At 38.3% G+C, this 144179-nt stretch overlaps 1 protein-coding gene across 7 annotated transcripts; it reads left to right on the top strand.

Annotated features, from left to right (window-relative positions):
• The first annotated feature begins 31083 nt into the window (after positions 1 to 31083).
• PUM2 (pumilio RNA binding family member 2) lies at positions 31084 to 128831 on the top strand. 7 transcript variants are annotated; one of them, XM_061210462.1, is made up of 21 exons: positions 31084 to 31102; positions 51826 to 51894; positions 59582 to 59690; positions 62728 to 62915; positions 63478 to 63647; positions 66522 to 66792; positions 67036 to 67129; positions 74128 to 74253; positions 76968 to 77110; positions 78593 to 78722; positions 88738 to 88881; positions 88998 to 89288; positions 93438 to 93674; positions 116513 to 116780; positions 118011 to 118140; positions 119735 to 119869; positions 123316 to 123453; positions 124400 to 124525; positions 124753 to 124874; positions 125435 to 125627; positions 126966 to 128831. In XM_061210462.1, exons 2-21 carry the CDS (start codon positions 51844 to 51846, stop codon positions 127095 to 127097), a joined length of 3198 nt encoding a protein of 1065 aa, XP_061066445.1. In that variant the 5' UTR covers positions 31084 to 31102; positions 51826 to 51843; the 3' UTR covers positions 127098 to 128831. The 7 variants fall into 7 exon arrangements, with proteins under 7 accessions (XP_061066445.1, XP_061066444.1, XP_061066446.1 ...); XM_061210461.1 differs by lacking the exon at positions 31084 to 31102 and adding an exon at positions 31179 to 31241; XM_061210463.1 differs by lacking the exon at positions 31084 to 31102 and adding an exon at positions 31425 to 31553 and having other exon boundaries at positions 119735 to 119863.
• Positions 128832 to 144179: the final 15348 nt, after the last annotated feature.

Raw genomic sequence — 144179 nt, 5'->3', positions numbered from 1 at the left:
GGGTTCGATCCCTGGTCCGGGAAGATCCCACATGCCGTGGAACAACTAAGCCTATGCGCCACAACTACTGAGCCTGTGCTCTAGAGCCCACGAGCCACAACTACTGAGCCTGTGTACCACAACTACTGAAGGCCACACGCCTAGAGCCCGTGCTCTGCAACAAGAGAAGCCACCGCAATGAGAAGCCCACGCAATGAGAAGCCCACGCACCGCAACAAAGAGTAGCCCCCGCTCACCGCAGCTAGAGAAAGCCCGCGGGCAGCAACGAAGACTCAACACAGCCAAAATAAATAAATAATTAATGAAAAAAAACTTTTAAAAGAAGTTCAGTCATAAAGAGGAGAAGAGAGATGGGCAATAGACATAGAGGGAAGGGGGGTGAAGTTTTGTTTCTTTGGTCTTTTTTTTCCAAGAAAGTCTAAGTTTTGTTTTTTTATAAAGGGAAAGAAACTTAAGCATTTTTAAACGCTGATGGAAAGGGTCCCACATAAAGGTAAGTGCTAGAGATGTGCTAGAGAGAAGACCTGAGTAAAAGCATCAGGTCCGACCGGAAGAGGCAGGAGGCACTGTGGCCAACCCACAGGTGCTTTATGAAAGAGAATGAATGGATGAAATTAATGTATAGATGAGAAAATGAGTTAATGAAAATCAACACCCGTGATGCTCTAACCTATGTTATTTAGAGTCTATAGCGTGGCTGCCATCCATTTCCAGCTTACGCCCACATAAGCAAGGGAATCTATCCAGAAAGCAAGCTTGTTTTTCTTTCTCCTCCTTCTGCTGGTCATTTAGGGTCCTCCCTACAGCCACTGGTGCAACTGTGCTGGGAGCCGTGGGTTTCTGGGCTACCCACTTGCTGTGCCCTCTGGTCCTGCTGGCACTCAGAGATGCCCCCTCCCATCTCACTGTGGAGTGCTGCTGGCCAGCTCAACCTTATGATCTGGTGATTCTGATAGGACTCAGTTCACGATGGTCAGTGTCAGCCACATCGTCACTTGATGTCCTGTGCTCAGAAATTCTGTCTGTTCCAGGGCCCAGAAGCATACCAGAAGTTGTTTCTCAAAAGACATTTAGTTCTCTGCCCCAGAGGGCATGGCCTCGCTCCAGAACTGCAAGGATCTGCATTGTGATTCTCCCACCGGGACCAGCCACAAACTCTACGTGGCATCTTTTCCCACCACCGATACTTCCATCACCACGGGGCCTACTGGACCATATGGCCCAAGTGGCAGGAGGTGCTTGTGGCTGCAGCCGGGGCCCGCTGCAGAGCCCTTCATGTTTTCCAGTGCACAGGCCTGGTACAAGCCAGCCAGTCTTTCCCATCCCTCTGGTGATACATGATGCCCAATGTAAGTGGCCACAAGATGGGGGTAAACATATAATTTTAACAACTCCCCCACCTCACGTGCTCAATCCTCAGAAGCTTGCTAAACCCTTACAACTTCCCCATGAAGCAAGGCTCAACCTCCTTGTCTTACAGATGAGGAGACTGAGGCACACAGAGTTGAAGAAACTTGTTCAAAAATGCTCCACAGTGCGAGACAGAACCAACAAGAATACTAACCAGATGCCTCAGACTAGGCAAGAGAATCTTTTAGAAACAGGGTGAGCGGAGTAGAGAGGAGTGGAGAATGATCGTGGGTGCCTGTGATGGTAAATTTCATGCGTCAGCTTGAATGGACTGTGGGATGCCCAACAGCTGGTAAAATACTATTTCTGGGTGTGTCTGTGAGGGTGTTTCTGGAAGAGATCTGCATCTGAATCTCCGTAGACTGAGTGAAGGAGGTCACCCTCACTAACGTGGCATCGTCCAATCTGTTGAGTGTCTAAATGGAATATATGTGTGTGTGTGTGTGTGCGTGTGTGTGTGTGTGTGTGTGTATGTGTATACACACTACTGGGGGTCTAAATGGAATATATATACTATATATAGAGAATATAGAATATATAGAAATATATATAAATAATATATATAGTATATAGAATATATATACTATACTATATATATATGGAATATATATATATATAGAGAGAGAGAGACAGTTGGTTCACGTGATTATGAAGGCTGAGAATACATATAATCGATAATCTAATTTGGGTTAGATGTATCACTGCTCAGTTTTATCTTTTGAAGTGTTTTCCTAACAGGACTTTGCTCAATGATGTAAGCTTTAGCTGTTATCATTCTGTAGCAGTTGCTATCTATGTATGGTTTAGAGGTGATCTTAGTCCTAAGATCAGCAGCCGGCAAGCTGGAGACCCAGGAGAGCAATGATGTATTTCCAGTCTGAAGGTCAGCAGGCTTGATACCCAGGAAGAGCTAATATTTCAGTTTGAGTCCAAAGGCAGGAAAAACGGATGTCCCAGCTCGAAAGCAGTCACGCAGGAGGAGTTCCCCCTTATTTGCAGGAGGGTCAACCTTTTTGTTATATTCAGGCCTTCACCTGACTAGATGAGGCCCACCCACATTGGGGAGGGCACTCTGCTTTACTCAGCCTAAGGATTCAAATGTTGATCTCAGCCAGAAACAGCCTCACAGACACACCCAGAATAACATTTGACCAAATGTCTGGGCACCACGTGACACAGTCAAATTGGCACAGATGCTGATGTTGCTGGTCCATGACGAGGCTTTGAAACCACTGCTGCAGAGTATCTGCCTCCCTCTGAGGTGGGGTTAGGCCATTATCCCCTCTTCCAGCAGCATGCTCACTATCTAGAGGGGAGCACCCATGACTCTGGGGCAGGTGTTACAGCAATGACCAAGCTTGACCTGCTTGCAGACCATGGGGTGTAGAGAGCCCTTGGCTGAGTGGCAGGAACCCTGCACGGCCAGGCACAGGGCCCATGCAGGCCACAGCACCTCCCTGGGCTTGAGCTCCTTTTAGAGTTCACAGATAAAGCATTGCACAACATTACACTGAAAAGTATGTGTTGCTTATCTGAAATTCAAATTTCACTAAGCATCCTCTTTTTTGTTGTACTTTATTTTTTGCTCAATTTGGCAACCCTAGTTTCTTTGTGAAATGGGGTGCCACCAAAGGGGGTGTGAGAAGGCTTCAGGTGGGCTGCACAGACAGGGTAGGCCGCTGCTGCTGCTGGTAGCATAATGACAGCTTCCGGGCCAGGCCACCAAGGGGAAGCAGACCTGTTTCCCTGGGGCTGCAGGAAGCCCAGCCTCCAATCCTGGATGGGGACTGGGGTTGGGGTCGGGGGGTGAGTCAGCTTGAGAGGAGGCTGGGGGACGTCACAGCTCACATCAACCACAGAAGGCTGTCCCTCTCAGATCAGCCCTGACACCAGCAGTAAACAGGAAGTTCCCTCCACCCACAGGCTCACTGCTCTTCTTGCCAGGGTTACAGGGTCAAGATGATTCTAAACCAGGATTCTGAATAGTCACTAGTGCTGGCGTTTGGCAACCCCAAGCGGGATGGCCAAGCCCCCAACCCAGAGGTGTCTCCAGTTTTCCAGCTCCCAGCCAGAAGAGACCCTCACTCCCACCCAGTCCCCTCCCTGTGCCAGGGCCCAGACCAGACAGAGAACTCCAAGCCCTGTTTGGCAAGAGCAAGAGCTTCTCCCAGGCTGTCAAGGTGTCCAGGAGTACAGGACGGGCGCGGTGCAGGGTGAGTGGCGCCCCAGCCCCGGGTGCTCCGTTTGCTGGAGGTCTCACAGATGCTGTACTGTGTGTCGGCACCTCTCGGTTCTACGTGGCCCTGTGAGCTCCAAGGTCATGGGCAGCACAGGGTCCTGGAGTCAGCGGTCACCCACCCTGTGGCCCCACCCCCCATAGCCCCCATGTCAAGCAACTAGAGGAACGAGGGGCTGCAAAGGCCAGGTCAAGGGCAAAGGCCACTAGTGCTGAGGGAGGTGCGAGGCCGAGACACCCCCTGCGCCGGGCCCCCCGGGAGCACAGGCAGAAGAGGAGACAGAAGCCTGGCCCCAGGGGCAAACCACTGGCCACTTTGCCAGCTCCGCCCCTCACTTGGTGCTTGGCAAGTCACTTAGCTGCGCCAAACCTCAGTTTCCCTTGTGTAAAATGCGGAGATGATACTACCCCGCCTGCCTCCTCGGGCTAGTGTAAGAACCAACTACTTGTGAAAGGATTTCATAAACTATAAAATGCTGTGAGTTAGGGCTCTCTTAGTCGCAAGTGTGAGAAAACCAGACATAAACCAGATGAGGCAAAAGGGGAGTTCACTGGTTCAGAGTATCAGCAGCAAGACAGGGAAAGGTGGCGTTCTCCTCTTCTCTCATCCCCGCTTCTCTCTGCAAATCAGCTTCTTTCTCTGGCAGTCTGGCCTCTCCCATGAGCCTGGAGCATCTCCCAGCTTCACCTGCCACGAGGTGCTTCTCTCACCTATTTGCGCCAACATGAAAAATGCCAGGGAGGGCTCTCATCGGTCCCACCTGGGTCACGTGTCCACCCGGGTCACGTGTCCACCCGTGGATGCAGGGTACTAGGTTTAGCGCCCTCTTCTAGAACCATATATTTGGAGATCTGGGAGCCTTGGTTCCCCAAAAGAAAAGAGAAAGGGGGAATTCCTCAGAAAGGGGGACAATAATGCAAAGGTATCTACTATGAAGGTCATGTTTTATCAGTGGTATTATTATTATCATTGGCATCAGCCACATAACCTGGCCACATTTTTCTAATTCCCATTATCCTTGGGCAAAAGAGCGGCTAAAGGCACAGGCTCTGGAATTCAGACTGCCTGGATTCCAATTTTGGTTCTACCACTTTCTACCTGTGCGACATTAGGCAAGTTGCTAAAACTCTCTGTACCTTCATTCATAAGTTTATGAAGATTAAATGAGTTGATACATGCAGAATGTGAAGAAAAGTGGATGGTGTCTCTCAGGTGTTCAATAAACGCTGCTTGTTACTATTGTCAGAAAAAAAAGTGGCTCGCCCAGGAACCCCAGTTTGGGAGATAAGCTGGAACAAAGCCATCGCTGCTCACTTACTTCCCAGCTTTCTTCCAAAGAGTGCTTACAACTTCAGGAACTGCAGTTCACTAAGGACTTCCTGAGCTGTGTGGTATCCCTGAGAATTTTACAAGATGATAGACAAAGTCTCTCTCCTTCAGAAGTTCACAGCCAAGTAAGGGGGCAGACATATAAAGAGAGGGCTTTCCTGCAAGTTGGCTTGTGCTCTTCAGAAGTGGATGCAAGGTTCTGTGGGAAACCACAGAGGGCGCTGGGTCCTGAGGAAGCTGCCAGGAGGAAACCACACCTGAGCTGAGACCCAGAGGACGGGCAAGAGTTTGTGAAGAAATGCAGCGAGCAGGGCACTGTGCTGCTTAGTCCTCCAGCTGTGGTGTCTCTGCTCCAGACCCACGTAGATCCTCTGCTTTGTGCCGCTGGGGCTGGAGCCCTGCAAATTCCACGTCTCCCTCGTCAGTGGTCCCTGGTATGTTCTGCCAATAGGTGGCACCAGAAGCAGACTGGCAGGCAGAAGGAGAGAAGGCACTTGCTGCTTCTTGTTTGGTCACTGTCCTGCCAGCTTCTCCCCTGCACGAGCCCATGGGCCGGAAAGCAGCAGGGAAAGCCTCCAGGTCTCTTCAGCCTCAGCGGCTGAGCAATTGACAAAGACCAGGAGCCGAGAGGCTGTGCAGAGAGCACCCAGGTAAAGCAGTGGGGAGGGAGCATCAGAAAGACTCCCAGGGGACAACAGCAAGGTCAAGTGTGAGGGTGGCCCTCTCACATAGCACTCTATACCAGCAAGGGACAGCTGGGGGCAGGAGCCAGCGCCGGAGCAGGTCAGAAGCAAACCCCAGGCCCTGGGAAGCGGGGGCCAGAGGCAGGGCCTGGGTCAGGGAAGCTATGGTGCCAAGGAAGCCATGCTGCCTTCCCAGCGCTGGTGGTTTGCTCAGACATCCCCAAGGCCAGACCCAGGGCCAGGACTCCGAGTGCGGCAGGTTAAGGGAGGGGACCGCTCTAAGGACAGGGCGCCGTGACTGCCCCCAGACAACAAGGGAGCTGGCTATTCACTGAGTGCCCTGCTGCCGGTGTGGACAGAGCCCTGAGCCCCTCCCCCATATTAAGGGGAAAGGTCTTTAAGAGCTCCTCTCTGAGATGCACTTCAGAGAGGGGTGTGAGTGCTGTGACCCGAACGCAGGAAACATGCACGTGTGTATCTGTGATGAACAGTGGGGGGTACTTTTAGAACAGGCCTGGTAGATTTCTATGAGGTTGGTCATTCCCTTAAACAGCTTGTCTGTGGCATTGAAAACTTCTGTCTTCAACACTCTTACTCACTCCCGTGGCTTCCATTTCCACCTTTATTTCTAAATATGCATCTCCAGCCTTGACTTGGCTTTTGAGCTCCAGATACACAAACCCACTATCATCACGGGAGCCGCCCGCAGTATTTCAAACGGAACAAAGTAAAACACCTCCTTTTCCTTCAAACCCGCCCCTCCTCCCCCTTCCCGGTTTCCATAAACCACCACATGCTCACCAAGTCACCCAGGGGCAAACCCCGAGTCCTGGCTGACGTCCCCTCCTCCTCACCCACAAGCAAGGAGACCAGGCCAGTCCTCCTTGCCGTATGTCCCAGGTCCCTCCACGACCCTCACACCCACTGCTACCACCCCAGGTCCCCTCCACAGATGCTCTCACCCTCAATTCCTTACAGCACAAGGAGCCAGATTCACCTTCCAAAGCACCACTCTCCTCCCCAAAGCTGCAGTTTAACTCAAGCCCGGATGCCTCACTCAGGGGCCCCCATTGTCTGAGCCAAACTGCCCTCTCAGCCTCTCCCTCTCTCGACCCCATACGTACTCCCTGGGCCACCCAGTCAGGCCCCGCCACACTCCCAGAGCAGGCTAGCCAGGGGCACGTTCCCATGCTGGAGCGGGAAGCGGGTGATGCAGACTTTAGAACCGACTGGTTGCCCATAGAGATGGGATGGAATCTCTCTGTGTCTGAGGCTCCCACTCAAGAGGCCCCCCTCTGGGCTGCGATGATTAACAGTCGTGAGCGGCGCCAGGATCAATGAATCGCAGACAGAGATGGGCTCCTGGAGCAGGGTCAGCGCACAAAGGCAGTAACTCAGGTTCCCCCAGCCTCACACAGTGTGTCCCTCACACAGTCCCCAGGCGCGTGGGAGGGCCCGGGACATGCGTGCGCCCAGTGAGAAGTGAGGATGAGGCCGGTGCTCTTCTCCGACAAGTGGCTATCTTTCTTTTTTCTCTTCTCATCATCTAGACATTTTTTGTCTTATAGCACTGAATTATATAGAGTCAGATTCTGTGGCATTGACTAGGTGATATATGATCTTATTATATCTTATGTGAAATCAATCCTATACATGCCATTTGCTCTTAGATTCAGGAATTTTTCTTTCTTTCTATATTTTTGAAAGTTTTCTTTAGTTTTTAACTTTGGCGGGTATATAAAAATTGTTTTAACTTTTGCTCTTTATATTGTGTTTTTGAAAGAGCCATGTATTTGCTCTTTGCTCTGTAAGTTTTGAAATGGCATTTAGATAAAACTATAAAATTCTGCTTTTTAAAAATTAATAATGTACATTTTTACCTTCATAAATTATAAAAGCTTTTCGTTTTTAAATGAAAAAGGTGTGTATATACAAATCCAAACTTTACTTTCAAAAGAATACTTCATTTTGATGTGATTTTCAAGGAATTGTGTGCCTCTTCCATTATTTATTTAATTTAATTCTTAATGTTGTTCCTAAATATTTTATCTTCGTTCCCAAGGATTCTGTTTCCATGTTAAAATTAGGGCTCAGAGTGATCTGCTTAAGAAACCCAGTTATATTCTTTCATTCTTCACCTAGAAAAGGTATCCAAATAAAGGTCCTTTAAATCAGTTAGCAACCAGACCAATATTCAGCGTGATCCCATTTGTTTTACACACACGTTCACACACACACATATGTTTGTGTATGTTTGGAAAATTTCAGAAAAGGTTAACTGTTGTTGCCTGTAAGGAGTGAGATTGGGAAGTGAGTACATGCTTCTGTGGCTGCTGGTGTTTCTGCTGGCAAGTATGGTCAAGGAGGTATTTGTTTCTTCTGTGGTTGCAAAAGCAGAAACCTCCTTGGCTGGTCTAACTTTGTAGTTGCAAAGAGATAGAGTACAGGGCATCCAATTTTTTTATGTGAATTGCAGTGGAGGTGGTATATCCCTAAGCCAGCAGCTGGGGCAATGATTTCCTTGGCAGGCCAGTTCTGTGGCATTGTTATAGGGGAGCCAGTCCTGGAAGCTCAGCGTCCAGTTTGGCCCTCCTGCCCTTCCAATAATTTTGTAATCACCTAACTCCCTGTATTAAATCTCTTTCTACTTCAGTTGTCTGGAGTCATTTTCATTATCTGCAACCATACCCTGAACTGACACAGTGGATAGAGAGGAGAGTTACAAATCTCAGAGGAGCTCTTCATATGATATTACCAACGTTCTCCTTTGTATAATTTACCTCCCAAGAATGAACAAGACACCCTGACCCAGATCCTGTCTTTGCACTGCAGTACTGGTCCCTTCCTTGTCCTAGTTTCTCTGCCTCTTCAACAAGATATCTGTGTTCATGTATTAGTCAGGACTATTTGGTTGCAAGTGACAGAAACTGTTAATTCAATCTACTATAGGCAAAAATATACATATATTGTGTTAGACACAACCAAACAGCAAGAAGGATTGGGATGGATCCATCTTTTCCTCTCTCTCCCTCAACTCTCCTTCTTTCACTCTCTTTTTTTCTGTCTCTCTGTCATGCAAATCTCTCTCTGTTAGCTTTTTCTCTCTTAGGCCAGCTGTCCCCTACAAAAATGTCATTACGACTGCTGGTAGCTCTTAGCTCATATCATCATAATTTGTAAGAGAAAGGAGAGGGACTTTCCTCCCCCAACTTCAGTTTGAAAAAACCCTGGGGAATAATTCTGACTGAATTAGTTTGGTTCATGTGTGTCCTTTGGATAAATCACTATGTCATGAGAGTGGCTTAGCTTGGTTCAAGCAGGGTCTGTTACTGGAAAAGATGAAAGGATGCTTTAAAAGAAGTAAATGACCACTATAATGTGAACCCTAGGCTGCTTGACACACATGCAATCCTATCTTTTATATATGCAATTCTAATAATGGTCATGCTTAGAAACTGTGAGTCTCAAATATAAAAAAGACCATATTCATTAGATTGTTTCCAGAACAGCTGCTATAATTTCTCTCCATGTGCCCATGCCCTCATATAGATCTAGTGACATACTGTTAAATTGGTTCTCTGAAAAGAGAAGAAGAAAAAAAAAAAAAGCCCTGGTTTGTAGCATTTGCCAATTTCTATGGTATAAATATTCGCACCATGGCCAATTTCAAGCAGTTTAACCACTAGCTTGCAAAATTCGTGCAAATTTAACAATCAGCTCCCAAGGTCTCATCATTCTGTCCCCTCCCATACTAGCCCAGGGTTTGGTCTCATGTCACCTCAGGTGACAATAGCAAACTTGAAGCAAGCAGAGACTTAAAAAGTGCTTGCATGTTCAAGCTTACCCTCTCTTATTCCACTTGGAACCTTGACATCAATCATGTGCATGACGTAGGTGAATGAGCTGAGTGGTGAGAGACACAAAACCAGTTGTCCTATTCTTCAAGCCAACAGCCAGAAATGTGAGGGGGTTATTGACCGAAGGTCTCCAAAACTGGAGGAAGGCCACAGAAGCTTGCATGGGCCCAGCCGAGACCCACGGAACTATCCACTGGACCCAGCCCAAATCGCTGACCTGCAGAATCATTGATTAATAAATGATGACTATATTAAGCCACTGTATGCTAAGGTAATTTGTTACACAGCAAAAGCTAACTGATACACTTATCCTATTCCCAAAGGGAAACAACCAAGTATTATATCCAGTTGTTACAGTCTGCTGTCCAGGATCTCTTAATTATCTCTGTTCTTCTCTGTAAGTTTAAGATATGATTGAGCAACCCACATATTAAGTGTGGAATTCAATTATCTCCAAAACACCTGGTAAACAATGCTGGAGAAAAACAAGATAACAAAGTCCCTTTCAGAAAACAGAAAAAGAAAGGCAAAATATCTAGTATAATGACATTTGTCATTATTTTTGGGTGCCCAGCATTTGAATTTTTTTTTTTTTACATATAAGGAGTCCCTCATCTTATGAAGCAGAACCTGTATACATCCCACTATAGAAGCTAAAAAATATCCCTCAGACTCCCTTCCAGCTTGGGTGTGGGCACATGGCCTTGGTTCTGCCACTCAGATGCATTTACCTTTTGAATCAGAGAACTGTGATGTGAAGAGGCAGAAAACCCATTTGGTTTGTGAGTGGTGACAGTTCTAGGGACAGTGTCCAGTGGCAGCATCATTGTGTGGGCAAGGCAAGCCTCACGGTTTCACCACATAATTTGTATGTTATGATCTAGACTATTGTCCCTGCCTTCATATCCTTCCAGCCTAACACACACAATACTCCTATCACCAGTTCTACAGAATGTCATGGGCAATGGAGAAGCTCTGGAGTCCAACTGCCTGGGTTTAAACCCTGGCTTTATTACCAATTGGCTGTGTGAACTTGAGAAAGTTCCTTAACTTCTCTATGCTATGTTCCCATCCAAAATGTGGGGTTAACCATAGTATCAGTGTCAGAGGTACTATTATTGTTATAAAGGTTGTGGTAAGGATTACAATGAGTTTCATACATGCAAAGAATTTCACATGATGGTTGGCAAAATGGAAGCGCTTGATAAATGTTAGTATTGCTTTATTACTTAATATCATAGTAATAAATTCCTTTTTATGCATAAATCAGTCAGTGTCTGTTGCGTACAACTAAGAATGCTGCCAGATACAATTAGTCACCAATCCAGAGTTTATACCATATCTTGCTAAACAGGAGTTATAAGGTACAGCTACTTATTAAGTTTCAAATGAGCCACTAGGTTGCTAAAGTCTCTATAGACAGGGAGGATTCACTTTGTCCAGGTCCTCCACGGCCATTGTTGGGGTCTGCTCTACCTTAACAGCTGACCTGCTATTGCTGCAGGCGTAAGGAGCATGGGGAATGTTTTGATACTCTAGCGCCACTCTGGAGCCACAGGAGACCAGAGAGGATATCTTGAGACATTTTGCCTAAATGTGTCATGCCAACATTTCTACATTTCTATGCTGCATCATGTTGTCTTGCACAATGGGGGAATTCTATGACCTGACGTGCTTTCCTGGGTCTTCCCCGTGGAAGTAAGCAAAGGTTCCTCCACCCTCAGATCCCCAAACATATCTGGAGGTTCTCTTATCTCTACATGACTCTTGTCCCAATACATGCACATATGTGTTACCACAGGTCCTCCAAGGAACAGATACCAAGACAAGATTAAATGTACAGAAAATTTATCAGGGGAATCCTCAGTGAAGGAAAATGGGAAGGAAGTCAGGAAAGGCTGGAAGAGATGTCAGTCCATGATATACGCCTGACCTGGAGTGAAGGAGAAAGGCAAGGAAGGAAGGAAAGCTGGGGGGAAGTTTTCAGTGCAGTTAGAAGGAAAGTTGAGCAAGGACTTCTCAGGCCAGAGTCACCCTTCCAGGAGTCCCCTGTCTCCCAGGAAAGGGCCTGCCGTAGTATCCCCAGCTTACTCAGTAATCAGCTGGGAGTAGCTATGAGAAGCACAGGCTCCGTGGACCCACAGAAAATGGATTTCAGGGGAAGAAAGGACTTTTCAATACATTATACTGGCACAATTCACTAGACACAATGAGAAAAAAAGCTAGTTCCCTTATTAATGTCATTTAAAAAAATCTAAATGGATTAAATAGATTATGCAAAAAAGTTATAAAAGAATGTAAAGAAAATATGGAAGAATTAAAAGACAGCAATATACTCATATGGAAAAAGAAAGTCTGAATTCTAGAAGAAAGAAGACATAGCTATGAGAGTCGAAAGTGATTCTCTCTGGGATAGAAGCAAGAGGAGTGGGAAGGAATGGAACCAAGATCTGTAATATTTTGACTTTTTAAACAATTAAATACAAATAAAATTAACTCAAGGAAAGAGAGTAAGAGAACATTATGTACTACTTTTTCAACAAATCTGAAAGTTAAGAAAAAATAGATAACTTGTATGCTAAACCATTAAATAAATTAAATCAGAAGGTAAAAAGTTTAGAAGAAAAAAAACAGCAAAAAAAAAAAGGAAACAATCTGTCAAACTTCAAAGAACAGATCATTCTAATATTATGCAAATTATCAGAGAAAAGAAGAAAGTGGAAACATTGCCCAAATCATTTGATGAGGTTAGAATAGTCTTACCACCACCAGACAAGAACAGGTCAAGAAAGAAAAATTAAATGTTGAGAATTCCCTGACTGTCCAGTGGTTAGGGCTCCACGCTTCCACTACAGGGGTCGCGGGTTCAATCCCTGGTCAGGGAACTGAGATCCTGCATGCCACACAGCATGGCCAAAAAAAAAAAGAAAGAAAAAAAAAGAAAAATTAAAAGGTAACCCATTTATGAACATAGATGCAGAATTTCTGAACATAATATTAGAAAATTGAATCCAACAATTTTTTTTTAGTTTCTCATGATAAAATAGGTTTATCTCACTAACACAAAGATGTCTAAATTTCAGAAAACCTATTAATATAACTTACTTACATATTAAAACATTAAGGGAGAAAAAATAGTATCTCAACAGCTGCAGGAAACATATTTGCTAGAGTTTAATATTATAAACCGGGGTTTCTCACAACTCCCTCCTTGAGTTTGATAATTTGCTAGAATAGCTCACAGAATGCAGGGAAACACTTATGCTTGCCAGTTTATAATAAAGAACATAATAAAGGATACAGATGAACAGCCAGATGAAGAGGTACATAAGGCAAGGTCTGGAAGGGTCCCCAGTTCAGGAGTTTCTGTCTCTGTGGAGCTGGGGTGCACCACCTTGTACCAACCCAGGAGCTACCTGAAGCCCATACCTTAGGGATTTTTATGGAGGCTTCATCACATAGGCATGATGGATAATTCACTCAATCTCTAGCTCCTATTCCCTCCCTGGATAACAGGGTTTGGGGCTGAGAGTTACAAGCTTCCAATCATGCTTAGTTTTTCTGGTGACCAGCTCCCACCCAGGAGCCCACCCAGAGTCACTGCATTAGAACAAAAATGCTCCTATCAATCACCCAGGAAATTCCAAGGGATTTAGGAGCTCTGCTAACTCTTATCACCCCCTCATTACTCAGGAAATTGCAAGGATTTTAGGAGCTATGTGTCAGGAATAGGGTCAGAGAACAAATATTAGTACAGAAGGTGCTCCTCGCACCTTTATCACTCTGGGAATTACAAGGGGTTTAGAAAGTTTGTGGAACTGGGGTCAAAGACCAAATACTAGCAGAAGCTGGGGACAGAGACCAGTATACGTATTTCTTAGTATTTCACGTATACCATTCTGCTTTTGCCCTTCCAGTGGTTTTATGGAGTTGACAATTCTCTATATTAACTTTCTACTGTTAATAAAATTGCTGTGTGGTTTCTGTCACCTGATTGGACGCTGACAGACCACCTGGGACTTGCAATTGGCATCTGAAATGAGGGGCAATCTTGTGGAACTGAGCCCTTAACCTGTGGGGTCTGTGCTAACTCCAGGCGGTTAGTGTCAGAATTAAACTGTAGGACACCCAGTTGGTGTCTACCGAAAATTGGAGAATTGCTTGGTGTGGAAAATCCCTCACATTTGGTGTCAGAAGTAGTGTGAGTAGTAGCAAAGGAAACAGGAGTTTTCTTTAGCATAAATAATGGAAATAAATAGAAACTTCTTTTTCTGTCAAACTAGGAAACATACAATCCACAACTCAAAAATGCATAAATGCTACCAAAAGCTGCTAAATTTACTTCATAATCTTTATGAAGGTAATATGTTGTGAAAGCCCCTTGGAGTAGAGAAGGGAAATGAAATGCACAACAGCCCAGAAGAAACAGATCCCAGGAACCCCAGCATGAAAACTTGCTTTTGGTAAAAGGCTCAACTTGAAGTAATAAATCAGTACCCCTTGCATACAATATAAGAGCTGTGATAGTTAGGAGGACAGGATAGAGACATCTTTGGGGGGAAGTGAAACAACCTAGTAACAACCAATATGAGAAAAACATTAGCAAAACTTTGTCCCCTGAAGCAAACCCCAACAAATAGGTCAACTAGAGAAATTCAAAGGCAGCCAGCTTTAATTCAAAGGGGGGAAAATAAAAACAGGCAGGAAATTGCTGCAAAACTTACCAGCTACAAAGAATCACCAATCAAGTTGCCATGAAATAAGTGAAAATTTTGACCAAACATTTGGCCATTACTTTCAAAGACTTAATAAAGAAATAGCCTCGATAAGGAAGAATGAATAAAAAAAAATATGTAGTCCCAGAGAAGAAATGGTGAGAAGACAAGAGAAAACTTGATCTTACACATTTGCAGAACTCAGAAAAGAGGTACAAGAAAAAAAGAAACATCACAGAAATCAAAACAAAAGTAGAGGAGTACGGGGGAGGGGGTACAAATACAGTGGAAAATACAGTAAAATCTTTTGAGGATAGAAATGAAATAAGCATAGAAAAGAAACCATTTTTAAATAAATCCTAAAGACATTGATACACAGAGAAGACAGACAGTGGAGATGCAACAAGCACAGAACTGGAGTCCCCAAAGAAGGAAAACAATACCATGGGACTGGACAAATCATGCAAGAATGTTCCTGAAATAAAAGGCAACTTGACACACTGTGCACCGGGGGAAGTGAACACAAAGTGGTCAGTATGTGCCGAAACATATTAGATGTTAAAAATAAAGACACAATCTCCCTTCCTCTTTCTCTTCCTCTTTCTTTTCCCTTTCCCTTCTAGTCAATTCAGTTCCAAAGACATTTGGTGGCACCAAGCAAAACAGGCATGCATGGAGGGAGGGGAGGAAAGCAGTGATGTTGGAGCCTCAGCAGAGTAAGGAGGACATCTGGGTAGAAGAGTGCAGTGGACTGAACGTGTCCCCCAAAATTGATATGTTGAAATCCCAACCCCCAATGTGATGGTATTAGGAGGTGGGGCCTTTGGGAGGTGATTAGGTCATAAGGGTGAAACCTTCATGAATGGGATTAGTGCCCCTGTAAACACAAGGGGCCCCGGAGAGCTCCCTCACTCTCCTTCCACATGTGAGGACACAGCGAGAAGTCAGCAGTCTGCAAGCTGGAAGAGGGTCCTCACCAGAACCAACCCTGCTGGTACCCTGATCTCAGATATCCAGTCTCCGGAACTGTGAGAAATACATGTCTGTTGTTTATACGCCACTTAGTCTAAGGCACTTTGTTATAGCAGCCTGAACTAAGACAAAGAGTGGCCCATCCTGTGAGGTTGGAGCCTAAGGAGGGTGCCACATGGGGAACAGCTGGCTCGCAAAGGATGTCACAGCCTGAGTGGAGTGAGGTAAGTGTCCGTGCTGGAGCCTCAGTGGGTGAGGAGGGCTTCCGCATGGTGGGACAGCTCAGCACAGGGTGTTGAGCCCAAGCAGCATGATAATGACACAGGATGGGAGGCGGTCCAGCATGACATTTTGTGGCCTGACCAGGGCCTGGGGCCGTGCATACTCAGCAAAGCTCACAGAGCTTTGGCAGGCTATCAGGGCCAATGTGTAGGTGATAAGAAAGGCAGACAAGGAGCCATGGGTAGGGGAGATGTAAATGTAGAACACCTCCCGCCCCTGGACTCAGGAACCAGGGTGCCCAGCGCAGTATAGCGCACAGCGCCCAGCACGACCAGGAGACCGCAGGCTGCTCAGACCATGCAGCTGGCCCCAGGGCTGTCCCTGGGGACCAACACAACTGTGGAGACACAAAGGTGCCAGAGCTGATCAGGGACACTGCATTGCAGGTCAATTTCCCTCCCTCCCCAGTGTCCCGCCCCCAAGCTCTTGCCTGCCACCCTCTCACCCATTTCTTCTCCCCAACTCAGGACTTCAATAGAAGCTGCCTCTAGTTGATTAGAAGCAGATGCTCTGAGCCTCCTGCAAGAGTTAATGATTACAGGGCTTCCCTGGTGGTGCAGTGGTTGGGAGTCCGCCTGCCAATGCAGGGGACATGGGTTCGAGCCCTGGTCCGGGAGGATCCCACATGCCGCGGAGCAACTAGGCCCGGCACCACAACTACTGAGCCTGCGCTCTAGAGCCCATGCTCAGCAGCGAGAGAAGCCGCCGCAATGAGAAGCCTGCACACCGCAACGAAGAGTAGCCCCCGCTCTCCGCAACTAGAGAAAAGCCTGCGCACAGCAACAAAGACCCGACGCAGCCAAAAATAAAATAAATAATAAAATAAATAAAATTTAAGAAAAAAAAAAAAGAGTTAATGATTACAGCAGCCCAAGGGCGTTTGAACCAAAGGACAAGCAGGCGACTCTGAAGACCTTGGTTCTTGCCCTAGGCTCTGTGTCTGGCACCTTACTGACTCAGACTTGTGTAAACGCAGGACACATGTTCCCAGGACAGCTCAGCCAAGTTCCAGAAAGGAGAGGTTTTCATGCAAGCTCCTAGGATTCACTCTCTAAAGCCGTTCTTGCTGAAGAGGATTCTGCACTTAAAATGTAAACTCCAAGCAATCGCAGATGGAAAGACAGAATTCTTTGTAATGAGCAGATCAGCAAAGATATCAAGAGTTACTCCTTGTGGGTCAGACAGCATGGGATGAGGGTCACAGGTAAGAAAGCTTCAGAATTAATGATGGGGAACATATGGACAGGACTGGACAGGACTGTTTTCATGAGTCACACCTGGATAAGGGTTTCAGCAATTTCAGAGATTGGATGACTGTGGAACAGAGTTGTAATATATTTTCTCTGCCATGGTAGAAATGTTCTCTATCTGCACTAATACAGCAGCACTAGCTACATGTGGCTATTGAGCACCTGAAATGTGACTAGTGCAACTGAGGATCTGCATTTTTAATTTTACTTAATTTTCATTAATTAAAATATTTCAGTAGGCCCATGTAGCTAGTGGCTACCACAGCAGACAGTGCAGCTCTACAGAATTTGTGATCATTGTATAATTGACTGCCGGTGTACTGTGTGAGTTATTTTGGTTGTTTTCAATTGTCTCAGATAATCAAAAAAATATTTCTTGTATAAATAAAAGTCTTAGTTGAAGAATCCTTCTTAATTCGTGTAAGTCAAGTCTGCAGGGCCCTGGAGTCATATGTAGGCATGGTAAGTGAACTCAGCTGCTAATTGTGGTCCAGACGGTGGTGTCCAGAGTGGGGGAAGCATATGAGAAAATGCTCCCCGACGGGCATTACTGGAGCACGATGATGACCAGTTGCTATCTCGTGTAATGAAGAAGCTTTGTGAATAGGTGAAGTGCCACGGAGACTTCTCAGTGGAGTAGAATTCCCCAGGGATCCCATTCCCACCTACACCTTCTCCACAAAGCCTATCAGACAGAGGCCGAAAGAAGAGGCGGCGTGGTTCTCTTCTCACCAGCACCCGTGGGGTCTTATGCAGGGGAAGTACTAGAGAGAGGGTAGCAAAGATTGGGAAAGAAGAAAATAGATGGGAAATGAGGGGTAGAATGCGGTCAGCAGGAAAGGGAAACTATCTAGTGTCTGAGGTAAGAAGCCAGCAATTTGGGGGGACTTCCCTGGTGGTGCAGTGGTTAAGAATCTGCCTGCCAATGCAGGGGACACGGGTTCGAGCCCTGGGCCAGGAAGGTCCCACATGCCGTGGAGCAGCTAAGCCCGTGCACCACAACTACTGAGCCTGCGCACCTAGAGCACGTGCTCTGCAACAAGAGAAGCCACGACAATGAGAAGCCCACGCACCGCAATGAAGAGTAGCCCCTGCTTGCTGCAACTAGAGAAAGCCCGTGCACAGCAACGAAGACCCAACACAGCCAAAAATGAAAAAAAAAAAATTTATTTTTAAGTTAAAAAAAAGAAAATAAGGTTAGAGCCTAGAACTGCCAAAAAAATAATGGCGGGGGGGAAAGAGCCAGCTCAGGGTGCTCTCGGTCTGAGAGGACTGGGGAGGCTGAGGCCTGTTGGCTATGACTGACCTGAACCTGTCCTCCCCAGCCGTTTCCCACCTGTCAGGCCTAAGTGTCCTGCATCTACAGTGGGGGTCGCTTCAGGGTCCCCATGAAGCCATTGCTGGGTTGTCATCACTCGTGCAAGGAGGCAGACCGTGCTCTCAGCAGTGGGTTCGGGGGATGAAGGGCAGCACCTCAGGGCCAGGACACGGTGCTTTAGATGTTGTGTTTTACCATGAGCCTCACGGGCTGCTTCCCACTCTGTAAAACACAAATCCTAAGTGACTAGAGGAACATTGTAGGTACAACCCAAAAGTCTCCACATCCCGTCTGCCTGTGGATGCAAATTCAATAAGTCAGACTCCTACTCTCCTTCCCACTTGCCCACTCTGGGCTCCAGGGCCCTGAAAACTTCTTAAGCATTTTGAGGAGCTCTCAGGCAGTGCCTCATGTGTGCTCACAAACCAGTCGGGCAGCTACAGTCAGCGTAGACCACCTTCCCCGTTTTCCCTCCTGCCGGCTCCTCCAAGTCCCCTCCCAGAATCCTGCAGGGAGGGCACCTCTCCTCTGCCTCAGCACCAGTGCCCCTCATGCAAATGCCATGGTTCCCAAGAATGCTCTCTCCCCTGTGTCCAAAGCTGCTGCCTGAGGTGCCAGAGGTGCTGGGCTCCAGGCAGAAATGTCCCAGATTTTGTGAAATATTTTACCTCCCCAGCCCTGGAGCAACCCTGCTTATTTCACCCAAATGATCATACCTCAGCAACCTCTGGCCGCCAGACAGGGTCATTAAAAAAAAAATCAAACTAATTTTTAACAATCATGAGATCCTCCTCGACCTCCCACCTCCCTCCCTCTTTCTGAGGTGGAAGCCCATTTGGTAGCACCTCCCTTCAGGTATTTTGAGGCCCTCGGGAATGCTTTGCTGTCTGTGGTTTACCCTTCCTGTCACTCACTAGCTTCCCTCGCCTGGAGAACTGAGGTTCAAGCACAACCCCAGTGCCCAGACTCTGCAAACGCCAACCTCTGGCCAGGCCACCAGCGGGTCTGGATTCTCTCGAAGAACCATGTATAAATATGCCCTGAAAACTACAAAGTGCTGTGCTCAGAGCTCAGAGTGTTCTTATAGAGAAACCGAAAAGTCTAAAAGCCCGGTAGAGGGACTTCCCTGGCCGTCCAGTGGTTAAGACTCAGCACTTCCACTGCAGCGGGCACAGGTTCGATCCCTGGTCAGGGAACTAAGATCCCGCAGCTCGACCAAAAAAAATTTTAAAATAATAAATAAATAAATATAAATGAATAAATAAATAAAAGCTCAGTAGACACAGCTCTCTTCTCTTGAGTCAGAGAACAGCAGTGCTGAAAGCATCCCCAGAGGTGACCCAAAGTAATGCCATTGTTCTACTTGTGAGGACAGCCCCAGCCCCACTGGGCTGGTCATCACAGGAACTCAGGATGGGTTTCATGGGCCAGGCAGGGAGTGCCAAATTTTGGAAACCGGATCACATCAGCCGTTGTGAGTTCTTAGCCTCACCTGCTGTTTCAGACGTCCACCCAAGTGTTTACACCTCCTCCAGCTGCCAGGGAGAAGACAGTTATCACAGAAGTCCTGCCACTACCAAAGTCCTGTAGAATCTGAGCTGGCACCCAGGCCCCTGTGCCTGAGGGTGAATGGGTGAGGCCAGCCTGTAAGACCTCAGGGTTGTCATGCCCTGCTGGAGAGTCTGGATCTCCCATTGCCCTCCAGGCCTTGAGGCGCCCAGATGGGGAAACTTCTGCCTGAGTCAAGACTGGCTTCTGGGCGTCAGTGCCTGGGCTCCATTCTAAACTCCCAGCATGACTGACTGGTTTATAAGTTGGCCCTCTCCTGTCACTCCCGAAGGGGATAGTCCGTCAGCAGGTGGAGGTCTGGGTCCAGAGCACAGGGCAGCAGGTGATGGAGAGGACCCTGCATCCCTTAGGGAGTTAGGAGGAGGGGCCGAGGGGCCCTCATGGTGAGGAGAAGGGGTAGGAACCTTCAGAGGCTGCCCAGTGCCTCCGCGGGTTACCAGCAGCCTCGGTGACCTAGGCAGTGCCGATCCCTGCTGGAGGTGGAAAGGCAGCCCTTGATACCTCAACTGCCTCTCCTACAGAGACAAGGGGAGACGGGAGGGGGTCTGGGACTTGAAGGGGATCTGGGCACTCTCCTGAGCCAACTTCAGTCCCTCCCTGTGGCCCCGTGGTCCACATTCCAGAATCTTCAGCTCCTAGAGCAGTCCTATGAGGCCTAAAATTGTGCTTAGCACATAGCACACACACAGGAAATATTCACCCAATGAATGGATGACTCTAAAAGCAAGACTCTGCTTACCTGTAGCTGCTGGTTTCATAGCAAAACAGGTTGCAGCTTCTACCTCCTTTGTGTATTGGGATGATGCCCCATTCCTTCACTGACTCAGTCCCTGGTCCCTGGCCCTTAGCAAGAACTCTGGGACTGTCACAGTGCCCTCTCTGCAAGTCTCACTTGGCACGGACAGAATCAGGACTTGGGAAGGCCCCAAGATTCTCTAGTTTGGGCAGAATTTTGACAAGTCTGGACAGAATCCCGCCCTCACTCCTGTCAGACAGGTTTAGATGGCTCCATTTCACGAGGCCTGCACTCCTAAAAAGTGGCACAAGCATCTCACTTTTCCAGCTCTCCCACACCTCAACCTCCCTTTCCCGGGACAGGTGCCAGCCGCGGTGAGGACAAAAGCAGAGCCAGACAGCGGCCTCCTTGACTGCTTCTCTTCAGAGGGTCTGGAGGAAATCCCTATAAAAGCTTTTTCCCCAGACATGCAAGTGTGAGTAGACACCTCCCACAAGGAGTTCATTCATTCACTCCACACATATTTCTCACATGCCTTCTCCGTGTCAAGCACTGTCCTAGGAGCTGGGGTCCAGCACTGAACACAACAAAGTCCCCGCCCTCATGGAGCTTACATCCTGGTATGGGAAGACAGATCATAAATAAACAAATAATTCTTGAGACGGTGCTACATGCCAAGAAGAAAAATCAATCAGAGTAAGAGGATACAAAATGGCTGCAAAGAACGTGAGTGACTAGAGAAAGCCTGCGTGCAGCAATGAAGACCCAACGCAGCCAAAATAAATAAATAAATAAATAGATAGCTAGATAGATAAATAAATAAATAAAATTTATTTATTTAAAAAAACACACACACACAAAGACCCTGAAGCAAGAGTGTCTGATGTGTTTTAGGAACAGCCCAGCATCCAGTGTGGCTTAAGTAAGGGTAAGAGGAGTAGATCTGAGAGATAGCTGGGAGCCAGATCACGAATGTCATGGTAAAGATTCTGGATTTATTCCAAGTGACACAGGAAGCTATTAAAGGGTTCTGAGCAGAGGAGAGACATGATCTGACTTGAGTTATAAAAGGGACACACTTGCTGCTGGGCGCAGAATAGACTAGAGCTGGGCAAGGGTGGGGGTAGGGAGACAAGGCTTTGCAATAATCCACCTGGGGGATGATGGTAGCCTAGACCACAGTGGTTGGAGGTTATGGTGTAAGTAGTAAGAAATGGGTGGAATCTGAGTATATTTCAAAGGCAGAGCCAACAGGATTTTCAGGTAGCTTGCATGCGTGGTATTAGAGAAAGATAAAAGTCAAAGATGACTCCAGGAATGACTCAGACTGTTGATCTGAGCAAAGAGGAAGAATGAAGCTACCACGAGTAAATGTTTTCCACCCTGGGATCTTGTATTTCTCTGAAAAGGAAACGAAAATCAGGACATGCCAAGGACCTGGACTTAGTAATCTTAGCCCACTGACGATGGTGACCCTGCAAAGGTGTTGATGGGCATGTAGGTGCACAAGGGGCACAGAGAAGACAGGACACTGATGGTGGGCATGTGGGTGCAGATGCAGGTTAGCACACGGCACACGTGGAGGGTGACACTACAGGTGTACATCACGAGATGCATGTACCATAAGGTAGGCTCAGACAGAATCTCGTTAAAGCAGCACTGAAAGAGCAGTTACTCATCTTGTTTTGACCAATGTATGCCCTAGACTTTTGACTTGAATAGTGCAATAAGATTCTCCCAGCTCTGATATAATCTACAGCAAAATCTTGAGGTTTTATGTGGGACTATGTGTAGACACCAAAAGGATTAGTTGAGAACGAGGAGCACATACCCTGGAATGAGAACCACAATCGGTTTACTCTAAATTCTCAAAGACAATGAATTATAAATGCTGGGCAGAAGGTTCTGATCTTGGCTCCAGTTTCTTCTCACTTAGAAACTGGTGAAAGTCTGTAACTAGTGTGGCCAAGAGAACAGTTTCTTCCCCTCAGGTTTCCTCCATGTCCAACTTTGTGGGACCCATGCCAAGATTGTCCCACAGGGTGTAGTTTGCTCTAGGAGGTTTACCTCTTCCTTCAACCCATTTGTTACTATTCATGGCCAAGGATTCTCAGCTTTTACTTATGTCTGTATTTCAAAGGAGGATTTGCTTCTCTCTAACATGCTTTATAAAATGCTGAATGTTGGCTCTACTTGTTAACCCGAGAAGACTGTGCAACAGGGCAGTTCTGTTTTCCCTGCCACGCTGTTTTCTCTCTGGGATCAGCCCTCTCTGTGAGCGTCAGCGATGGGAGGGATATCTTAAAGCCCCTTGGACACGTGCAGCGTACAGGGGACCAAGAACACAGAGGGCGAGGGAATAGGAAAAACTCTTTGATTCCTCCATGTACCAACTAATAGAAAAACTCTTTTCTCCCTCTGCTACTCTCCATACTTCACTTCTTGTCACCAAATATGTTGTGGGGGATTGGTTCCCACACCAAGCAATTCTCCAGTTCTCTGTGGACATTAACTGGGTGTCCTGTAATTCAATTCAATTCTGACGCTATCTACCCAGGGCTGAAGCAGACCCCCGTCCCAGAAGACCTGCCCACCCTCCCCCACTGCAGATGCCAATCACAAGTCCGGGTTGTCCCCTGTGCTTCTGACCTACCGGCTATAAATCAGAGGCTCCCAGGTTCCCACAATGACCTCCTTGGTTTTGATAATTTGCTAGAGAGGCTCACAGAAGTCAGGAAAATAGTTTACTTACTAGATTACCAGTTTATTATAAAGGAATACCACTCAGAACAGCCAGATGGCAGAGATGCATAGGACAAGGCACGAGGAAAGGGGCGCAGAGTTTCCATGCCCTCTCCACGTGTGCCATCCTCCCATCACCCCCATATGTTCACCAACCCGGAAGCTCTCCAAACTCCAGTTGTTTAGGGTTTTTGGAGGTTTCATTTGTAGACATGATTGTTTAAATCATTGGACTTGGTGATGGAACTCAATCTTCAGCCCCTCCTTGCTCTGCTGGAGGTCAAGGGGTGGGGCTGAAAGTTCCAATCTTTTAATTACCCAATTGGTTCCCCTGGCAACCGGTCCCCATCTTTAGAGGTTTTCCAGAAGTCACCTTCTTAATGTAAACTCAGGTGTGGTTGAAAGAGACTTGTTATGAATAGCAAAAGACACCTTTGTTTCTCTTTTCACATAGAAGATTCCAAGGGTTTTAGGAGCTCTGTGCCAGGAATGGGGCCTACGACCAAATATACATTTCTTATTATAAATCACAATTTCACAGTGAGCCTGCTGCACTACTAGGAAGTTTCCAATAATATTTTTTATATATATTTTTTCTCATGGGACTGCATCTCTAGTTTAATGACAAAATGAGAAAATACAATCTACTTTCCAAATCTCCATCCCTGGCAGTCTATAAAGCAGAAGATACTAGTAGATTTTCCTAGACATTATGGACTGATGGTGATTTATTTTTTAATTTATGAGCATAGTTTGACTCCTTGACTCACCTCACAGCCTCAGAAAGCACCCCAATGGTATGCAAGTCAGACTCTGGGAATTATGGAAGTGCAGTGTGTCTGAGATAGTATAAAGTCTCTTGTTCCAGTTTTGCCCTTGCCTTGGTCAGAGACATTGGACAAAGTCATAGATCTCCCGGTTTCTAGGACCTACCTTCCTTATTTCAAGCCAAGGAAGCTGTTACTCTCCACTATGCCCAAATGGCCAGGATTTTCCCTCTGAGAAACCATAAAAAGCTGGGAAAACCCACCCTATCCAGGCATGTTTATATTCAGGGAAACCCCTCTGGCTCTCCCTCTGATATTCATTTGGCCTTTCCTTCAGGGGCAATGGAATATATAAGATCACAGCAGCCCTGGCTTTATGCACAAACATTTAGAGAACACAAGCAAATAAAACCACAGCCACCACAGCTTACCCAAGCTAGAACACCTGTTCCCCAAACCCAAAACATAACACAATCCAGATCCCATTGTTTAATTGCCTGTCATGGAAGAGCAATGATAGTCAAGGTTTAGCTAACAGCGGGGTTCTTTATTTTGTACAGGCTTTAGGGCAAGGGAGTGGAATTCAAGCCGTGTGTTCCTTAGAATACCACCAAAATCACAGAAGGAAACTGTAGAAACCACTTTGAGATTGGAAATAAAAGCTTTGGAGAAATGCTATACTTGAGACTGGATGTTTCACTTTGAGAGCAAGGGATTATTCCATGTTACGGAAACTCACCAGACTAAGAACATCTAAGAAAAATTTCTCCTCATAATTTTGAAAATGGAAACTTGTTATAAACCAAGCCTCTACAAATATACAATTCCTTAAATAATTGGGCTCTGTCCTGGAAGGGGAAGGAGGCTTATGGCAGCTATGCACGGGCTGGTCAGGACTCTTGCTTCACTTTAGCAGTGAGATAGGATGCTAACAGACCAAGCTGCTACGATAGGGCAAACCAGGAAGCAAAGTGGATGTCACCATAGTTTGCCACCTGCAGGACACTCTTAGTTGACACAACAAGCTGAAGCCCAGGGGAGTGGAACAGACCTTTGACCGGGTGTCATGGACCTTGGCAAAGAACGTTTAAGAGAATCTCTACTGAGTGACCAGAATCTAGGTCATCCAGCAAGAAATCAGCTTAGTGCTGACTGAGCTCTTTCCCTCTCCCACCATGGTTTCCTCAGGCTACAGAAAAGTGGCTTCAAACTATACCCAGTACTCAAACTAATGCTTTGAAGGGAAGACACATTGGTCCCAGATGAGTGAGAACACTATCAGAGATTTCACTGGCAGTTGCTCAAAGCAAAAAGAAAGCATGCCAGGTCTGCCCAGGGTGACCTTGAGTAGCAAGAAAATAAAAGGGGCCTTTCCATTAGGCAAACGTACTACAAGGGGGGAGGGGGTGGGGTGGGAGGAGAAGGAATACATCACATAAAAGACAGCAAACCCACTATGAGAGAAACCATAATCAAAGAACAAAAGCACTCCTCACAAAAACTTGTACACAAATGTTCACAGCAGTGTATACATAAAAGCCACAAGGTAGAAACAATCCAAATGTCTATCAATTGAATGGATAAACAAAATGTGGCATATCTGTGCAATGGAATATTATTTGGCCATAAAAAGGAATGAAGTATTGATGCATGCTACCCCATAGATGAACCTTGAAACATTAAGTGAAAGAAGACAGTCACCAAAAACCCACATCTAATATGATTCCATTTATATAAAATGTCCAGAATAGGCAAATTATCTACACAGAAAAAAAGTGAGTTAGTTGTTGCTTAGGACTAGGAGGTATCAGGGACAATAGAGTGATAGCCTAAGGTATGTTTTCTTTTTAAAGTGATGAAAATATTCTAAAATTGACTGTGCTGATGGTTGCACATATCTGTGGATACGCTAAAACACACTGAATTGTACACGTTAAACAGGCAAACGGCATGGCCTGTAAATCTGTTTTAAACATAAAAGCCAGCAAAGTTGTCTAAAAAGAGACTCATTTAAACAAAAAATAAGATGCAGAAAAAATTCACAATGAAGGCATGGAAAAGGAATTTAAAAAGAAAGGAAAGAAAAGAAACAGCCACATTTTCTGCAAATGTTTATGCTATAATATATTTTAATAACATGACTTCAAAAAAATTAGTTCCAGGAACTTCTCTGGCAGTCTGGTAGTTAAGATTCCCAGCTTCTGCTGCAGGGGGTGCGGGTTCGATCCCTGGTCAGGGAACTAAGATCCCACAAGCTGTGCAGCGCAGCCAAAAAAAATTCTTTTTAATAGTATCTTTACATTAGCTTTACAATAGTAGTTGCACAAAATGTTTCAAATAAGAATAATCATTGTCCCTGAAGTAGAGAATCCATCAAAGGTCAGAGAAAAAATATTCAGAGCTAGTACAGGAATCATGAATTATAACTTATTTTGGATTTGTAACAAGAAATGAATATATAAATGTACAAACAAAAATTTCCCTGAAATGATAAAAGAAAACCACTTAATTTCCAAATATCAAGGTTATATTTTAATACCAGGCAAATCTGTTAGAGACTGACAGTGAGACGTATTGTGGTTAAGACACTGAAGTTCAAAAGTAGAGAAAAAATTCTTAAAGTAGGTTAAAATCAAATCAGCCTCGGGTTTTCCATAAGACTTTTCCCTAAAAGCAATGTTCACAAAGTCCTGAGGGGAAAAACAGCAAGACCCAAGAATAGTTGTTGCTTGAGTTTAATTAAAACAGAAAGGCATTTTCAAGCATGAAATAACTTAGGGAATATGAAGCTATCATGAAAGGTTGCAAATGGACACAAATACTTTGAAGCTTCTGTCATCAAAAGATAAAGTCTGTGTCTTCCTCTGTCAAATCCATGCTGGCCTTATGATTTGCTTTGGCCAGTGACTTGTAATGGATGGGACACTGTATGAGGTCCGAACCTAGGCCTCAGGGGACATTGCATCTTCCAGTCTCCCTCTCTGCCACCACGTGAACAGGTCTGAGCAAGCTTGCTGGAGGGGCTGCAAAGGGCCTTGGCTGACCACCCGACCGGAGCCAAGGCTCCCTACCAAGCCACCAGCTGACTGCAGTTGCATAGGTGAACCCAGGAGAGACCAGCTGAAACTCCCAGTTGAATGCAGCCCAGCTGACTAACCCACAGAATTGGGATCTAGGAAACGACTGTTGGGGGTGGTTTGCAACCCAAGTAGAGGCTGATACATGACGAAATGCATATAACCAAATCAAAATGAAGACAGAAATGAAGAAGCAATGAACAATAAATACATTTAACTGGAGAGGGTGTGGAGAAAAGGGAACCCACCTACACTGTTGCTGGGAATGTAAACTGGGGCAGCCACTATGGAGAAGAGTATGGAGGTTCCTCAAAAAACTAAAAATAGAGTTACCATATGATCCAGCAATCCCACTCCTGGGCATATATCTGGAGAAAACTCTAATTTGAAAAGATATATGCACCGCAATGTTCATAGCAGCACTGTTTACAATAGTCAGGACATGGAAGCAACCTAAATGTCCATCAACAGAGGAATGGATAAAGAAGATGTGGTACATATATATAATGGAATATTATTCAACATAAAAAAGAATAAAATAATGCCATTTGCAGCAACATGGATAGACCTAGAGATTATCATACTAAGTGAAGTAAGTCAGACAGAGAAAGACAAATATCATATGATATCACTTATATGTGGAATCTAGAAAAAGATACAAATGAACTTATTTACAAAACAGAAATAGACTCACAGACATAGAAAACAAACTTAAAGGTTACCAAAGGGGAAACAAAGATGGGGGGGGAGGGATAAATTAGGAGTTTGGGATTAGCAGATATGTGCTACTATATATAAAATAGATAAACAACAAGATCCTACTGTATAGCACAGGGAACTATATTCAGTATCTTTAAATATACTATAATGGAAAAGAATCTGAAAAGAATGTATATATATATATATGTATAACTGAATCTGCTGTACACCAGAAATAACATAATACTGTAAATTAACTATACTTCAATTAAAAAAAAAAACATTTAAATACTGAAATTAAGACAAATCAATATGGAAATGATGGATTAAAATAGAATGTAAGTGTTATAAACCCTGACAAAGTGAAAAATAATATGAGCAAAAAATTAGGAAGTACAGGAAGGAGATAGAAGGAAGTGAAAGTGTGCAGATCTATCTTTCATAGCAGGGAACTCAGTACTGACCAATATTGAAGCATGTAGTTTGAAAAAGTTACTCTGTCCTATTAGTGATTTTTATAATTGTGTTTAACCTTTGAGAAACCCTTTACAAGTCAATTTCTCTTGCAGTGAAGAAACATGCATCTGAGTATTTCCTTCATTTACTTCTTTTGTTAAATTCAAGTAAGACTAAATTCAACGCTGTACTTTAAAAACAGCCTGTGCGAATTGAGCCTATTACTGTTACACTCTATCTATGTAGCTCTCTATCCATCCTTCTATCTGTATTTATCTATTTAATAATGGTGTTCACCAACTGTGGATATTTGTAGTATTTCTGTGATATTAAAATTGGGATGATATGAGCTTTTATTTCTTGAAGCTTTTATAAAAGGTTTAAATTATTTTCATAAAAATGACAAAGTTATAAAAGGAGTTTACAAGAAGTTTCTTGAGCAGTCCCAGTGGAAAGGGGGCATTTGCATAGGGAATACTGAAATGTATTATGCTGTAAGATGTGATCTGTCTAAGCTCGTGGTTCTCAATGACTACACAATATAACCACTAAGGAGCTTTTTAAAAACATCAGTGTCCAGACTTCCACCCACGCCCATTAAATAAAAATCTCTGGGATGGGGCCTGGAAATTGATATCTTTAAAATGTTGCCCGGGTGATCCTGATATGCAACTCTGGTTGAGAACCACTTGTCTCAACAGGCCGTATAAGACACATTCCTAAGATGCAATGCGTGTTGCTGGAAGTTCTAGGGCACTCATTCCATCCTATGCCTCCTCTGTCCCATGGGAATATCCACTGGACCTGTTTGTTACTCAAGAAGGGGAGAATGAATACTCTGGGTAGGCTACTTGGCCACAGTCTAGGTTCCCTTGTAGTCATAAGATGCCTGACAGCAGGAACTGAGGCAACATACTTTCTTGCTGTCTTTTTCACATCCAGAAGGAGAGAGAGACTGGATCCCGCTCCCCCCTCCCAGATGCTCTGAGTTGGCATCTTCATGTCTCACTCGCTCAAAATGGATAACCCACCCATTCCAGAAACAGTTCCTATTAAGTGAGATTGAATTATTGTGATTGGATCACCAATGCTTCTTAAACTTTATTGTGTAGAGAAACTGCCTGGGAATCTTGTTAAAATGCAGATTTTGATTCATTAAGTCTGGAGTGGGGCCGAGATTCTGCATTTCTAATGAGCTCCCAGGTGATTAAAGTGGCTGTCAGGCGTCAATGTCAATGACATTTACAATGTCCACCTTAAATATCAAGCACACCTGATATTTATAGTAGCTGAGGCACGTGTTCTTTCCTCGCAGGTAAATCTACAAGAGAAGCCAATTATAATCAGAAGGTGCTTAATGAGCAAGGCCAGATTGCAAAGCATACGTGAAGGCACAGAGGCAAGAAACTGCTCACCATGCACAGGGAACCAGGAGCTGTAGATAGGCAGTCAAATCACTAAAGGGCTGGGCTTTGGTCTGTGTTCTGCAGAGCACAAAACCTATAAGAGATTTACCATGGAAAAAAGTCTTATACAGTCAAATTTGTCTGGGAAATGTTGCATACCATGTCCCTCACTTGGATATTTGCAAAGCATATTTTGATTTTAAGGGTGCTAAGCAGTCTGGTAGTAAAGAAGCCTTTTGTTAAACAGCGATAATACCTCATAGACAGGACGGGCTATATAATTTGTGGAGCCCAGTACAAAATGAAAACGAGGGCCCTCTCTTTTCCAAAAACTAAGACTTTCTAGATGGCAACAACAAAGCATTAAACCAATTGCGGAACGCTTCTTTCTAAAGCTTGAGGCTTTGTGGGACTGCACAGGTCACATGCTAGTGAAGCGCCCTGCTTATGAGTATATTAAATGGGACAAGGAAAAAGCTATAGTGCTTGCATACTATAAGCACTAAATAAATAATAACTATGGTATACGCATGGCTTTTAGTTAGAACTCTTGGTTGTGACAGAAACTCTCTTTATCTAGCTGAAGCAAAAAAGCAGATTTTATTATCTGAATCGAGGCATTTGTTTCAGAACCCAAGAGGCCACCAACAAGGTCCAGGAACAAAAGGGAAGAGAAATGTCAGAACTCTCCTCTTCTCTCTCAACTCCACTCGTCTCCATGGGTTTCCTATCCACACGGTGGGACCAATCAGCCCAGAGATCCCAGGTTTAAGAGACTTCTTAGGGAGAGATTAGGGTCTCTTAGTCCCAGTTCCGAATTCTCGAGAAAGCAGGCAAAATATTTACATCCCAGTGTCTCCCATGCTTACTTGATTATAGGACATTTTTTACAGGGACATCTATTAGCATTGAACATAACACACTTGGGAAATGCAGTGTGGGTAACAGAAACCAAGAAGCTGAAGGCGAAGATGAGTGCCAGGAATCAGATTTTCATGTTAGATGGCAGTGACCAGAACTCACTGGAGGTAGTGAGACTGAACACAGGAAGGCTACTAAGAGCCTGCTACAGAAATCCAGACCTGGGAAGCAGCCGCGAGCGAACAACCTGAGTTTCCTTTGTGTTTACCGGGCCAAGCAAGGGGGGGGGGGGGGGCGGCAATCTGCTGAGCCGGCTCCACCGGCCCATGCAGCAACGACTAGGAGAATGACAGTCCACTTAAAGGGTTCACTCTTCCACCCAAGTTGGGTCTCCACCGTCTTGCTTCGGGGAGAGGGTAAGGGTGAAACCTAAAGGCCTGGACTACTGTCAGGCTCTTGTGGGTGCCAGCACCACGAAAGCGAAGTGCGAGGAGTACCCCGCCGTCGGGGGCGCTGACACCCGCACAGGCAGCTGGGGGAGAACAATGAGCTACGGGGCAGGAAGCCGAGGGTAAGGGAGTTCGGAAGACTAGGCCCCACGCGGAAAAACAGAGACGTAAGCCGACTTCGGAAACACCACGCCTACGCCGCCAAAGCCCGGCGCGCGCTCCCGAGCCCGGCGCGCACTCCCGCCTGGCGCCCCAGCCGAGCCCAGAACCAGCAGCTAGCCCACAAGGTAAGGGCGGGGGAGCACACGCGGGAGGGAAGGCCGAAACGCGCGAGCGCAGAGAGCGTGCGCACGCGCAGAGCTCCCGCCGGCCGGCGCCCGGAGCGCGGGAGAAGCGTCGGAAGCCACTGAGAGGAGCGGCACGTCGGTGAGCGCTCCCCCTCCCTTATCTCCCGGAGTGCCTTGCGCGCGCCCGGTGGCCGGGGGGGAGGGGAGGGGAGGGGAGGCGGCGGTGGCAGCCATGTTGTTGTGAGTCTCTGTGTCTCACCCTCGGTACTTCGGTGGTTCGGAGGAGGAGGGGGAGGAGAAGGAGGAGGTGGGGTGGGGGGGAGGGAGGTAGGTGGAGAAAGAAGATATTGCCACCACCGAAGGCGGAGGAGGGGAGGACGGCCAAGAGCGACGCCGCCGTGTGCCCAACGGTCGGTGTCCCCGGCTGAGGCAGCGCGGCCGCAGCAGCCCCGTAAGTCAGTCGCGCTTGCACCCTCTCCCCGTGCTCTGGCGCCGCGGGGCTGGCTCCCCGGGCTGTGTGTGGCGGCCTCGGCGGGGGCCGCCTGCCGGAGGGAGGGTGGACGGGGCCTGCGGGCTGCCCGGAACGGCTGCGGCCTTGGGCCCGCTCGCACAATGCAGGGGGAGGGGTGCCGGAAGGGGGTGTGGGCCCGGCGGGGGGTGCTCTCGGCTTTCCCGCTTCCTTTCCTCCCCACGCCTCAGCCTCGCGGCGCTGGGTGGCCCACCCGGCTCTTCCTTGGTTTCGGCGCGCTCGGGGTTAGAGACCGAGCTGTCCGCCCGCTCGCCCAGCCCTTGGGCTGGGAATGGGGGGAGAGGCCGGGTGGATCCCGAGAAGCGTGCGAGTTGGAAGTGGGCGAAGAGGAAGGCGTGGGTTTATGAAAACAAGTGTGGGAATTCTCGAGGGCCCGAGTGTGTGCAGGAAAAGCTTCCGGTAGACAGGTGTGGGTTTGAAAGAAAAGGCGACTTGGGTTCGGTGTGTTAGGAATGTTGTGTTTTTGTTATCGGAACAGATTTCGATACTTGGGGAAATGTGTAAATTAAAACCAAAGAAGAGATTAGGGGCTTCAAACATTTTAGCAGTCGTTTTGTATCTGAACTGGGCCAAATTTGGGGAAGATAGATTGTTAAAAGTTGTATGCCCAAACACGCGTGTAAAAGTTAATGTTACTTTTGAGAACATAGCTAGGGAAAACCGATTTTTCTTAGCTTTACATTGTAACACATATTTAAACATTTGGGTAGGATGGGAATTGCGGACGTATTAGGTGTAATAAGACAATCATGTTAAAATCTGGACTTTAGTACTTTGTGAGATTTTAACTTAAGAAAACTGGCGACAGATTTTTTGGGGTGAAGGTTTTTGAGGAAAGCTTTATTAGAAAAAGGCTTTTAAATGCTTGAGAGAAATGTAATAGTTGTAAAGGTATCGTATACCAAGAAAATTTTAATAAAGGGTGTTACCTAAGGATTTTAAAAGCTTGTTTACTGCTTGGATTCGTGTTTAATAGGTGACTCTTCACCATGTGACCTGGAGCATTGGAGGATGATTTAAGGATTTCTGGCTAGGAATCCGGTTAAAAACACAAAGATAAATAGTTTTAATTGGCTACGTTTCTATTCTTAGTTTTTTAATATCCTGCTTTTAAAAAATGATTTGCTTTATCTGCACAGTCCTAAATAGTTGTTGGCATTTCCCTTATTTCAAGAATGTCTTTAGAAGTCCAATTTTTGGTGAAATTGAGTTATTTTAGAATTGTCTTTCGGTGTCCTTGGGGGCGGTTTTTGTATGAAGTAAGCCGTATTTTTTTTAAAAATTAAAGTTATATTTCAGAATCCTGGTTCTTAAGCTTTTTTTTTTTTAACATCTTTATTGGAGTATAATTGCTTTACAATGTTGTGTTACTTTCTGCTGTGTAACAAAGTGAATCAGCTATATGTATACATATATCCCCATATCTCCTCCCTCTTGTGTCTCCCTCCCACCCTCCCTATCCCAGCCCTCTAGGTGGTCACAGAGCACCGAGCTGATCTCCCTGTGCTATGCGGCTGCTTCCCACTAGCTAGCTATTTCACATTTGGTAGTGTATATATGTCCATGCCACTCTCTCACTTCTAAAGTTCAGTTTTTTGTAAAGTTCATTTTTGTTATTTGCACAGGTCTCTTATCTTCGAGTTAGATTTGCGATTAACAAGCTTAAACATCTTCAAACAATTTAAATTGTTTAATTTTAACACATGGTTTTCTTAATTTGAGTCTAAAGTTCTTTGATGTTTTGATATTAGTAAGATTTCAGCTTTTTTAAAAGTAAGTTAATTACTGCCGTATTAAAGTTGGTCTTACAAGGTTGTCACTTTAAATAGGCCAATTTTTCTTAGGCATTACAGGTATATAAACCAAATAATGCTGTCTTAACACAGATACAAATATGAGGATTTTGTTTCTCTTAAACCTTCCATACTTGTCTATAAACGTTTCTGGTGTTGAAAGATAATTTATTTTCTTGTGCAGGTACTTATCCTATTTAACAGAAGTAATTATCAGAGATTTGGGCCAGGTGTGACATCCAAAACCAATCTTCTCAGTGACCAGATGGTCCCCTTTTTATAGATACTGATAGGATCTTCATAATTTTAAGTGGAGGTTGGTTCTGTCTCCTGGACTCAAGTTCTTTGTAGTTTCTAATTTAACAACCTTTGAATTCGTTGGGTTTCTAAGATAGGAAAATATTCTGTATTTTCTCATGTTTTTAAGACTTGTGGATACATATTTTAAACATCTGAATGTTTGTACCTCATATGGCTTCGTCTAGCTTGCATTCACAGTTTAAGGCCATTTTTACTGACAGGTGTGATTAAGATAATAATTGTACTTATAATAGTGTAAATTGGTTTGTGACATATTAGATAGATTTTTTGCTGTTCTTAAGAAAGCGTAAAAATAGTCTGACTTGCTCCTATTGTCCCACCTTCTCACTCTTCCCTTTGATGAGTTTGTAAGAAGGAACTGATCAAGTACGGCTCAGCCCCTTTCCTCTTTCTCTTTCGGAGCCTGTCCCCTGCAGAAAGCACTTTGCTTTTTCTGGAGGCCACCAGGGATAGACTCTGTCCCTTTTTGGAGGAGGACCATGGTTGTCCGGTGCTACCTGTGACTGGGTTAGGATAATTATGGGGTGTGGTGTTAGGAAGCCCTGTTCGTCTAGGTTTAGATTATGCTTTCCAGTGTAGCTTTTCAGTAATAAAGGAGCTATTTGGATTACCATCAGCCTAACTCCTAATGTCTCTCACTCCTGAATTCTGATGTGGTGGGAAAAAGGTTTCTTCAAACCCTATCATTTAGAAGCTAACGTTTATATAGTGATTTTTATATTTAGCGATATAGATAGAAGACTTTTTTTAAAAGTTGCTTTTGCAGTGGAAAAGTGAAATTACAGAGAAATATTATTTTCATGCTTTTCCAGTGAAACATTGTATAGAATTATTACATAGTAGGTGCATGGCATATGCTTTTTCTTCTCAGATTTTCATGTAGCAGTATGCTTGGAGACATAAGCTTAATAATATTTTTTCCCTAGTGACTTTTCCTTTCAGTAACTCAAAAGATCCAACTTACTTATAAATGAGAAATTAAAGCTTGCCTAATTGAACACAAGTGTCAGCTTCCAAAGGGTCTTTTTTTTTTTTGGCCATGCCACGAGGCTTGCGGGATCTTAGTTCCCCTACCAGGGATTGAATCCCGGCCCACGGCAGTGAAAGCGCTCAGTCCTAACCACTGGACCGCCAGGGAATTCCCACAGAGGGTCGTTTTAATTCTTATTTAAATTGCAGAAGGCTTTGTTTCTTTGACTTTTTAAATTTATTTTATCTTACTTATTTATTTTTGGCTGCCTTGGGTCTTCGTTGCTGCGCACAGGCTTTCCCTAGTTGCAGCGAGCGGGGGCTACTCTTCGTTGTGATGCGCATGCTTCTCATTGCAGTGGTTTCTCTTGTTGCGGAGCACGGGCTCTAGGCACGTAGTTGTGGCACACGGGCTTTAGAGCGCAGGCTCAGTAATTGTGGCGCAGGGCCTTAGTTGCTCCACGGCATGTGGGATCTTCCCAGACCAGGGATCGAACCCGTGTCCCCTGCATTGGCAGGCGGATTCTTAACCACTGCGCCACCACGGAAGTCCCTCATTGATTTTTCTGAAAATGAAAAGTTATATTTGGCCCTTGCCTGACTCATTTTTCTAAAGTGCATTAAAGAATTAAAAAGGGATAAGAACCAGCTATATAAAAAAAAAAAAAAATTCAAAAATTCAAAAAAAAAGTTAAAAGGGATGGTTATTCAAGCATGTTGGCAAAAAGATAGTTTCTTTAGTATATACCACCTCTGCAAATATAACTTCTGTAATCCCATCCATTTTCAGTTTACATATCACAGATTTTCACTTCTTATTCTCTTACTATTGTGGAGCGAGAAAAGATTTTAGAGTACTAGAAAACATCTAGATTGTGTACACCTTATATATATATTCCAGAATTTCACTGTAGCTACCAAATACAAAAAGGGGGAAGAAGTGTGAAGGGAGAAGGGGTAGTTAGGGTGTCAGAATACTTTGACTGCAAATGGGACAGAAAAAGAAGGCAGTCATTTTCACCTACCTACGGCAATATATATATTTGGACCATAAAAATCTCCAAAAATCTTCCTGGAAGGGATTTGGTGAAATTGACTATAAAGTGACATTACAAAACTACCTATGCGATACCTGCCTAGGAAAATAAAACCTGTAGCTGACCGCCAGGGTACATAAAAAATAGTATGGGGAGGGGGGTTAACTTTTTGTTTTTTCCTTTAGTCCCCCAGAAAAAAAGTGTGTAGAGAGACTAGTTTTAGAGAAATCTTTGTGGTTTCAGTTTTACTGGACATTTTATGTCAAGAGTAGCAAGTTCTAGATCTCAAGGTGGTAATCTCTGATTTTAGGCACTGTTTCTGAAAGAGATCAGCAGGAGATAGTCTTCACTAATGTATAAGATGGTCTTATTCATTCTGACATTAAAAAAAGGTAAATAAATGGGAGAGGCAGGCTGACTCTAAGTACAGGTCTTTGCTAAGCAGTCAAATGAGGCAAATTGTTGGTAGAGAAAAATATGGACTATGGTATGACTTTGTTACATACCAACAAAGAATTGTATACAGAAAGGAGCTACTTGTGTCTTCCATTTTGGTGACCAGTCATTTATTTAACATCTATGTAGTATTAGCACTTTTAGCATGATTTAATGCAAAACGTTATACTTTCTGTGGCAAAACCTGAGTTATTTGAAACCAATTTAACATAAACAGAATTAAGATTTGAAGTTTAGAGAAGATGATAGCTCCAGGTTTTGCCTACAGATGTTTTCTTGGACCACCTTGCAGTTGAAATGTAATTGATTGCTTTTCATCCAAAGGTGCCTTCATTTAATCTCTAAATTATTTGGCTCCTACACTAGCAAAAATAGGAGTATTCAAGGATTTTGCCAAAGATAAATTGTTGCTAATTTTTATGGTAAGTCTGGTTGAGAAGATACTCATGGAGTATTACTTGACTTTCAGTCCATTTGTTACTCTGGATATTCTAAGTTGTATCATTTCATCAAGCTAGACTACCAGAAACTTGCATTCATTTTTTGAGGTTTGCAGGCCTATCATGTGCCAGATTGTCCTTAGATGTTGGTGGTACAGTGATCCCTGTTCTTATAGTTTTACTGTAACTATAAGCTGATGTTTACAGTGGAGAGGAAGATGATTAAACTCATGTTTACACAGTGCAGTACACTAAGTGCCACTGGAGGTGGTGTTGCAAAAGTGCTCTGGACTCAGGTAGACACTGCAGGGGGTCAGGAAAAGCTTTCTGGAAGAGGTAAAGTTGACTATAAAAAGACTTAGAAAAGTTAATTTAGTCAAGAGATGGGTGAAGTGGCATTTAGCCAGAGGGATTAGTATGTGTAGTGACCCAGATAGGGGAGAATGGCAGAGCTTAAAGTGGAGGTAAGGAGGAGAATTGAAAAGATTTGATTGGAGATACAGGTAGCAGCACACTAGATTAAAGGGCCTTTTTTTTTTTTTTAAATGTATTTATTTGGCTGCGTTGGGTCTTCATTGCTGTGTGCCGGCTTTCTCTAGTTGCGGCGAGCGGGGGCTACTCTTCATTGCAATGCGTGGGCTTCTCATTGTCGTGGCTTCTCTTGTTGAGCACGGGCTCTAGGCACGAGGACTTCAGTAGTTGTGGCACGTGGGCTCAGTAGTTGTGGCGCACGGGCTTAGTTGCTTCGCGGCATGTGGGATCTTCCCGGACCAGGGATCAAACCCGTGTCCCCTGCGTTGGCAGGTGGATTCTTAACCAGTGCGCCACCAGGGAAGTCCAGGGCCTTTTTTAATTTGAACAATTCTGAAGAAGACTTTGGAGATCCAAGATTATATCTTGGGAAGATTTAGACTGTATTTTCCAGGAACCTTAACATAATTACTGTGAATCGCTTTCCCTGCCTTGTGTTAGAGGAGTTAGACACATGACTTTCCTTCAGGGATTGACTTTAAAAGAATGAGATTCTGAAACCTTGCATCTGCGAAGAGAGTTGTTGAGCATATTTTCTATTACAACTCTCTGTTCTCTATAATACCCCATATGAGAGATTTCTTTTAAAGCTTAGTGTTAGAAATAAGGTTGTCTCCAAGGAATTGGATAATGAAAATTTTATGTAATGTTCTGTCACCCCCCCATCTTTGTGTCTTTCAGAAGTTAAAGTTTACTTACTGTTTTTGTTATTTAGTATTTGCTTACTTTCCTAAGATTAGTTTTTGTTTTATTGTGTACATTTCCTATGAGTTACTTGGTGTGCCTTCTTCCAAAAATTTTTATTTAAATGAATATAGAGTAAATTTCATTTAGATTATACTCAAGACTGTTTCTACCACGGACACTTTTTATGGCACATAACTTAGTACTCCTTGAAACTGACATAGATTTGGTTTCTCTTTTCAGACACTGCAGTCTGGATGTTTGGTTTTTTGTTGTTTTCTAAGCAACAACTTAGAATTTTTTTTTTTTTTTTTAACTTTTATATCTTTAGGAAATTGGTTTGGTCATATCACTTTAAAGTCATTGGGAAACAGATCACCAATTCAAGGCTTGTTCTTGAATATTTGAGGAACTTTTTAAAAAATCACAATTCATATTCATCACCTAAAAGATTTCCTCATATTTGTTTAATTCAAAGATTTGTACCGCTAATATTTTTCTTAGACTATTCATGATAGGCATAATAAACTAAACATTTAAAAAACTTTTAACCGTCATAGGTTATGACTTTTCCTAGACAAAAGTTCAAGAAAGTTGAACTAGATAACTCACTCGTTCATTTTTTTCTTGGAAATGACTAGAAATAGCTGCTTCTCAAAATAATTAAGTTTTGTGTTAACATGCTTATAGAAAGTTCCAATAATACTGGGTTAAAGTTAAGCAGATTTATTTATTTATGCATGCATGCATGTCGCACTGTGCTGCTTGTAGGATGTTAGTTCCTCAACCAGGGATGGAACCCAGGCCCTCAGCAGTGTAAGCGCAGAGTCATAACCACTGGACTGCCAGGAAATTCCCAGTTAAACAGTTTTAATTGTGGGACTTCTCAGAGCCTTTACTATGCTGTTATCACAGAGAATGAATTCCAGAATGACCATGTACTCAGCTTGCAAAAGAACAAGTGGGTGCTGGGGAGCAGCATATCTTAAATGTATTGGATGAGGAACCTCTTATTTTAAAGAACACTGCGTTGGTGATTAAGGAACACACTTTGGAAAATTTTTGTCTGAAGAAAAAATCTTTTAAAAACTGCACTAAAGTCTGCTGCTTAAAGTGGTTTTTGTTTTTTCCAGTTGTCTCGGACCATGAACTCAAATGATTTCCTTTAATTCTCTGTTACAACCTAATTAACATTTCTTAAGTTATTTCTCCTTGGTGCCATACTGATTCTGTTGATACTGTGTAACAATTGAAAATTACTAGGTAGCCATTCGAGACAAGTCTTCGGTTGTTGGGCATTCAGCCTAGTACTAAAATGAACTGAAAATAGCACAAGATTGCTTGTACTCTATTGACTGTGATGAAGCTTCTAAACTATAATGTGTTTAAACTGTATTAATATAGGACCTTTTTTAAAAAAACTTTATTTTGCTAACGTCAACGAGCCTTATAACACAGAAATATAAAAAGATAAAGCCAACAGTACCCCCTCTCCTACCAAAGTTAGGTGTTTATTTTTTTCATACTCCACACAAACATATACATTGCTCCTCTTTTGTTAAACAAAACTGGGATCAGGTTACACACCTTAGGCAACTTGGTGTTTTTATTTAATATCATGGATATTTTATTGTATTAGTACATATAACTTTAATAACTTTTAATACTTAGTGTATGGTTTTTTATTTTGCTAACCCATTTTTGTCGAGTTCAGGTTGTTCATTTTCTGTTTTTGAACCACTGCAAGCAGTGCTGCAGCAAATACCATTATTCAGTTCATTCTTTTATGTTATTGCTGTTGTTTATGTAAGTTAAATTACCAGAAGAGAAATTACTGTGTCAAAGGATTATATATTGAGTCTTAAACAGAAAAAAATATGTTCACTCATTATGGTGAGTCAGTATTCTAGAAAGGACTTACATTGCAATTTCACATATTATCTAATTTAGTCTTCACAATAACCTTATGAGGAAGCGTTGTTATTCTCATTTGTAAATGGGGAAACAGAACCAGAGAGTTCAAGTGGTCTGAGTTTCATTCAGCTAGTTAGAGGCAAACATGGTACCATATTCTAAATCTTTTGGTTCTGGTTTCTGTTTCTGTTACACCATGATGAATGACACAAAATTTTCTAGTTGGAAAACCGTTAGGGTGCTTGTGAATATATCCCTTAGCTGTAGGTGGTATGGTGTATGTAAAGCTTTCAATCCTATCTGCACAGGGAAGCATTGCCTGGAGAGCTTAAAAATACTAATAAAAATCTGTGCCTTTCTCCCTGCCCAGACTAATTCAAATAAGTCTTAGATAAGTGGGATCTGAGTGTTAGTAGTTTTCAAACCTTCTGTCTAGATTCTAATGCACTGTGAGGATTTGAGAACCAGTGACCTTAAAATTGAGGTGCTAATATCCCTGAGGAGTACATGAAGAGTTTCCAAAATGTTAGCACATTTAGTTTCCTGAGGATCAATTTACAGATCCTCACTATGTGTACTGAGAAAGGCACATCTTTGATACATCCCAGATTTTAATGTGGTGTATTTTACCCCAGATAATTAAACCTTCAGGGCACCAGACTTGGAGTTAGCTTCCTGTAGTGATTAATCTTATGTATTCACATTGCTGTTAGGAATGAAATATAGCCTAGAACTGGAGTATTTTGGCTTCCATTGGGATTTTCTGAATTCAGGTCAGTGATAGTCTTGAGTGGTAGGGAGTAATGGTAAATTGTTTTTAAACCAGTTCACCTCTTCTTTCCTAACTTTTTGTCAAAGAATACTTACAAAGCAAAGGACAATACTAGAAATACGTAAATCATGTTTATTATAGCATACTGTCAAATATTTTGTGTTTAAATGTATGATTTGGTTGGCTCCATTTTTTTTTTTTAAACACTTTGCAGGAATATATCAAAGAGTAGGGTAGAACTAACTTAGATTTAAAAAACTAAGTGCTGACCACAAGTGTAATTCCTTTAAATCAGGTGATGATAGAATATTTAGATCTACAAATTGGATTTTGATTTTTTTAAAACTCAAAGTCTCATGAAGGTGTGGCTAGAGATAGTTACTATAGTAGGTATTGGGTATACGTGTAAATTCCTTTATATCATCTTAAAAACCCTTAGAAGTTTACAGATAAGGGGCGGGATTGAACCTGGGCCCATGGCAGTGAAAGCACTGAGTCCTAACCACTGGACCGCCAGGGAATTCCAGAGAATATTTTTAAGTGATGCTTAATTTATTGAAAAGATGTTTTTCTCTTATGTTTGTTTATAAGTCATGATACCTCTCTTATGTATAACTGTATGTATATTTGAGTTCTACCGTATAAGACTTGATTTCCAAGTTAACTTGTTTAGTGATTTTTAACATGTTTATATTTTAAATATTTTTAAAATATAAGTAACAAATGGGAAATATTCAGACTGTACAGAACTATAAAATGTAAAATAAAAATCATGCATACCCTTCTCCTGATGTGACCACTGTTAATGGTTGTGTCACTCTTTCTGATTGTTTCCTGTTTTTACAAAAGTGGAATGATAGAAACACTGTTTTCACCTTGCCTTTTCACTTAGTATCCTAGAATTTTTTCCATGTATGCATAAATACATCCATTTCATGCTTTTTAACGGGTGTATAGTTGATAATATTATCATTTTCCCTCTCTCCCTATTACAGTATTTAGTATCCTTCTTTTGGTCTCCTCTCTCATGACTATTAACATTTCACAGAACACTGGCATAACCAGAAAGTGCAAAATTGTGGTACATGTGTTTTCTATCATAATTCTGATTGAGAGAAGTTTTAAAGTCTAATGGATAAGATGATATTTATATATTTAAAAATACAAATTAAATGCCATGAGAATTGAGAAAAAGATGACTTGGGGGAGGTTTTAATGGAGAAAGTGGCATTTGAGCCAAACTTTAAGGGATTTGTAGGATTTGCACATGAAGAGATAAATGGCAAAGAGCTGTCCAGGGGACTGGAATAGTTTAGCAAAAGGAAGGTTGGGGAACAGAGTGATGGTTTATGCTTGGTTGCTATGGAAAAGAGCATGGAGCTTTTGAAGTCTTGAGGGTGTTGAATCCTCTGCCATTTTAGTAGCTTTGTCTATTAGGGTAGGGAAATTGACCACAATTTCCTTATTTGTAAAGTAGGAATACAATACCTACTTTGCTGGATTGTAATGAGAATTAAATATAATGTGCCTAGTATCATCTCTGGCATAAAATCAAGTGCTCAGTACATTCTCTTGTTCTCTTTGAGGGATGGTGTCTGATAGAAATTAGTCCAAAGAGGTTTATGCTCATTTGGAAATCAGTTTTTTTGTTTTTTTTAAATTTCATATACTACTTGTCAAAAATATGGTTGAAATAATAAGTGATGTAAGGTTTAAACAACAGCTTGGACCCTAAGTCAGTTAACTTTCTGGAGAGTAACCCCCTTTACAAGCTGCAGTTTATAAATGTTTTGTTTAAAAGTGTGTGTGTGTGTGTGTGTGTGTGTGGTGGGGGGTTGTCCAAATTGTACCTATCCTTCAGGGCCCAGCTTAAATACCACCTGCTTCACATGGCTGCTTGTCATATTGTTATTTTGTTAAACTTATTATGGAAATTTTCAAGCACAAGTAGAATAGTACAATACACCCTTGGAGATCTATCATCCATATTCAACATTGTGTGAAATCTTTATACCCATGTTTTACTTTTTTGAAGTATTTCAGAGCAAATCCCAGACAGTAGCCAGTTTAAGCATAAATTCTCTTACTGATGAGAACTTATTAAAAAATGCAATCTTCTTGCTATTATCACAGCTAACAAAATTCCTTAATATCATCTAATACCCATTCTATATCTAGATTTCCCTGATCTTCTCAAAAGTTTTTTTATAGTTGGTTTGTTAGAATCAGGATTCAAGCAAGGTTTATACAATATATTTGACTTTTAAGTCTTTTAGTGTATATAATAATCCTCCCTCTCCTCCTCTTTTAAAATTTCATTGATAGTGAAATGAGGTGAATTTTTTATTTTTTCCGTATTCTAGATTGGGCGATTGCTTCCTTGTGTTATCTATTGACTTTGCTCTCTCTCTCTCTCATATTTCTGATAAATCAGTATTTAGATCTAGCAGCTTTATTATTAGATTGATGTTTACTGGGGGGTTTTTTTAGGCAGTAATTCTTCATTGGTGATACTGTTTTGTATTACATTATGTCATGAGGCATATAATGTCTGCTTGTTCCACTTTTAGGGTGATGGCATATTAAATTACATATAAGAACATTAATTTAGAAATACTGCTTTTGGGGGACTCACTTCATAATATATCTTGGACATTTCACATGTATCTTGGACTCATTAGAGCCACTTTGCGTTATCTAATAATTATCTTCATTTCCATCTAAGTTATTTGACCTACTTCTCTCAGGTGATATGTAAAAGCATGAAAAACTAGCATTGATTGAGGTTGTTTTAGTGTGTAGATCTTCTCTAAACAGTATTTTGTTTTTCAAAGGAAAAAAAAGAATTTCCATAAGCAGTATTTTATTTCTTAAACTAAACCAATTGAGAGAATGCCTTGTAATATAAGAGACTTTGTAAGGACTCAAATATATGGTGATTCGCCTTTGAGAGAATTCTAAGGAAAAAAAAATACCTTGCCTTATATTTGCATTACGTAAGTATGTGTTTACCCTATTTAGTCTCCTTGAGAAATATGATATCTGAGATTGATCCTCAGAGAGCTAAAGTATTCTTGCACATAAATATTTGGTAAGCTTTTATTTAATGTCTAATGCCGGTGCTGAAACAATCTTAATTTCTAATCTTAGTTAGAAGATTTGAGCTAGGGTCTCTGAAGATTTCTAGTTTCTGGGAGTCTGTATATTGATAACACATTTTTTTTGCCAAGTTTTATTCAAAATGTAAAATTTGACTTTTCCTTAATATAGTCAAGTCAGTTATACAGTACTGTTCTTAATGCTGGTAAAACAAGTATGTAATTCCCCCATGAAGTACATGGACAAATGAGTAGCAAATATCAAAAAAATATTTATGGCTCCTGGGTTAGCTACCACCTGAGTGACTTGTCCAACACCACTAGAAAAGTGTGTGATTCAATTTGTACCCCCAGATAAATAACAGATTACTAGGTGTTGATGGTGGTTCCTAGAGATTTTTAATATTAAGTCTGTGAAGGCTAATGGTCTACCAGAAATACTTAAACCTGGATTTACGTTTACCTTTGTCATATGGATAAGAAAAGGCATTGCTAAACAAATGAATTTTGTTGGAAAATTTGCGTGATTTACTATGCTGAAGAGACTAAGGTATTCTTAAGGACTTTAGTACCTGTTTTCAATGGATACCACTAATGCTCAATGATTATGTTCACTAAAAACAGTCCAAGGAGTATGACTACTAAGAATATTTTATAAGCAGCTTAAGTTACTCTTTGTGTGTATTGACTTATGTGAATCAAGTAAGTTTTCATGTAATTTTTTAAAAAATATTTATTTATTTATTAGGGTCCGCCAGGTCTTTGTTGCTGCATGTGGGATCTTTTAGTTGGGGCATGCAGGCTTCTTAGTTGCAGCATGCAGACTCTTCAGTTGTGGCACGCTTGAGGGATCTAGTTCCCGGACCGGGGATTGAACCCGGGCCCCCTGCATTGGGAGCACGGAGTCTTACCCAGTGGACCACCCACGGGACTACCCAGGGAAGTCCCAGTTTTCATGTAATTTTGTTGTTTTTGTAATGGATGCATGAGGTAGCAACAGCCTCCAGGTATTAGAGGACCAGTTTGGAGAAGTAGTGCCAATGAGAAGTTGCACTCATTTTATGTTTGGTAAATGTTTTCAGTTGTACAAAAAGTCTGAGGAAAAGTCTTTTTTATGTCTCTATTAAAATGAGTATTGGGCTTCCCTGGTGGCGCAGCAGTTGAGAATCTGCCTGCCAATGCAGGGGACACGGGTTCGAGCCCTGGTCTGGGAAGATCCCACATGCCGCGGAGCGACTAGGCCCGTGAGCCACAACTACTGAGCCTGCGTGTCTGGAGCTTGTGCTTCGCAACAAGAGAGGCCGCGACAGTGAGAGGCCCGCACACGGCGATGAAGAGTGGCCCCCGCTCGCCGCAACTAGAGAAAGCCCTCGCACAGAAACGAAGACCCAACACAGCCAAAAATAAAAATATAAATAAATAAAATGAGCATTGTGTATTAATATATATGAAGGCATTTATAAACAGTCACTATCCAGATATTAGATGATTTCATGATCTGAGTTTACATTTCATAAAATATAGAATGATTTTTTTTCATTCAGTATATATTGAGCATTTTGGTGGCTAAGACACAGTTCCTAGCCCCTTTAACTCCAGAGTTTAATTACTACTATGGCTTTAAAATAGAACTAATTATAATACTATGAAAATGTAATTGGTGTTATATGCTGGTGCTTTAATACCATTTATTGTAGCTTTAAACGGTTTTTGCCCCCCAACCTATTTTTTATGGTAGGCATATGGTAAGGAATTGGATCAGATGTTACCTGAGAAAATAATGCATATTCTTGGTTCATTACACCAACTATTTGTAAACCTTTTGGTTTATGCATTAGTTAATATGAAAACCCACAAAACTTAACCAAGTTGTTATTTGAAGTACTCTATCTGTTTTTCTCACATAATTAGTAATAATGTTGTCTACAGAAAAATTAGCTAATACTGTTAAATTTTAGAACTTAATAAGACACCCTTCTTTTGCTAGGAAACATAACCTCAAAAACTGTTAACTCTTTAATTTAAATTTACCTCAAGATTACACGTGGTCTTGTCCATAGAAAAGTTTCTATTATGTATTTTCTATGTTAGCAAATTCTAATTGTTTAAGGAAATAATATTGGAAAACTTCATGGGTTAATAATGCAGACCAGGGCTTCCCTGGTGGCTTAGTGGTTGAGAACCTGCCTATTGATGGAGGCGACATGGGTTTGAGCCCTGGTCTGGGAAGATCCCACATGCCGCGGAGCAACTAGGTCCGTGAGCCACAACTACTGAGCCTGCGTGTCTGGAGCTTGTGCTTCGCAACAAGAGAGGCCGCGACAGTGAGAGGCCCGCGCACGGCAATGAAGAGTGGCCCCTGCTCGCCGCAGCTAGAGAAAGCCCTCGCACAGAAACGAAGACCCAACACAGCCAAAAATAAATAAATAAATAAGGAAGCTTCTAAAAAAACAAACTTAGATTGCAAGGATCTTCTTTAAAAAAAATAATAATAATAATGCAGACCAAAAAAAAAAAAAACAATGAAGACAGACTTTACACCCCCAAGCAGTATAGTGTGTACTATATAATTCTGGGATACATTTTCTTCAAGGGAACTAGTCAGTTCAGTTTTATATAACTGATAGCTAGATACTCCATTGCTTGTTGAAAGAAGAGATTGTTCCCTTTCTCCCTTAGGTCTAACCACGCAGGGGAGAGTTGTTAAATTATGTCCAGATTCTTTTCCCTTGCCATCAGGTGACACCAGCGCAGAAATTTTAAGAGTCCTTAGTGGCATATGTGTGACCCCCACCCCTGCAGTCTCATTATGGTTAATATGAAGGTCATTGCAGAAGAATCGAAAGTGTTTATTTGTATCTCATTGTTTTGCCCACTTTCTCCTCCATTTGCGTTCTCATAGTTGAAATAAATGATAACACCTTAAACTGAAAAGCTGAGCTTGAGTCTTGCTTTGTGAGTTTTGTTTTGTCTTGTTTTTAAAGTCTTTCCCCCATAACCCACCCTGTTCATTGAAAGAAAATAATAATCTCCATTTAAATGTAATCTGAAATTCCCGTTCATTATTAAAATAAAAAATGTACATGGTGAGAGTATAAATGAAAAGGTTGAAAGCAAAGCCCTGATGCTTAACTTTGGGTCTGCTCGAGTTTGAGAGTGAATTATCTGCATTTGATTTTTTGTGGAACAGTCGAGAGTAAATGCACTAGAGCAGAGGTCAGCAAACTTTGGCCTACAGGCCACATCTGGCCCACCACCTGTTTTTGTTTGAACTGCTCTCTAGAATTGACTTTTAGAATTTTTAATGGTTGGGGGAAAAAATCAAAAGAAAAATAATATTTTGTGACACATGAAAAACATGGAATTCAGACTTCACTGTTCATAAATAAAGTTTTATCAGGACACATTCGTGCTCATTCATTTTCTTATTGTCTATGGCTGCTTTTGTGCTACAGATGCATAGTTGAGAAGTTGAGGGACCATATGGCCTGTAAAGCCTAAAATGTATACTGTCCGGCTCTTTACAGAAAAAGTTTGTTGACCCCTGCACTAGGGCATGATTCACCACAAAAGTATGTGGATCCATATAGCTAAGAGACCTCTCGCATTTATCCAGAGTTTCTTTAACTTACTACCTTATCTATTTGGACCACGGATGAAGATGTAGAAGTAACCAAAGAAGGGGCTTTGGTAAAGCTCTGATGCTTTTACTCTTGAGAAGATTTAAGTCTACTCCTTTTTTACTAATAAAAATCTCCTTTCTCTCATTCATAGATTATACAGATTTATTGTAATAAAATAAAAATTGTGATATTTTTAATATTTTTAATAGCTACACGATACTTTATAGATGTGTTATATCACTTAAGTATTGTGAGACAGTTATGCAGCTTATAATTTCAGGATCTGCAAGCAATACTGCTACAAACATCTTTCTACATAAAACTTTTTTGTATTTAGGTTTTCTTTTTAGGATTGATTTTCAAAGTTGGGGAGACTGGCTCAGGATATACGAACCTGTATATATGATGCCAAATTGCTTTCCTAAGAAAGGATTGTAACTTTAGAATGTGTTTTTTTGTTTGTTGGAGGTAGTTTCCTTCTTAGAGCTTGTTTACTCTTACAAGTCTACCACACTCATCTGAGGCTACAGATTACTACAAATTAAAAGCAACCTAATTAGAAAGGTCAGAAGGGATACTGTATGTTCAAGTCAAGTGATATTTAACCTGACAACAAGGCAGGAGGCTGAAATACTAACAGAAGCATACAAGAAACACAAAACATTGAGCACCCCAAGAGTCTAAGGAAGTATCAGTTCTTTCTCAAGTAGTATGTAATGATGGTCTTAATAATAACTAGTTATTTGTTGAACACTTTTTATTAATTGCTCACAAAACACTTTTGGATACATTATCTAGTTTGATCTTCACAGCAGATAAGTAAGATTTAGTGGTTAGACAACGGGCATAAGTTAAAACTTCAACTCTTATATTCTGAATCAAAATCACATACTATTTGTACTCTACCACATTATCTTAAATATAAAATTTGTCCATTATTTCTTCAGGATTGCAGAATAATGAATCCATTTTAGAACTATTTCCATCCTAAATAATAAGAATCTTATGTTTTTGGCCCTAGTGGAATAATTATCTTAATAAGGACAGTCCTCAGAGGATACAGATAAATAAGATGTCACATGGGAGATTTTTTTTAATGACTGCAATCGGTGTGATCTTTGTATGTTGAGCCCAGATTTCAGGGCTTAATATCATTTAGTGTATGTTCATAAATTGAGTTATGAACTCGAAATTATATGGCTGCGTTGTCAAGTTGGTAGGATTTAAATTTGAAGCGTTCTTAAGAAATTAGAACACCTCTTTTGGTGATTGAAAATATCAATACATGATTCCTGATAACATGTCAGCAGTATCTCAAAACTTTCAAATGATTGGCCATTAGGTTTGGGAAACAGTTGATGCTTGGAAGAAGTTGAGGCTGTAATGGGATGGGAAATCTAGAAAATACAAGGTCTATAAAATGTAAGGTTTAAAGAAAGTGAAATCACAAATGTAAATCATCTTAAGAAAAAATATAAAGGACATCGAGTCTAGGGCAATATGGAGATCCTAGGAAGTACTTAAATAGAAAAATAAAATGGACCTTGCTCAAATTTAGGAAATTTTAAAGAAACAAGGGAAATCAAAGATGGTTTGAGCAGACCATACTAGACATTAGAGTGAATTGTGTCATGTGAGATGTAGAACTTTGATTGCATGACTGAGAAGTGTAGGACACATTTGGACTAAGATTCCTTTACTTATAATTGGGGGCCCCTCCAAACTATATATGTATTTATGGATGTACTGTTGTTCCTCGGTATCTGCAGGGCATTGGTTCCAGGTGCCTCCCCAGCCCAATACCAAAATCTGAGGATGTTCACGTTTCTTGTATAAAATGGTGTAGTATTTGCATATAACCTGTGTGCATACTAGGGTATACTTTAAATCATTTCTAGGTTACTTATAATACCTAATACAATGTAAATGCTTTGTAAATAGTTGTAAATACAATGTCAGTGCTATGCATTGATAAATAACTGCCAGCCCTCAGGGAATTTAATTCCCGGCTTTTTGGAACTTTCTGGAATTTTTTTTTTAATACTTTTGATCCCTGATTGGTGAAACCTGCAGATGTGGAACTCATGGATATAGAGGGCCAACTGTATAATGTTGTGTGATAAAAGAGTATTTTGATCTCAAACTGGGTTTTGCTTTAAATCACTAGGTGTCATGATGGTATGGCTAGAGATATTTTTTATAGTAGGTATTGGTTGTACATGTAAATTGGTTCATCTGCATATGTTATCAAACCCATAATGAAATTTTTGCTTTACATGGGCATATGTGTTTTAAAGAAATTGAGAGGAAAAACTAGTCCTTTGTACTTACGCACATACTTAGCATTTCTGGTGCTCTTAATTCCTTCCTGATTTGAGTTTCCATCTGGTACCCTTTTCCTTTAGCCTAAGAATTTTTTTAAGGGATTTTCTGAGGTGGAAGTCTGTTTAACAAATTTTATTTTCCTTTTATCTAAAAATGTCTTTTAGCCTTTATTCTTGAAGGATATTTCCATCAGATAAAAATTCTAGGTTAGCATTTTTCTTCTTTCAGCCCTCTAAAGTCTGTCCTTTTTATTCTGGTCCCCATTGTTTCTAGTGCGAAGTCAGTGGTCACTCATCGTTTTTCCCCTTTTTGTAATGTTTTTCCTCTAGCTGCTTTCAGGATTTTCTCTTTGATTTTCAGCACTTTTATTATGATGTGTGTGGATGTGGGGTCTCGTTTTTGTTTTTCCTATTTATCTTGCCTGGGGTTCACTGAGCATCTTGAATCCGTAAATATTGCTTTCATCAAGTTTAGAGGAAGTTCTGGCCCTTGTTTTTATTAATTGATTGTGGCGTTGGGTCTGTGTTGCTGCGCGCTGGCTTTCTCTAGTTGCAGCAAGCGGGGGCTACTCTTTGTTGCGGTGCGCAGGCTTCTCACTGCGGTGGCTTCTCTCGTTGCGGAGCACGGGCTCTAGGCACGCGGGCTTCGGTAGTTGTGGCTCGCGGACTGTAGAGCGCAGGCTCAGGAGCTGTGGCGCACGGGCTTAGCTGCTCCGCGGCATTTGGGATCTTCCCGGACCAGGGATCGAACCCTTGTCTCCTGCATTGGCAGGCAGATTCCCAACCACTGCACCACCATGGAAGTCCTGTGTTATTTGTAGATTTTTTTGATGACAGCCATTCTGATAGTTGTGAGGTGATATCTCTGTTTTGATTTGCATTTTTCTAATAATTAGTGATGTTGAGCATCTTTTCATGTGCCTGTTAGACATCTGTATTTCTTCTCTGGAAAAATGTTTATTCTGGTCTTCTGCCCATTTTTTGATTGGGGGGGTGTGTTTTTTTTGGCTGGGGGTGGGTTTTTTTTTTTTTTAATTGAGTTGTATCGGCTGTTTATTTTGGATATTAACCCCTTGTCAGTCATATCATTTGCAATTATTTTCTCCCATTCTGTTGGTTGTCTTTTCAGTTTATTGATGATTTCTTTTGCTATGCAAAAGCTTTTAAGTTTAATTAGGTCCCATTTGTTTATTTTTGCTTTTACTTTGTCTTAGGAGACAGATCCAAAAAATATTGCTGCGATTTGTGTCAGAAGTGTTCTGCCTATGTTCTCTTCCAAGAGTTTTATGATTTCAAGTCTTACATTTAGGTCTTTAATCCGTTTTGAGCTTTTTTTTTTATATGGTATGAGATAATGTTCTCATTGTTTTATAATACATGTAGCTGTCCAGTTTTCCCAGCACCACTTGTTGAAGAGACTGTCTTCTTTCCATGTATACTCTTGCCTCCTTTGTTATATAGATTAATTGACCGTAAGTGCATGGGTTTATCTCTGGGCTCTCTTCTGTTCCATTGATCTATGTGTTTGTGCCATTTCCATGCTGTTTTGCTTATTGTAGGGAAAGGAATTATTCTTAAGGAAACCTCTGAATATTATGATTACTCTCACAGCAGATTATATGTTGCTTTGAGGTAGAACTGGATCACCACTTTAAAAAATTTTTTTATCCTTGGTATAAGATGTACAAATAATGAAATTCTGAGAAATTTTGAGAAATCTTAAAGAAGTAGTGCAAAGTAATAATTTTGTAATAGGAATTACAGCATTTTTTTTTAAAAGAAGGTAACTGGGGATTTCCCTGGAGGTCCAGTGGTTAAGACTCCACGCTTCCACGGCAGGGGGCAGGCATCCAATCCCTAGTCCGGGAACTAAGATCCCACATGCGGCGCAGCATGGCCAAAAAAAAAAAAAAAAGGTAACTGTATTTTAGTACGTGAGCTCACTTTTTCTGTTCTTTACTTTCCATCTTTTCTTTTGCGCAGGAAACTAGTAGGGGTTTCTTTTGGCACACAGAATAATCCAAGAACCGTTGACCCCAGGTTTCCCACAAATTTTAGTGTAGATTGCTATGGTGCTCTATTTAGGAAAACCTGTCTTTATAGAGAAATGGATTCTTGTCCATCTCAGCTCATGCTATAACATCAGTAATAGCAGCAATGTAATATAAAAATAGTTGATGCAGTCTGTTCAAATTTTTCTTTCTACTAATGCTTCTTTTTGTTATTCAACAGGTTTGATCTGTGGATGAAATGAATCATGATTTTCAAGCTCTTGCATTAGAATCTCGGGGAATGGGAGAGGTAAATATTTACGAATACTAAGAATGTATACCTCACTTTGATTATTTGAGCCATTGAGACTTGTTTTTTAACCATAAATCTCCTTGAAAATAGTGGTTATATCTTCCAAATGATGTGGGCTTTTAAAATCTGTAGTTGTGGGATTTTCAGCTTTTTTTTTTTAACTTTTAGCAGTAATTTTAGTGAGGTTATTTGTGTCTAGTTGATTTGATTGACCTGATTAGATAATGTCTTCTATTTTGGTAATGGACCATAATTACTTTGATCAGAAAAGAGCCTTCCTTGATCTTTGTCCTGCTGTTTTATATATGTATGCTGTGTTTGCTTTAGCCACACTTAATTGTTCACTGTTCTTTCTTACAAAAATTTCTCCTTGTTCATTGTTTGCTTAATAAACTTCTAATCCTCTGCAGGACTCTACTGAAAAAGACTCTTAATTGTCTCATTGATATCTGCAGTAGAATTAATTACTTCCTCATCTGACATCTCATGGATCTTTGTACATACTTTTATTATATTACTGGTTGCAGTTTATTTGTTTTATATTAGTCTCCTCTGTAGATTGTTAGCTTTGAATGACTAGGGCACAGTGGGCACTCTAAAATTTTGGCTTTTATCAGTCCTGTTAATCTATGATTTTCATTGGGGCATCCCATTTAACCTCACCATTACATAATTTAAGACATCAAAAATACTTAGTTTTCCATATACCTAATGAATATTTAGAAAACTTTAATTGATTATGAAAACCCTTGCGGTCACATTTTTGTTTTGTCATGTTCTGTAGTACTAACATAGTGTCGACTTTGATAATAGAAAATAACCATGAACAGACCTAAGATGTGTAATTAACCGCTTGCTCCTGGAGATTATTTTACTTTGGTAGACCTTCATGAGACTCACTCCATCCAATGCTGTGCTCTTCAGATGCAGAAAAAGAGTCCAGTCACTCTTCTGGGCCACAAGAGGGCACCCTGCAGCTAGCTAACCCTCCCCTTCTTCAGAACAGCGTTTTCCAAAGAGTTTGTCATTTTCAGAGGACTGATTTAAGGGTGAGTTAAGGTGCTTAAGCATAAGTATTGCCAAAGTAAACTTGTTAGTCCAGCGCTTAAGGTAAAACTCTGGGCCCTAAGAAAATTTGAGAGAGGGAATAACTTTTTAGTTAAAAAAGAACCTTGCAGCTTCACTGCGGTGCAGTGGCGGCTTAAGTATTATTTACACTATGGGTGAATAAAAAGAAGCAGTTGAAAAGGGCTTTTGTTTTTTTCCCTGTTACTTGTTTTCTTTGGTCTTTAGAAAGCAGAATAACATATCTTAAAAGCAGGTTTGAACAGTGCTTCAGCCTAGTCTGTGACAAACTTGAACTTGATTTTCTTAAAGACCAGACAAAGTCACACCCTTACTTTGATTCTGTTTAGACCCCACGACAGTTTACTTTGCAGATCTACATTGTGTATGTGTTTACAAATTGGCTCTTTTTTTCTCCCTTTTTAGGAGCTTTTGATAAACCCAAAGACATGTTGGCAGTTTTAAAAAAAAATGTCATGATCAGAAACAGTAGTTGAGAGAGTTTAGGTATTTGGGGGGTGGAGGGAGGGGTATTTGAGATTTCTGGAGAAGAGAGGCTGGTTTTAATAGCATGTTAAATGATCTAAGCTTAAATCTAGGCTTTTCTTAATGGAAATGTCAGATATGCAGAGTAAAAATGGCTAGGGTTAGGCTGTCTGGTTGTTGGCAGGTAGCAGCAGGTCAGTGCTTCTGTGACCTTCATCTATTAAAAATGTATTTTTAAATAAGCTGTTACTCACTAATTAAGTTTTTTTCTTAACAGTTTACCAACTAATTCTGTTACCTCTAAGAGATAGCTAAGAAACCTATTGAGGTTTCTGTCTCTGGGTTCTCTCTCCCACAAGCCTTTCTATCTTTCCTCATCTCGCAGGCAGCAGGGAACCTTCTGGGATTTCCTTCTTTGCCTGTCTCTCTCTCACCAGTCTTCTCCTCCTTTCCTGACAGGTGAGGTTTTTTGTTTTATCCCAGAATTCATTCATTTTAATAACCTAAAAGCAGCCTTGAGTTTCTGGCTCTTGAGTTTTCGAAAATTGCTTGTTTATTTTTTTTAATGCGACATTCTTTTCTAATATATTGCCCTATCTTGACTTTTTCTTTAAAAATAAAGCTTTACTTATTATGTCTTAAGTTGCTGTAAATCTATAATGTACAAAGCACTGCATTACATACAGGGTTATTTTCAAATGTACTGGGTTATGTACATCATGATAGCTTTTACTGACTCATCATTAGAAGGGCGGTTTCTTCTAGTTGTTCATCCAGAATAGGAACAGATTTGTATTCATCCATTCATAAACTCATCCTTTCCAATTTTTTCCATAGCACATTTTTGTCAAAAGGCCTAACAGTTTGCGTTATGTCACATGGCTTAAAAAGAGCAAAGCTAACCCATAGGCGGTTGAACTCAGCTTCATTAGTATGGTTTTTTAAAACTGTACTGCAGAGACACATACCTATTTATTTTTATATATAAAAATTAAGCAGGAACTTTGTGTGTGTGTGTGTGTGTGTGTGTGTGTGTGTGTGTGTGTGTGTGTATGGAAAAAGAGGCTCCTGCCTGAAATTCTTTAGGGAACCCAGAATTTAACTTTAAATCACTGAGTTAATGTGTTTTGGGGGAGTATTTTCATAGCTTAGTATGATAAAGCTCCCTCCTTTCTTTTCTGACACAGTAATATTTAAAGAAAACATTAGAGAAAATTTATGTACTAAGATCCCAGGTAGTATGGTGAAGTGGAAAATGTACTGGAGAGAAGAGTAAGGAGACTTCTGTTTTCTCTCAGATCTATCACTAGTGCTATATCACTAGTGAGAAAGACTGACTTCTTTGAAGGTAGTAATAAGAATAGCCTTTTGTATGAATCACATATATCTCCCAAATGCTCTAGCTCTGATCTGAGCTGTTAGGGATAACTGGAATGGAAACCAGCTGTTTTAAATAGCTGATTATTGTTAATGTCTATAAATCCCTATCTTAGACATTCTATCATAAACTTTTTCCACTCTAATGAATTCCCACATTATATAGTCTGAATATCCTGATAACATCTTGAACTGTTTTATTTTTTTCATTATGGCTAGTCGTGGCCTAATAACTGAATATTTTTAGAAATATTGATGAGTTAGACTATGATTGGAAAGAACCATCTTCTGTGGTAGTTAAGTGTAAAGAAAATGGGCTTTAGAATTAAACAGTTATGGTTTCAGCTCCTAATGCTGCCACTTACTAGCTATATATGTAATCTTACATGTAATCTTGGATAGTTTATTTAACCTCTGATTCTGTTTCCTTATGCAAAATGTGACTTTATTAGGCAGCTGTTTTTTATTGATGTAAGTAGTGTAGTTTCATGATTCCTCTAGGATACTCAAACTAAAAAAGAAAGCAAACAGCTATAGACAAGATTTTTGTAATGAATACTCTTATAATCATTTAAAATAATCAGCCAGTTAAATGTTGCTGGCCAGCGTGTTACTCATGTTTTAGAATATTAAAGGATTCATACTTTTCGTAGTGAAGATACGTAATATGTATGTTTGTCACGTGCTAGATGCTGTTCTAAGTAGTTTACTTATATTATTTCATTATTGCCTCATTGAAAACTCTGTAACAGTAGCTTTATTATTATCCTTACTTTACAGATGAAGAAACTGAGGCTCAGAACAGTTACTTAACTGGCCCAATACCAAGTAAACAGTGCTTGAAGAGCAGTTTGAACTCTTCAGTGCCTTGACTGTTTACAGTACTGCTTCCCATTGGAAGTGATGACATCTAATAATATTTGCTGCTGATATTAAGGGATATTGGGAATGTAGAAGATTTGGGGAAGTAGTATGATTTGAAAACATTAAGTATTGATATCTTTCATTAACGGAAAAGATTAAAGTCTGGAAAAGCACCATTCTGGAGTTCCCTTATGGCTGTTGTTTTCTACACACTTGGTTATTAGTATCTATGCCTGCCTATCTTTTATGAACTTCCATTGTAAATAGAGTCACCTTACATCCTAATTTGCTCAGACTGTCCAGATACGTGTTTTCGTGGCATAATTGTTAATAGCACTCCCTTTCTCAAACGTGTCCCAGTTTGGATGTTATATGAACACTATAATGTAGACATAGAGCCTTCAAGTTCTTTTAATTCTTAGGATTATATTAATTTGCTTGGCTTGGTGATTTTACATAACAATTTGTATTAGAAAAATCTGAAGTGTAAGTGCACCTCATAGTATAAATTCTAGCAGGAATTTTAATAATTATTTATTTTGCGGTAGTATACTATGGTGTTGACTGATTTCTTTGGAGATGGAAAAGGGCAAGCCATAAGTGCCTCTTGAAGGAAAGAACTAATAAAATGGTGGATAGTGGAGAGATGAATTTGTATGTCCACCCAGTGATTTCTGAGTTGGAAAGATGGAGGAGTAGGCTGACAAGAAATACTGAGTTGCTTGACCTTGGTTTAGAGCTTTTGTGAATTAGGGAACTAATATGAAACAGTATTGGATAATATGTTTTACAGATCTTCAAGATCTCTTAGCCCTTGTTTTTGTGCTCTCCCATTTCTACTATAATAAAAGAGTCTCCAGGGGCAAAACACTACTTTTATTGCTATTCCAACCTTTGTACCACTTAATCTTTTCTTTTCTTTTCTTTTCTTTTCTTTTTTTTTTTTTTTTTAACTGTTCTATCCTGGATATCCTGAATTGTTGCCTTCCCCTATATTTAGTCCATTTTAACTTAATTCTTGGTCACAAGCCAGTAGTTTCTCTAAAAATATTTGAAATCAGTGTCTATACTGTCACAGCTGTTTCTAGAATGGTGATAAGGGCCTTTGTTAGGAAAAGTGTTTATTTTATTAACTACTAAATTGTTTGCCGGTCCGTGATAACTTATAAATGTTTGCAAAATGAAGAGACATTCATAGCCCGGTGCCTGGCAGAAAGTAAGCACACTGGGTAAGTGCTTGACATAGACTCCCCCCCGCCCCCAGTTTTACAGTTTGGGTGTCAAAGCAGTGATCTATGAACTACTACCGTACTACATGGACTCTTATCCCGAAAGACTGGAATAGGCTCCTCAAAAAGATTCTATTATTTCTCTTACCTCAGAAGATAAGTTTGTTTCAGCCACTTCTATGTCTGTAATAAATGCTTCTACTAAGTTGTTGTAACTTCATTTCTGATTTCTTATTTGTTATCCTTATTTTGCTATTAAAACATTTTTCTTTATGAAGCATAGGATAAAAGCATTATTTGCTCAGGAGCCATTTCCTTCTGCCTGAAATGGCTTATTTATACAGTACTTTAAAGAGATTAACTTGGGTTTTACTATGAATAAATGTTCAATTATTTAAATATATCAAGTGCAGTGTTTTAGTACTGTATTATCAGATTTACATTTTGTTTGAATATTTTCATGAAACTTTTATAGTGAGATTTTTAAAAATCGCAGCAACAGAGGTTGTATTTTACCGGGATCTTTATTAGAGGAGATTATTGTTTTGAATGTCTATACTTTAGGGAATTCCCTGGTGGTCCAGTGGTTAAGGCTCCGCCCTTCCACTGCAGGGGCACAAGTTCGATCCCTGGTCATGGAACTAGGATCCCTCAAGCCATGCAGCATGGCCAAAATAAATAAATAAAATCTTTGAAAATAATAAAAATAAGTAAATAAAATGTCTATACTTTAAATACAAATCGTTTGCAGCTCAGGAAGATCCTAACATGCAAAAAGTTTTCTTTCTTAAAATAGCAGTAAAATTAACAGTATTTAGTTTAGCGAAAGATCCTAGGGATATATGCCCAAATTGAATTTTCCCTCCTTCCTCCAAAGCCGCTTATCCTGTTTTTTTTTCTGTTTTGGTCAGTAGTATCATTTACCTCATTACCCACATTTTAAACTTTTACTCTTTTTATCAACCTCCCCTTATTATTATTTTTTTTAATATTTATTTGTTTGTTTGTTTATTTGGCTGTGTCGGGTCTTAGTTGCAGCATGCAGGATCTACGTTGCCGCGTGCGGGACTTTCTAGTTGTGGCATGCAAACTCTTAGTTGCGGCATGTGGGATCTAGTTCCCTGACCAGGGATCGAACCCAGGCCCCTTGCATTGGGATCTTGGAACTGTAGCTGCTGGACCACCAGGGGAGTCCCAGACCTCCCCTTATTTTTATTCATATCGTGTTGACTCTCCTGAATGTTTCTGAAATCCGTTTTATTTTCTCAGTTCTTTCTGCCAGTACCTTGTTTCAGTTCTTGTCGTCTTGGCTCTGTTGTAATTCTCCTTAATGATTTCTTTGCCTGTAGTCTAGAATATCCATTATTCTTAGAACTTACAACTTGAATTGTTTTCTGAAACACAGTGTCACTCTTGCCATCGTCTCTTGAGTCCCTGTTGCTTCAATGTAATATACTATTGGTATTTCTTTAGCATGTCTTTGAGGTTCCTCATAGTCTGCCTAGATAGCTTTAACAACATCAGCTTCCACATCTGTTCCTGCATCTCACACCCTATTCTACAAACTGTGCATTTTCTCAAGTTGTGCCTCTGTTCATAATTTCTTGTGTCCTCCCCACCTCCCATTCACAGTTTAAACCTCCAACACACATACAGTCTTATCTCTCAGACCCAATTCAGGTTTCACTAAGTTCATTTTATTATGGTTGGTTTATATTTGTGAGCTCTCTGAAGATAAGGTCACCAGGCCCTTAAGGAGGCAAACACAGGTAATTTAGTGTGATAAGTGTAGTAATAGAAGTATATACAGGTTTGATTATGAGGCCCTAATTATGGGCTGAGAGGGATGGGTGTCTTACAAATGCTTATTTAAATGTCAAATGCATGTTTTAGAAACCAGTCTGTTCTTTTCAAACAAACATATCCTTAGTTTGCCTCCTCTGAGTGTCAGGAAAGGTAGAGAGGGGAGACCTGGATGAACGTTAAAGTCTCATTAGGAATTGGCCAAATGTACATTTTGAATCATCATTGAATGGTTATATCAACACAATTTTTATACGCTTGTGTATGTTACAGTATAGGATAGGGCACAGGGCTTTGACATTGTTACCTCAAAAAGTATTTAAGGGTCTTTTCTATGTGTCTCTTCTGCCATCCCATAGCTTCCTGATTTGGGATCAATAGATTGTTAGTATTGAGGACCTAGGAAGAATTGTGAAGTTCACCTCCATTGCATTGTGAAGTAAGAATGAAAATTTTCTGTCATTGAAGCTGTAGGATAGGAGGTGATCCAAGGGCAATACTTGGAAGTAAAGGAAAAATTTTAATCATTTGTTTAGATATTTTTATTGTATTACTGTATTAAGAAATTTAGTAAGTCTTTTGAAAAAAATTATAAAAAATATCACATGACAGTAAAACCATTTGAAAAATGTAGAAAAGTCTGAAGTCGACTTTTCAGGTCTAGAATTATTAGAGACAGTATCTAAGCATAAGTGGGGAGTTATTGTTAACTGGACAAATTAAGAAATAGGTCATCTGAATTTTCATTAGCATTGAAAACTAACTTGTGCCTATTGGTGGTAAGTTTACTTTCCTCTATGTTTTAGCTCTTTGTAATTAGAATAAAATTTAACTACAATATTATTTTCCCTTCCAAATAGCTTTTGCCTACCAAAAAATTTTGGGAACCTGATGATTCAACAAAAGATGGACAAAAAGGCATATTTCTTGGAGATGATGAATGGAGAGAGACTGCATGGGGAACTTCTCGTAAGTTATTGGTGTATGTGTGAGAGTTCTGAATTTGTTGAATACTTGAATTTTCTTTTAACCCTGCCCCCCAGACAGTATTTGGAGAAACTTTGTAATATCTGTGAGGATTTCATATATCCTTATAATGCACATTTTCTTATGTAAAGTAACTCATATCTAACGGTCCACTTATTGATTAGGAATGTCTGTCACAATAAGATTTTATTAAGAAGTTTTATTTGAGGTTAAACTCATTATAAAATTCTGAATTTCAATTAAAATAGAGGACACATTAACCATAGGAATTTTTAAGCTTGAATTGTATTAATGGACAGTGACTGATTTATTTAATTGCAGCTCAGTCAAGCTTTATTAGACGTCAGCCACACCCACAAAGGAAGTAAACCCCCTTAGTAAGGTAGAATTCCCAGAAAGGGAGCAGACTTTGAATGTTTTTGATATCCGTAAGTAGTGAAGAGAGACATAGGTCCAAGAAACTCTTAAGGGAAAAGGAACTGGGGTGTAAGGAGTATAACTCACAGGGGTGACAGTATTTATTGGTAAATTAAAGAGCATAGTTATATTCTTAAAATAGTACTGATTATATTTTTGAATGTTTCTGACTAGTAAAATTTGAGATATACACATGGAACTTTGAACATGTATTTTACAAATAAGTTTTCTCTTTGTAACTAAGTTTAATGCAGCTTAGTAAAGCTATACAAAATGATCAAAGTAATATAAAAACAAATTTCTGGATGATAATTATCAACTTAACCTTATATTTTGGGTGTAAATTACCAGGTACTTTTTTATTCTCCAAATTATTAAAAAGATTTTTAATTCCTATATAGTCTTAAATTTTGTTTTTTAGGGTAAAATAATTTTTTTTAAGTTAGGAAAAGCTGGAAAATTTTAGTGATTAATACTGTTTTATAGTCAAAACTGAAAAAGATTGAAAACTTTGCTAACTACTAAATTAGACTAAAATACTGGCAATTTTCTTTGATTTCAAACAATACGTAATATATGCCAGGTTTGGAGAATACAAAGATAAATGAGATATATGATCCCCATCCTCAAGGAATTTTTTTTTCTGGATTTGTATTAACCTATATAGATTGCACTCATAAGGACTAGGATACATTTTTCCCACAAAAGGCACTTTCTTTGCTAAAATAATGTGCTTGAAAACTTGGTTGATAGACGTGTTTGGTTTTTTATTTTGAAAGTTGAATGGTTAATTGCTCTATTTACCAGAACCAAAATTTTTTAAAGTATTCCAAAGCAAAACATCTTGAGCACAACATGGTAACGAGAGATATTTTCAAGATGGATGGTGGGGAAATATCTTTGGTATGTTATATTTGGAGGACAACTAGTACCAGCAATAAAACATTTAAGCAACTGTTTATATATTCCTGATGTATCTTTTTAGTGTCAAGTTTATAATTTTAGTTAATTCCTTGTACCACTCCCTCTTCCAACTTAACTTTTTTAGTTGTACGGATAAAATTTTGAAGATGAGTATTAATCTTTACCAGGAGAAATGAGAAAAATAGAAATGAATGGATTATTTTGTTTACTGAACAAACATTTATTGAATGCCAAGCATGTACAAATACGAATAACACATTCCTTGTCCTAAAAGAATTGTCATTCTAGGATTCTTTCCATGACTACAGGAGATTTTATCATACACATATTTCCTTCTCAACTGAACTGAGTTACTTGTAATTGTTAATTTTGTTGTGTTCTCCTGCACTTTTAGGCCTTAGAGAAACCAGGATGTTCAAACCGAAATGCTCTTTCCACCCCCATTTTCACCTGTTTTTTTGTTCTCCACTCTTCATATCACTTCCTTTGGGATTCACTCTAAGACTGGGAAGAATTGATAGATGCCCTTTCTTTCTGTTCCCCATAGTATCCTGGATTATTTTTATTGAAGTGCTTTTACTCTATTATGATTGCATCTTGTTACACCTATAGTCTCTTTTGAAGTCAGGGACTGTTTGTTCTTGGATTCCCCATACATAGCACAGTGCCCAGCATAGGAGAGACAGTAAATCAACATTTAAACTGTGAATGAATGGGTGAATGACTGAATGAAAAAATATAATGACTAATCTCATGGATAAAGGTACTGACATGGAAGTGTTTTAATATGGTTTAACAAAAGTACCAGTCATTTAAAAATTACTGCAGTTAATAAAATGATGAGTGAGTATACCTCTATGATAGTTCAACCCTTTAAGGATGATGCCTAATATTTAGTATGGTACGTGTTCACATATGAGCCAGATATAAATTGTGGCTTATTGGTTCCTTTTTAAAATTTTTTTCTGCAAATCTATGTGACTCTTCCTCAAATGTTTTATTATGTTTGTATGTTCTTTGCTTTCAGATCTTAAGTATTGCTTTTTCTTTTTGTCACAAAAATATGTAGAAAATGTATTCGTACCATATGGATGAATTTTTTGTTAAAAATAAATGGAAAACTTTTAGACTAGAAGGTGTTTTTTAAAAAATCTTAAGGGATACTTAATTTTTTACACCAAGAATAGAAAATTCTGTGATATTACTGGTTTTTCTAAACTTAGTCATTTGTGTTTATAGCAGTACAGCCGTGTGTTCTGAATCTGTCCAGTACGTAACTGTGAGCTTGAGAAGTGCCTCTGCCAGTTTAGAAGTTACTTTTATTTCAGGTTTTATCTCTAAAGTTTTTTGTTTTGAATTGTTTAGAACTTTTTAATAAGATGCTTACAGGCAGTGGAGATGTCAAGTTAGTTTCTATCTCCATTGAACTTTGGGCTTGACTGTTCTTCACATAGGCTTTTACCTGCTTTTTAGCAAATGGCTTTCTTAATCTGTATTCTCAAGAAATGTGCCCAGGCCAGTGAGTCTCAACAGACTCTAGATCTTTTTATAAAGATTACAGTAATATTCAAAATAAAACAATATGCTGATTTTTCTTACTTTAGTATATTAATTCATGTAAATACATTTTGTTAGCTTAAAAGTACGAATTTGTAATTGTGTTCTTTCTTCCAAACAGACCATTCAATGTCCCAGCCTATTATGGTACAGAGAAGATCTGGACAGGGTTTTCATGGAAACAGTGAAGTAAATGCAATATTGTCTCCGCGATCAGAAAGTGGAGGCCTTGGTGTGAGCATGGTAGAATATGTATTAAGTTCTTCTCCTGCTGATAAATTGGATTCTCGATTTAGGAAGGGAACTTTTGTAAGTATTTTGAGTAAAGAAAGGTTTTTAAATTGCTTGATTGTTATTTGGTTGTCCTTAAGTCAGTTTCTTTTTCTGGCCTTTCCTAGAACTAAAGGAAATTTCATAGCTATTGGTGCTCTTGTTTTCTTGTCTTGGCCACTTGAAATACATGAAATGGTAGAACCACTGGGAATATTTCTATCTTAACCATGTTACCAAAAAAACCCATATTAATTAAAAAACAAAATTTGTAAGATTAAAATTGCATATTCATGGTAGTACTTGATATGAAAGTAAAAAAACAAAATCATCTATGCATTAAGTAGAATTTTTATCTGATTTGTGGTGTTACTGCTTTTCCAGCACCGCTATAGTTAAGGTTGCCTTAGCCCTTCTGTTATAAATCACTGGTTTGTACTCAATTTTTTTGGCCTTTTATAAATTAGTTGACTACAAAATTAAAATAAGATTCAATGTTTTTATTGTTTATATGCACTATAGTATAGTTTTAGGTCACCTCATGGTGCCTTTTTTTGTGTTCTATTAAATATTCAGAATCAAACAGATTCTTTTTCCTCAGGGCACTAGAGATGCTGAAACAGATGGACCTGAGAAAGGAGATCAAAAAGGCAAGGCTTCTCCATTTGAGGAGGACCAAAACAGAGATCTTAAACAAGGAGATGATGATGATTCTAAAATAAATGGCAGAGGTTTGCCAAATGGAATGGATGCCGATTGCAAAGATTTTAAGTAAGATTTTAACTTTCTCAAGAAGAAAAGCATATCTCCTTAGGGATTATTGCTACTAGCTGATGTGACTGATGTAGACATTTTTCCAATTTTGGTTTTTTTATTTCCCTTTGTACCTTGTATTAATCTGGAGGAAGATTTAAAATTTTTTGTAAGGAATATTAGTTAATGATTATGTGCCATTTTTTAAAAAAACAATTCTTTAAAAGTCTCTAAAGCAATGCATTCCATTGAAGGAATAATGTTAGAAGCTGCCGTTACCTTTCTGCTAATATGGTAGTCTAAATTTTAACTGTTTTCTCCCTGCTAAAATTTAGTGAATTTTAGGTTTAATCTGTGATTTTTCTTGGCAAACTCTTCTTGGGTTTGCTCTTGAGCACCTTTCTGTAGAGTTTCCTCTTCTATCCTTGTATTGTATCTCCTATCCCCCCTTTTACTCTGAGTTTGTGCTAATACTTAATCTTGCTGAAATTAGGAAGGGGGGGAACATATTAGAGACTTCCAAAGTTAGTTTTAAGTTCAGAATTTAAGTTCAGTTGCAGATTTTTTATTGTCTCTTTATGACAAGTAATTGTTTCTTTTCTTCTAACCTTTGGACTTGGATTAGGCAGTGCACATTTAACTAAATATTAGGGTGTTGTTTCTTCATACAGGGAGTTGTTTCTTCATACTCATTTCCTATACTTTATACTTCAGTAGTCAGTTGCCTTGGGGCCTATACCTGAAAATAAGTTGTTTCTTTGCGATCTTGGGAACCATGGAATATCAGTTAGTTGTAGGTACATGTTTATGTTTATTGCCTTTAATTATCAAAAGCAGAGTAACAATGCTTCTTAAAAACAGTGCCATTTCTATCTGTTGTAAATGCAAAAAAGCATCCAAAACCAGTAAACCTCTTTTGACAAGAAATTAATGCTGTTCAGTTTGTTTTAGGACCTAATTCTGATTTTGCGCTTCTGCTATTACTTAATCTATGTTTTAGTCAAGGGTATGCATTTAAAACTGAGTTGACTATAAACCTGCAGAGTATACATTTATAATTGAAGTGTTAATACACTGTTAACTATAGCAAGAAAATAGCACCACTTATAGCATAATGACTTTTTTCTATTGTATCCTCTACTTTTTGCTATTAGAGTTGTTTTGTATGAGAGGCTATACTTCTTCATATTAATATGAACTTTACATTCAATAGCATTCTAATTTTATTCTGTTTAAGTTTGGGGTATGTATTTAAAATTACTTATAAAATGTTTCAGATACAATATTGTCTTCAACAATATAAAACCATTTCAAACTAATAGCTGTGGTCATCTGGTCATTATGGCAACACATCATTATTATGTACATTAACTGATACATCATCAACGTATATATATTATTGGAGTAGAACTGAAAGGAATGAAAGAACTATAGCAGGCTTTCTTTCTTTTTTTTAATTGGCTGATTTTAAAGAGGACCCTTTCAGTTTTATTTTTTTCTTCCCCTATATTCTGAATGAAAAACAAGCCTTGGGATTATTCATATGAAAAATTAGGTGCAGATAAAGGGGAAAGGAGTTTGAAATTTCTTCTGATGTTGCAAGGACAATGGTTAATTTTGAAATAAAATGTAAGTCTGCCTAAATATCTGGAAAACAATTCTTGTATTAAGCAATTGCTTTGTGAAATGTTCTGTACATGTTAGCAAATTTATCCCAATGTGAAGCACCTGAAGTTGGGGTCAGTTACATAGGTGTAACAACTGACATTGAAAGCCAGGTAAAATAGTTATTGCCATTTATTTATTGTACTTATATTTGAATATACTATGAACTGATGGTTCCAGAATAGACTTGTTTCTTGTGAGGGAAAGGATCTTATATAAAATACTTCTGTAGAAGGAAAGAGACTGTAAATGATAATTATGTCAAGAAATAAAGTGAAAATAAAGTTTAGACTGTGAAGGATGTTGATAAAAAGAGAAGAGTTGGTGCTTAAAATTTAGTCCAATGTTAATAAATTTCTTCAGAAAATTAACAATGCTAGACAGTGGGGAAAGTTGCTTTTTGTGTAGGATTATATTTTTCATTGATGTGCATACTTAATTTTTGATTAATATGTTATACATTTCTATTCTCATGATTTAAACTGAAACAATTTGGTATGATAAAGATGGTTTTTGGAGAGCTCATAGAAGGTTTTCACAAATAGTCTTTTTGTTCTTGTTATTTGGAACCACAAGGTCACCTCTTCAGTCTCAGTAAGGAAACTGAGGCCTGGAAGATGAAATGATTTGCTCAAAATAATACTTAAAGATAGAATCAGGAGTCAGCTTTCTGTCTTGGTTCACTGCCCTTTTCTGTCATATTGTGTATTTTACACCCTTAAGTCATGAAGGCCATATGATTCTTTATGGCCAGTTTTTTTTTCTGAAATATTAAGCAAGATGTTAGGGAAATTATGTGCTGGTGGACAGGGTGGGAGTATGGTAGGTGGGTTTTGGTTTTCAGCCTTCCCATATTTGTCACTTGATAGTCTGCTGTTCATACCTACGATTCATTTTGTCTGATGTGAGACAAAAGTTTTGGGTAGTCTAAGCTTAAATTGTGGTATTGGCAAATTTCCTTATCTGTAAAATTGAGTTATATCTTTATGCTATTCAAATCGGGGACAGTGGTCACTAATGATATTTAAAAAATGAAACCATGTCAGCTCTTAAGAGGAAGTTGGTTAAACAGAAAAAAATGTGATAAAGTAGAATGGTTAGTGACCTAGGGTGCCTAATTTGCCCTCTGTGTTTTACAACCATTTGTTTTTTCATGATTTTCCTACTTTCCCATTTTACCTTTTGACATACTTGTTACTTTTACTCATTTCTGTTTTGTTTACATAGTCGTACTCCTGGAAGTCGTCAAGCCTCTCCAACTGAAGTAGTTGAGCGCCTGGGCCCCAATACTAATCCCCCAGAAGGATTGGGGCCTCTTCCTAATCCTACAGCTAATAAACCACTTGTTGAAGAATTTTCAAATCCTGAAACTCAGAATCTTGATGCCATGGAACAAGTTGGTCTGGATTCCTTACAGTTTGACTATCCTGGTAATCAGGTACCAATGGACTCTTCAGGAGCTACTGTAGGCCTTTTCGACTACAACTCCCAGCAGCAGGTAAAGCATGCCACTCCTTTAAAGAAGTTCCTCTTAACTATGTACTAGTATAGCCTGAAGTGCTATGAGACATTGACATAAATAATAGGGGTATTCTTGAACATTTAGTGTTTTATTGAATAAAATGTCCTTGTAGTTGAGAAAGTGATTCAAATATGTATTTATAATATTCTATTCTTAGCTTTCTAAACAAAAATGAAATGCTCTGAGACTAATCTTTGTATTAAATATTTTTCTTAATAGCTCTTTCAGAGGACTAATGCACTGACAGTTCAGCAGTTAACTGCAGCTCAACAGCAGCAATATGCATTAGCCACAGCTCAGCAGCCACATATAGGTGAGTCTTTATAAGTTACCATTTTGATTACACTGTTAGAAAATCTTGTGTTAAAGTGTTTAGAATGTTCCTTTCGTATTTACTGAATGGTGTTATTTCATTACTTTTGAAACATCTCATTGAGATAAAACAGTAGTAGATTACATGGCAAGAGTAAAGATTAGGGAAGAACAGTTTGGCTATTATTTGTATCCTTGGTGAAATAAAAATCTATAACTTGATAAAAACTGTCAGCACATAAGTTTGTTTTTAAAGATTTTTTTTTTATGTGGACCATTTTTAAAGTCTTTATTGAATTAGTTACAATATTGCTTCTGTTTTATGTTTTGGGGGTTTTTTTGGCCATGAAGCATGTGGGATCTTAGCTCCCCGACCAGGGATTGAACCCACACCCCTGGCACTGGAAGGCAAAGTCCTAACCACTGGACCGCCTGGGAAGTCCGAGCACATAAGTTTTTTTCTCAGTGTGAAGTCAAGAGCATCAAACACTTGGAAATTCAAGTGTAGTTATGGGTGTTCATATCAAGTCAGAATGTTTATTTTTAAAATGGGTTGGAAATAGGAATCCCAAGAAAATTTCTTTGAATATTTTCTTCCTTAATTCATTAAGCTATTTAGTCTTTGACCTTTATAGTCTTTACTATAATGTGAATTATTACAATTAACATATGTGTTACTGGTAGAGTTCAGGCATTAGTATGTGTTTTCGTGTCTTGGGTTTTTTTTGTTGTTGTTGTTATTTTGAAATAATTACTGATTCACATGAGGTTGCAAGGAGAGTACAAAGAGATTCCCCACCCAGTTTTCCCTAAATGACTACATCTTACATAATTATAGTACAATACCAAAACCAGGTATGTGACATTGGTAAATGTGTGTGTATAGATTTATGTTATTTTATCATGCTCGTGGAACCGTTTTTTTTTTTTTTAATTATTTATTTATCTATTCATGGCTGTGTTGGGTCTTCGTTTCTGTGCGAGGGCTTCCTCTAGTTGTGGCAAGCGGGGGCCACTCTTCATCGCGGCACGCGGGCCTCTCACTATCGCGACCTCTCCCGCTGCGGAGCACAGGCTCCAGACGCGCAGGCTCAGCAATTTTGGCTCATGGGCCCAGCCGCTCCGTGGCATGTGGGATCCTCCCAGACCAGGGCTCGAACCCGTGTCCCCTGCATTGGCAGGCAGATTCTCAACCACTGCGCAACCAGGGAAGCCCCTCGTGGAACCGTTTTTACACCTGATTTTGGCTGACCTTGATTTATTTCCTGGTTGGAAAAGTTGTGAACACTCTCAACATCAGTATGTTTGGGGGCAGGGGGTGGGACATACTAAGTTGGTTCTGTTCCCTTAACTGTGTATTGCTCTATGTCAATCCAAGAAGTCTTTCCAGGTCCAAAATATTATTTTTGGTTTTAATCAAAGATGACCACACATTTCTAGATGACTTCTAATAGCAGCATGTACTCTGGACGTGTTTTTTCCAGTTTTCTTCAGCCTTCTGTATCCCTGTCCTTCAGTACTTCTTACTTGTTGTTAGAAACATACTGATTCCTGTCTACTCGTGGGCCAGTACAACACTTTTTATTTCTTGACGCTTTGTGCTATGATTTATATGTGGCAGGCTAGGATACCCATTATTGCTCTTCCTTTTGGGAGTTTTAAATTTTTGGTTCTTACTTGCTTTTTCATATGAACTTTAGAATCCTTTTATTTACTTCCAGATCAGGTTAAAATCTTAACTTAGGAAGATCAACATCTTTATGACACTAAGTATTCTTATCCAGGACATAGTGTATCTTTAATTTTGTTCAAGTCTGCTTCTGTGTTGTTTATGATTGCTTTAAAGTTTTTCTCATGTAAGTTTGCGTATTTCTCAATAAGTTTGTTCTTTGGTATTTTATCTTTCGCTGTCATTGTAAATGCCTTCCTGTCTTTCATTATATCTTTCATTTGGTATCTGTGAAAGCTCTTGATTAGTATTTATTAATTTTATGAATGATATTTTCTAATAATTGAATCATTCCTGTGTTCTTAGAATTTGGAAGAATTGTATATAATTATTTTAATGAGCTCTTTTAATTTGCTAATGTTTTATTTAGGATTTTTTTAAATCAACATATAATGAAGTTAGTCTTTAAGTTTGTGTGTGTGCATTTTTGCATTTCTTGTTAGGTTTTGATATCAATATACTTGCTTCATAAAAATAATTTAGAAATGTTCCTTTTTTTAATGCCTTGGAGTATTTTCATTTACATTCGGTCTTACATGATCTTTAAAGGTTAGGCACAACTTAGAACAACTTTGTGAAGCCATCTGGGAAACTATGCAAATAAATTTGAAAACCTGAATAAAATGGAAATTTCTAAGAAAGCATAACTTAGCAAAATGGATCCCATCTTTTCCTCTTTGTTCCATAGTTAGAGAGAGAGAGAGAGTTGATCGTAGTCCTTTTATCCAGGTGTGCTCAGTCATCTCTTAGCTGGCTGATAGTTCATTTAGAACAGCACTGTCCCAAGAGAAATATAATATGGGCCACATAGAATTTAAAATTATTTAGTAGCTACATTTTAAAAAGTAAAAAGAAGTAGGTGAAATTAGTTTGAATAATATTTTATTTAATCCATTATATCCAAAATATTTCAAGTGTAATCAATATAACACTTACTAATAAGAAATTTTAAATTCTCTTCTTCATATAAAGTCTTTGAAATCAGGTATGCATTTTCCCACTTTGAGCAGATCTCAGTTTAGACTAGTCACATTTTAAATGCTCAGTAGCTATATATGGTAATAACTACCATAACAGACAGTGCATATTCTGGAATGGGGTTGACAAACTTTTTCTATAAAGTCCCAGATAGTAAATATTTAAATTTTGCAAGCCATATGGTTTCAGTCACAACTACTCAACCCTGCTGTTATAGCACAAAGCAGTCGTAGACAATACATAAATGAGTACAGCTGTGTTCTATAAAACTTTACTATGGGCACTGTTATGTGAATTTTGTATAATTTTCATTTGTTACAAATTATTATTTTCAACCATTTTAGAATGTTTAAATTATTCTTAGCTAATTCATACAAAAATAGGTAGCAGGCTAGAACTTGGCCCATGGACTGGACCAGAAAGAGGTATAGATACAATACATTTTATGTTTTAAAATATACAGCCACACTCAAAAGGGGGAGAGAGAGAAAAGAAAAAGGTGGGGTTGTTTTGATGGCTGGGGAATTTCTGTAGGATAGGAAATTGAGAGGTGATCCATAGGAGTAAACTGGAAATAAATCTGTGAGGCCTGTAGCAGGCTGCAAGAGGGATAAATAAGCAGAAGGCCTGCACAGTGCCAGGATTGGGGTTGGAGGGTGAGACCCCCAAGTCACTAATAAAGACTTGGTTTGGAGACTTCACCTTATGGTGTGTAGTTGGCAATTGGGATGAGTAAGTGTAAGAGAATCTCTCATATAAGATAGTATCTAAAACAGAAATTACAATGCAAACAAGAAAGAGCAGTCAGAAGGCAGTCATATAACATATAGTAGAATTTACACCCAAGATGTAGAAATAAGAGAACTTTAAAGTTCTGAAAAGAACTTTAAAATGTTTATTTAGAATATTAAGAGATAAAGGACTTAAGTCATCAAAGATCGGAGGTCTTGAAACAACAGAATGATGTGAAAACAGACCATTTCAGAACCTTGTAAAAAAAAAAAAAAAAGACATAGGTGGGTTGCATAATTAACTAGCTATCACCTAGGAGGAAATGAACCAGAAGATAAAACTTATGAACACTGAAATATAGCACATAGTAATCAAGATGTGGGGTGGAGTAGGGAGTAACTAAATCAGTGCAAGGTGTATGTAAAGAAAACTGTAAACTTTTTCTGAAAGCTTAAGTAAATGGGGACACATGCCCTTTGGGGGAAACTCATTACTGTAAAGAGGTCAATTCTCCTTAAGTTAAGTTGTGAATTTAATATATTGATTGGAATCCCAACAGGATTTTTTTTTTTTTTTTTGAACTTGAAAGTTTGCTTTTGATGTTTATCTCAGAAAAGTGAAACCGGAAAATTAATAGAACACTAAAATGAGAGGTGGACGTACTCAACCATATTTCAAAACAATTATTATCCACAGTGATTAAAACGGTGTGGCACTGGCCTAGAAATATACAAGTCGATCAGTAAACAAGAACACTTTGAAATGGGTGTGTGTGTGTGTTTGGGGTGCAGTGGTAGGGTAATTTTAACCTTGACATTGCAAACTAATTATAAAAGAATATCTTTGGAGAATAAGTTGGAGATAATTGGGTCATATTCCTGATGGATTGAAAATTTTAATGAGGAAAAATAAAGGTATAAAAGATTTGATATGTTTTTTCTCTTTGATAGCCAAAGAACTATAGATTAAAACCAAAAAATTTTAATGCTTTATTTTACTTCTGACATTGACAGCTTTTAAAAAGTTTGATAATATCCTATTTCAGTGGGAGTGTAAGTGGTATTCTCATGTACTTATGGTAGTAATGTAAATTGGTATAACTTTCCTGGAGGGTAATCTGGAAATGTGGATCAAGAATTTATATATATTTGTCCATTTATGTGAATGTTCATGAGGATATGATGATATTGTATTATACTTAAAGAATAATAGCAGCATTATTTATAGCAAAAACTTGTGAATCATCTAAATATATATCTGTAGTAGACTGGTTAAATCATGTTCCTTCTATGTAGAGGGATACAAAACTATGAAGCTATAAAAAAATGAACTAGGGAATTCCCTGGCTGTCTAGTGGTTAGGACTCGTGGTTTCACTGCCAAGGGCTAGGGTTCCATCCCTGGTTGGGGAACTAAGATCGACAAGCCACGCAGCACCCCTGCCTCCCTCCCACCCCCCATCCCCCCAAAATGAATTAGATAGGTATCTGTTGACATAGAAAGGGATCTGTGGTTAATTGGCAAGTGAAAAAAGCATATTAAAGTACCGTTATACCCTGTAATATAAAATGTATGAGTGTGTGTCTATATAAATATAAAAATTTAGAAGGGTATACATTTATACATATGTGCATATGTAAACGCAGATTCAAAAACATGTATATATACATGCAAACATATACATATTTATATGTACACAAGCATATGGTTTGATGTCTAATGTGTTGCAAATATTTCTAAGTGAATCGTGAGCTTAAAATAAGTTTTCTTCATTTTTTTGGCAGAAGGTTAAATATATATCCGTTAGGTCACACTAATTCCTTGTTTTTAAAATATTTGAAACCTTCCTGCTTTTTATCTGCTTTGTAATATAAATATGGAGAGAGCTATGTTAAAATCATGTCTAAAATTGAAAAAAAAAGTTTTAGAAGGCTATAAACCACCTATCAGTAAAGGTTACATGAGGACTTTGGCTTTCCACGTTATATACTTCAATAGTATTTCATTTTTTAAAAGCAATCTTTTTTAATCATAAAAACATAGAATATAAAATTAGGCCCTGACTTTTCGATTTGTAGTCATAGAAGTAGAACATGGATATCAATACATCTTTATTCTTGTCATAAAGATAATCACGGTAGAGGGACCAGAAGGAAATCTTGAAACCTTCGACCTAGGGCATAGCTAAGAATGCAACTTTGAGCAAATGATTTTTTAAATAGTGCAAGGATTTTGTTGAACCCTCTGTTTAATTCTTATTTCTTTTATTAAAAGCAGATTTTTCAAATGGCCATGCTATGTCTGGGCATGAAATCAGTATTGTAGCTTGTGGCCAGTATTTCTTAAAATTAAGTAATTTAGAAATCAATGAAGAGAAAAATTAAATAGAAAACAGTGCATTGGAACCTCATAAGGATAAATATTTTTTTGAGATTTTTGTTTGTGGCGTGTGTGTGTATATGGACACTAGGGAAATATATTTTACATTGTGGGTCACAGTCAAAAAATGTGAAAGCCACTATAATATAGTTAGAAGTAAGTTTCTGAATCTTGATTTTAAGACCTAGATTTTAAGATAAATGTACCTTTTGAATACTTTTTTAAAAATCGTTTTATGTCCACCTGCTTTATGCCCATATCTCCCCACCATCATCTTTTAACTTGAACCTTTTTGAGCTCCTTTAACTTTAAACACATTCTCTTTAATTATTTCCCTACCTTGTACTTGTCACGGTTTCCAGAAGAGGAAACTCTCGCGGTATATTTTCAAAGTAATTTTTTAGTACCTTATGATAAAAGGTCTACATACTGATTCCTGCTCAATACCAGCAGTTTTCTTCTTTCTTTAATAAGTACTGCAAATGAATATTTTAAAATCTTTCTTAGCCTTAACCAAATCTATATTGGCATATATTAGACTCAGAAGTGGGTTTACGCTCCTGTTTAAAATTCTTCATTGTTTTACTTTCAGGATAAAGTCCAAACTACTTAGCATGACCCAGGAAACTCTTCATGAGTCTTCATTCAGATTATAGCTCCAGTTTTATCTTATACACTACAACCCCACTCCATCCTACCAAAAGCTTCTTGGATACCCCTACTTTCTGTGCTCATATAGCACTTACACTATATTCTAATTGCCAACTTACTTGTTTGTTTTTCTCACTAGATGGAGTGATTTGTGAGGGCAGATCCTATCTGTCTCAGTGTTGAATCCCTAGCTCACAGTATGGCTTAATAAAGATTGAATGAAAAACCACTATTGAACAATAGCAATTCTAGCTCTAAACATTTATTGTGTGTATATGCTAGTACTATACAGTCATATATATTTAATTCTAACAAAAATCACTGGTGATAAACCAGTTTCATAAACAAAGAACCCCAGGGTCAGGTTGTATTACATGCCCAAGGTCACTTAGTTAATAAGAATTAGAATCATTATACACCCTCTCCTCCCCCACCAACCCTAATTTCAGAAGAAATGTTTTTTTTTTTTAACCTGATGAAGAAAATCATACATATTTTTTTATTTATTATTTCTCCCCCTTTAAAATACAGCTGGTGTATTCTCAGCAGGCCTTGCTCCAGCTGCATTTGTGCCAAATCCATATATTATTAGTGCTGCTCCTCCAGGGACTGATCCGTATACTGCAGCAGGATTGGCTGCAGCAGCAACATTAGCAGGTAACTTACTGTTCATACTTGTTGCTTGTTATGGATTTAGTTTTAATTTTGGGATAAGCTTTATTTTTGTCTATTTGGGCAATTTGAAGTTTCTAGGAAAAACCTGAAACATTTATCCAGGATGAACTGAGGTTTCCAGAGTTAGTTTATTTTTCGACTGGAATGCTACAGGAGAAAACCTAGGTCTGATAACTCGTTTCCTCCTGTACATAGTTGTTTTACATTTTAGTTTTATAGTCTCAGAAATCTTACATTAGCAGCCACAAATCTTTATTCTTGTGACTGATCCCATTACCCACAGAGACAGTGCAAATAAAGTTACTTCTCAGAAAATAAACTGGGGGTAGCTGCTATAAATACCCAGGTCAGGGATAGTATAAGGTAAAGAGGTTCAGTGATCTTAAGAGAATGAGTATCTAAAAAGTAAAGTTAAATTAGCAATGTTAAAATGTGCAGGCAAGCTGAGGGACAAAAAGGTGGGATTGAGGTGGAAAGAACTTATTAACTGTCAAAGCCTGATAACCACCACTCAAAATCTGAAGTAAAAACCAAAAGTACACAATGTCACATGTCAGTTTTATGGCAGTAAAGCTGGAAAAAAATTTTTTTTAAAACCAAACTGTATTTATGTCTTATTTAAGTGAGGGAGAGTTGTATACCATTTAGGCACAGTCTTGCTGAGCAGAGTGATTTGCTTATCTTCTATAGGGTTTTGGGGGAAGGTTGTTTTATGTTGAGTTAGTTACAGAGACAGGAATGAATTTGTCTTAAGCATGATTTATGTTGGTTACCAAGGCAGGAAGAGGGAGATGTCAGCCATAGAAGTGTGTTCCTTGGGTTGAGTCTGCTGATTGGCTAACTTTTCATAACTTTAAGCTGTCACTGATAAGTTCACTGAATTATCACTGATCAATTAATTTTAAATCCGCTTCTGGTAGTTTTTTATTATTGTGACTGCAGAACAGTTAGTCTTTTCATAGGCGTTTTTTTAATACTCAAGACTTTAAGACGTGAAAAAAATGTTAATTTCAGATTCTTGTTTGATATCTTAGCAGACTGAAACTAACCTGTCACATTCAGTAGTTTTTGGTGTAGATCTGCATGTGATTCCATAAAGATGTGAGCTTTCCTGGTACTATTTAACGGGATGTTAGTATGTAAAGTGCTAGTATATCATACATACATAGAATCATTAATCTATGGAATTGAAAGAAGCAACTTTAAGAGGTCATTAGTTTTGAGATAAGGATTCCTGGCATTCTGAACTTATTTAGGCTTTCTAAGATCAGCACTGTTCAGTAGAAATAGAACGTGAGCCACATAATGTAACTTAGATTTTTCTAGTAACCACATTATAAAAGTAAACCACAGATGAAATTAATTTCAGTATGTTTGATTTAGCCCAGTGTATCATGTAATCAATATTTTAAAAATTATTAATAGATACTTTATTTTATTTATTTATTTTTAATGCTAAGTCTTCAAAATCATGTGTGTATTACATACTTACAGCACATCTTAATTCAGGCTCTCCAGCTTTTAATTGTTTAGCCACAGATGACTTCCGGCTACTTTTGGACAGAGAGGTTCTAGATGGATGTCTGATTCTTTTGTTTTGTTTTGACGGTGTATCCTTTCTTCATAAATCCTTTTCTATATTTTAAGAGTCTTCATTGTAGATTGTGCTTAAACTATCTTTAGAAATATATTTTACCTTTAAACTGTTTAAAGCTTTTCATTTTAGTGATTCAGTCAGTTACACTGGGCTTTATTTTCTTCCCAAACAAAGTGAAACCAAGAGTTTGACTTTCTAAAGTATACACATTAGATATACTAAAATCATATCAGTGGAACTTAGGGACATGTATCAGTCAGGAAACATGACATCGTAATCATTAGTTTAATGACAGGGCTTATTGTGTGATACTATTTATTGTCCAGAAATCAAATTTTATCTTAAATAAAGTAAAATAGAGCAAGAATTCATTTTATTTTTCCTGGTTTGCTTTTTTATGTCTATGCCCATGATTATATTTCATAGTTCTTTCTTGTCTTAACTTACTAGTTCCATCTTCCTAACCATAAAGACACTGATGTTTCATTTGTTTTTATGTGATTTTCAATTGTTTTGTGAGAATTGTAACTAACTCTGTTTCAGATATGAAGAATATTTTAAAATTCACAGTTTACAATTAAAATACAGTTGTAGCAAGCTTAGTACCAACGTGTTCCCTAGTTTTGTGTTATAGATTACAAATTAAAAGCCAAAAATGTTTTCAATTTTAAAAATTCCTTTTTAAAGAAAATGCTGAATTGAGTATAGGAAATCTTACAGTTTTATGGTGTTTAATGTTCCTATTTGCCAGTATCAAATGCATAAACTAGCATTCAATAGGTGTTGAATAGATGGTTCAGTGTCCTGTCAATTTATTGGTCTTCTTGAGTTTAGTTCACATCTTTTCATTAAGACGACTGCTGTCACCTCTGAATACTTTCTTTTTTAATAATCCATACCTCAGTGAGACTTTCTCTAGTAAAATTGGGAAAAAGAGAAAGGGGAAGACAGTTGTATGTGGGTAGAGGATTGTAAGGACATCTGCTCTGAGTCTTATGCACTGTCCCTTTTATATGATCTAATGGTAACTGACCTTATTTATCTATAAAATGTAGTGACTTTTTTTATTTTTTTTGGGGGGGTGGGATGTGGGGTTTAGGTCCGGCAGTGGTTCCACCTCAGTATTATGGTGTTCCGTGGGGGGTGTATCCAGCCAATTTATTTCAGCAGCAGGCTGCAGCTGCGGCAAACAACACAGCAAATCAGCAAGCAGCATCACAAGCTCAGCCTGGACAGCAACAGGTATAGGCCTGCCTTCATTAAATACTACCTGAAGAGTCTTGGAAATTTCATGAGCTCCCTGCATTCAAGATCTGTGTTTTTTTCTTTTTATCTTCCCCAATATGTAGCACAGTACTTATCATATAGTTGGTATACAAATATTGATTATGTGTTTTTTTTTCTCCAGTAGTCATATATATGAACTTAAAGATTTGGTTGTATTCCACTTCAACATTTCTATTATTGAAACTGTCTTGAAATCTCTAGCAATTTTTAATTTTCTTTTCATCACTTCTTAAAGTGTGCTCATAATGTTTCTATCAAAGTAATTGTCATTTCATTTTCTTCTGGGTATTTAAGTTTTAAATATTAACTTAATATATTTCTGACCAGAAAAAGGAGATTACTGGGTACTTTGTTTTTAAGCGAGGAAAGATGAAATATTTTCACTAAAGGTTAGATTTAATTTCTTAAAACAGAAAATGTTTAAGATTTTTTTTTTTTTATTTTCGGCCACTTTTCTGGAACTATTTTTATAAATAAATGTAAAAGAAAAATTCTGATAAAAATTCCAGAATTCTGGTTGTCAAATTTATCATATTTGTACCAAAGAAGCAACTTAATGATAAGTATAGTGTTTGTTACTTGGCAGTTGAATTTTCTTTTAAACTATATTGATGTTCTGTTAAAGCTATCCTTTAGCTCAGTCCTGGTAGATTATACCACACAACCATTTAACAAATTCTTTTTAAATCTGTGTCTTCTTTGGGCAGATAAAAATATCACATTGCCTAAACATTACATATACCTGTGCGTGATGCTTACTTACACGGATGGACTTAAGATGAATCCCCCTTGTCCTGAATTGTTTAAGTATTTACCTTTGTGAAATTAATGTGTATCATGCTTGTGTATATTCACTGCAACAACTATGTATTACGAAGCAGTAAAGTTTGACCAGCCGTAAGAGTTTTCACATTTTTTGATGAAATCTTGTGTTCCTTTTTTAACCCTAAGGTTTTACAGTAAAAAGCAGCTTTTTACTCACTTTAATTAAAGCTTCTGAATTCTGAAAACTTGGTTCAATTTGAAGTTTTCACTCTGCACCACAATCTCATACCAGACTAATTGAATAATCATACTTAATTTATAGTTTTCAGTCTTAGAAAATAATAAAATTTAAACTTTTGTCTTCATCTAAGATTTTGCCATTCCCCTCTCACCGCCCAAATATCTCTCTCATTTTAATACTACTTTGGTAGGTTAAAGAGCACAAATACTAGAAATAATTGTTCCTGAAGACCCTCTACCATGTTGCTTAATAGATTATGTTTTTGGTGTTACGTTATTTGTATTTTTTTTATGGTAAACTGACATTTCATTAAATGTAAATATGTTCAAAGAATATCCAAAGGCTATCTGTGATATATACAGAGTTGTCTGAGATAAATTTATCTGTTATTTTATAATTTCGTTTTTAAGGAAATTGTTTGTCCTTTGTAGGTTCTTCGTGCTGGAGCAGGTCAGCGCCCTCTTACTCCCAATCAGGGCCAGCAAGGGCAGCAAGCTGAATCACTTGCAGCAGCAAATCCAACTTTGGCTTTTGGTCAGGGTCTTGCTACCGGCATGCCAGGTATATAGTTGGTTAATTGTGGAAATTTGAATAGATTTAAAATGTTAAATGTAGATTCTCACACTGAGGAGTGAGAAAAATCAAGAAATGTCTTTAAATCTTGCCTACCCTGCAATGCATTATTTACAACTCAGGTGCCAATAGTTGAAATCAGTATTGTTTGTGAGACTTAATGACAGGGATGGCAAATATGTGTTAGATTCTCAAAAACCTTTATTTCTTAAGTCTGTTTATGGCGTAAATCATAGCATCTTTCCAGTGGAGTGTAGCCCAGAATTCGTAATGCAGTGCTTTAAGAAATAAAACCATTAGGTGGCATGTCAGACAAAACCTGTTTGCCATTTCTGCCTTACAAGGATAGTCATTTAATTAGTTAATGTTGAAAAGTGTACAGCTAACATTTTCCACTTAGAACATTGTTCAGGCTTGTTTAGCACATTTATAGTATTTTAACCCGTTGGTTTTTATAACCTAATGGCATCAGTATTTACTAAAGTTTTCTGCCCGTTGCCGCAGTACAACTTTTAGAAAAGGCCAACAAAATACATTTTTTGTGAAGTAAATTTGTGAAACTAAATACAAAATTAGTACTTTAATAATAGTGGAAGAGGGCTTCCCTGGTGGCGCAGTGGTTGAGAATCTGCCTGCCAATGCAGGGGACACGGGTTCGGGCCCTGGTCTGGGAAGATCCCACATGCCGCGGAGCGACTAGGCCCGTGAGCCACAGTTGCTGAGCCTGCGCGTCTGGAGCTTGTGCTCCGCAACAAGAGAGGCCGCGACAGTGAGAGGTCCGCACACCGCGATGAAGAGTGGCCCCCACTTGCCGCAACTAGAGAAAGCCCTCGCACAGAAACGAAGACCCATCACAGCCATAAATAAATAAATAAATAAATAAATTTAAAAAAATAATAATAATAGTGGAAGATGGAAGGAAGGTATTTTTCTTAAGCTAATGAAGCAGCACTTGTTATGTTTGGTTCTTTTGAATTTTATTTTATTTTTATACAGCAGGTTCTTATTAGTTATCTATTAGCACTTGTTATGTTTTTAAAGGCTACATTTGAATGTCCGTAGATAATGCATCACTTCCCATTCTATTCCTTCATTTCTCTTCATTCCTAAAGACTCACTTTCAAGCATGCCATTTTTTCACTTTTAGTATATGAGTAGTTACTCCTTCAGCTGTAGATTACAGCTAACCCTTGAAAACCATGGGTTTGAACTGCGTGGGTCCACTTATATGTGGATCTTTTTCAATAAATATGTACTATAGTACTACACAATCTGTGGTTGGTTCAATCCTGCGGGTGCAAAATAGTGGATATGGAGGGTTAACTGTAAAGTTATTTGCAGATTTTCAGTTGTACAGAGGGTTGGTGCCCCAACCCCTGCAGTGTTTAAGAGTCAACTATACTGATTAATGAAATACGTGTTCCAGTTTTCATTAATTGTACTGTAGATAAATTTTCTATTCAGATCATTTAGGAGATGTGTTTAATGCATTGGACACGATCCTGACTTACATGATTGACGGGTTTTTTTTTACATGCTGCTAAATATTTCTGTGTATTATTTTGAGGATTTCTGTATCAATTACATTCATTCTGTTCTCTCTGAAATTCTAAGGTCTGAGTTAATCACCTTGTTTAGCCTACTGAATGAAAAAAAAGGATGTTAATATTGCTGTCCCTGAAGTACAAATGATAATAGAATGGGGGCATTCTCATTATTTTCCTTTTTTACCCCAGCTGTATACTTGCTTCATGGAAGCTGCTGTCCCAGAGCTGCTGTAGATGAGAGACCCTGGCAAAAGCAGCCCTTAGTGAAATGGACTGTGAAGCAGAAGTTGTAGGCACATGGAGAGACATGGAACAGGGCTAAAAAGAACTGAGCTGAGAGTTTAGGAAAGCCACTGCTAAGACCATTCTGGGTTCCTCTTGGGTTTTAGTTATAAATAGAAAAGGGAGAAGAGTCATGGAGTACAACAGTCCTGTCTTACTAGGTTCTAAGTAGGATTTTGATTTAAGAGAATGCTTCTGACCTGTGTTTATTTGCTTCTCCCTTTAACTTATTGCTTATTGTTTTAGACTTTTGGTGCTGGTCCTATTATCCATTTCTTATAAATGCCTTTGCTCCTCTTCCTCATATTAAGCTCATGTTCTTATTTACTGAAAACATCAAGGTATTTTGCTGTTAATTTTATCAACTTTGGTCTTCTCAAAATTTATTTTTATGTTCACTTCTTTCCATTCTATAAGAAAGCTCTTTATTGCTTTTTTTGTTTTGTTTTGTTCATCAGTGAACTCTATCTTGGTACTCCTAAAAGAAAACCACTTTTTACACGATATTTGTCTAAAAACAATTGACTATCTTCGGAGTGATGAGAAAATTAAAAGCAGGTAAAACTTTTACGGAAAAAAAACATTATTTTACCTAACCTTCTAAGCCACAACATTTAGTCCCTTTACAACTGTAAATGTAAAAATCATTTTCACAAAAAGGGCTTTACTAGAAATAATATTTGTGTGCCTAAGTGACTTGTTGACTCTTCATATGATTCCCTCACTGTAAAACTTTTCTCTGATACCTTCTGTACTTTATTCTGCCCAGGACTATGATGAAATAATTCTCCCTTATTCAAATAGTTACATAGATACAAAGTTTTATGTGTTATATCTTTATATGTTTTAAAGATATAAAGCTAATACAAAAGCTTGCTTAGAAAATTGTTGTTTATTTCTTCAAATCTCATGCAGTCCTTAGCTTTTCCACCTTCTGCCCTTCACTTCTCATCCATCAAATCCCTGTTCCTTGTACTGTATTGATTATAGACTTTGAATCCTTCTGCTTGATTATATATGCCATCATTGTTTTTTAGTCTTGTATTTTCAGTCTTTCTCCCTCTGTCACCTCCTTTTCCATAACCACGATGCTAGTCTGCCTCTTCATCCTAAAAAGCTTTATCTCTCTTGTGCTCCCCTCTTATACTACCTTTCAGAATTTACATTCTACCCCACACTTCTTTTAAGCCCCGCCTCCACGATTCCTTTTCAGTAGCTCTAATGTAACTCAGTGCCAAAGTATGACTTCCTCTCCTCCATCCTTACTTTTCTCAATTCTTTGTTGTATTACACAACTTTGTTGTATGTCCAACTTTCTGCAACTCCTCTCCACTACATTTGTGTGATATTTTACTCTCCTGGCTCTCCCATCTTTCTCATTGCTTTTTGTCAGTCTCCCTTTCCTCTGTATATCACTTAAATGTAAAAGACATTCTGGCTTAGTGACTAGATGCTTTGGAGTCAGATCTGCCATATTGCTTTGCCACTTAATTGTGTGACCTTGGCCATGTTAACTTTCCTCTTTGAACCTTAGTTTCAATATTGGAAAAATAGAGATACTTTATATTTTTTTGGTGGAAGAGTCTTAACTACTTTCATCTTTTCACCTGTCATTCCTATACCAGTAAACCAGTGAGTTTACGTCTGCATCTTGGATTCTTTTCTGAACACTTAACACATTTTTACATTTGTACAAGATACTAGCATGTATATGTTCCTGCCACTCCTTAAACTGAAAATGTCCAAGAATGAACTCACCTCTCCCAAATTTGCTTATCTTTTTGTTTACCCTATTTCAGTATTAACCCCGCTATCCCCTTGAGCTAGAAATTTTTGGCTTCATTCTCAGAGTCGTCTTTAACTCTTGGTTTTCTTCTGTGCTCCACATTCAATGACTTGCCAATTGTTGTTTATTCTCTCACGTTCACTTCTTTTCATCTCTGCTATTCTTGTTCAGCTTCTCCTATATCCTCCCACTAACTCTGTCTGCCTCCAATCTCTTCTGTTTATTTCATCTTTTTATTCTCCTCTCAGTTACCTTTCAAAAATACAGGTTAGTTTATACCATTCTGGTTCTTAACATTTTCATTAATATAGCTCCAAACTATAGATACCTTTTAACCTAATCAGTAGTGTCCTGGTCCTATGCTTTAACACACTAGACCACATACTGTTCCACAAACATCCTTTTATGCCTTTAGCCCTAGCCAATACTTTTAGTTTAGAATACACTTTTATAAATTTTAAGCAAAATTGGGGTATACACTTTTACCTTTTCCTTTTTAAAGCCTTGCTGTATACTTTGTGATTAACTTTCCTTCTCATCGTTTAATATGATCCTTTCCATGAAGCCTTCCCAAATCTTTCCCAGTGCTTGTTCATTAATACTATTCCTCCTGGGACTTCCCTGGCAGTCCAGTGGTTAAGACACAGCGCTCCCAGCGCAGGGGGTGTGGGTTCGATCCCTGGTCAGGGAACTAAGATCCTATAGGCTGCGTGGCACAGCCAAAAAAAAGAAAAATAATAATAATCATTCTTTTTGCCATTCTTGTGGCACATAACTTGCTCCTTTCTTTACTACTTCTGTCTGCCTTGCATTTCATTTAGCTATTTGTGGTTTGTTTTCTTAATTTAATTATTTTACCATGTTTGGAGGTGTAAAGTGTCTTAAAGTGGAAGAGTTATGTATTTCTCCCTAAGGAAAGTTATTTGATCAATGTCATGTCTGAAAATAAGTGGCATCTTAGAATTAAGAATATAGTACATTATCTTTGCTACAAATTGTATAATTCTGGAGTGTGAGGACCATGTCTTTTTTAATCTCTTGTGTCTTTTAGATAAGTAACAAAAAGATAATACAATAGAAATGAGAAACTTTTGAACTGAATGATTATGAAAATGCTACATACTTAGACTTGTGGACTACACTTAAAAACAAAACATAGAAGAGGAGTATATAGGCTTTTTTTTTTTTTAAATTGAAGTATAGTTGATTTACAATGTTGTTTCAGGTGTACAACAGAGTGATTCAGTTATATTTATATATATATGATTTTTCAGGTTCTTTTTCCTTATAGGTTATTATAAAATATTGAGTATAGTTCCCTGTGCTATACAGTAGGTCCTTGTTGGTTATCTGTTTTATATATAGTAGTGTGTATATGTTAATCTGAAACTTCTCTGATTTCCACCCTCCCTTCCCTTTTGGTAACCATAAGTTTGTTTTCTATGTCCGTGGGTCTATTTCTGTTTTGTGCATAAGTTCATTTGTATCATTTTTTTTTTTTTAGATTCCACATATAAGCAATATCATATGATAGTTGTCTTTCTCTGTGTGGCTTACTTCACTTAGTATGATAATCTCTAGGTCCATCCATGTTGCTGCAAATGGCAGGAGTATATAGGCTTCAATGCATACATTAGAAAATAAGTTTCTATCTGGGAACCATAAAATGAAGAGAATAAACCCAAAGAATTGTAGAAGGAAGCCAAATAATAAAGACAGAAACTGATGTGGATGAAATAGACGACAAACATATAGTTAAAGGAGTCAGGTTATCCCAAAATTTACGTCTTTGAAAAGACTAATAAAATTGATAAACCTCTGAGAGGTTCATCAAAAAAAAAAGTAAAGAGAGAAGACATAATAACCAATATCAGAAAAATAAAATAATCATAAGAGGGTATTAGGAACCAATCTCATGTTAAGAAATTGGAAATTGTAGACAAAATGGACAAATAACTAGAAAAATGTAACCAAACACACTCAAGGATATATAGAAAATCTGAAGTTCATTACCATTAAATCAATTGAGTAATCAAAAATATTCCAAGAAAATTCCAGGCCAACACAACTTCAGTGGTGAATGATATCAGGCATTCAAGGAAGAAATAATTCCAACAATTCCAATTTTTAAAATGCCAGAGAACAGAAAAAGAGGGTGTTCTTCCCATGCCATTTTATGGTACTAGCATAATCTTGATATTAAAACCCGTCAAACAGTGCAGAAAAGGAAAATTGTAGGCTCATGAGACTTATGAACATGGATTTAGAAATCCTCAAATATTAGCAAACCAGATGTAGCAATATAAAGCAGGATAATATATCATGAACAAGTTGGTTTTATCCCAAGAATGCAAGATGAGCATTAGTAAATCACAGTGTAATTCGCCACATTAAAAGATAATAATCATAAGAACTTCTCAAAAGATGCAGGAAAAGCATAATAAATTTATATATTGACTTTTTAAAAAAAAAACCTCTTTAACAACTATGAACCAGAAGATAACGTCTTTAATATGCTGGGGAGTCGGGAGGGAATTAAACACCCCACCCCACTTCCCAAGGATGATAGACTTTCCTATTTATAGGAAATACTTGAAAGTGTTCCATCTAAGACTGGGATTAAGACAAGGATTTCTGCTAACAATACTTCTCTTCAACATTATATTAAAGAGCCTAGCCAGTATATAACATGAGAGAAATTCTAGTAAAATGAAAAAGTTCTGTAAATAGAAAAACACAACTGTCATTTGCAGAAAATATGATTGTATTAGCTGAATCTGCAGATAAAGTGTTAGAATTAATGTGTTTTTGTTAAGGTTTTTGGATATAAAAATCAGGTTAAAAATCTTTTTCTGTTAACCAACAGCCTTTCCTTTTTTTTTTTTCTTTCTGACATGCTGCGCTGCTTGCGGGGTCTTAGCTCCCCAACCAGGGACTGAACCCAGGCCCACGGCAATAAAAGCACTGAGTCCTAACCGCTGGACTGCAGGGGAACTCCCAACACCATAATGTTTTGAAATGAAAAATTTGAAGGTTATTATTTACAGTAGTCAGAAGTACCTAGGAATAAGTCTGACAGAAAATGTGCCCAGTTTCTATGGGAAGCAGCTTTGTTTAGACATTAAAGGAGACCTAAATAAACAAACCATTGGGCAACTCAATATTTTAAACTTGCCAGTTCTCCCCATATTAACCTGTAGTTTCAGTGCATTTCGAATCAGAAATCCCAATGGGTTCTTTCTGTGGTTCTTTTTGACAGCTGATACTAAAATTTATTGAAAATGCAAAGAGTCAAGATTAGCCAAAACATTCTTAAAGAACAAAAATAAGTAGCAGGACTTGCTCTGTTCTAACTTACAGAGTAAGATTTACTCTAAAGCTGCAGTTGAATTACTGCATGGACAGACAGACCAGTGGAACAAAGTAGAGACCCCAAAAGTGAGATCCCAAAAGAAATGGCCACCTAATTAATAGCAAAGAAAGCAGCAAAAAGCAGTAGGGAGGAATGAATGACTTGTTTTATAAATAAGATGAAATAAAATTGATGATTTGGGCAACAAATTGAACCGCTGCCTTATCCTGTGTTCAGTACTCAGCTCCATTTGGATTTTAGACCTAAGTGTGGAAAAGTGGAATTTTAAAGCTATTAGAAGATAATATAGGGAAATTTTTTTATGAAAATAAAGGAAATAATAAATTTGAACCCATTACTTCAAAAGTCACCATAAAGAGAATCACAGGTCAGGCTAAGAATGGAAGAAGATATTTGCAATACATTAAAACGGTGAAACACCTGAATCCAGCATACATAAAGAATTATAAATCAATAAGAAGAGGCAGACCAATAGGAAAATGGGTGAAAGAGACTTGAACAGCTGTTTCCCCAGAGGAAATCCCAGTGCCTAATTAGCATATGAAAAGATGCTCAGCCTCCTTATGGGGAAAGAAAATCAAAACCACAACAGAATGCTTCTGCCTATCTTTCAGATTGGCCAGTTTTTAAAAGTCTGACATTATCAAGTATTACTGAAGTCATGGAGCAGTGGGAACTCTAATACCAAGGTGGTAAGCGTGTAAATTTGCACAACCACTTTGAAGGCAGCTTGGCATTATTTGCCAAAGTTTGGAAATACACATGCCCTTTGGCCCAGGGTGTCAACTACTAGATACATACCTTAGATTAGAGAAATATGTACACATAACACACCAGCATACATATACAGAAATGTTTATGGCAGTACTGTCGGCAGTGGCCCCAAACTGGGAACCGTGTAAGTGTAGAATGGATAAATTCATTGTGGTGGTTGTCCAATGAGGTGCTATACAATAATGAAAATGGAAACTAGAAGGTCAATGTATAACCACATGGATGAATCGTACCTAAAATCTTTTAAATAATTCAAACCAAATGATTGTTTAGAGAGAAGCATTTATGGGAAGTAGAATGTGTAACTCTAAGGGAAAGAGAAGACTGGTAGAGCAGGGACTTTGGAGAGGTGGGATGCTGGGCAGTTTTCTATTTCTTGGCTTGGATAATAGTTATACCTTTTTGTGTTGTAGTCATTATAGTGTACTGTTTTTTGTACTTTTTATGTGTTTTATTTCACAATAACAATAAAATTTTTAAACACCTAAGTATCATGCTCTGCTAATCAAGTACATTTTCTGGTTAAGAAAAAAATTACTCTCAGCCCCCTTTCTGTAGCTCCCCTCTGGTCCTTTTTTTTTTTTTTTTTACAGCAAAACTCCTCAAAAGCATTTCTGTACTTGTTTATGGTTCTTCCATTCTTTACTGAATTCACTACAGTTTGGCTTTTATCCTTACCAGAATGACTTCCATGTTGCTAAATTCATTGGTCAGGTTCTCAACTCTTAATGGCTTTTAGCAGCATTTGACATTGTTGATCACTCAGTCTTCGTTCAAATTCTTTTTTCTTTGGCCTCCAAGAGACCAAATTATTTGAATTTTCTTTCTTCTTTACTGGCTATTTCCTCTCAGTCTCTTCCCTTGTTCCTGCTCTCTCCAACCTCTTAATGTAAAGTACCCTCAGGCCGTAAGCCCTGCCCTTTTATTTTCTTGGTGATTTCGTCCTTTTTAGCTTATACCATCCTTATGTTGACCACTCCCATATTTATAATTCCAGCCTGAACCGCTCCCCTGAACTCTAGACTTGCATGTCCTATGCGACAGTTACAGTTGGATATCTAATAATCTTCTCAAATTCATCATGTTCACTCCATGAGGAGAGGGCTTGAAAGCTCTACATTCCCTCCTAGGTTTTGCCCGATGCTTCTCTTCATTTGGCTGGTCCTCCTAATTCATATCCATTGTATTAGTAAAATGGTAATTGCGAAGCAGAATTACTGTATTTAATTAAAACAGCCTTTGCATGTGAAAGTTTTGGTCTTAGTGGGGAAAGTAGTGTTTAAATTTAAAAGTATCCAAGGTTACCAGTGCATTTTTGCAAGTGGTCCTCAGACTTTTGAGCCTGAGTCTCTGTTACTGTATAAGACAGCCTTTCTCAACCTGCGTTCTGGGAGAGAATAAGCCCTATTGCCTTAAAGTATCCACTGTATATATATAGTTAACTTCTCTCCCATGCATCTTGAGTGGTACTTACTATGCACCATCCTTGAGAGAATTGGCAAAATAGTCACCTTTCTGTTCGAAATAGTCATTTTCTGTTCTGTGGTTCAGATGAGGAGTCCCTACTGCGAAGGTCTATGAAGAGATAAACTTCACTCACCTGTCGTTCTGAATAATGCAAATTGTCACCTGCCTTGTGGTAAAGGCTGTAATAAAACTAATGCCTATGTGATTTTTATTCAGACTCCAGCTTGAGAACCTTTACAAATTGACTGTTAAACCTTATGATTTTGAGTTATCTGTTTATATCATGATTTAATTTTTAAAGGGCTGCTTACAAATGAAAATCTAAGGGAATGCTGGTAATGAGGCACTTGGTTTAGAAATTTACTAAAATTGCATAATAAATCGTACAGTGTTCTCCCTCACTTCCCTTAGTCTTTCTATCCATTCTCCTCTCGGGACAACTGACTAAATGGTAATAACTTTCAAGCATCAGCCCTTGATTACCTATGGTTTCAATATCAAGGAATATATCTCATCATTTTGTTGTCCATAAGCGAGAGGCATCTCTGTTAAAATTTAGGAAAAAAATTTACTTGTGCTTTACTGTATTTTCCTATATTTAGTAATACCTTCTCAGCTGTGTTTTCTTTTTATATGGTGACTAATGGTTTTTATATTAACAGCATAAATAGCTGTGTTTTCTGGTTGATAAAAACACAAATGCGGGGGAAAATAAATACATGTTTTCTATAATAAATGTTTTCATTGGTAAACATTTATTTTAATATTATCTAGGCTATCAAGTACTAACTCCAACTGCCTATTATGATCAGACTGGTGCCTTAGTGGTTGGCCCTGGAGCGAGAACTGGCCTTGGAGCTCCAGTTCGATTAATGGCTCCAACACCTGTTTTAATTAGTTCAGCAGCAGCACAAGCTGGTAAGTGTAACTGACATTTTCAGGGATAATATTTTTCTGATGTTGTTTGAGATGTTTTAAAAATAGAAAATGGTTTTCTGGGTAGTTTTAAGAAGTGTCTGAAATTTAATTTACAGCAGCGGCAGCAGCAGCTGGAGGAACTGCAAATAGTCTCACAGGCAGCACAAATGGTCTCTTCCGGCCACTTGGCACTCAGCCACCACCGCAGCAGCAGCAGCCGCAGCAGCCGAGCACTAATCTGCAGTCTAATTCATTTTATGGGAGCACTTCTTTGACTAATAGCTCCCAGAGCAGTTCTTTATTTTCTCACGGACCTGGCCAACCTGGAAGTACATCTCTTGGCTTTGGAAGCAGTAGCTCTTTGGGTGCTGCTATAGGCTCAGCCCTCAGTGGATTTGGTTCATCAGGTAAGTTTCTTTTTAAGATGAGTGTACTCTGCTAAGTGGACATGAGGTATATGTATTTGTTTTTAATATTAATATAAACAGTAATAGCTTGTGGTGTAGAAAGGACAGGAATAAGATACTGGTTTATTGGTTTAGTTTTGTAGCTGAAAAACCACCTCCTGCAACATTTAGGAATGCTTAACTCATTTCAAGCAGCCCATGCTTAACTCAGATATAATACATTTTCCCCTGGCTTTAAGAATTATATTACTGTAATTTTTGTTTTAGTAAGGTTTGTTTGGGATAATATATATTATGCTAATTACTAGCTCTTCCCTTTGTTCTATAATATTAATGTTCGAGGAAGTAAATATTTTTGCCATCTTAAGTTTCTGGTGTTTTAAAATAATAATCTTTGTGTTCTCATCAGATGATTTATTCTTATTAAATGCTAATGGTTGTTAATGATCTTTATTTGGTATAATATATAAAAATAAAATATGATGTAATGTTCTAAACAGAAGCCCCTAAGATAAATATGCCTATCTTTATATTAAACAACTTAGCCTTTATCACTAAAAGTTCATTTAAAAGGACTTTTTTTCCCATATCCTAGTTCTATATATAATCCTTAAGAAATCCAAATTTTAAATAGCTTCACAAAATAAATAATTTACCCACACAAACTGATTTTGTAACTGAGGAAGAGCTGAAATCAGAAGAGGCCCACACTGACACCCTGTTGACACACATTGCATTATCGGTCTCTGGTGTTTCCAGAGTATTCAGGAAACAGGGAAAAAACAGCTTACTCTCATTCTCTTGGTACAATTGACAGCCTTTTCTTTATGAGGGGCAGGGCCATGTATTCACACCTGAAGAGGTTTTTTATTCCTCTCGTGTCCTTGAGTCTTAATATCTGGTTCTCATCTGTTTTCCCACCACATTAAATTATATTCTTTTCTGGTGTGAAAAATGGCAAAACTAACACATGCCAGTCATTACTAACTGTGCTTGCCAATTTTCTAAGACAGTATCTTCTGAACTTCTTGAACATTCATATTTATAAATATGATGGTCTAGAACAACTATAAACTTTTAGGTGCAGAATGCTTTTTTGTTACAATGAAATACAAAAGGGAAATATATTTGCCTAATACAAAATTACCTAAAGAAATGGGCATGGGAACTTCCGAGGAAGAGTCTAGTGAACATAGAGACTGTTTAGTCTTAATTTTCCTGTTTGATTGTTTTTCATTCCTTTTGGAGGTTAGTCTTTTTATCTCTAGCCCAAGTGCTCCCATAGACTCATTTTTTTGTTTCTAACACAATTGACAAGCATTTTCCCCAAATAATCCTAGATTGCTGGAGAAAATCAAAAGAACACATAACTTTATAAAAAAAAATTTTTTTTGTGGAAATAACTAGTTTCTATAGATTGTAGACCCTAAATAATCCAGGAAAAATAGAGAAAAGACTTGATAAATCTCATGTTCCCTTTTCTAATAAAATGTCACTGATGGTCTGGTATAGATTTGTAGGAACCCCAAATTTCCATTTGTCTCTTAGTTGTTAAGAGCCTTCCCCCTGCATTCAGGAACTGGTGAGCCATCAACATTTTGTTCTCTACAGATGCCCCCTGCAGATGCCTCTTTCCCAAAAACTGATCATCTTCATTCCTCCCTTATTTATGAGCATTGCTTACTCCATTCTGATTTCCAGTTTGGGGTATCTCTGTTTTACCTTGCTTCAGAGGACATTAACAATTGCCACCCCTAAATACCAGTAAATAACCTGTCATCTCCCTCCTCTTGGACATTTCATGAGCGTTCATTCAAGTGCTGCACTTAGGTACTCTTCGAAGTCTACCCATTGCCTTTTTACATTATGGCAATTCCATACCTATATGAAATCTAAAATATAATGTGTTTATGTGCTCATGTACACACACAGTAACATATACACAGTCATTCTTTTACCCATATGATGAAATTATTAATGCTTAGTAGTGTTAAATACCCTAGTTTATAACTCAGCTCACCAGGAAGCTTAGCCATTGTAATGAAGTAATTAAATCACCATTTCTATGACCCATTAGAATGTTCTTTTACAATTGAAAGTTTGTAATTTAACATTTTATCCACAGTTGATAAATGATTAGTGACTCCACTGTCTAGCCGCTTAGATATTTTAGGTATACTTTGTTTTATATTTTGTAGTCATACTGTTGCAGATAATTTAGGCATATAGTAAAATTTAAGGAGCCAGCTTGTTAGGTTTAAAGTAAAGCTATTTCTGAATTACTTTTAAATGTTCGGCTTGGCTTTTCCTTTTTAGAGGAAAATAATATCGCATGTGTCAAAACTATGGTTTCTTTGATTATCTGCCAGGGGAATGATAGTGCTGCTGCTCTCATTACAGAGCTGTTGTCTTTTTCCTTGTCATTTAAATTGTTTTCTGAAATAAATAGGAATTTTAAATGTAGCCATGTTTTAGAAAAATCACTTTGACAGTGTCCTTTTAAATTAGCATAGTTAATATAGCATACATTGACAATTTTGCCAAAACCATTCTTACAATAGTGTTCATTTTTTGCTATTAAAAATGCATGTAGTTACTAGTATTTCCCTGTAATATATCTTAAAAAGTGAGAATTTCAATAAAACATGATCAGTCTTCCAGAAACTGCACTCACTGGTTTAAAAGGTTGAATACTGTTTATATAATATTTTGCATAATACAGTAGTGTGAGCCTGGTATTTTTCCTTTATAGAATTTTAAATTTGGTAAAACCAATGTAATTAAGTTTCCTATCTGTATTAATAAGCTTAACTTGGTCTACCATCATGTGCTCTGCTTAATTTTTCTCTTTGATCTATACCCTTATGATCTATTTATAATTGACTTGCTATTAGAAAACCACAACCTAATAGAAACTTTAAAATTCTCTTGAAAAGAATTACCATATTGGTCCGAATATAGAGCTTGTCCGTAAAAAACTTGATAGGTTAAGAAATGTATTATGAAATTATTTTGGATGTAAAAGGCTTCAGTTTAAAAAGGCTTAGAAACAGTAAAAAACATACTTGAAAATATGGGCTCTAAGTGAGACTTATGAATTGGGAGTTTTGGACAACCCTTTTAAACACTTAGTAAAGAATTTGATTATCCAAATATATGTTGATTAACAGCCAGATCTTGTTGCTTTTCTGAGCATGCATAGCTACATGGTAATGTGAACCTACCATTTTTTTATGATTTTATGAAGTACAAAAGAAAAAAACTAGAAGGTTAATAGTTGAATTGGGGATTAAGTGAAGAACAAAAAAAATTTGGTATATAGTACAATAAGGGATGTGATATAATTGTATACCATATAAGAAAACAAAGGCTGATCAGCCTTTACCTGAGTATGGGGCTCATGAGGCCAGAAATAGAATCTTAGGAATGGAAGATCCTGAGGGGTAAGTGAACACATGTCTTTGGTTGATAACAGTAATGAGAGCTATCAGTTTTGTAAGAGAAAGTTTGATTTTTGCATATGTATTTTGTAATTTAGTTGTTGAAGGATAGGGAGAATGTGTAGTGTGAAAAGTACTGAGGAGTTAGCTGCCATCTATACTTCACAGCTGACTAATATTCGGGCCAATATGGACTTTAAAGGACTATGGTTTGAACACAAGCTGGAAGCCAAATCAAATGTGAATGGCGAGGGAAATGTATTAATACTCTGTTTATCAGTATAATCTTTTCTTGGCTTTGGGTTGAAGTCTAAGAACTTGGTTCCAGAGATTAGGATACTACCAAAATTTAACCTTATTGGAATTTAATCTCTAGCATATCCTAAAGCAGACAACTTACAATTTCAGGGTTTATAAATCATACCAGGGTATTAAAGCACAGTAATCATATGTGTCAATGGTAAATATGTGTGAAATAATGAACATATGAGTGACTGCTCTTAAATATTTGGTTATTTTCTTGGGGTGCATTTATACCCTTTTATGATTAATAAGTTAGTATGTATAGTTATCACAGTAATTATCTTCTCTATAATGGTTCTAAAAATAATTATTGTGATCACTTCTGTTATTTCCCAGCAAGAGTTGGGGATAGGTTTTATTCAGTTAACACTGTATGTAATTAGGGTTTTTTTTATTTCTTCTTCAGTTGGCAGTTCTGCAAGTAGTAGTGCCACAAGGAGAGAGTCTCTATCTACTAGCTCTGACTTGTACAAAAGATCTAGTAGCAGCCTAGCACCCATAGGGCAACCATTTTACAATAGTCTGGGATTTTCCTCCTCTCCAAGTCCAATAGGCATGCCTCTGCCAAGCCAAACTCCAGGACATTCACTTACGCCACCGCCATCACTTTCATCACATGGATCCTCATCCAGTTTGCATTTAGGTAAAAAAAAAAAACCAAAACCCTTTTTATTTGTATGTATACATGTGAGTGTGTTTGTGTGTGTGTTTTATAATATGTGTAAAATATTTAATGTTGGATAAAACATGCCAAATTGCTTTTGCTTGTAGATATTAGCCTTTTGAAAAAGTTCTACTTTTGTGAAAATTCAAAGTGAGGGTCTAATGTACAGTAAGGTAAAGACCCCTATTGTATCGTATGTTCCTTTTATGAAATACAGTGGTGTGTTTTTTTTTCTCGTCTGTGCTTTTGATTTGTGTGTGTTTTAGATCATCTGAAAAGTCAATTATTTATACGTGATAGTGAAAGATTTCACCATCAAAAGTTTGTGCACACCATATAAAATGGATAAGTAATAAGAACCTGCTGTATAAAAAAAATAAAATAAAATTCAAAAAAAAAAAGTTTGTGCACACCAAAAGCAATCATTAGTCACATAGTTATTGAACTTTAAATAATTTAGTTTAGTATGATGGTTTTTGCTTTGGCCTTTGAATGCCTGGCCATTTTACCACAGGGTTATATCAGGGTATATGAATTGAGTATGTTTGTGAGTTAGAGAATCTTATTATGTATGGGTTTGGTCCATGTAGTTCTCTTACTTTTGAACACACTGTTTAAGAAAAAAAAATGTTCTAGGCTTGCTGTACCCTTGAAATCGGAACATTTAGAACTTTGGTTTATATCTGTATATTAAAATCGCCCCCACCCCAAGATTATTTGAATTGGTGGTTACCTTTTTCCCACTCCAGGAAGTATTTAGCCATGTAGTTAACAGTATATTTTGAAGGGTTTTTGGATATCAGAGGCTGTGTATGAATCCCTCCCTGTCTCTTCAAATAAAGTATTTTATTAAAATTAGATTTTGGATTTTTGTAATTCTAGTCATTTCAGCTAAAACTGAGAGATTCTATTGCTGATTCTTATGTGCTTAGGAAGATTTAAATCAGCTTGTGATTTAAAAAGTAATGTTGCTTTTCTAAGCAGATATATTGTAAATTAGTGATTATGTTTGACCCCGCCACCCCCATCATAAGGCTATAGTTATTTTTTCCTAAAGTTCAGTAATATAGTAAGTGTCCATGTAACAAAGGAATATTTTACAGTGATCATCATTTAGATTTATGTTATTACAAAGTGGGCTAGATTTCTTTTTTAAAGACTGGTCCTCCACCCCAAATTCTGGGCCTTTGCTCTTTTTGGGGATATTGACTGTATACAACCAATTAATTTATTTGAGTGGGGTCCTAAAATCTGCTTTGCAGCACTGTTTGTGTAAACTTATCAGTTTTTAGCCTACCACTTTCCTTCATTTATCTTTTCTTAGTCATAGGAGCTACTCAATTCCTGATTTTTATTATTTCTATTCAGACCCACTCTAACCACTCCCATATAAAACATGCCTTTGAGACTTTGAAATTGTCACCAAAATTTGGAACAAAGCAAACCTAAAAATAGACCTTTCGTAGTAGTTTTGTGTTTTATTCGTTAAGACTATATTTGTCACGTCCTGTCATTTTTTTCATAGATAAGTTTCAGATCAGATTTCTGTCAACTGTTATGCTTACGTTGTGCTTTAGTGCCTGTGTAAATGGCATTAATTATTCTACATAGCTTGCTTAGAGATTGGATTATAAATGACTTTTTAGATGTCTCTAATTAAATAGCAATCTAGATATTTTTTTTGACTATAAAGAACCCAGGCATATAGATGCTTCTAGAAGGAATTCTAGTCAATTATGAGAAGTTATCATCGTGTGGGCCAGCAGTTCTACATTGTAGCCTGATACTTTTGTACCCATAGTTTAAGCTAAACTCCTTAGTTTAGCTTCACCTTGAAATCTAGTATTTAAACACACCTCTGATTGAAATTGTATGTAGATTATTTTCTTTTGTGATTCCCCAGTTTCTTCTAGCTTTAGTCATATTATGACTAGCAACCTTGTTTGTTAACAAGGAATAGACCCTGCCAAGTTGAAAATAATTAAGTAGATTTCATAAATTTGCTCTTTGTATAGTGTTCATGGAAATAATCTATCTTTCGTTTTCATGTCATTGAATCACGATGCAAGACTTACATGCTCTCCGGTCTAAAAAATATATATTTTAAATTATATATCCCTGAAGTGGATTTCTTCATGAATCAAGTTATCAAGGCTGCTGATTGATAAAATACCTATGAAAATGAATTTGCATAGCCATTTAAAAAATAATCTTACTCTGTTCACATATTAAGAATATAATATCATAAAATAGGGATAAATTCTCAGTTTCATTAGAATTGGTTGGAATTAATTAGTTCCAGCTGATTTTCTTATGAGATTTTTAAGACACGTAACCATTATAGTTATTGGTAGGTCTGGATATCTATATTCTTAAAATATTGGATGAAACAGGTAACTTTCTTTTTTTTTAAACCACCTATGCCTTTGTTCATGCTAGTTACTTGATTCACAGAAAAAGTGAATAGCAACATTGTGTGCTTCTGGCTTTCCAACAAAGATGTTTCATTTTTTAAAAATAGTTGCCATTTGATCAACATAAGTATTTTTAGCAGGATGACCAGTAGTCACTTTGTGATTGAAGAACAAGTATTTCAACTGATGAATTTTGGTTGTTCATTTTTTTGTAACCTAAAATATTTTTGTTAAGATTTGCAACCTTGTTGCTTTTTAAATATATTGAAGTCAGAAACATGAAAAAGTAATTTTATCTTCCATATTCTAGTATGAAATTTCTAAGAGATTCCTTTTTTAAAAACAATTATAGCCACAAAATCATTATCATACCTTTTAAAATTTATAAATTCTCATTACTCTAATTTCCCTAATTGACTTAAATGTCTTTTTACAGTTGTTGTGTTTCCATCAGGGTCCAAATAAGGTCCGTCATTTGTTTGATGTCTTTTAATATGGAACCATTTCCCCATCCTCTTTTTTTTTTCCTTCACATTTATTTGTTGAAGAAACTTTGTCCTGTTGAATATCCCACATTCTGGACCTCGATGGTTTCTTCTCCATGATGGTATTTAACATGTTCCTCTATTCTCTGAATTTCCTGTAAAATGGAATTAAATTTAGGGGTTTGATCTGGTGGTTTGCTTTGCTATTTGGGTCTGTATTTCTGCTGCACCATATCAGGAGACACATGTCTGGTTATTTCCTTTGTGAGGTTGTCTGTCAAATCCACCTAATGGCTTAGCAGCCTTTGATCATCACCTAAGTATTTCTTCAGAGGTTGCAATAATGGTGATGCTCTGTCATTCCTTTTACATTTGTTAGCTGGAATTTTTCTATGGAAAAGAACTTTCATCAGTTGTGAGGTTACCCTAAAATATATAGTTCATGTAGGAGTCAGGATAATGCTTGATTTTTTTTCCCTTTATTTTCTGACCTTGGGAAATGAGAATTGAGAATGAGAATGAGTTGATGCCCTAGCAACTTCTAAAGGTGACTTGCAGGGTTTTTTTGTTTTTGTGTTTAAATCATCATTGTTCCCTATAGTGTAAATTGATGGATTTTAGGATAGTTGTTATGTTTCTGTCCATTGCAGACTGGGAGATAACACTTTTTATACCTTTTCTTGATGCTAAAATATTACTATTTTTGGCCATTTGGAGTCCCTTCAGATTGGTTCCCACGTTGACTACAACTTGTTAAAAGCAGCACTTAAAATACTGATCAGAGAAACAAGTGGAAAAGAACAAGGAAGGAGAACAACTTTAAGATTAGTGGTTTTTATCTTGAAATGCGAAGAGCTATGTCAAATTCTGGGCTTCAAGTTCAGCCTTGAATATTAAGTGAATTATTTTCTCATGTTATACTGATTTATAGAGTTGGGGGGAAAAATCTTCTACCCGTAGTTTTTTATAATTCTTTATGATAGAAATCAGTCTCTTATTTTGAGATACGTTACTCCCAGTAAAAGAAGATTAAATATTTCAAGTATTATTTTATTCATCTACCTGGAGCTAGCTAACTAGTTCTTTCCTTCCTTGTTTCCTTTCTTTTTCTTCTTTGAGTAAACGTTTAAAATTTGTTAGTGATTTCTTATTTACTCTAATCTTTATGCTCATAATAAGATTGATATGAAACTTCTTGGGTATCAAGTAACATTTTGTGTTTTTATTTAACTTAGGGTTTGACAGACTAATGGCTTCTTCCCTTGTACCTCTTCATTTTTTTTTTTTTTAATTATTTTATTTATTTATTTTTGGCTGTGTTGGGTCTTCGTTGCTGCACACGGGCTTTCTCTAGTTGGGGCGAGTGGGAGCTACTCTTCGTTGCGATGTGTGGGCTTCTCATTGCGGTGGCTTCTCTTGTCGCGGAACACGGGCTCCAGGCGTGCAGGCTTCAGTAGTTGTGGCTCACGGGCTTAGTTGCTCCGTGGCATGTGGAATCTTCCCGGACCAGGGCTCAAACCCATGTCCCCTGCATTGGCAGGCAGATTCTTAACCACTGCACTACCAGGGAAGCCCCTGTACCTCTTCATTTTTGAACTGGCTTGTTTTTTCTTAAGAAAAGGGTGATAAAAAGTCTAATTCCAGCTTTGAACTCCGTGAAATTAGTTAATTCAGAGGTGGCTGTCAGTTTTGAAGATTCCTTAATGTCATGTATTCAGTAGTCACATAGTGCTTTAACTTGCAGTAGATTAAAAAACTTTGTAACCTATCTTCTCTCCTAATCACAGAAAATTTTATATGAAACGTAGACATGGTAATATTCACTGTTAGAGTCATTTTCCCTGTTCAGTAGTAGTTAATCTGTTGAAATTGCTGACCTTTGGCAGATTTGGTCATCCGCTTCTCTTAGAATGAGATGTTTGAGAATTAAAACAAGTATGGCCAAATTGGTTGTAAGGCTATGTGCAATTTTTCTGAGTTTCATATATGGTCCTTAAAGCAGAAAACAATATAAATTATTTTGAAGTTTTCATTGAAAGTATTATTATCCTTTAAGTAGCAAGTTCCCTGTAACTGAATAGCATTTGATAGTTTTCTAAAGCACTTTCGTATTCATTATTTCATTTCATCCTAATTGTTAACATAGACTGGCTGAGTGATCTACCCATTAAAGATGAGACAGTTATAGGTCATATGAACCCAAGAGACTTGCCCAAACCAGTAAATGGCAGAACTGAAGCTAGAACACTGTTCTTACTCCTGATACTATCTTTTCTTTTTCTGTTCTGCTATTCTATAATGAATTGAACAATTTTACAAAGTATATCAAAAACAATATTCTACTCAGCCTCTTAAATTTAACCTCACAATGGTGTAGGTTATGTGTTTTTAAAATGTGTATATAAGATTACTAGACTTCTAGATCCCTTTCTCAGTTATTCTTGAGATTTATAGAAAAGCTCTTATCTATTCTATGAAATAAGAATATGTGTTACTCATAAGGCAGGCCACTCAGGGACTGAATATATGTTGGACAACAGGACTGAATAGATAGGACAAATACTCAGCTCTCAACAGAATATTATTTACAGGTTCTCACGGTGGTGTAAATGAAATCACTGCTTCAACCCATTGGTGCATCTAAAAGTCATTTATTTGTTGAAAAGTATGAAATATGTTGTGAAAAAGTTCTAAAATTATTACTTGTGTGGAAGAATTTATTATTTTATGTTTCATTTCTGTGTACAAATTCATTAGTCTTAGTTCTGGTTTGGGGTCACAATGATTAATTTTTGCCCTTATGTTTTATCCATTATCCTCTAATAATGTTATCTATGACTTTGTGCTTCTAATGACTAAGAATGTTTTCACCAGCTAATTCAGTTAAGGTAATCTCAGATTTGAGATGAAAAAATACTTGATGATTCGATTCAGTGGTTTACCATACCAGAATCACTTGGAGTGCTTGTTTAAAATACCTAGAGTGAGGAAGTGAACGATTTGGAAATGTGTGGCAACAGTTTTTGCTTGTCATCATGATTGTGGGGATTCTGTGGACATTAAATACCCAGCAGCCAGATGCTAAACTTTTCATTTAAAAAGGATTATCCCACTGAAATTTCCCAGTAGCACTCACGTGAAGAGAGACACCTTGGAACAATTCATAGTTTATATAAGGCGTTACTCCAGTTCACACTTCTTTGTAACTCATAATTCCTGGATCTCTAGTGTGTTATATCAGCCTTTGATCTTGTCCCCCATCATCTCCCTAATGGATTTCTTTCTTCCTGCCTTGTTTCCTTCTGTTGACCTGAAGTCTGCTTGCCATTGCATATTTTAAATTTTTGAAAAAAAGCTTATGGGATGAGAGAAAATAGAAAAGTCTGGTCTCTTACTGAATATGTTTTTAAATATTTTTTTCCTTGATATGTATTTTGCAAATTGGAGCCATTTCTTTAATGTTGTTGACTATAATTCTGTATATCATTATTTACTATCATTTGGTTGTTTTACTTTTTATTCACTGGCTCTACCTTTCCTTCATATTTGCATTTCAGCTCCTCCCTCAATTGTTTCTCTACCTTTCCTTCTTACTGATATCAAATAAGTCTTCATGTGCCTTAAAAACAATCTATCAAGAATTCACCAAGAACTTACATCATTGCACTGTTTATACACTAAATAATGTACATTAAGTAAACATAGGATCAAAAAACTAACTCTTAAAATATAGGCAGATGTGCTTCATGAGAGATCTGCAAGTTTAGCCAAATAACCTTTAAAAATGAATGCAGCATGGGTCTCATGGGGTAATACTGAAAATTGACTTATGTTTAGAATATTTTTACATGAGACTGTTTCCTTAACCAGGAATAAGTCCATTGGAGGAAGGGCAAAATCTTTACACTGTAAACCATAAAAGCACTGACTGAAGTTAAAGAAGGCAAATAAATGAAAGGACATGTCATGTTTGTGGCTTGAAAGACTCAGTATTATAAAGATACCAACTGTCTTCCAATTGATGTATAGATTTAGCACAGTCTCAATAAGAATTTTGCAGGCTTTTTTAAAGAAATTGACAAGCTGATTTATTTAATATGAATGGAAAAACAGAGCCAAGAGTAGTCAAGACAGTCTTGAAGAACAAATTTAGAATTTAATAACTTGGCCAGATATCAAACTTATTAAAACTGCAGTGGTAGTTTTACTAAAATTGTGGTATTGGCACAAGGGTAGAGAAATAGATTGGTGGAATAGAGGATCCAGAAATAGACCTGCTCATTTAGTTACCTGATTTGTGGCCACGGTGCCACTCTGGTGTATTTAGGAAGGATGGTCTTTTCAGTAAGTTGGACTGGAGCAATTGAATATCCAAATGGGGAGAAATTAACTTTGCCTCCTCTTTCACACTACACACACACACACACACACACACACACACACAAAACTTCATTCTCAAAGCAATCAAGGAACTTGCTTGTAGTCATGAAGTTAGTAAGGAACAAAAATTTTGAGTCCAGGTCTACCTGGTTCATTCCAAGGTGTCACACTGCTTCTCAAAGAATGCTTTTATTTCTGTCTACTATCGCTCTAAATAAATAAAGGATCTTTTCCTAGTCCCTAAGTTTAGAATTTTTGTGAACTTTTTATAAAATTGTGGTAAAATATAATTTAGCCTATTGTGAGTCAGTGGGGAAAGTGAGTTTGAATGTCAGTATATTGGCATTTTTCACTTGCCTGCAATTGACTTTTTTTTTTTTTTTTTTGGTTCCTTTGGGTCTTCATTGTTGCGTGTGGGCTTTCTCTAGTTGTGGCGAGCGGGGGCTCCTCTTCCTTGTGGTGCGTGGGCTTCTCACTGCGGTGGCTTCACTTGTTGTGGAGCGCGGGCTCTAGGCGCGCGGGCTTCAGTAGTTGTAGCACACGGGCTCAGCAGTTGTGGCTCGCAGGCTCTAGAGCGCAGGTCCAGTAGTTGTGGCACACGGGCTTAGCTGCTCCGCGGCATGTGGGATCTTCCTGGACCAGGGCTTGAACCCATGTCCCCTGCATTGACAGGTGATTCTTAATCACTGCGCCACCAGGGAAGTCCCCCTGCAATTGACTTTTTTTTTTTTTTTTAAACATCTTTATTGTTTTTTTTATTTTTTTATTTTTTATTTTTTTTAAACATCTTTATTGAAGTATAATTGCTTTACAATGGTGTGTTAGTTTCTGCTTTATAACAAAGTGAATCAGTTATACATATACATATGTTCCCATATCTCTTCCCTCTTGCATCTCCCTCCCTCCCACCCTCCCTATCCCACCCCTCTAGGTGGTCACAAAGCACCGAGCTGATCTCCCTGTGCTATGCGGCTGCTTCCCACTAGCTATCTATTTTATATTTGGTAGTGTATATATGTCCATGACACTCTCTCACCCTGTCACATCTCACCCCTCCCCCTCCCCATATCCTCAAGTCCATTCTCTAGTAGGTCTGTGTCTTTATTCCCGTCTTGCCACTAGGTTCTTCATGACCTTTTTTTTTTTTCCTTAGATTCCATATATATGTGTTAGCATACTGTATTTCTTTTTCTCTTTCTGACTTACTTCACTCTGTATGACAGACTCTAACTCCATCCACCTCATTACAAACACCTCCATTTCATTTCTTTTTATGGCTGAGTAATATTCCATTGTATATATGTGCCACATCTTCTTTATCCATTCATCCGATGATGGACATCTAGGTTGCTTCCATGTCCTGGCTATTGTAAACAGAGCTGCAATGAATATTTTGGTACATGACTCTTTCTGAATTATGGTTTTCTCAGGGTATATGCCCAGTAGTGGGATTGCTGGGTCGTATGGTAGTTCTATTCTTAGTTTTTTAAGGAACCTCCATACTGTTCTCCATAGTGGCTGTATCAATTTACATTCCCACCAACAGTGCAAGAGTGTTCCCTTTCCTCCACACCCTCTCCAGCATTTATTGTTTCTAGATTTTTTGATGATGGCCATTCTGACCGGTGTGAGATGATACCTCATTGTAGTTTTGATTTGCATTTCTCTAATGATTAATGATGTTGAGCATTCTTTCATGTGTCTCTTGGCAATCTGTATATCTTCTTTGGAGAAATGTCTATTTAGGTCTTCTGCCCATTTTTGGATTGGGTTGTTCGTTTTTTTGTTATTGAGCTGCATGAGCTGCTTGTAAATCTTGGAGACTAATCCTCTGTCAGTTGCTTCATTTGCAAATATTTTCTCCCATTCTGAGGGTTGTCTTTTGGTCTTGTTTATGGTTTCCTTTGCTGTGCAAAAGCTTTTAAGTTTCATTAGGTCCCATTTGTTTATTTGTGTTTTTATTTCCATTTCTCTAGGAGCTGGGTCAAAAAGGATCTTGCTGTGATTTATGTCATAGAGTGTTCTGCCTATGTTTTCCTCTAAGAGTTTGATAGTGTCTGGCCTTACACTTAGGTCTTTAATCCATTTTGAGTTTATTTTTGTGTATGGTGTCAGGGAGTGTTCTAATTTCATACTTTTACATGTACCTGTCCAATTTTCCCAGCACCACTTATTGAAGAGGCTGTCTTTTCTCCACTGTATATGCTTGCCTCCTTTATCAAAGATAAGGTGACCCTATGTGCGTGGGCTTATCTCTGGGCTTTCTATCCTGTTCCATTGATCTATATTTCTGTTTTTGTGCCAGTACCAAACTGTCTTGATTACTGTAGCTTTGTAATATAGTCTGAAGTCAGGGAGCCTGATTCCTCCAGCTCCATTTTTCGTTCTCAAGATTGCTTTGGCTATTCGGGGTCTTTTGTGTTTCCATACAAATTGTGAAATTTTTTGTTCTAGTTCTGTGAAAAATGCCAGTAGTAGTTTGATAGGGATTGCATTGAATCTGTAGATTGCTTTGGGTAGCAGAGTCATTTTCACAATGTTGATTCTTCCAATCCAAGAACATGGTATATCTCTCCATCTATTTGTATCATCTTTAATTTCTTTCATCAGTGTCCTATAATTTTCTGCATACAGGTCTTTTGTCTCCTTAGGTAGGTTTATTCCTAGATATTTTATTCTTTTTGTTGCAATGGTAAACGGGAGTGTTTTCTTAATTTCACTTTCAGATTTTTCATCATTAGTATACAGGAATGCAAGAGATTTCTGTGCATTAATTTTGTATCCTGCTACTTTACCAAATTCATTGATTAGCTCTAGTAGTTTTCTGGTAGCATCTTTAGGATTCTCTATGTATAGTATCATGTCATCTGCAAACAGTGACAGCTTTACTTCTTCTTTTCCGATTTGGATTCCTTTTATTTCTTTTTCTTCTCTGATTGCTGTGGCTAACACTTCCAAAACTATGTTGAATAATAGTGGTGAGAGTGGGCAACCTTGTCTTGTTCCTGATCTTAGTGGAAATGGTTTCAGTTTTTCACCATTGAGGACAATGTTGGCTGTGGGTTTGTCATATATGGCCTTTATTATGTTGAGGAAAGTTCCCTCTATGCCTGCTTTCTGCAGGGCTTTTATCATAAATGGGTGTTGAATTTTGTTGAAAGCTTTCTCTGCATCTACTGAGATGATCATATGGTTTTTCTCCTTCAATTTGTTAATATGATGTATCACGTTGATTGATTTGCGTATATTGAAGAATCCTTGCATTCCTGGAATAAACCCCACTTGATCATGGTGTATAATCCTTTTAATGTGCTGTTGGATTCTGTTTGCTAGTATTTTGTTGAGGATTTTTGCATCTATGTTCATCAGTGATATTGGCCTGTAGTTTTCTTTCTTTGTGACATCTTTGTCTGGTTTTGGTATCAGGGTGATGGTGGCCTCGTAGAATGAGTTGGGGAGTGTTCCTCCCTCTGCAATATTTTGGAAGAGTTTGAGAAGGATAGGTGTTAGCTCTTCTCTAAATGTTTGATAGAATTCGCCTGTGAAGCCATCTGGTCCTGGGCTTTTGTGTGTTGGAAGATTTTTAATCACAGTTTCAATTTCAGTGCTTGTGATTGGTCTGTTCATATTTTCTATTTCTTCCTGGTTCAGTCTTGGCAGGTTGTGCATTTCTAAGAATCTGTCCATTTCTTCCAGGTTGTCCATTTTATTGGCATAGAGTTGCTTGTAGTAATCTCTCATGATCGTTTGTATTTCTGCAGTGTCAGTGGTTACTTCTCCTTTTTCATTTCTAATTCTGTTAATTTGAGTCTTCTCCCTTTTTCTCTTGATGAGTCTGGCTAATGGTTTATCAATTTTGTTTATCTTCTCAAAGAACCAGCTTTTAGTTTCATTGATTTTTGCTATTGTTTCCTTCATTTCTTTTTCATTTATTTCTGATCTGATCTTTATGATTTCTTTCCTTCTGCTAGCTTTGGGGTTTTTTTGTTCTTCTTTCTCTAATTGCTTCAGGTGCAAGGTTAGGTTGTTTATTCGAGATGTTTCCTGTTTCTTGATGTAGGCTTGTATTGCTATAAACTTCCCTCTTAGAACTGCTTTTGCTGCATCCCATAGGTTTTGGATCGTCGTGTCTCCATTGTCATTTGTTTCTAGATATTTTTTGATTTCCCCTTTGATTTCTTCAGTGATCACTTCGTTATTAAGTAGTGTATTGTGTAGCCTCCATGTGTTTGTATTTTTTACAGATCTTTTCCTGTAATTGATATCTAGTCTCATAGCGTTGTGGTCGGAAAAGATACTTGATACGATTTCAATTTTTTTAAATTTACCAAGGCTTGATTTGTGACCCAAGATATGATCTATCCTGGAGAATGTCCCATGAGCACTTGAGAAAAATGTGTATTCTGTTGTTTTTGGGTGGAATGTCCTATAAATATCAATTAAGTCCATCTTGTTTAATGTATCATTTAAAGCTTGTGTTTCCTTATTTATTTTCATTTTGGATGATCTGTCCATTGGTGAAAGTGGGGTGTTAAAAGTCCCCTACTATGATTGTGTTACTGTCGATTTCCCCTTTTATGGCTGTTAGTATTTGCCTTATGTATTGAGGTGCTCCTATGTTGGGTGCATAAATATTTACAATTGTTATACCTTCCTCTTGGATCGATCCCTTGATCATTATATAGTGTCCTTCTTTGTCTCTTGTAATAGTCTTTATTTTAAAGTCTATTTTGTCTGATATGAGAATTGCTACTCCAGCTTTCTTTTGATTTCCATTTGCATGGAATATCTTTTTCCATCCCCTCACTTTCAGTCTGTATGTGTCTCTAGGTCTGAAGTCGGTCTCTTGTAGACAGCATATATATGGGTCTTGTTTTTGTTTACATTCAGCCAGTCTGTGTCTTTTGGTGGGAGCGTTTAATCCATTTACATTTAAGGTAATTATCGATATGTATGTTCCTATTCCCATTTTCTTAAATGTTCTGGGTTTGTTATTGTAGGTGTTTTCCTTCTCTTGTGTTTCTTGCCTAGAGAAGTTCCTTTAGCATTTGTTGTAAAGCTGGTTTGGTGGTGCTGAACTCTCTCAGCTTTTGCTTGTCTGTAAAGGTTTTAATTTCTCCATCAAATCTGAATGAGATCCTTGCTGGGTAGAGTAATCTTGGTTGTAGGTTTTTCTCCTTCATCACTTTAAGTATATCCTGCCACTCCCTTCTGGCTTGCAGCGTTTCTGCTGAAAGATCAGCTGTTAACCTTATGGGGATGCCCTTGTGTGTTATCTGTTGTTTTTCCCTTGCTGCTTTTAATATGTTTTCTTTATATTTAATTTTTGATAGTTTGATTAATATGTGTCTTGGTGTGTTTCTCCTTGGATTTATCCTGTATGGGACTCTCTGTGCTTCCAGGACTTGATTAACTATTTCCTTTCCCATATTAGGGAAGTTTTCAACTATAATCTCTTCAAATATTTTCTCAGTCCCTTTCTTTTTCTCTTCTTCTTCTGGGACCCCTATAATTCGAATGTTGGTGCGTTTAATGTTGTCCCAGAGGTCTCTGAGACTGTCCTCAGTTCTTTTCATTCTTTTTTCTTTATTCTGCTCTGCAGTAGTTATTTCCACCATTTTATCTTCCAGGTCACTTATCCGTTCTTCTGCCTCAGTTATTCTGCTATTGATCCCATCTAGAGTATTTTTAATTTCATTTATTGTGCTTTTCATCGTTGCTTGGTTCCTCTTTAGTTCTTCTACGTCCTTGTTAAATGTTTCTTGCATTTTGTCTATTCTATTTCCAAGATTTTGGATCATCCTTACTATCATTATTCTGAATTCTTTTTCAGGTAGACTACCTATTTCCTCTTCATTTGTTAGGTCTGGTGTGTTTTGACCCTGCTCTTTCATCTGCTGTGTGTTTTTCTGTCTTCTCATTTTGCTTATCTTACTGTGTTTGGGGTCTCCTTTTGACAGGCTGCAGGTTCGTAGTTCCCGTTGTTTTTGGTATCTGTCCCCAGTGGCTAAGGTTGGTTCAGTGGGTTGTGTAGGTTTCCTGGTGGAGGGCACTAGTGCCTGTGTTCTGGTGGATAAGGCTGGATGTTGTCTTTCTGGTGGGCACGTCCACATCTGGTGGTGTGTTTTGGGGTGTCTGTGGCCTTATTATGATTTTAGGCAGCCTCTCTGTTAATGGATGGGGCTGTGTTCCTGTTTTGCTAGTTGTTTGGCATAGGGTGTCCAGCACTGTAGCTTGCTGGTCGTTGAGTGAAGCTGGGTCTTGATGTTGAGATGGAGATCTCTGAGAGATTTTCGCCGTTTGGTATTACGTGGAGCTGGGAGGTCTCTTGTGGACCAGTGTCCTGAAGTTGGCTCTCCCACCTCAGAGGCACAGCCCCGATGCCTGGCTGGAGCACCAAGAGCCTTTCATCCACACGGCTCAGAATAAAAGGGAGAACAAATGGAAAGAAAGAAAGAAAGAGGATAAAAGAAAATAAAATAAAGCAATTATAATAAAAAATAAGAAAAAAAATATTAAGAATAAATTTATTAAGAAAAAAATTTTTTTTAATTTTTAAAAATAGATTTATTAATTTTTTATAATAAGAAAAAAATTATTAAAAAATTTAAGAAAAATTTTTTAATTTTTTAAAATAAAAAATATGAAAAAACTTAAAAAAATTTTTTTTAATTTTTTTAAAAATAGAAAATAAGGAAAAAGTTATTAAGAAAACATTTATTAGGGAAAAAAAATTTTTTTTAAGTAAAAAAAAAAAACAAAAACGGACGGACCTAACCCTAGGACTAATGGTGAGAGCAAAGCTATACAGACAAAATCTCACCCAGAAGCATACACATATACACTCACAAAAAAAGGAAAAGGGGAAAAGTTAATATATCCTGCTCCCAAAGTCCACCTCCTAAATTTGGGATGATTCGTTGTCTGTTCAGGTATTCAACAGATGCAGGCACATCAAGTTGTTTGTGGAGCTTTAATCCGCTGCTTCTGAGGCTGCTGGGAGAGATTTCCCTTTCTCTTCTTTGTTCGTACAGCTCCCGGGGTTCAGCTTTGGATTTGGACCCGCCTCTGCATGTAGGTCGCCTGAGGGCGTCTGTTCCCCGCCCAGACAGAACGGGGTTAAAGGAGCAGCTGATTCGGGGGCTCTGGCTCAGTCAGGCAGGGGGGAGGGAGCGGTACGGAGGAGGGGGGGCAAGCCCGCGGCGGCAGAAGCCGGCGTGACGTTGCAGCAGCCTGAGGCGCACCGTGCGCTCTCCCGGGGAAGTTGTCCCCGGATTACGGGAGCCTGGCCGTGGCGGGCTGCACAGGCTCCCAGGAGGGGCGGTGTGGAGAATGACCTGTGCTCGCCTACAGGCTTTTTGGTGGCGGCAGCAGCAGCCTTAGCGTCTCATGCCCGTCTCTGGGGTCCGCGCTGATAACCGCGGCTCGCGCCCGTCTCTGGGGTCCGCGCTGATAGCCGCGGCTCGCGCCCGTCTCTGGAGTTCGTTTAGGCGGCGCTCTGAATCCCCTCTCCTTGCACGCCGCGAAACAAAGAGGCAAGAAAAAGTCTCTTGCCTCTTCGGCAGCTGCAGACTTTTTCTCGGGCTCCCTCCTGGCTAGCTGTGGTGCGCTAGCCCCTTCGGGCTGTGTTCACGCAGCCAACCCCAGTCCTCTCCCTGGGATCCGACCGAAGCCCGAGCCTCAGCTCCCAGCCCCCGCCCGCCCCGGCGGGTGAGCAGACAAGCCTCTCGGGCTGGTGAGTGCTGCTCGGCGCCGAGCTTCTGTGCGGGAATCTCTCCGGTTTGCCCTCTGCACCACTGTGGCTGCGCTCTCCTCCGTGGCTCTGAAACTTCCCCCCTCTGCCACCCGCAGTCTCTGCCCGCGAAGGGGCTTCCTAGTGCGTGGAAACCTTTCCTCCTTCACGGCTCCCTCCCACTGGTGCAGGTCCCGTCCCTATTCTTTTGTCTCTGTTATTTCTTTTTTCTTTTGCCCTACTCAAGTACGTGGGGATTTTCTTGCCTTTGGGGAGGTCTGACGTCTTCTGCCAGCGTTCAGTGGGTGTTCTGTAGGAGCAGTTCCACGTGTAGATGTATTTCTCATGTATCTGTGGGAAGGAAGGTGATCTCCGCGTCTTACTCTTCCGCCGTCTTGCCCGTCCTTCTGCAGTTGACTTTTAATCTAAATTAAATACTTTTTACCTGAAGGATCTCATAATATTTTATTGCTAATTTTTAAATTAAAACTGATCAGATAAGGGTCTTTACATGATATTCTAAATAGAATAGTAATAAGCTTAATTTATACTGAAACTAATCCCTATTTTATGTTTATCTTTTATGTGTAGTTTTATTGGCCCCCATTTAAGAATTCTGGGGTCTCATGAAAGTTTTTATTTAATTAATTTATTTTGCTTAATTAATTCACTTAATTTATTCAACCAATGTCAAATCCCTATATGCCAGACTGTGCTTGACTTGAGAGACACTGTTGAAGAAAACATCATTCTACCTACCATCATCAAGTATGATTTTTTTGTGGTGAATACAGATGAGTAAACCAGCAATTACAGTATAATGATTGTAATGCTATTGCCTTATTGCACTTTATTTAACACAGTGATTCTCTCCATTAGAATTATTACCTTTCCTTTCTGGTTTTTTTGTACCAAATTAACCACAGACTATATTAGAGTTGTTTCTGGGTTTTTTCTCCCTACTAGATTAGAAACAAGAAAGCTGAAACCATTCTCCACAGCTTTAACAGTACAGTTGACCCTTGAACAACACAGGTTTGAACGGCCCAGGTCCACTTATACATGGATTGTTTTCCCCCCAAAAAATGGGGAAAATTGGGAAATTTTTTTGGAGATTTGCAACAACTTGAAAAAATTCGCAGACTGCATAGAAATATCAAAAAAATTTTAAAGTTAGGTATTTCATGAATGCATGAAATTATAATTATATATATAGCATATAACGTGTTAATAGACTGTATGTTACTGGTAAGGCTTCTGGTCAACAGTAGGCTGGCTACTAGTAGTTAAGTTTGGGGGGAGTCACAATTTATACATATACTTTGGTGGGGTGGGAGTCGATGCTCCTAACCCCCGTGTTGTTCAAGGGTCAGCTGTATTCAGATCTCAACAAAATGGTTGGAGTAATTTGAGTGGCTTTGTTTCTTTCTGTTTTATCGATGAATTTATTTTTGGACACTGGCTACTTGTTTAAAAAAAGTATTTTACATCCTACATAGATTTCTACATTAAAGCATTGTTTGACTGGTAGTCAGTGTGTTCTCTGATCAGTGTGTTAAGATCATACTCCGTAGAGTACTGCACTTTGAGAAGTTTTATGACGGTTGTGAGTTTTTATTTTTGCCTGTGTGTGTTGTTCTTTGGTTTGGGGTAGGGGTAGGTTTTTAGAGTGTCCTCATGTTCAGTAATCACAGAAGTAGTTTAGTTTTCAATAAAGATGTAAGAGTCAGTTCTTGAAATCATACAAGCCTTTTTTGATGGAATCATGGAAATTGGCAAGGTGAGTAGAGGTAGAAGTGAGATATAATACTAGTCAGAGCTACATAGTTCATGTGTTAAAAGTCTGTTTAAATGCTCTTTGACGAATGAGGGAAGATTATTAAGTATCTTCTGTGAAGATGGCCTCCCTCTTACCTTTATATTTTTAAAAAGTTGAAGCACTAGATGCTAAAAGGTAGATTAATTACTTAGTTGCTTTTAGAAAAGAATTACAAGCAATAGAAATGGAAACAACAGATTTTTATTTTGGTTTGTAGTTTGCACCTGATATTGTTTGCTTACATATGGTCATAAAATGTACAAATTTAAGGTAGCACACGTGACATACTTATACTTGTTGCTTTTTATATTAGTCTGTTAAGATGATGTGGAAGATTATACTTTTAACTAGAATTATGTAGGTTTTTTAATTCATTGAAGCCTTGGTTTTTCCTGAGTAAAAATGTTGTGTCTTTGTATGGCAAATATATAGTTAAAATTTTATAGTTAAAAAATTTACTTGGTTTATTCTCCCATGTAACCTCAAGCATATCCCAGATTTAAGTATGGTATATGGCATTAAATGTTCTTCATGAGGTATAGCAGAATATAACCGAAAGCTTTAAGGGAATTATTCAGATATAATAGTTAAAAAAAAAAACTCAGTCTAGTTATTAGCTATGCATCCTTGAATAAGGATTTATTAAGGATTTAGCTTCTCTAAGCCTATTGTGTCACAAGTAAAATGGAGATAATATCCTTGTCTCAGAGTGTTGTTAAGATAGCATTATGTGTTAGTGTTCTAAGGCTGCTGTTACAAATTACAACTAAGTGGCTTAAAACAGATTTATTGTCTCACAGTTCTGAAGGTTAGAAGTCAAATTAAGGTGTCAACAGGGCCATACTCCCGTTGAAGGCTGTGAGCACAAGCCTTCCTTGCCTCTTTCTGGCTTCTGATGGTTGCTGATAACACAACATTCTTTGGCTTGTAGACACAGCACGCCAGTCTCCGCCTCCATCATTACCTGGCATTCTCCCTATGTTTCTGTCCTAATTTTCCTTCTCTTATAAGGACACCAGTCATTGGATAAGAGCCCAACCTACTCCAGCATGACACCTCATTTTAACTTGATTACATTTGCAAAGATCCTATTTCCAAATAAAGTCAAATCCACAAGTACCAGGAGTTAAGACTTGAACATATCTTTTGGGGAAGCCCAGTTCAGCCCAGTACAGTCTGAACTCTGGTCCCCCAAAATTCACGTTCAGCCCACATGCGAAATACATTCACCCCATTCCAGCATCCCCAAGAGTCTTGAACCATTCCAAAAATCCCAAATCTTATTTTCTAAATCAGGTGAGATTCTGAATATGGTCCATCCTGCAGCAAAATTCCTCTCCATCTTTGGGTCTGTGAAACCTAGGAAACAAGTTATCTGCCTCCAAAATACAGTCATGGGACAGGCATAGGTTAGACAGTCCCATTTGCAAAAGGCAGAAATTGGAAGGAAGAAAGGAGTTAACATGGCTGTTACAGTCTACTCTGAATGTTCCATATATTTCTTTTGAAAAGTAATCAGAGAAAAAAAATAACGAACTGAAAGTACTAAGTGTATGGGCTCTGGGTTAGAAGTAACTGAAGGTAATACCTTAAAGTGAAATAGGTCATCCTCATTTTAGATTTTTTCCACGTATGCATTCTTTATCATTTATTCTTTGCCCACTCCAACTAACTAGTCATCTTTCATTATCATCTTATCATTCTTGAGCTTTCCAGAGCCTCGCCTTCTGAAAGGGACTCTGCCTAGTAGCCTATATGTAGTTGTACCCTTTTTGGGAACCTGAATCTACTTGGATTACCATTTTTATTTGAAATTAGTAGTTGACAACCTGCTCTAAAATGAAACCTTCATTTATCTTGATTCTAATTTATTAGCCTCCAAACCTCTAGCAGAATAATCTTCAGGTAGACTTTTTTTTTTTTTAATAAAAACTATCCACTGGGAAAGATTTGAGAATCTTTATTTTTTAAAAAATAGAAAAAGTAAATAAATAAAAGAATAGGCTCAGGAGTTGTTAGTCCAGATCCCAGGGAGGTGGAAAATAATGAAAAGAAAAAACTTGTGAGATTTATTTTGTGGTGATTTCAGTTGTTTTATATTTTTCTCCCCTGTGTTTTTCACAGTATTAAGATCTTTTTGATTTCTGGTATTAAATAGGGAAGGATTCTAAAACAATGGACTTCTCAAGGAAATTAATGAAAACTTATAAAATCATATTATTTCTACTAGGATAGTTATGAGGTGTTTGCCTTCATTCAGTTGTCATGAATGAACTTGATAGATACCTATGTAAATAGCGTATGAGGGGCAGCACACGACTGTGTGATGAGCTCTGGCCTAAGAGTCCTGGCTGCCTAGCTGCATGTCACATCACTTTTGGACTATAGTGACTTCATCTGTGAAATTATAGTACAGATCTCCATGTCCCATACACTCTTATTAAGCTAGTGATTAAGAAGTGATAAATGATAGGGGTGAGGTCAGTGATAAATTGAAGGGACTGTTACCATTTAACACATTTGGTGCAGAACACATCTTTTAGATGACCAGTAGCAATGCTATGAATATAGATGACCAATTTGTATGTTTGTTTTTAACTAATTTTGAAATAATTTCAGACTTAAGAGGAAATCATTAACAATTAAAAAAAATCTAGCTTATCCCCAGATTCTCCAAATGTTGTTTAACTGAATTTTCTTTATTATTGTTTCCCTCTTCTCGCTTCCCCTCTCTGCATTTGCCTGTCCCTTCACACCCATTTTTTTCCCTGATACTTTTGAAAGGAAGTTGCAGGCACAGTGTCCCTTACTCATGAACATATCACTGTGTGTGTGTGTTCTGAAAGTAAGGACATTCTTTTGTCAGAGTCAGGAACTTAACAATATTACTGTCAAATCAGCCGACTTTATTCAGACTTTGCCAGTTGTCTCATTGATATCCTTTACAAGAAAGGCGGTGGGGGGGGAGCATTGGGGTGGAGAGGGCGATTGATTGATTTGGGGGCTCACACATGACAATTATTTGTCATGACTCTTATTAATCTTGAACTATTTCTCAGTCTTTTATGACCTCAACATTTTTGAAAGGTATAGGCCAATTTTGTAAAATATTCCTCAATCCCAAAATAGTTTTGAATGACATGCTTTCAGTGTTTAAAAACAACCAGTTTTGTTTTGTTTTTTTTTCCCACGTGGCTTGTGGGATCTTAGTTTCCTGACCCGGGATTGAACCCAGGCCCTCAGCAGTGAAAGTGAGGAGTCCTAACCACTGGACTGCCAGGGAATTCCCTAAAAAACCAAATTTTTTTTTTTTTTAAATAAATTTATTTATTTATTTTTGGCTGGGTTGGGTCTTCGTTTCTGTGCAGGGTCTTCGTTTCTGTGCAAGGGCTTTCTCCAGTTGCGGCGAGCAGGGCCCACTCTTCATCGCGGTGCGCGGGCCTCTCACTGCCGAGGCCTCTCCCGTTGCGGAGCACAGGCTCCAGACGCGCAGGCTCAGTAGTTGTGGCTCCCGGGCCTAGCCGCTCCGCGGCATGTGGGATCTTCCTGGACCGGGGCACGAACCCGTGTCCCCTGCATTGGCAGGCAGATTCCTAACCACTGCGCCACCAGGGAAGCCCTAAAAAACCAAATTTTAAATGTTTAATGTATATTTTAAATTGAGTTGAAATGCTTATTTAATTAATTTGTAAGGAAGCGAAGGTATCCTGGCCCTTTGTGAAATTAATCTTTCAACTTTATAAATGAAAGTGCTAATTATAATTAGTCTTCTAGAACTGAAATTCCAAGATTTTTTAAAACTCAAGGCAGTTTGGCATCATTAGACATTTTAAGTTGTCAAAGTGCATCAGGAGTTTGGTATATTAGGAGCTGATAGAATATAATCAAGAAATATCTAGACACAGGAGGAATTCCTGTTGGATATTTATAGGACTACTTGGAAGGTACCAAATAAAATTGTCGTTTTCTGGGGTAAGTATGTATTTTGAATTTGGTGTTGAAATCTTTAGTGCATTAAGAATAAAGAGGTAGGATTAGGCCTTGTTTCAGGTAGTGATAAGCAGTGGTACAGAGATAGTAATGAATAAGAAGGAGAGAAGTGAACAATTAGGGTACTATTAGGAAATTCATGTGAAAAGTAGGTTTGGAATAATGACTTGAAAAGTAAGCTGAAGAACATAGAGAAGGTACTCTAGCAGGATGCTGTAGGTTTTTAGTATAAAATGACATCATCAAAGTGGCCTTTGAATGGGAAGATATAATTGTTGTTTATGAAAACAGATTAGAATGATAAGCAGAGCGCCCCTTCCCTACAAAAAGGTTCAAGAATTGTTATCGAGACTCGAATGGGCTAATGATCAGTTATTGTTGTGAACGGTTGATGGTACTATAAACAGAAATAAAAATAGGGGGCTAGAAGGATTAATAATGAAGAGATCGAGACAGTATTAAAAAGCTGAATTCTTTTACTTTTTAGACTTTTCATACATGAGCACGAGTTTATGTAGAACTGGAATGAACATGAGAATTTGATGTCAATGACTTTGGTGTATAAAACGGCTTGTTAAAGTTACACACTTTTAAGAAAGATATTACAGAACTAGACCTTAGACAGTTGATATTACATTAAATATGTATAAATATTTGTGTACTCACTGTCTATGAGACATCGTTTTAGGTACCACATATCTAGCACGTAGGCGAATGTAATTCTATGGCACTTACATTGGAAATGGGGCTGAGGATTCAAATAAATAATAAATATGTATAATATACTGGATGATGGGAAATTTAATGAAGAAAAATAAAGCTAGGGCAGTGGGGACTGAAAGTAAAAGAGGGATATTCTAACCCACTTCACTCTCCAGGATTATAACTCTTTTACTGCTCCTTGTCCCTGTAACTCTTTTTGGCCTTCAATGCCTCTCTATAACTTTGCACTGACAGTGTGTCCTTGGCACCATCTGTACTTTGTGGCCTGGATTGTACATACAGCACTACTCTAAGTAGAAGTGATATACAATAGTGTAAAGCTGACGGTGGGTTTTGTTTATCTGAACTACTAAATCTGCATTTTACAATTTTCTATACATTTTTCTTTTTTAAAAGGACACTGTCAAGTACTTTTAAATGGTTATTTGTAATAAGAACAATTACCTGCTTCTATTTATTTTTGTTTTTATCAACTGCCCTTTAGTAGTATTCTTTGGAATGGGATATAAGTTAAAAAAGCTTTTTATTCATTTATTTTAAATGGTCAACATTAAAGCTCTAGGAATGATAAATATGTTTACTGCTACTATTTCTTGTCTGTAAAACAGTAGTATTTTATGGAGAGTATTTTTTAAATAAAAAATTTAAATAGTGTGTTATTTGGCTTTATTATCTGATATTGTGGGTTTTTTAAGTTTGAAATTTAATCGGGTTAACTAAGAAATCATTTTTCTTTACATACAAGTATATATGACTTAATGAATTTTTATATATTCCAAAAAAGTACAGATTTAGTTGGTGTTCTATTAACACTGTGAGTAAATTTCAATTAAACTTTTAGTGGCTTAAAATCTGAGTTTGCTAGCTGTTTGTAACTTGCTTGTTAATGTAACTGAAAATTTTGTTGGTGGTTTCAGTATTCTGGTATTGATACTAGTATGTATGACATTAGTTGTTATAATTATGTTTCAAACTAAGCTTCCAAGAACAAATACAGGTTTTGTGTATGACATTAGATGTTTTTAAACTAAACTGCCAAGAACAAATACAAGTTTATTTTTCTCATGTTTTCTAGTCTCTTTTTCCCCCATATTATAGCCACACACATTAAGTAAATGTGTGAGATTTCTCCTTCAACTTTAATTTTCTGTTATACCGTATAGGAATTAGTGGGGTGAATATTTCTATATTGACTGACTTTTTGGTTTAAATGACTTTTATTTGAGGAATGACTTTGTCAAAAATATTTGCTGACCACAGCTGCTTTGTTGTAGGAGGACTGACAAATGGTAGTGGTCGATATATCTCTGCAGCACCTGGAGCAGAAGCAAAATATCGAAGTGCTTCAGGCACTTCCAGTCTGTTTAGCTCCAGCAGCCAGCTCTTTCCTCCTTCTCGGCTTCGGTATAATAGGTCTGATATTATGCCTTCTGGCCGAAGTAGATTATTGGAAGATTTCAGAAACAACCGCTTCCCAAACCTTCAACTTAGAGACTTGATTGGACACATAGTTGAGTTTTCTCAAGACCAGCATGGTTCTAGGTAGGTGATTATTATTTATGATACTTTCTATTGCATTTTTGCTTTGAAAGAGCCAAAGTTTTTCTTGACTAGAATGATTTAACCTTTATAAAAGTTGGAATTGTTTAAAAAATAAATATCCAATATGGATTTTTCTTTCCTGTTAGGATGAACTATAAAAATACAGGTTTTTAATGTATTTTTTATGGTTCTTCAGTTTTCTGTAATAAAAATATAGCAATGTCCTTTTATTGGATTATCTTTATTACATTGACAGAATACATTTAATTTCTTTAAATTTCCTTTTGAAAATAATACTCCAAATTACATTTATGGACTTGTGTCCCTGATATATACTTTGTCTAAAAAAATGTTTAAAACAAAGTTTACATTAAACAGACCACATGTACTGTAATGCTTGAGGTACATGCAAATTAGTGTTCTCAAGATAATACACAGAAAGGAAAAGAGTAGTAGAATTCTAACACATTTATTAAATTTGAGGTATCTTTTTATAGTTTTAAAGTAAATCTAAAATTTTTTAAAGTAATTTTTGATTATATAGTTGCATACAAATTTTATCTCCGTATGGTTGAAAGTTCTTAAAGTTCCTTAAGAGTAGCAAATCGACCTTGTGTCACTCACAATGGCTAGCTTTTTTTTTTTGGCCGTGGCATGCGGCATCGTCCCCAACCAGGGATCGAACCCATGCCCCCTACTTTGGGAGCACGGAGTCTTAACCACTGGACCACCAAGGAAGTCCACAGTGGCTAGCTTAGTTAGGAATTAAGTTGTGTCTCATGAATTTTATTTCTACAGGTTTCTTTTATTATGTTCTAAAAATACTTAGTAATAATATGATTATTAAAAATAAATGAATACCAGTAATATCTTTGTAGTTTTTCATTGATTATAATACAACCAGAACTAACTTAAGAGGCATTAAACATCTTCATGTCCAGATTTTTTGCCAGTCTAACTAGAAGTTATTTTAAATTAAGGTGTTAACAAAGAAATGCTCCATAACTTTTGTTCTTTTTATTTTAAATTGAATAAAATATATTAGTACTATTTCTGGAAATGATTTTATTTATGTGGATATGTATATATCCACATATATATATGTATATATGTCCATGTATATATATATATCCAATATATATCGGGGTGTATAATACTCGAGTCAGATTCGGATATTGCTGGAGCTTATTATCAATATGCTGTCATGGCATTAAAATTTTTCCCACATAGATTCATACAGCAAAAGCTAGAGAGAGCTACTCCAGCTGAGCGACAGATGGTATTTAATGAAATTCTACAAGCAGCCTATCAGTTAATGACAGATGTTTTTGGCAACTATGTTATACAGAAATTTTTTGAGGTAAGCACACATACATGTTTGTATATGCTTAATGCTTAGAAAAGCTCTGAAAGTTGGGTGAGTTTATTTTCATATAAAAATATGTGAGTTTGGGAGAAAATATTTACAGATCATATGTCTGATAAAGATTTTATATCCAGAATATATGAAGAATTCCTGAAACTCAACAACAAAAAGACAGCTCAGTTAAAAAATGGACAAAGGGCTTGAATAGACATTTCTCCATAGGAGATATTCAAATGTGCAGTAAGCACATGAAAAGAAGCTCAGCACCCTTAGCCATTAGGGAAATGCAAATCAAAACCACAAGGAGAGTCTACTTTACATCTAGTGGGATGGCTGTAATTTAAAAAAACAGAAAATAACAAATGTTGGTGAAGATGTGGAGAAATGAGAACCCTTGTACATTGTTGGTGGGAATGTAAAGTGGTGCAGCCACTGTGGAAAAGTTTGGCAGTTCCTCAAAAAACTAAACATAAAATTACCATATAACCCAGCAATTCCATCCTAGGTATATACCCAAAAGGATTGAAAACAAGGACTTAAACACCAGTGTTCATTTCAGCATTGTTTATAATAGCCAAAAGGTGGAAACAATCCAGCAGATGAATGTATAAACAGAATGTATATACATGCAATAGAATATTGTTCAGCCATAAGAAGGAATGAAGCTTTGATACATGCTTACACATGGATGGAACTAAGTGAAATAAGCCAGGTACAAAAGAACAAACATTACAGGGCTCCATTTATGTGAAATACCTAGAATAAGCAAATTCATAGAGACATAAAGTCGGCTAGGGTTTCCTAGTCTTACTAGTAGACCAGTTGGGGTAAGAGGGGGAATAGGGGGTTATTGCTTAATGAGTACAGTGTTTCTGTTTGGGGCAATGGAAGAGATTTGGAATCAGATTGTGGTGGTGATTGCACATGGTGAGAATATAGTCAATGCCACTGAATTAAAAATGGTTAAAATGTCATATTTTATGGTATATATTTTTTAAGTGTATGGTCTTACATTAAATGAGAAGTTTAATACCAATCCTGATTAATATTTGAAATATATTTGAAAATATAAAGCATTAGGAGTAAGTCTTATGTGAAGCAATTAATGAATAGTAGTACAGTCTTTATGTGGATTTGTTAGGTGTCATTTATTTTGTAATTCAGCAAATTTTTTAGTTTATAACTAAACATCTATGTTGTAGCTTGACTTAACAGATTTCCTCCACAGTCAGAATATAGTTGAGAATTATCTGGTCTGAATGTATGCCTCAGAAATTCGTTTTATTAAAAGACAGTGGGGGTGTTTGTTTGAAATGAAGAGTGAAGATGTTTACTTTAAAAGAATAACAGGTGGTTAATATGTTAGTAAAAAGGAAATAGTAGATAGAATGACTTACCCTCTAAAAAGTGATATTATTTCAAGCATCTCTGGGTCTATCTTAATTCGCTTTTACCTAAATGCCTTCTCCCTACATACTTGCCAAATGTGATATTTTATAAATAGATTAAATAGACTGCAAACAGTGGGTTATTCAAGTTTAACCAAGTAATATTATAGTCATTTTTATTAATTTTTTTTTTCTGTCAGTTTGGGAGTTTGGATCAAAAATTAGCCCTGGCTACTCGTATTCGTGGTCATGTTCTACCCTTAGCATTGCAGATGTATGGCTGCCGTGTTATTCAGAAAGCATTAGAGTCTATTTCATCTGACCAGCAGGTAATTGTAAGTTAAGACAAAATTTTTGTATTATTTTATCCAATTTTTAAATTTTTATCTTACAATAATCTTGGCGTGAAATGTTAAATATTTCCACAGACTAAAATATTTTTTAAAATCTATCTCAAAAGAGTATGTAATTAATTGAAAGTTACACAACAGATCTTTGATCTGTCCTCTGTTCATTTTCTTCATCTTTTCATTTCTAAGTGAAAGTATTTGAGTACCTACTATATGTCAAGCAGAGTGCTAGATGGTGGGTGTTTCTGCTACCACTACTCATTTGATTTTCTGTAGTATCAGGAATATATTTTACTATTCCCAGTGTTTATTTGGATTGCACTTATACTTCTGTCATAAGAATAAATATTTTAAAACCAATTGCATTCCTATATGCCAGTTAAAAATGTATATACAGGGAATTCCCTGGTGGTCCAGTGGTTAGGACTCCGCGCTTTCACTGCTGAGGGAGTGGTTCAGATCCTGGTCAGGGAACTAAGATCCCACAAGCCGCACGATGTGGCCAAAAAAAAAAAAAAAGTATATACAAAGTTTTAAAAATTTCATTCAACAGGAAAAGTAGCCTAAAGCATCCTCTTAACAAGATTTACAGTTCTTTAAGAGAAAAGAGAGCACATATAAATTAATTGGGAAGTATACCATGTTCTTGGATGGAAAGGTCTAAGTATTCTAAGTAAAAAAGGGATTAGTACAATTCCAATTATGTACTCATAGGAATTTTCTTGTAAATGATCAAAATAAATTTTTAAATTATTTTAAATAGACAAGGATATTAAGGAGAGTAGGGGATGAGGAAAATTGCTTATCCACTAGATTTTTTAAAGAAACTGTGTAGCATCACTAATTAGCATGGTTTGCGCATGAGGTAAACAGACTTTTAAAATGAAATTCATAACCTCCCATAGATACTGTATATAACTGGTTTATGTATTACAATGAAATATAATAAGAGTAAAGAAAATAATTACTTCTTAAAAGGTATTGGTAATTAGTAAGTTTGGAAAGAGATTGGCTTTGACTCTCAACCTACATTCATATGATAAATTCCAGAATTAAAGGCAATAATATATATGGATGGATGGATGGATATGTATGTGTTATGTATATACATTAATCACAGCAGTGAACATCTGTGAGAAAATAGCATTGTTCCTCTTGAGGAAATCCTGAGTTTTAGAGTCATTGAAGATGTGTCATAATGGAGACAGATTAACAGTTTGACTGTATTGGTACTTAGAACTTCTCTGCTCTTAACTCTCAGCCTGGTATAGATACTTTAAAGATATTTTGGGAACAGTTCTCAGAGCTTTCTGAGATGCCCTTCCCAGGTTATAATCCTCAAGTTTGGCTTGAGTAAAATTTTCCAATTCTTTCTTTTTAAAAAAAAAAAACGATATTTTACGTGTCTTTAATATTTGAAAATATAAAGCATTGGGAGTAAGCTTCAGATGATTAATGGTATTACATTGCCTATTTGGATTCTTCCCCCACCCCCTCCCCACCCCGCTCTGCATGGCTTATGGGATTTTAGTTCCTTAACAAGGGATCGAACCCAGGCCCTCGGCAGTGAGAGTGCAGGGTCCTAACCTCTGGACCACCAGGGAATTCCCTCCTGTTTGGATTCTTAAGTACATTTGATTTTGTAATTTAGTTCATATGTAGTTTATAACTAACATCTGTGTGATATCTTGACTTCAAGGATTCCTCTAGTTATGTCAGAATACAGTTGAGAGTTTTTGGGGTGAGAGAGTTTTGGGGATTTTTTTGGCTGCGTTGGGTCTTCGTTCCTGCGCGCGGGCTTTCTCTAGTTGCAGCAAGCAGGTGCTACTCTTTGTTGTGGTGCGCGGCTTCTCATTGCAGTGGCTTCCTTTGGTGCAGAGCACGGGCTCTAGGCGCGCGGGCTTCGGTAGTTGCAGCATGCAGGCCCTAGAGCGCGTGGACTTCAGTAGTTGTGGCGTGCGGGCTCCGTTTTTCTGTCTCATGGGCTCTAGAGCGCAGGCTCCATAGTTGTGGCGCACAGGCTTAGTTGCTCCATGGCATGTGGGATCTTCCCGGACCAGAGATCAAACCCGTGTCCCCTGCATTGGCAGGTGGATTCTTAACCTCTGTGCCACCAGGGAAGTCCCTGGGTGAGAGAAATTTTAAATGTGAATACCGGGAATTCCCTGGTGGTCCAGTGGTTAGGGCTCTGCACTTCCACTGCAAGGGACATGGGTTCGATCCCTGGTCGGGGAACTAAAACCCTGCATGCTGCACGGCGCAGCCAAAAAAAAAAAATGTGAATATGTTTACACTAGGTGTACTCCATTTCTTCACAGTACTATTTCCTATTGCACTAATAAGGCACGCAGGTTATTGTGTGGCTACCTGTATTTTTCCCTAAGGATTAAGATGTTTATTTAATGAAGTCTTACAAACTTATGAGAAAAATACTAAGATTGTTAGTTAAAAGAAAATGCACTTAGTAAATAAACCTTACTGTAAATAAGTTTAACCTTATTAGTAATCAAATATAAATTGAAAGGTGTCATTTTTGCCCATTAAATGAGCAAAAATCTAAAATCTCCTGAGAATCTGTCCCTGAAGAAGATATCAAATGATAAAGGAAAGTTATATTGAGTCAGGTTCTTATTTTTTTTTTGGCCGCACCAAGCGGCTTGTGGGATCTTAGTTCCCCGACCAAGGATCAAACACAGGCCCCAGCAATGGAAGCTCGGAGTCCTAACGACTCGACTGCCAGGGAATTCCCTGAATCAAGTTCTTTGTTATAAGATTATTAAAAAGAAGAGTAAAATGCTCAACAATAATTTCTTCTCATAATTGAGATATTACGTGAAAATCACATAGCCCATCAGTGCTCACTCAGCTCCTTACCCTTTTCCGGGCGCTTGATAAACTCAAGGAGCCATCAAAAATAATTATTTGGGGAAATTCCCTGGCGGTCCAGTGGTTAGGACTCCTCACTTCCACTGCAGGGGGCACAGGTTCAATCCCTGGTCGGGGAACTAAGATCCCGCATGCTGTGTGGCACAGCCAAAAAATGATAACAATAATTATTATTAAATGGGGGAAGGGTATGCTAAGTAGAGAAAAAACGTAGAATTCTAAAATCATTATATTAGTTGTCAGCTGAGAAAGATAAGTGGAAGATGTACACAGTGAAGATAGTAGTGTATAGCAAATTGAGTATCACTAAGTTATATTTTAGCAGGTATCATTTACATTATAATCCTGTAAAATGTTTTAGTAATTCTCACCTTCAGTGGCTTCTGCTTATTACACTTTGGGGGATGGGGTGGGAATTTTAAACTTTGACATATAAAAAATTGCAAACAAATTTTTGAGTATACTTTTGTTCCTATCTCAGTACTTTTATGTAAAATCCTTCTATGCTGTTTTGTGAGGTAATTTAAATGTTTTCTCTTTTGCAGAGTGAAATGGTAAAGGAGCTAGATGGTCATGTACTCAAATGTGTGAAAGATCAAAATGGAAACCATGTTGTACAAAAATGTATTGAATGTGTTCAGCCACAGTCACTACAGTTCATCATTGATGCTTTCAAAGGACAAGTAAGATTGATTTTTGGCTTCTAATTAGTTAGAATTTGAGTGTTAACTAACATATTTTTTATAAATCAAAAGATAATACCCAGTACTTTCATACAAAAATAGGAGATAAATACTGAATGTGCATTAATTTCTGCCTCTTTCATAGAGTGAGTCAATAGATAGCTTCATTTTTTGCAGCTGAAAAATGTAGAAATATGAATTTAATTTATATTACTCTAAGAAGTAAAGACAACTACTGTTAGAATTGTGAGCCCAACAGTGTTTTCCAAATTTTCTGGGAGAGGGAGAGGAGGGAAGAAGACTTAGGACTGTATAATAAAAGGCAAAATAAATATCAGTTAGTAATTAATAACATAATAATTAATAGCTTCTGATTACAACATGCACTACCCCTACTGCACAATCCATTCCTTGTCATTATTACATGCCTTCCATCTTCTGATTAGGTTCCTTTTGATCAAAATATCCGTTAGTGAACTTACGGTTACCCGCGGTGGGGGAAGGGATAGTTAGGAAGCGTGGGATTGACACACTGCTGTATATCAAATGGCTAACCAATGAGGACCTACTGTATAACACAGGGAACTCTGCTTAATGTTATGTGGCAGCGTGGATAGGAGGGGAGTTTGGGGGAGAATGGATACATGTATATGTATGGCTGAATCGCTTTGCTGTGTACCTGAAACTATTACAACATTGTTAATCGGCTATACTCCAATATAAAATAAAAAGTTTTTAAAAAATCAGTATAAAAACAAACAAAAAGGATATCCGTTAGCTCCTAAATTCAGTACCCTGCTTCCCAGCCTTTGTCACATGACAGTTGGCATATTATCAATAAATGTGAATTCCCCGTTCTATTTTAAATTAATTCAGCATGTTATCAAAAACCTGTCCTTCCAAAAATGTCACAAAATGGAAATTTATTTCTTCTAATTGTTTTAAGGTGTTTGTACTTTCAACTCATCCTTATGGCTGCAGAGTAATCCAGCGCATCCTAGAGCACTGCACTGCAGAACAGACCTTACCTATCTTAGAAGAACTTCACCAACATACAGAGCAGTTGGTACAGGTATAAACTCCCTAATATTTTGAAATGTTTATATATTTTTGAAAATATTCTGATTTTTTTAAAAGGAAATATAATTTATTGTTAACACATTATAGAAACACTCAGTGAGACAAAAGCCTGTTGTATTCTCCTGATTGTACTATTGGATTTTTAGAAAATTGATGAACATCTTTTTAAAGAATTACCATTATTCTTAAGGAAAGTAATTTTTTAATATCTGCACTTAGGATCAGTATGGCAATTATGTTATTCAGCATGTACTGGAACATGGTCGACCTGAAGACAAGAGCAAAATTGTTTCTGAAATCAGAGGAAAGGTCTTAGCCCTGAGTCAACACAAATTTGCCAGGTATTGCGTTATTTTTTAATTCCAGGGGTCAAGTCTTTCAGCTCTCTGGCTTTTATTAGTAAGCACAGAAATGCATGTAGAATATAGCATTGGAATATAGTCTTTTTTAGTAGAGGCAAAAGGTACATAATAGAATGTTGTTTTTGTTCTTATAGAATCTACACGACAAATTGGTTTGCCCTCATGTATTCCATTTTTGAAATCTGTATTTGGAAAATTATTTCTCCCCAAGATGTGTAAATAAATGCAAATCTAATTTAGTGCATGTTCATGAAAGCCTCAGACCTTATTAATGACCTACTTACCCCCCCTTGAATTACAGTTTTAATTTTTATTTAATTATGATTTTGAGGCCTGTAATTAAACTTGCAGATATCCAATATGGGTTCTTCTATGGTATTAATTTCTGTTTTGAAAGTAACTGTAAGAGAATTACAAGAGAATCCTATTTTGACTCTTCTGTCTTCCAGTGCATTGAGCAAGTTCTTTCAAAAACCAAGGGAATTTTTCTATTAAAAAATAACAAAATAATTTTTTTTGTATGTACTTTAATTTTTTAGCAATGTAGTAGAAAAGTGTGTTACTCATGCGTCCCGTGCTGAGAGAGCATTACTGATTGATGAAGTTTGCTGCCAGAATGATGGTCCTCACAGTGCCTTATACACCATGATGAAGGACCAGTATGCCAACTATGTAGTTCAGAAGATGATTGATATGGCTGAACCTGCTCAGAGAAAGATAATCATGCACAAGGTAATACAGTTTATAGCACTTAAAATAGATGATTCAATTTGTGTGACTTCAGGCTACTCATTTAACTTCCCTAGGCTTTAATTTCCTCAGAATTGTTACAACTGCAGAAAAAAATTTAAAATCAGTGGAAAACCATTGGCAGATGTAGGTGTGATATACCCCTTTATTAAATTCTTAAGGTAATCAACTCAGTAAAATCACATTCATTTCTCATCTATTTACCTACCGTTAGCATTGTTTTTCCCTTCACCATCTTATTTAGGTATATTTGATTTGCCATAATACATTGGCTGAACATTGATTTTAAAATCTGATTAAATTTTCTCACTAACCTAGTAAATTTTCTTAAAGAGAAGATTTATATCGGTTTAATTTTTTTTTTAATCAATTAAGCTGTTTTCTCTCTCTGTCCTGCTAGAATCAAATGATTCTTTAAGAAGTCATTAATTTCCACAGGAAAACTTACTGTTAAAAAGAACACTGCCCTCTTGATTTTCTGTGTTTTTAAAAATTTAGTATTTCTGCTTAAGAATATATAACTGTAACATTTTTTTCAGTCTTATTTTTAACAACTACATTATTTAATCAATATCATATTTAGGGCATTTTGATTATTTAATAACTCTTCTTAGCAGTGTTTATATAAACATCTTTGCATAATTAAGTGTTTTTGTAAGGTAATCCCTAGATGTGGAATTGCTGGCACAGAGTATGTGAACATGTTACATTTTAATAGATTTCTGCCAAGTAGCTCTCCAGAAATCTTGTACAAGTTTGCACATCTATCTAGTATTTGAGAAGAGTGCCTGTTTTACTGTTATCTCATCAATACCAGTTATTATTTATAAAATCTTTGCCAGTCTGGATGGAAAGATAATGATATGATTCTTCTCATTTGCATTTTTAAAACAATTAAGGAGATATTGAACGTGTTAAATGTATTAGCTATCACACGTCTGATTGCTTGTTCATGTCTTTTGCTCCATTTTGTATTGAATTTTTGTCCAGTTGCTTAGAGTTATAGAATTTTGCCCTCGTAAACCTCACAAGAATATAATAGCTCATTAGTGATACTTCTCTGCTATGTTTGGAGCCCCTCTACTGTTTGCATGTGTAATAGTTTATAGGAATAGTGGTTTGTTTATTCATTGAACAATTTTGAGAGTAGAAGTTGGGAGAGATTGAGTGGAACAGAACTGCTTTTGCAAACAACTTTCTTTGGATTTGAATTTTAAAATTTCAATTATTCTTCCAAATCACCCAAATTTGGGGGCGCTTTTTTAAGGAATCAGAAACTAAAATAACTTAGATTTCCTAAGCAGATCATTTATTTTTCAGATTCGACCTCACATTACTACTTTGCGCAAATACACATATGGGAAGCATATACTGGCCAAGTTGGAAAAATATTATTTGAAAAATAGCCCAGATCTAGGGCCTATTGGAGGACCACCAAATGGAATGCTGTAAAGGAAGAAGAGAAGATGATGTAACCGTGTGAGAGGAACGTTTCTTTTGTGAATTATCAAAACACAACTCAACTATGAATCTTCAAATTTTTTTTAAAGTGAAACTATTTATTGACTTTATTCATCCATTTGTAAATTTTTTAAGGTTCTTGTGTATATTTGGGGGTGGGGGGTGGTGAATTATAAATTATATTCAGCCCTGAGTGGAGACCTATCAGATTGGATTGCTGACAAAGCACAGAATGCCTGTATATGATGTAACTGTATCAAAAAATGCTGTCACATATTTTGTAAATTTTTACCTTGTAAAGTCACAAAAATAGTTTTTAAAGGAAAAAGTACAGTATTCTTTTAATAAACTGGCTTGCAGTCTGGTAGGTCTACGGACCCCATAGCACAACAGGTTTATAGAAATGTATATAGAAATATAGTCCTTATGGGTTTTTTTTGTCCTTTGTGTGAAGCCTTTTATAACAGATTAACAATCAACTGCATAAATATTATTAATATTTTTAAAAGAAAGTTAAGTTGTATTTTGGTAATTCACAAACTATCATGCAAATAAAAACTCGGCAAGTAAGACAAGAATTAAGTGATTTGAAATGAAAAGAACTTACATTATTTACAGTAGATGTGGTTTTAATACAAATACTGCCCCCCAAAATGTCTCTGGCAATGTACAGAAGTATTGTATATACTTACATATGTAATTGTTGTAAGAGGTAGAAAAAACAAAATCATGGTGACACTTCCAGTTAAGTACGCTAAACGAAAAGTTAAGTTCCATTTTAACTTTTCAGTTTGGTTTGCAATGAGAAAGAGTGGAGATTTGTATATTGTTTTGCTTATAGAATTACAAGGACATGTTGAAAAAGTGTTGAGATTTATTTTGCTTTTTCATAGTAGATTCAGAAAGTAGGAACCAGATAGAGGTGAAAAGGGGCCACTGAAAAGTGAATTTGATAGCTCAACATTTAAGCATGATTACATATTCAGATAGCTTTTTTTGCTTCCTATAAATATATGCATTGTGTGTGTGTAGTAATAGATGTAAGTTTACACTTTGAAAGCAAATCTTGTTTCAATGTTTATTATAAAAAGCCTTGCTAATTTAGTAATGATGTTTTCTTTGGTTGTACAGGTGTACATTTGTAAACCTTAATGCTGTAAATGGAATTTGTTTTATCTCTTTGGGAAACATTTGCATTTTAGTGTACATTTATGTCCCTGCCCTCTGACCTGGCATATAGTGTTGTATAATGTAAATTTATTTCTCCAAATCAAGAGTGATTTTTTAAAAATTTTTTATCTTTATATGGTTTCAGAAGTATGAACCAGCTTTCTTTTTATTATTGTGAAAAACATTTTGTTTTATAACATAGTTGTTGACTCTGTTAATATGGACATGCTAGGATTTGGATCACTTTCAAGAAGTCAGGGTATTGTGCATAATAGAAAGTATTGGACTGAGATATTTGGTTACCATGGAGGCCAATGCTTTTTCCATCTTATTAAATGTGATGTGACTTTTTTTCTTTGTACAGAAGAGTACTGTATTTTTGAATAGCCTACTCCCAAGTAATAGCAAATCTGTATGATAACATTTTTTCTCTGGACATAAGACATAACAGTAACATGATGTACATTTACAAGCGGCCTTATGTACATTTCCCAACAATCTTTTTAAGGCAAAATTGTGACCATATGTGTATAATTAAAATCGTTTTTAATCCTTTGCCTATGAAAATATTTTGGAAAAAAAAACTTGCTTTGTATATTCAGTTTCTGAAAGATAAAGAAAGTGCTTTGTATTTTGTTAAAGTCAGTATTTTGTATAAAACTTTTATGTTGACCCACTTATGTTTAGTGCTAAAAACTAATGAACCATGCTATCTCTTTCAATTGAACATGTGAGGGATTTTTTTATTAGAAGTCTGCAGAAGAAAAGCTATCTTCTGAGCACAATATTGAATATAAAGGTTTTTTCACATAGCTGTTCATGTCATGAACCTAAGAATAACGGCATAAAGTTTGGGGTGCCAGGCATACTTTTTCATGTTTGATGTTGAGTTATTCTAGTTTTCTAACCCAACATTCCGTGTTGAGGCCATAAAATTTAACCACTTGTCACTGTCACGGTCCCTTCTCATAGTCACACTAGTTCATCAGCATGTCCCAGTCACAGTAACAGAGCTTTTTTCCCTCCATACAGAACTGCTCTCTGCCACTCTTCCCCACTTTGTTTTGCCAGCCTCAGAATGTCTTGGACCTGTGTTGAACTTTTGTTCCCAGTATCAGCTCATGGTTTCAGGATCAAAGTTGTCCTTGTTGCAGATTGGTGGTGACTTTCCTGGATTTGCACAGTTGAATTCCTGGTTTTCCTTTATCCTTATCTTCTGTTCACACAGGCAAATTATTTCTGCAAATTTAGAAAGTCCTAGAGAATGGCACATTGGGAAACTGAACAATTGTCTTGGGTTCCTGATGTTCCCATGTATCCCAGTGTTGACAACCAATCTTCCCAGTATTTTAGGGTTTATTTTGTTTTCTAGAAATTTTGCGATCTATTTTTGGTGCCCACCTCTCTAATTCCACCTTTTAATAAATTGGCATGGAGTTTTGGTATAATCTGAAAATGACATTTCAGAATAAACTTAATTGGGCAGAACCACTTAGGCTTTACTCTTGGGTGTCTTGATATGGATTGTTTCTGGACCAGTTTGTCTTAAGTCCTGGCTCTTATTGGTTCATATGAAATAATGTTATCTTCACTTCCTTGTATATTATGTATAAATTAGAAAATGAAAAATGTGTGAATAACATTGTATGAAATAAACCTGGTCTTGTGTTTTTCTCTAGATAAAATACCCCTCTGTACCTCAATTACAGTTCCATTGACCATTCAGGTTTACTCTGATTTAAGGAAAACAAAAATATCTTTATCACATGGATGCTAGTCTAGGGCCACTGATTACACTGATGGTATTAATTCTGTCTTTTAATATTCATAATCTAATTACATAGCGTGATTACACACCTCATATGATGAAACTTTAAGCCTGTTTCCTTACTGATAAAATGATACTGATAAAATGATGGTTTTTGAGGATCAAATTAAATCACATATCTTTACCCACACGTGTTTGTTTCCTTTCCACATGCACTTCAGGAGACTAAGTACAGTTTGGGTTCAGGCATGGATTTAACCTCGCTATTTACAAACCTTGTGAACTTAGGTCTCTTATCTCAGCCTCAGTGCCTTCATCTTTACTATGAGATGGAACTATTTTTAAATCCATGGTTTTAAGAATTGAGAATATATATAAAAAGATACCTAGACCCTAATTCTCAACCGCTGCTAATACTGTTTCCATTTTCCTGTCCCTTCTATAGCTAATTTTTTAAAAATCTATACAGATAATTCAGTAGAATCCAAAATGGTGATCTTATAAAACTAAATGGGAAAGGGAGTTTTCATCATACACATTGTTTATCCTCCATTTTAATTTTATCCTGGTTTGGTTCTATTCCAAACTGAAAGCCCCTCTGGAGTTGTTTACTTGCGCCACTTGTAGTGATGAAATTAAAGATCCTAAAAAGGAAATAAATGTCATGTCCTCCCACCCTAGCTTATCAACTTCAGAAAAGTAGCTTCCTAAAGTGACCTGGGTAGTGTTTTATAATATTTGCCCTAATGACAGTGTTTCTCAGAAGCGGGTGGGCGAGTAGGGGAAGGCGGAGAAAGCCCTAAGGAGCAGCATTCACTGTCTGCCTTACCCATCTAACTTGAAAGGACTGGATTAACATATCTGATGGGATTTGGTTGCTAGAGACGTTTAGTAAATTCATCTCTAGACAGAGGTGAGAAGGAATAGTGCCCACTTGGAAGAGGCTGCAGTGGGCCTCTGGAAGGCACTGCGGAGGGAAAAGGAGTGGGTCAGGCCTAGGTTGGGCCCTGAGGCGTGTGGTCTGTGTGGTAACCCTTTAGGCCTTTAAGTTACCTATCTGTAAAGTAGGAATAATATCCTGACTTCCCAGAGAACCTCAGATCTGAGAGTACTTTTGATGCTAAGAACCTTACAACTACAGAATGGATCCTGTGGGAAGCTCAAAATTAGGTTGAATATTTGTTGAACTTTATTACCTCCCCATCCTGTAGGTAATTTCTTGTTTATGTTCCAGTCATACAACTTTTTTTCTAAATATTTACCAGGAACTTAAATGAAATAGCTCTGTATTCTATTTGATAGTTTAAGAAAGAAATTGGCTACCTTAAGATTCAAATTTTCCTGGGCATTAGCATGTAATGGTTCAGTTTGGATTCTGGAACTAGACTGCCCAGGTTCCTTTAGTTTTACATTGTTAGGCAAGCACTTTCATCTTTTAAGCCTTAATTTCCTCATGTGTAGGCAAGGGAAGAAATACCCGCCTCCTAAAATTGTGAGGATTAAATGAAAATATGTGTGACGTGCAGGGGCAGTGAGTACTCAGTCCCTCCTGTTACAGTTAACTGAAAAGGGGTTTTTTGTTTTTAATTTGCCTACATACAGCCTCAAAACATGTGGCTTGGAGCTCATGTTTCTGCAAATGAGCTCTCGATTCAAGCTGCAGATAAATCACTAAGTAGGAAAACTACTGAAGATATGAGTAAGGAACTTTACAGCATTTTAATTCTTTTTCTTGGTACAGTTAGTCTTTTTTTTCTTGGTACTAATATAGGTAACAGTAGCTTTGCCCTGATGTGTATGGCTGCCAGGATGGAGGCAACGCGAGGAAATCAAAGGCAATGTGGTGGGAAAAATCTCTCACACACACACACACACACACCTAGGAAAGCATATTAGAGGCTCAGAAGCCACTGAGGTTTTTGGTCTCTGCCATTCCTCACACCCATCCCTTACATCATTTTCACTGAGTAGTTTGGGAGCCCTTGGTTCTGGGATTATGCTTCAGTAAAAAGAGTGGTCTGCTAATATATTGATTTTTTTTTAATTTATTTATTTTACTTATTTATTTTTGGCTGTGTTGTGTCTTCGTTGCTGCATGCGGGCTTTCTCTAGTTGCGGCGAGCGGGGGCTACTCTTCATTGCCGTGCACAGGCCTCTCACTGCGGTGGCTTCTCTTGTTGTGGAGCACGGGCTCTAGGTGCGCGGGCTTCAGTAGCTGTAGCTCGAAGGCTCTAGAGCGCAAGCTCAGTAGTTGTGGCTCACGGGCTCTAGAGCGCAGGCTCAGTAGTTGTGCACGGGCTTAGTTGCTCCGCGGCATGTGGGATCTTCCTGGACCAGGGCTCGAACCCGTGTCCCCTGCATTGGCAGGCAGATTCTCAACCACTGCACCACCAGGGAAGCCCTATATTGATGTTTTGCTGAGTGTGAGATTGAAGAGTCGCTTTGGATCATTTATGGGTATCTGCTTGCTTTGAGAGGTGAGCTCTAGTGATAGCCAAGTGAGGAAAAGCGTTCTGTATGGGTCCATCCGACTGATGTGACTTGAAGCCACAGTAACACTCCTCAGTAATTTCTGCCAATTTGGCTTATTATAGCAAGGAAAGCATTTAATTGAGACAAATAATGCCTGTTGGCCTTCTAAATCAATCCCTCTGGCATCTGCCTGCACAACAATGTTAAGACAAGCTGAAGTCTCCTCAAAGTAGGTATTTAGAAATCAGAAACCCAGAGGGTCTCACCCAACTCCTGATACCAATCACAGAATTCAGCCTTCAGAGTCTGCCCGATAACTCCTCATGGACATGGCCGTCTGACTTCCTAGGCAAGTCAAGGGCTGCTTGAGAAGATTATGATTTTCCCAACTCAGCAGACATTTTAGGAGCAGTGCTGGTGCCCGTGCAGTTGAGTAGGAGATTCCCTTCAAGTTGAGGACCAGGTCTTTACTGTGTATCCAGAACCTAGGTCATGGCCAGACAGGGCTTATGGAAAGAATGGTAAACAGTGGAGAAGCATACACCACTAATCTATTCCATGATCAAGTAAGATCATGCTGAGAAAACATTGTCCCATTTATTGTTTGGAAAGAGAGTAAGCCTGAGAAAAAATTAGTTTCTACCTCAATAGCTTTAAATCTAGACAAAAATCAAGATTTCAAAGATAAATACTGGTGAAAAGCACAGCACCGGATGCAGTGCCTTGGGCTGGGAAGGGGAAGGAGAGGTGAATAGACTTACACTAGGATGAGTAGGAGGTCCTGGGAGGTTGGGGTTGAGGCTGTGGCATCAGCTACCATGTTTTCTTACAGTTGTATTTGATGAGCACCTCAAAGAATGAGGTCCTTGAAGCAATGCTGTGGTTAACAATAGGAAATCGTCATAAGTTCTTGAGCAGGGAGTGACAAGTGCAGTGCTGGAAAGGACCCACCTACATGATGGGCAAAGCATCAGAAGTAGGGAGAAACTGGAGGGAGGGTGAAGTTAGCTCTGCGAGTTACAGAGCTAAAGAATTCCCATTACAACTGCCAACTCCCATCTCTCGCCTCAGTCTCACCCAGGCCTTTCATGAGAAGGAGCCTTGAAAAGTCAGGGGGTCTCAACATCTGGTGGGCCCATCTTACACCAAAGGTTAGGAGGAAAGCATGTGCATCACCCAGAGGAGAGGAGGGATGTTTGGGAGCCCTCCCTGCCCCTACTTGTTTGAAACTCAGTTCTGAAATCATACAGGGCACATTCATTGAATGGAATGCAGTAGGATTCACTGAATAGAATTTAAAAAGGAGGCTGAAAGTATATCTTAGAAATATATCTATTACTAGAAATATATCTTAGGAATCTTTAAAATACTGTTCATTCTTAATAACTCCTAGGTAAAAGACCTAATCTAATTTGGAATAAACTATTTGGGCTAACTTCAAAATTAATTATAGTGAGAGTGCTATACAAAACCTGGGGGATTCGAGCCAAAGCCTATTCAGAGAAAATGCTTAGCAAAAGATATCTGAAGATAATTTAATAATTTAATAAAATAAAATAGTTACCAAAAAAAAAGTAGACGGAATTAATAAACCCCACGTAAAAGAACAGAGTCAGTTAAAAACAATAATGAATTAGACATGCTTTTGGCAAATTTGAGTTATGAAAAATGGAAGATGCAAACATTAGTAATCAGATATAAAATTATTTTTTTAATTATAGGAGACCATTTATATTAAAAGTCTACCTGTAAATTAAAAATCAAATGAAATGGATAATTCTCTAGGACAATATGAAGTTCAAGAATTGATTCAAGAGAAAGACAAATATATGATACCACTTATATGTAGAATCTAAAAAATAATGCAAATGAATTGAGATACAAAACAGAAACGGACTCACAGACATAGGAAACAAACTTATGGTTACCAAAGGGGAAAGGGAACGGGGGAGGGATAAATTAGGAATATGGGATTAACAGATACAAAGTACTACGTGTAAAATAGATAAGCAATAAGGATTTACTGTATAGCACAGGAAACAGTATCTTGTAATAACCTATAATGGAAAAGAATCTGAAATATATATATACATATATGTGTATATGTGTGTGTATATATATATACATATATATATCTGAATCACTTTGCTAACACAATATTGTAAATCAACTATGCTTCAATAAAAAAAAGAATTGATTCAAGAAGAGTAGAAAACTTGAACAGACCAATAGTCATAAAAGAAATTAAGAAGGTAGTCAAAAGAACAAAGTTGAAGGAAGGTCTCACATGTCCTGATTTCAAAACTTTTTATAAAGCTACAGCAATCAAAAAACAGTGTTTGGATGTTAACTAGACTTATTGTGATCATTTTGCAATACATACAAATACCATATCATTATGTTGTACACCTGAAACTAATATGTTATGTGTCAATTATATCTTAAAAAATCAAAACAAGACAAACAGAAACAGTGTGGGACTAGCATAAAGACAAACATATAAACCAACGGAATAGAAGAGAGAGTGCAGAAATAAATCCTCACATATATGGTCAAATTATCTTCAACACGAGTGCCAAGAACGTTCAATAGAGGAAAGAACAGTCTTTTCAACAAACGGTGTTGGGAAAACAGGATATCCTCATGCTAAATAATGAAGTTGGACCTTACCTTACAGCATGTACAAAAATTAACTCAACATGGATTAAAGACCTAAATGCAAGACCTAAAACTATATACCTCCTTGAAGAAAACATATGGGAAAAAGTTCATGACATTGGATTTGGCAATGATTCCTTGCATGTAATGCCAAAAGTACATGCAACAAAAGCAAAAGTAGATAAATGGGACTGTATCAAATTTTAAAATGCCTGCATCCAAGGGAACAATCAGCAGAGTGAAAAAGCAACCTACAGGATGGGAGAAAATATTTGCAAGCCATGTATCTGATAAGGGGTTAATATCCAAAATACATGGGACTTCCCTGGCGGTCCAGTGGTTAAGACTTTGCCTTCCAATGCAGGGAGTGCGGGTTCCATCCCTGGTCGGGGAGCTAAGATCCCACCTGCCTCTTGGCCAAAAAACCAAAACATAAAACAAGCAATGTTGTAACAAATTCAATAAAGACTCTAAAAATGGTCCACATCAAAAAAATCTTAAAAAAAAAATTATATATATATATATGTAAAGAACTACAACTCAAGAAGAAAAAACACAACCCTATTAAAAAATGGGTGAAGGACATGAAGAAACGTTTCTCCAAAGATGATATACAAATGGCCAACAAGCATACGAAAAAATACTCAACATCACTAACCATTAGGTAACTGCAAATCAAAACCACAATAAGATATTACCCCTTGCCCACTAGAATGGCTATTATCAAACAGAAAATAGCAAGTGTTAGTGAGGATATACAGAAACTGGAGCCCTGTGCACTGCTGGCGGGAATGTAAAATGGTGCAGCTGCTATGGAGAACAGTATGGCGGTTCCTCAAAAAATTAAAAATAGAATTACCATATGATCCAGCAATCCCACTTCTGGGTATATATCCAAAAGAAAGTAGGATCTCAAAGAGATACTTGCACACCCATGTTTATAGCAGCATTATTCACAATAGCCAAAAGGCAGAAACAATCCAAGTGTCCATTGATGGATGAATGGATAAAAAAATGTGGTATATACATACAATGGAATATTATTCAGCCTTAAAAAAGAAGGAAATTTTGACACATGCTACAACATGAATAAACCTTGAGGACATTATGCTAAGTGAAGTAGCTAGTCACAAAAAGTCATACTGTATGATTCCACTTAAATGAGGAATTTTAAATAGTTAAATTCATAGAAACAGAATAGTGGTTGCCAGGAACTGGAGGGGTGAGGGGGAAATGGAGAGTCGCTGTTAAATGAATATAGAATTTTAGTTTTGCAAGATGAAAAAGTTCTAGAGATCTGTTGCACAACAATGTGAGTATACTTAACACTACTGAGCTGTACACTTGAAAATGTTTAAGAAGGAAGGAAAGAAAGAAAGAAAAAAGAAGGTATCAAAGATATACCCTTAAAATAAAGGCACAAGCCCAGACTGTCTGGGCGGTGAACCTACTGTAAATCTTCAAGGAGCATGTAATTCCTACTTTATATAAACTTACAGAGCATGGAGAATAATGAAAGTTTCCCAGCTTATTATACAAAACTATGGTAACCTGGAAAACAACACAGAATGATAGTACGCACACAAACAATAACCGTGGGCTATTTTCATTTACGTGTATAGATACAAAACTCTTAAGTAATATGTAAACCAATCACATCCAGCAGAGTCATATTTCATGACCAAGCAGAATTTTATCACAGGAATTCAGGATAGTTGAACATTAGAAATGTTATTAATGTAATTTAGTACATTAATACATAAGGGAAAACAAATCATATCAAACAGTAAGAAAAGCAACTGATAAATTTCAATACCCATTTCTTTTTTTAAAGTTTTTATTGAAGTATAGTTGATTTACAATGTTGTGTTAGTTTCAGGTGTCTAGCTCAATACTCATGGCTGATAAAAACTCGTAACAAGCTAACAATGTTGAGAAACTTCCTTAACTAAAAAGTAGTATCTATCAAAAATTTAAAGTAAATAGTGGGACTTCCCTGGTGACACAGTGGTTAAGAATCCATCTGCCAATGCAGGGGACACAGGTTCGAGCCCTGGTCCAGGAAGATCCCAAATGCCTGGAGCAACTAAGCCTGTGTGCCACAACTACTGAGCCCGTGTGCCACAACTACTGAAGCCCGTGTGCCTAGAGCCCGTGCTCCGCAACAAGAGAAGCCACCGCAATGAGAAGCCTGAACACCACAATGAAGAGTAGCCCCCGCTCGCCGCAACTAGAGAAAGCCCGCATGCAGCAGTGAAGACCCAATGCAGCCAAAAATTAATTAATTAATTAAAAAAATAAAATAAAATGGCTTGGTGTTTGTATTATAAATAAATAAAGCAAACAGCAAGCTTAATGTTGAAACATTAGAAGTAATCCCATTAAAGACAGAAGCAAATAAGGATGTCCACAATTGCCACCGCTATTCAACATAAAGCGGGGGGCCCTAGACAATGCATTAAGAAAAGCATTAGAGGGACTTCCCTGGTGGTCCAGTGGTTAAGACTGTGCTCCCAATGCAGGGGGCCTGGGTTTGATCACTGGTCAGGGAACTAGATTCCACATGCCGCAACTAAAGATCCTTCATGCCGCAACTGAGACCCGGCACAGCCAAATAAATAAATAAATATTTTTTTAAAAAAAGAAAGAAAGAAAAGCGTAAGAGGTATAAGTTTTAGAAAGGAAAAAAAATGATAGAATGGTTTACCTAAAAAATCCAAGAGAATCAACTGAAAAAGTTTTAGAACTATTAAGAGTTCAAGCAGTTGGCCAGATACAAGATTAATATACAACAACTAATAACAGCTATAGCTTTTCTATCCACCCAAAAGAGCTAAATTTTTAAAAAATTCATGATAGTACCTAAAGCTCTGAAGTAACCATGAAAAAAAGCAAATAAATTTTCAATGTGAAGAAAATAATTTTCATTGAAAGGTGGTAAAGAAGAATGGATTAAAATAGCGACAGCATATTCCAGGATAAGAAGATTTGATGTTGCAAATTGTTGTTTCTCCTCAAATTAATCTATAAATTCAATTCACCCAAAGAGTTCAGACTATGCTCTTCAAGTGCCATTTCTCATTGGCTAATTACAGGTCTAGGGTAGGAAGTGTCCAAGAGGAGCCTGCAATATTCTGTCATATTCTAATGCATTTTGCTTATTTTTGCTGTGAAATAAACCACCCCCAAATCCAGCAGCTTAAAACGACAGCAATTCTCCTTCTTCTTCTTCTTCTTTTTTTTTAATTCATAGATTAGTTGGGGAATTCCCTGGCTGTCCAGTGGTTAGGACTCCACGCTTTCACAGCCAAGGCCCAGTTCAATCCCTGGTCAGGGAACTAAGTTCCCACAATCTGAGCGGTGCAGCCAAAAAAAAAAAAAAAAACCACTCATAGATTAGCAGCGTGGACCAGACTCAGCAGGGCAGCGTGTCTGCTGCATTCGGTGTCAGCTGGGGCGGCCTGAAGGCTGGGGGTTAGAATCATAAGACAGTGAATTCTCTCACAGGTCTGGCAGTTGATGCCAGCTGTCAGCTGTCAGCCACACACGGAGGCCTCTTCCCATAGCCTGGTTTTCTCACTTCGTGATGACTGGGTTCCAAAGAGAGCATCAAGGGGAGGGGAAGGGGATAAGCCAAGCCCCCCGCCTCCATCACCCTCACACCTGCAGTCAGGTCAATACCCTTGACTCTCTTCCAACGGCCTGCAGGGCAAGTGTTTGTTCCACAGCTGACTGGTGTGGACTCCAGAACAAGTCACTTACATCCCAGGGACACGCTTTCCTCATTTGTAAAATAAGGTAAGCACAGGATTAGGGCCGGGGTCAAGGTGCAACCTTCATGTTATATATAGTATTGTTCGATTTTTTATGATTTTTTTTATTATGTGACTGTATTTGTTATCATGAAACTAAAGTCTTACCACATGACCCAGCAATGGTGCTCCTAAGTATTTACCCAAATGAGCTGAAAATTTATGTCCATGCAAAAAACTGCACACAGATGTTGATAGCAGCTTGTATTCATAATTGCCAAAACTTGGAAGCAACAAAGATATCCTTCAGTAGGTGAATGGATACACAAATGAATGCATCCAGACAATGGAATATTATTCAGAGGTAAAGAGAAATGAGCCATCAAGTTATGAAAAGACAGGGAGGAACCTGAAATGCATATTACTTGGTGAAAGAAGCCAATATGAAAAGGCTACGTCCTCTGCGTGCGGCACCGTGTGAGCCAGTGACACCGGACGAAGCAGAAAGGAGAAAAAAAGCTTTGCACTAAACATCTACCATGGTTCTGCGGAGACGGCCGTGAGCAAGGGGCAAAGCACCGGTGCCCCGGCTCCTTCATTGAGTGGAAAGTAAGCTAGAAAACCAGGAAGGTCCACACGACAAAGCCCACATCATTCACAACCGAGCCTGGCTTCTCTTTCTGGAACGTTGGAGAGTGGATGCACTCGACGGGCACTGGCTGCTCCAGGGGATCAGGGCGTTCGGTTGCCTGGATGGCATCAGGATGTCCCTGTGAGTGCTGGCTTTTTGTGGAGGCAGGGTTCAGCAGACCTCACAACATCCCAGAGGCTCCAGGAGAAGCACCAGCTGTGACATCCAGGACTTGAGGCGGGATGCAAGGCCCATGGTGGACGTTGAACACTCCTGCGGCCTTTTGTGGATTCTCAGCACCTGGTGTGCGTGGGCACTCAGCGGGTGGCTGCTGTGTGTGTATCCAGGCCTTCAAGCGTACACTCGTGCATTCCCTTGTTTGCTGCATTTGGCCTGGTTACCTGCCATGAGCCCTGGCCTCGCCCCCTCCCAACACTGTGAGCAAGTTAGTCCCAAAGTGCTGTGAGCTCAGTGTCCTCATTGGTAAAACACAGACCGTAACTGTCCCTTTTTTGCAAGATGATTGTGGGTTAAACAAATTAAGGCAATACAACTGCAAGAACAGAGCAAGGCCTACAGGAGACCCTTAGCAAATGGAAAAACACAGGTCTCTGCAGGTGTATGAGCATCAATTCACTTACAAAGGAGGCCAATGGTATCTCCAGGAGACGCGTAAGTTTTCAGATGAGACCCAGTTGGGTTGGGACGGAAAAGAGAGAAGGAATTTTTCTACCCTCATCTTTATGTTCACTTTATTTTCTAAAAAAAGTGTGCTGTCTAATGAGAAAAGCGGAGTGAGGTGACTTGGTGTTAATTTTGGAGATTTCTCTTATTCGTTAATCTTTCACTAACAAGTGTAGCCCAGGGCAAATCCCTAACAATTCTGGGATTTGGGAAGAAAAGACAAAGCCGTTTGTGGGCAATTCTGGTTCTCTTCCGCAAAAATTCTCAAGCCAGAGCAGCAGGGCAGGGTGGTGGTGGGGAGAATCCTGCCTTTGGAAGAACATGTGGAAACCCAGGGTCATGTGTGGAGCCGGGATGAGAATATTTGATGCTGGTAAGTGCACAGGTTGTCCTAGGGTGGGCTTGGGGGTGGGTTCTGGTCTTTTCCAACAAGGAAGAGAATATTTGCCTTCATTTGGGTGTGGTTGAGTGGCTAAAGGGTCTAGGCCTGGAGTTACCCGCCAAAGAACAATCTCGATGTGCACATTTCTCCAAGCATTGGCCAAATCCATCACGATGGACATCATTCATTCATCCATCCCTTTGTTCATTTATGACATTTATTATAGAATAAGTGGGAAGATCAGATAAGGTGTCTGATCACCTTATTTCACAAAGAAATCCCTTGTGGTTCTACCACAAATTAAAAAAATTTTATTTTATTTTATTTTTAATTTTTTAAAAATTGAAGTACAGTTGATTTACAATGTTTCAGGTGTACAGCAAAGTGACTGACTCAGTTAGTCTTTTTCATATTCTTTTCCATTATAGATTATTATAAGATATTGAATATAGTTCCCTGTGCTATACATTAGGCCTTTGTTGTTTATCCATTTTATATACAGTAATGTATGTCTATTAATCCCAAATTCCTAATTTATCCCTCTATCCCCCATTCCCCTTTGGTAACCATAAGTTTGTTTTCTATGTCTGTGAGTCTGTTTCTGTTTTGTAAATAAGTTCATTTGTATTCTTTTTTAAGATTCCACGTATGAGCATTATCATGATGTTTGTCTGACTTCACTTAGTATGATAATCTCTAGGTCCATCCATGTCGCTGCAAATGGCATTATTTCATGCTTTTCAGTGGCTGAGTAATATTCCATTGTATATATGTACCACATCTTCTTTGTCCATTCATCTGTCGATGGACATTTAGGTTGCTTCCATGTCTTGGCTATTGTAAATAATGCTGCTCTGAATAAAAAAAAAGGCTACGTGCCGTGTGATTCCAACAATATGACATTCTAGAAAAGGTCAATCTATGGAGACAGTAAGAAGACCAGGGTTTACTAGGGGTTGGGTGGTGGGGAGAGATGAATACGTGGACCAGAGGGGATTTTTAGGGCAGTGAAACTACCCTGTGTGATATTATAATGGTGGGTACATGACCGTATATATTCGTCAGAACTCATAGAATGTACAACACCAAGAATGAATCCTAATGTAAACTGTGAACTTTAGTTAATAATAATGTATCAATATTGGTTCATCAATTGTAACAGATGTAACCCCCCCGCCCAGTAATGCAGGGTGTTAGTAATGGGGAAACTATGGGGGGCTTGTATATGGGAACTCTCTGTACTCTCTCCTCAATTTTTCTGTAAACCTAAAACTGCTCATAAAAAGTCTATTAATTAGACAAAAGAAAGGAAGGAGGGCAGGAAAGAAGGAAGGAGGGGGGGGGACAAAAGAAAACCCCTCTTCACACAGGGCCTGCTTCATTGTGGGCTCTTAGCAGACGGGAGTTCCCTGCCTCTTTCCCTTCCCACTCTCCTGGGTCGGCCTTGACCGTGTGCTTGGGCGTGAAAGGCGTGGGTGGGGGAGAAAGGGGGATGAAGCGTCTCTGCTTATGCCCCTCTGTGACCGTCCTCGGTGACATTCACACTCCCTAGCTTGGCTCCACCTCTGCCCCTTCCCTCCTCCGTGGCCCTGAACGCTAAGGGGACAGCGGTACTCACCAGGGCACGGATGGCCCTGGCTCTTCCAGGCCTGGCAGGCAAGCCCTCGTCCACCTGGAACAGACCTTCCCGCTTGCTGCTCTGCCCAGCAAAACTCTACTCTTGGGAAGCCTTCCCTGTTCAGTTCTGGGCCCCCATGGCTCCTGAATCACCCCATCATAGGACCCTAAGACTGTATCCCTGCCAAGAGCTGTGCCAGGACCTGGGTCAGGACAGGTGTTCAATGCCATTTTAACAGCCCTGGGAAGGAATGTGGAAGCCCAGCCTGCAGGGGGACCCATTCAACAGAGTTCTCAGAATCTCCTTCCATGCAGCCCATCCACTGCCATCCTAGGAAGGTTTATTCCGTGCATGAAGAAGCCCACGTGAGGATACTCGGCAGCATTTTTTGATAGCAGAGTCTTAACAACAACACCCGTCAGAAGGGAGATGGTTAAAGATCAACATAGAGCCAAACCAGGGAATCGCCACACGACTGAGTCTGGTTATAGACACTGACATTTCTAAGACATGTTAAGTCAAAAAGGCGAGTTGCAGATGTTTGTATAAGTACCATTTATGTGTGTAAATGCAGAGGAAAAGGTCTGAATAAACCCCACCCTTCTCGTAGCGTTTGAATTTGTTTGAATTTTTGATAGCCTGAATATATACTTGGGTTACTTGTATTTTTAAAAAATGGGATGGATCTATATATGTTGACTTGGAAATAGGCCCAATATATATTGTTAACCTAAATATTAACACACACATGCAACTGTGTATACATAGGAAAAAATCTGGAAGGATCCATAACAAACTTTTAACAGTGGTTACCTCGAGGAGTGGGCTAAAGGAACTTTTCAAGTTTTGTTGTTTGCTTTGACACTGTTTGAATTTATTATGACCAGCAAACTTTAAAATAACAATAAAGCCCATTTTCTAAGGAAGGGTTTGATGAATGAATAACTGAACGATTGAATGGATCAACAAGATGGGTAAATTAAGAGACCCTTTGGCAGGAAGTTCAGGCTCTCACTCCTAGCCTGTCTCCTCCCCAAAGAGGGCTCGTCTAGAGGACTGGAGGGTGGCCCAGACCCTCCCCCTCAGGCCAGGAGAAGTGTGGGGAAATTGCCTTCTCATCAGAGGGCTCTCCACCACCTGCGGGTGCAGGACCACCACCCTGCGTTGGCGTTCACAGCCCTCCACGACCCCAGCCCACTGCACCTTCCCAGCATAAGCCCAGTGATCTGGTTTCCAGTAAAACAAGGCGCTTTCCAGCCCCTCCCACTTCGCTCACTCTGTGTCCTCTGCCTGGAGGGCCCTTCCCTTTCTGCTCTGCAGAGACAAGGCCTACTTGTCATTAGAAGCTCCCACCATCTCAGGGGCCTCCTCTGAACTCGCCTGGCCTCACTGCCTGGCTCCTATTGGGCCGAGTATCCTGAATAAGTGTCTGTCTGCCTGCATGTCCATCTGTCTCAGAGAGCAAGCATCATCTCCTCCTCCACTGACCCCACAGCTTAGTCCTGATATTCACTTAAAGGAATTTCTTTTCAGCTTCACCAACATTCCATACCACGGGATTCCAAAAGGAGGATAGGGAGATAAACAAATATGGTACCCCATGAGAACTCACAGGGGTTCTGCGTCAACAATAAGTGTTTTTCCTGATTAGGCCTAAAAAGCCTGGGCAACGTGGGGGGACAGTATCGGGTGGTCAACACGTACACATGTGGAAACATCAGGTCTGGGGAGAGAGTTCTGGTTCCTACAGTGCGGTCCCCAGGGATTATCAACCGGCAGGGGTGAGACCAGGGAAAACAAGCTATCCAAATTAAGGAAGTTTCCTCCCAGTCTTCATAGAGATCAGCTTTGATCCCAAAAGCATGGGCTGGTACCAGAAGCAATAATAACAGCAATAGGTGGGAAGTATAGCATGCTTCCTAAGGGCCAGGTGGTAAG

This window comes from Eubalaena glacialis, chromosome 14 (genome assembly GCF_028564815.1).
Source record: "Eubalaena glacialis isolate mEubGla1 chromosome 14, mEubGla1.1.hap2.+ XY, whole genome shotgun sequence".
NCBI lineage: Eukaryota > Metazoa > Chordata > Mammalia > Artiodactyla > Balaenidae > Eubalaena > Eubalaena glacialis.
The sequence above is the reverse complement of the archived record's forward strand: the minus strand, read 5'-3'. Positions and strand labels throughout refer to the sequence as shown.

Coding starts and splice junctions, on each gene's coding strand:
- PUM2 (XM_061210462.1), top strand. CDS start 51,844: ATGAATCATGATTTTCAAGCTCTTGCATTAGAATCTCGGGGAATGGGA. Junction 88,882..88,997: donor TTCAGCAGCAGCACAAGCTG/GTAAGTGTAACT, acceptor TTTAATTTACAG/CAGCGGCAGCAGCAGCTGGA. Junction 118,141..119,734: donor TTATACAGAAATTTTTTGAG/GTAAGCACACAT, acceptor TTTTTCTGTCAG/TTTGGGAGTTTGGATCAAAA.